A 144,179-nucleotide genomic window follows, 5' to 3' on the forward strand; every position below is an offset into this window, starting at 1 on the left:
GCCCTGTCTTTCTCCTTGATGCCCGACAGATTTAACCATAGGCGCCTCTCCGAGACCACCATTGCCGCCATGGAACGGCCAATAGCACGGGCCGTCTCCTTGGTGACTTGGAGAGACAAATCAGGGATGATGGTTTTCAGGGATGGTTTTCAGGTTTTCAGGGATGATGCAGACTCGGGGGCTAAATAGGTGGCAAGCGGCTGTTCCACCCGAGGCATCATCCCATAACCGTTCTCTCGCCCCCCCAAAATATTACTATAATTTAAAACAGGGGGGTTGGACACGCGAGATGAGTGTGGCTTGTTCAACGATTTACACAATTTGTTGTGTAAATCGGGAAAGAACGGCAAACCCCGATGATGAGGTTGCTCTCTGTGCTGCAGGAAACGCTCGTCCAACTTGCTTTTAATAAGCGTTTCCTGCCTCTCATGTGGCCAACTGATATTAAGACGGGCCACTGCACGAGAGACAACCTCCACCAGCTCCTCATATGCGGGGATATGGGGTGGCGAATCATCCCCAAAAATCCCCACCTTCGATGCTGAGCACGTCTACTTCCTCAGAAGCAGACAGCTCAAGCATCGGGCTCTCCACTCGTGCGGAAGAAGCCGCCGAGCGGGCTTCCGCGCGAGGAGGGAGGGCATTCGGAACTGGCGGATGAATCACGAGAGCGTGCCTCGGCAGTCTCGGGATCCCCCGCCAGATCCATTTGCGAGCCCAATGAAGAGCGTTGCCGCGCCGCCTCAGCGAACGCGGGTCCCGCACCATGAGGCTCGCGAGCCTGGCCATCATCATCAAAGATGGCCAGACGGGAGCGCAGCACACGGATTGTTAATTTTTCACAATCCTCGCAAGCAGCCCCCTCGAGAGCTGCCCGCGCGTGCTGCGCTCCCAAACAGTGTACACACAGTTGGTGTGTGTCCCCACCCGTGATATAACGTGGGCAGGGATGCACACACCTGTAACTGTTTTTACTCGCCATTTATATATATATATATATATATATATATATATATATTAGAGGTGGGCATAGATTAATTTTTTTAATCTAGATTAATCTAGATTAATTTAGAAATTAATCTAGATTAATCTAGATTAAAATGGCTCATTTGAATTCTGCCGAAGGCATTCAGAGTATGTGTGCTATCCAAATAATGACTATAAAAGTAAGTCTTTGAGAACGGGTTTCTCAAGCCAGGTGGCGCATTAGACCAGGTGCTCATCTCCTGTTTCCAAAATGCATCACAAACTGCTTGAGAAAGCTGTTCTACTCATAGACTGTAAAAGGTTACTACTGTACTGTTACCATCCGTAGGCAACATTAGGTAGGCCTATGTTATTATCAACTACTATAGGCTATCAATTAGGGATGGGCGATATGGCCTAAAATCCATATTGTGATATACATTGCAGCCTCTTGCGATAACGATATTATAATAAAACCATTTCAGAACAGGTTACACAGACCCTGCTAAACAACTGCTGTTTTTTTTGTTTTTTTGTTTTTTGAAAGGGTGTATGTAGTTTTGAGAACATATATTGTGCAAAACTGTAAGTATACAACATAATTTTGCAGATAAATCAAATTTAAGTACACTAGCTGCAGAGACTTAAGTAGGTCTAATGTTTATTATGGCTTGGAGCTTATGAAACCCCAAATTTAAAATTAGAATATTGTCTAACTGATGTCTTTTCAGTTAAAAAGAAACACAACAACGATTCTTAAAATCGGGCGCTTTTAATAAAAAGAGATTATGTGCTACACCACTCACTAAGATATATTGGGAATAATACGCGCGCGCTGGTATTCAGTGATATGTTTCGTTTTGAATTTGAGGTGGTAGAACGGATTAGTCGTGTGTTAACTTACCGAACTGTTACACCACACAGTCTACGTCGGACGGCTTAAATACAAACCAAGTCCAAATAATGGATGTTGCACGGATCTTTTACACCAGCTTTCACTTTCAGCCGTGTTTACTTAAGATGACGACGAATATGATGCGTTGCAGCCGGGTGTTCCTCGCGGCCGCGGGTAGATTGCGTCATCATAGCTTGTGTAGCTTGAGCCAGCTCCCAACGCTCCCAACCCAACTTGGAGAATAGATTAACGGCGATATTTTTTTTATCGCGCGATAAGAGTCTCGCGTTAACGCAGCGCGTTAACGCCGATAACGGCCCACCACTAATATATATGCTTTGTGACTGTGACAAACAACACCAAATATGACATACAAGAACAGAGAGCGCTTGCTGAAGAACAGAAAGCTATCTCTGTTGTGTGCCGGCGTCCTTTTGTAGCTTCCGCATATGCCGTCACACACTACGTCATGACGCAACACCAATCAGGATTGGTTTAGTTTCATTCATACTTCAGAGGTGCTACGCTGAGGGGCATTCCCCCCAAAGTGTCTTTCGACGCAGTTCGAGTTCCCTCGAAAGGGAACTATGCGCTCTACTCACCCTCAATGACAATACCAGCATAGTATATGAAAATATCTTTGGAGCATTCCAAGTCAACCCCTCACACACACCCTGGGGACACTGGAGACCCGCCACATATCAATTTCGTATTTGTAGACGAGGCAGGAACTGCCGGCCGTGATCAGGATGAGAATAAAGGAATCTAAAAGAAAACAAACATTATAAACAAATACTGCAGAAATATAAGCTTTTAAGGTGTAGGGAGCCACGCCTCAGTGATACACAGTCTAGCTGGATTGAGCAGAGCGATTTATTTACATGATCACTGTTAGAGAAGGCAGGGTAATGGATAAGGGTTGCTGAAGGGCAGAGCCACCTGAAGACTAAAGTGCGTAGCTATAGCAGTGCAACGCAATGGTCAGGAATGTGCTCGCGCGACCTTATAACGTGGTTATTATTTATAATAATAAATCGCGTGGTTCATTCATAGGCGCGAAACAGCCAAGCACACAGAGGCAAAATGTCTGCACCGCATGACTCAGGTGGATCATTTAGTGCTACAGATATTAGCTCATTATTAAAGAAAGGAACATGCAAAACTACAAAACCAAACAAAGGAAAATCTGACATTTGGAAATGTTTTTCAGTAGTATGGGACAGTGATGGAAAGCACCTTCCTTTTGCAAGCTGTGACAAATGCAGCAAAATACTCACATACAGAGGGCACAAGTCTGGAACTTCAGGTCTGAAGCGTCATGTGTGCACTGTTTTGAAAGGCCAAACTTCCCTGACGTTTACGGCAAGTCAGTCGAAAGTGTCAAGTGCACTAAAAGATGTAACAACAGAAAAATGTGTTGACTTTCTTTGTGCCGACCTAAGACCTTATGACACCGTCTCTGGCCAGGGTTTCGTTAAACTAGCACAGCACCTCGTTGACACAGCAGCCAAGATAGGAAAGTTCGATGTGAAGGAAATGTTACCTCATCCAACGACATTGTCACGAAATCTGAGTGAAAGGGCACAAACACTAAGGAGAGCTGTTGTCGATGACATGACCGATACAATTGTGAAATATGGTTGCGCAGTGACTACTGACATATGGACCGAAAACAATCGGAAAACCTCCTTTCTGTCAGCCACAATACATTACATAGAGGCAAATTACGACTTGGTGTCAAGGGTGCTCTTTGCAACCCCATTCGATGCAGGCACTTCAAAAACTGGCGACAACATTCAAGCTTTCTTATTTCAAAATCTCAGAGTATTTGGAATAGATAGTTCACAGGCAAAGAAACTTGTCTTTGTCACTGACAGAGGAGCGAACATGGTCGCAGCTCTACGCGGCTTCACAAGACTGAACTGTATGAGCAAGTGAAAAAATAACAGAGTAGCAGGCAGAATATGCAATGTATTATAAAAAAAAAAAAAACGAATACGTTAACCCGCGGGATTTTGCGGGCGGGAGCGGGACGAAACTTGATTGTTGCGGGCGGGCGCGGGAGAAAATAACATATTTTTTTACGGGAGCGGGACAAAATCTTGCGGGAGCGGGCGGGAGGTCTCTAATGTAAACAGTGGCCGCTGAAAGCGCCAACGTAAAAGCCTTGAAAGTGGAACTTGAACTTGAAAAACCCTGAGTGAAGATCGTCTCTCATGAGATTCAAAGCCGCCACGCGCTTGTTTCCTACACGCGCGAAAGTTGCTGAGATCAAACAGGATCAAATCAACGATATGACTGTGTTGTTATGATTGAAACGCGAGTGAGTGAACGCCAGCGTCGGTTTCTTCGAACTGAATGGAAGCATAATAGGCAGCGTCAGCATCTACGACCTTGTTGTCGCGTCGGCATCTGCTAATGTACTAATGTAACCTCGGTTCTCTCTAGAAGAGGGAACGAGTATTGCGTAAGGTTAGCTTACGCATCGGGAAAGTCTTCTTTCTTCGAGATCTGAAGCCAAAAAATTATCCTTAATTTTGTATACATTGTCAACGCAGTGCAGCAGCCGACAGACCTAGGCAGGCTGTATAAGCGTGCTCATTGGCTGCTCGGCGGCAACTGCTTAAGCCTATCGGTGAGCGCTCTGAACGCGGCAACCAATGAGGGCGCTTCGCACCCTCCACACCCTTCTAACCGTCAGAATGGGTGTGGCCAGCATGTATATATTCAGCGCTCATAGGCTAAAATTCTGGTTTTCGCAGTCTGAAGCGCAAAAGCTCGTGGCGCGACACGGCAGGTTACGCAATACTCGTTCCCTCTTCTAGAGAGAACCGAGGTTACATTAGTAACCGAGTACGTTCTCTTACGAGAGGTCTCTCGTATTGCGTAAGGTTAGCTTACGCATCGGGAACCCTTTGTCAACGCCGTGTGCGCCGAGCATCCAGCCCATTAATCCCAGGGAAACCGGGGAAAACACTCTGCTGGGAAATGTGGCCGGTCGGAGAGACGGGCCAGCGCAGTACAGGCACTTCATGCAGCATATGAAATAGAGCGGCGCGGCCGATCTATAAACATATAACAGTACAAACAGTAGGGCCGGCAGAGCGAGCCCATACAGTACATAAGCACTCATAAGGGTAGGAGAAAAACGACATAGTCGGTCTCACATGAAGGGAAAAATTCCCGCGCGACAGAGAATAATACAGGCGGCCAGCAGCGCGGGCCAGCACCGACAACAGCGCGTAACGGGAAATAGGAAACAGAGCGGGTCAGCCGGTCTGAGTCAAACACTTCACCCTGAGTATAGTACCAGAATAGCGCCAGCATATGAACGTAGTCTGCACACGAGAAATGGGCAGAGCATACATGTCACTTATGCTGACAGTATTTTTGCCTGTAGGGCAGGAACTTCCAGGTTATAAAACCTCATGAATGTTGATGGGGAGGCCCAGCCCGCCGCCATACAAATACCGTGATTAGAAATTCCGCTGGACCAGGCCCACGACGAGGCCATGCCTCTAGTGGAGTGGGCTCTGATGCCCAGAGGGCACTGCAGGTGTCTGGAGGCGTAAGCTGCTGCAATCGCATCCACTATCCACCTGGACAGGCTCTGCTTCAAGGCGGCAAGACCCTTGGTTCCGTCCGCCGAAGGAAACAAAGAGCTGCTCTGAACGCTTGAAAGCGGCGGAGCGCGTGATGTAAACTCTCAGCGCCCGGACAGGGCATAGGAGGTTATCACTGTCCCCACTGTCGGATGCTGGCAGAGCCGAGAGGGACATAACTTGTGCCCTAAACGGGGTTCCAATCGCTTTGGGGATGTAACCGTGTCTCGGTCTGAGAATGACTTTCGAGTCATTCGGCCCGAACTCAAGACATGCAGGGCTAACAGATAGCGCGTGCAAATCACCCACTCGTTTGACTGAAGACAGAGCTATCAGAAAAACGGTTTTAAGCGACAGATACTTTAGATCCGCGGATTCAAGCGGTTCAAAGGGAAAAGCCTCTAGGGCCGCTAGGACCAAGGACAGATCCCACGAGGGAACCGAGGGGGGCCGCGGGGGATTCATCCGTCTAGCTCCTCTGAGGAAGCGGATAATGAGCTCATTCCTTCCCATTGCCCGGCCGCGCGTCGTCTCAGCGAACGCTGCAATAGCGGCCACATATACTTTGAGCGTGGAAGGGGATCTGCCCTTTTCCAACAGCTCTTGTAAGAAGGAGAGCACCCGCGGGACCCCGCATGCGCGCGGATCCAAGTTTTTAGTAGCGCACCATTTAGAAAACACCGACCATTTAGACGCGTAGAGCCGTCTCGTGGAGGAGGCTCTCGACTGTGTGATCGTGTTCACGACCCCTTCTGACAGGTCAACGGGTATCCGTTGATCACCCATGCATGCAGCGACCAGCGCTCTGGATGGGGATGCCAGATCGATCCACCGGCTTGGGAGAGGAGATCCTTTCTCACCGGGATCGGCCATGGGGGTGAGTGCGACAGCCTCACTAGCTCTGGGTACCAAGTTTGGTTTTCCCATCGCGGGGCTATAAGCAGCACTGAGTGGTGCATTTCTCTGATCCTCGAAATGACCTGTGGCAACAGGGAGATCGGAGGAAAAGAATACAGCGGGAGGCTGGGCCATGTCTGGGACAGCGCGTCCTCGCTCTTCGAATAAAACTTCGGGCATTGAGCATTGTCTTTCGACGCAAACAGGTCGATTTCCGCTCTGCCGAATTGGCGCCAGAGAAACTGGACTGTCTGGGGGTGCAGAGACCATTCTCCCGGGGGAATGTTGTCCCTGGACAGTCTGTCTGGACCGACATTCAGGTGGCCCGGCACGTGCGCGGCTCTCAGCGAGCGCAGCGAGCGGTAAGCCCACACGAGAAGGCGTTCTGTCAGCCTGCACAGATTCCTGGATCTGACACCGCCCTGTCGGTTCACATAGGATACCACGGACGTGTTGTCCGAGCGGACTAGCACATGGTGATCCCGTATGAATGGGAGGAAGCGCCTGAGCGCGTTCTCGACCGCTATCATCTCCAAACAGTTTATGTGGAGGCATTTTTCCCGGTCTGACCATAGGCCAAAAGCCGGTTTGCCCTCGAACAGAGCGCCCCAGCCTGAGGTGGAAGCGTCCGTCGAGATAACTTTGCGGTGTGAGATAGCTCCCATTGTCACTCCCCGCTGGTACCAGTCGGCCGCTAACCAGGGCTTCAGAGCTGAAACGCAGCTCTGAGTCACTCTGATGCGAATACCTCCGGAAGCCCATGCTCTGTGAGGCACTCGGGCATTCAGCCAGCGTTGTAGCGGGCGCATTCGTAAAAGACCCAGCCGAAGCACTGCTGCGGCTGAGGCCATACAACCCAGTAACCTCTGAAATGTTTTGAGAGGTACGGTGCTGCCCGGCCTGAGGGACGCGGCCAGGCGTCGAATGCAGCGCGCGCGCTGTGTCGACAGGCGGGCCGTGTACTGATATACCTGACCGTCGAAGGCGAATCTCAAGAATGGCCTGTGACGGGGTATTATCTGGATCTGAAAAGCACGCGTCTTTTAGATCGAGAGATATAAACCAGTCCCTCGGGCGAATTTGCGCGAGAATTTGTCTGGTTGTGAGCATTTTGAACGGTCTTCTCATAAGAGCCTTGTTCAAACGTCTCAGATCCAAAATTGGTCTGAGAGCTCCGTCCTTATTGGGAACGAGGAAATAACGGCTGTAAAAGCCGACTCGCTCATGGAAGGGGAAACCGGTTCTATAGCCCTTTTGCACAGAAGTGTAGCTATTTCTGCTCGAAGTAGATGTGCTACTTCCCCATTCACTCTGGTCTCGATACGCGCTTGAAAGCGCGGAGGGCGGCGAGCGAACTGCAGAGTATAGCCCTGTTTTACTGTGCTTAGCACCCGTTCTGATGCGCCTGGAATAGCTTCCCACGCTTTTGCATGTGCAGCCAGGGGCAGAATGGCCTCCGGGCTCCGATCGCCGCGCATCGCGGGCTCGAGAGCTCGAAACGGAGGGGCGGGCGCGGCGCGCGCGCTCTTGGTGCTTAGATACGGCGGATCGCACGCAGCGATAGCTGGCCGTTTTACACACAGTGTCCCGGTGGCTTTAGACGGGGAACATAAAGTGTGAGGCGCGATGCGCGATGGTGGCGTCGGGGGCGAAAATGCTCGTTAGTATGTGTGAGCGCTCGAGGGCGGGCACAGGACTGACATTCAGGGGCGGGCGCGGCGCGCGCGCTCTTGGTGCTTAGATACGGCGGATCGCACGTAGCGATAGCTGGCCGTTTTACACACAGTGTCCCGGTGGCTTTGGGCGGGGAACATATAGTGTGAGGCGCGACGCGCGATGTCGGCGTCGGGGCGAAAATGTTAGTTAGTATGTGTGAGCGCTCGAGGGCGGGCACAGGACTTACATTTAAAACATGACCGGTCGTGCGAGGCCGTGTGACAGAGCGGGCAGTGAGTAGGTGTGGGCACGGAGAAGTGGACACGTGACCTACTTTTAACACTAAAGCGGCTTTTGCCTGCTTCATGAGAGTGGGCTCTGTGAGAGACACGGGATGTATAGTGCTTGTGTACAGGGGTGAGCACAGAAACGTGGGCACATTCACTGTACTAGAAACACATATGGCGTCAGCCGTGCAACCAGACATTATGCTCTTTTGAAATTTCTCTGGGTTGCCGTGAGAACGGCGGATGCGCGCAGGCGAGCGGGTAGATATACCGGCTCGTTGACTGCGAGGTAAACAGCTGCAGTAGCCGTGGCAACGGGGACTGACAGAGCGTTAAGCTTCGACGGTGGTCCAGCCGCAGGGCTGCGGGATTTAACCGTCTTTTCTTCTCTTGTGTTTAGACGCTCAAAAATACTCGAGCACCCTGAGAAGGTGTGGTGCGAGAGGCGGGTTCGCTTTCTGTAAGTAAGAAAGACTGGCCGCGAGCTCGGAGAAGCAAGCAGCATAAATTTTTATCTGCCCCGAGAGCTGGGATCGAACGCGGATCTCCCGCATGAAAGCGTATGATTCTGCCACTGAGCCACAGGGGAAAACACATTAGCTTTCAGTTAGCGCGAGCATATAAAAAGCGACCTCATGTGTCGCGTCGGCGTTTGTTTGCAGGCGTGCGTGTGTTTAAAACAGGCTCGTTTACTGCAATAGTAATATTTCCAGTCGCCTGAGAGGGGACTGAGAAATGTGTGAGGATTGGCGGTTGTCCAACAGTAGCGAGACTAACACACTCTCTTCTCTTTTCGCCGGTGAGTGAGGCGCGCACGCTGAACGCTGCTCGTGACCGTCCGCTTTGTCATCCCTTGAACGGCGCAATCTGCGCGGCCCAACGAGGGAGAGAGCGGGCTTGTTTTCTGTATGTAAGAAAAACTGGCCGCGAGCTCGGAGAAGCGAACAGCATAAACTTTATCTGCCGCGAGAGCGGGGACCGAACCCCGGTCTCTAGCTTGACAGTCTAGGATTCCGCCACTGAGCCACAGGGGAGAATACATTAGTGCTCGGTTAGCGTCATCATGTCTTGTGACGGCGTTTGCTTGCAGGCGAGCGTGTATTTATAACAGGCTCGTATACTGCAATAGTAACAATTCCAGTCGCCTGAACTTAAGAGGGGACTGAGAAATGTGTGAGAAATGGAGGTTATAGTCCAGGCCACGGCGGGACGAAAACACTCTCTGTTCCCCTTTCACCGGTGAGTGACGCGCGAGGACGGAGTAGCTTTCTTGTAACGTAAAGAGAGCTCCAAGACCGTCCGCTCCTGCCATCCCTTGTGAGCGGCGCAGTTTGCGCGGCTCGAACAGAGGGAGAGGAAACTCGCTCCGAGACCGTCCGCTCCTGCCATCCCTCGTGAGCGGCTCAGTTTGCGCGGCTCGAACAGAGGGAGAGGAAACTCGCTCCGAGACCGTCCGCTTCTGCCATCCCTTGTGAGCGGCATAGTTGCACGGCTCGAACAGAGGGAGAGTACGGGTATCTATCACATTCGCCTCATCTCCTGACGCGGCGGCGGCGCGGGCGAGAGTCGGCGGTTGAGCGGCCGGGAGGGAGAGGGCGAGAGAGAGCTCGAGGGAGAGGTTCCGGCGAGCTCCTCAGTCACAACAGTCTCCGGTGGTCGCTGCGAGCAGCGCTTCTTATTGCGCGGCCCGGCAGGGACAGGCGGAGCGACAGCTTGGTCGAAAGCTTCAAGTCGAGCCCGCAGGGTCGACATTGAAAGCTCTTCGTACTCGGAGAGTGCGGTGGCGGCGTGCCCGCGGCCCAGGCGGAGAGCGCAGAGAGGTGGCGGTCTCCGTTGCTGAGCGGGGCGCGGCACGAGCCGCAAAAACGAGGCGTTTTTACAAAAACGCCTCGTGCTCTTTTAGAATACACACAGAAACAGTAATAATGTAAAGGATATGTCGCCGGATAGCGTAGCAGGCACGGATGGCTGAAGGGGGCGAAGACGGCCGGCTTCCTCAGGCGCTGTCCTAAGCTTGCTGGTCGCTGGTTTCAACGGCGGCGGCTCTCAAGATCCAGCGATGCGAAGAGCGTCGCTGAAGACAAGAAAATCAGAATTTTAGCCTATGAGCGCTGAATATATACACGCTGGCCACACCCATTCTGACGGTTAGAAGGGTGTGGAGGGCGCGAAGCGCCCTCATTGGTTGCCGCGTTCAGAGCGCTCACCGATAGGCTTAAGCAGTTGCCGCCGAGCAGCCAATGAGCACGCTTATACAGCCTGCCTAGGTCTGTCGGCTGCTGCACTGCGTTGACAATGTATACAAAATTAAGGATAATTTTTTGGCTTCAGATCTCGAAGAAAGAAGACTTTCCCGATGCGTAAGCTAACCTTACGCAATACGAGAGACCTCTCGTAAGAGAACCTATCTTTTATACTGAAAGTATAAAGACGTGATTGGATAGAGATGAAGGTAATAAGTGACATAGTGATTGAGTCTTCCTGGCAGAACTTAGCTAAAGCTTCCATTTTTTAAGTTCTTTAGTGATTCGATTTGTTATTTGGATATATGATAACATTATTTTTAGTGACTACATTGTCCACACAAAAATGTATATAGTCGGTTATTGTCTCTGTAGTCGTATCAATATCCATTTCATCAATGACATCCCAGTCTGAGCAAAGGAAACATCCTTCTGTGACCATACAGTTACTTCCTTCACATATGGTTTACTATGTTTTAGCACAGTCCTATATGTAGGAAACAGATGGTCTTGTGGCCAGAGTTGGCCAGTGGTGGTTTCGATCTGACCTCGTAAGACTTTTGTATGTTTCCATAGCAGTTGTCTAGGGTTCTGTCCTTCCGTGTTCCACATTTTATATATTTTTCAAACCCGGGCAAAAACAGTTAAAGCTTGCAGTGGTTCAAATCGCCTAAAATAAATACAGGAGCATCTGGTGAGCACTGTAATTGTTGATGAACACAGTCCGCGATACACTCTGCTCTCGCTGCATTTCCACTTCGGGGGACATAGGCCGCACAAACAATGACGATACCAAACTCCCTCTGTTTCTCCCCGATTGAACACCCAGGGTTGCCAGATGCCAGCCAGGTTTTCCAGCCCAAAACCTCATCAAAAACCACGAGAATGCACAAAAAAACACCCAAAATTGTTTTGGCTTGTTTCTCCTTTAAACACATTAAAATCATTAACAAGCTTTAAAATTACCCATTTTTCGACTTAGCCTATCCGATTTCAGAAACAATATTCAATCAAATGAACGCAAAAGTAGTCTACACTGACCTCAGTCAGACTATTCTACTATTAAACTATAAGCTTATGTTATGGAAAGTAATGCGATCAACTTAGGCTTTCAATGAGTCTGTTGTTAATAAAAGTTGCTTGGAACAAAAGCATTGAGTAACATAAAAACATTGAGTGGATATATGGACATACAAAATAACCCACTTTAACATTTCAATGAAACATGCATATTCATAAATGATGTTTTATTAACAAAGTTCGGGAGGAGCACGTTCAAATAATCAAGCAATCAATCAATCAATCAACTCATCAAACAATTACCATGTCTACCCTATCAGCATGAGAGGAAGCATATATATATTCACTCTGTCAACTCACCTAACTTCCTTGACAGTTTTCAGCATTTGGCCTCGCCCTACCTTCCTATCATTTCCGAAATGAGCTCTCCCGTCCAATGAAGAATCTTTCGTCCTTCAGGAATCTTTGCCGCAATCCTCTGGTGTTATCTCGCGGGCGTCAGGCCAAACAAACGGGTCCTCACCACCACGGGCGAAACATCCGCGATCTCCTTCCGCCCATTGTTCTAAACCGGACCATTCAATAATTCCTGCAATAGAGAAATGGATTATAAGGCCCGGCGAGCACCACGCTCGCGTCTCGGGCAATGCCGCCCTCTTCACACGAACAAACGGGTCTTCCTCCAGGACCAGGCCGCCGCAGCAGGCCCTCAGTAAGCCGCGCCGCAGATTCAGTCCCGGCCGGCCAGCTCACACTCTAGACCCGCTGGCTCGACTCCGTGAGTGCTCAGTTCAAAACCTTCTCATTTTTGTCCCTGGTTAAATTTCGCATCGCTTCAGTCGAGTCTCAAGCACAGTTATGCCATCTGGATATTAATTTTGATCAGGGGAATACACGTTTTAAACAGTTTCTGTTCAAATTATTTGACGTCATTAACGCGCTGCTTCCTTGTGGCTTAAACTCTCACGTACAAACAGTAGCTCGCACATTAGATTGCACACACACAGAATCATTAAGAACCTATCGTTAACGTTGTCTTGCAATTTATCTACAAAATCGCTTCGAAACTTCGTTATAGCACAGCTGTATTTTTATTTTAAAGTAATTTAAAACCACAGCTTTACCATTGAAAAAATCTGATTCAGAACGAACAAAATCGGCAGGTAATGTGACCCATAGAAATTAAGAGAAATTTTTAGATAAAATACACACAAGCAGTGTGTTTCCACGGCAAAGTTTGAAGTCCTTAGTGATTTTAAAACACAATTGGATAAATTCAAGGTGCAAAATTCTATGAAAGCTCTATTTTGAGTCTATTTTGAACTTGACTAAATAAATGAACCAGCAACAGATAAAGGAACAAACAATCTAAATCAGATTGTACTTTGCTGTTTGATGATCAAACAACAACAGTATCAAATCGATGCATTATCAAATCAGGTTATAAACCATTTAGGCTTCTAATGTATTCATTCAAAATAAATAAAATAAAAATAATTTAGCAATCGATCTCTCAGCCCCACACGGTTCTGGTGAGCTTTGGATTCCAGTCACCCAGGATAAACCATGGGTCTAGCCACATCCATTGAATTCTGGGCATTAACTTGGATACAGTTAATTTCCAGGCTGCACTGCACTGCAAAGGATATTTCTGGTTTCATCCACCTTCTCAGACATTTTAAGCTGTCCTAAACGCGAACTACTATCTTCGCTCGGCCACTTAAACTTCAGATGTGCATAATCCTGCAAGGCTGCCCTCTAAACTCTAAACCTACAAGCTCACCATATCCACCTTTCCCCACCTTTCCCGTAGGATCCCATTTGCTTCTCACATTGCCACAGCAGTGTCATCTCCTCCGCTCCCACAGCAGCTCCGTCTCTGCCGTTCCTCTGGTTAAACTTCTTCACTGTCACAGCAGTCCATTCTGCTCCCACTGGTGTCCAGTTTCTCTGGCTAACATTGATTTCACTGCCGCAGCAGTGATGTCTCCTCACGCTCCTGCAGGAGCTCAGTTTCTCTAGCTAATGTTCTCCACTGCCGCAGCAGTGATGTGACCATTGGCTCCCGCAGGAGCTTAGTTTCTGTCTAACCTTCCTTAAATAATTGAATGGCCTGTCCTTTTTCTATAAAAAAATCTGATTTCTCTCCCTGTGGATATCCAACTGTTCACCGACGCAGCACCCTCTATCGGTTTCGGGGGATTCTACCAAGGCCGTTGGTTCAAGTTTACATGGCCCACCCAGCTGTTAGACTCACCGCAGTCATTAACATCCTCAGCGCTGTTCGAGTTGTATCCTTTAGTGGAGGCAGCTTTCCTGTGGGGTAAAGAATGGTCCTCTAACAGCATCATAGTACACTGCAACAACAAAACATCCGTGCATTGCATCAACAAGGCCGCTCAAATTTCCCCTGCAGTAATGCCTCTCCTAAGATGCCTCATTTGGATTGCAGCCTGCGATCAGTTCATCATATCTGCAAAACATGTTCCCGGGTCACGTTTTGCCAGAGGTGGGTAGAGTATCCAAAAACTGTACTCAAGTAAAAGTACAAGTACTTATAGAAATATTTACTAAAAGTAAAAGTAATAATCTTAATAGTTACTTGAGTAAGAGTAAAAAAGTATCCAATGAAAAAACTACTCAAGTAGTGAGTAACTAGTTACTTCGGATCATATAGGCCTATATATATATATGAAGACTTCATGATGCAAAAGCTTCTGAGTGCCATCTGAAATTTTCTTCTAAAACAATCATTTGTATCAAGCTCGTATATTTAAGTTCAGTAATTTCACTTTAATGACAATTAAAGGAGAACTCCGGTCAATTTTAACATTGAGCTCATTTTTTTGTACATTTGGAGTGCTGTCAATACAGAGAACACCGTGTTATCCTCTTTTTAAAATTTGCACCCTGTTGACTTCAGTGGGGCAAGTTTTAAACCTGTGTTTAGCCTGCTTTAACATCCTTGATTTGTCATTACAAGTGCACAGGTCATGTGAGTGATTCCTTCGGATTGAACGCGGGTCAATCTGACTGCAGTAGATGTGAAAGATATGGATAAAAATGATATTTATTTAGCCAGCGCAAATACCTGTATTTACATCCTGTTTTCGGTCAAAGTCCACAGTAATCGATTGTCGAGTTCACGCGCATGATCATAGGTACTAAACCAATGCGCGTGAACTCGACAATCGATTACTATGGACTTTGACCGAAAACAGGATGTAAATACAGGTATGTGCGCTGGCTGAAATAACATCACTTTTATTCATATCATTCACATCTACTGCAGTCAGATTCACCCGCATTCACTCTGAAGGAATCACTCACATTGGCTGTGCACTTGTAATGACACATCAAGGATGTTAAGAGGCTAAAAGCAGGTTTAAAACTTGCCCCATTGAAGTCAACAGGGTGCAAATTTTAAAAAGAGGATAACTCGGTGTAGGCAACACCGATTTTTGTCGTTGTTCTCTGTATTGACAGCTCTCCACATTTACAAAAAAATGTTAAAATTGACCGGAGTTCTCCTTTAATAGGTAGGCTACTTTTCATTGCCATTTAAGTGTAAACATACAAGCTTGATAAAAATGCTCTTTTAGAAGAAAATTTCAGATGGTACTTAGAGGCTTTTGCCTCTGAAGTCGTCATATATATAAAATGATATTATTTAGATTTTGTTTATTTAAATGACTTATTATGAGCTATCTTTGCAACAAAAACAGAAGAGAGACGTAAGCATTATTTCTGCCATCTGTATAGCTCGAAAATCATTGCCTGTCCTCTGGTTTGTATAATAGTAACTTACAACTACATTTGGATTATTAGACAATGTCGAAATAAAGTGAATCTGCAGAGTGTTGCATTCAAAGGTTTGACAGAGAAGAGTTAAATACTCTTCACATGCTCGCGCTCATGACTGCTACTGAACATCTGAACACAAAAAAAAAAAAAAAAAGTACATCGACGGATCTTCTTCTGACTGTTCTCCAAAATATAATCAAATGTATATTTCTGCAAGCATGTTTAAACTGGTTAACTGTCTACGGCAGGCAAAGGCATTCGTTTTCAAGTCGAGTTCGCACGCCACTGCGCAACAATACACACAATACCGCGGGATGGCGGGTGTTCATAAACTGTGAACAATGGTAGCTTTATTTAATGTAAATTAATGTATATGTCCAAAAAACGGGTAATGTCATACTTTCTAGTATCGTGGCGTAAAAATCTGTTTGGTTGTAAAATGTATTACCTGAGTGAAATGAAATCGAATATATCGTCCTGACTCCTGTGGAATCATTCATTCACAGACAGCTTACGAAGATGTTCAACTAATAAAGATCTTCATCGCTGGCAAAAATATGATGCATTTGAAGATTTGCTCTCACTTGACTGTATACTGTAGGTCCACTGCCACTTCATCTACACTCTTGATGTGCTTAAATCTTTCTGTTACGACTCCGAGTCCAGTGTGAATTGAAATCGCTTCAGATGATTCAGTGCGTGCAGGGAACTGAACAGAATCAGGAACTGAATCATTCAAACTGATTCGCGAACCGACTTAGACAGATCTGCCAACTAGTTTGATGAAGTCTTTGAACAGAATCGACTCAAAAGAGTCATTCATTTGTGAATTGAGCATCGCTCAAGTCCAGAAAAAAGATACAGCGGGCTTGGAATAAACTACGCATTTAACAACACATATTGCATTAAAATAAAGTAACGAGAGGAACGTCGCCCAATGTAACGAAGTAAAAGTACAGTTTTTTTCATTAGATATGTACTCGAGTAAAAGTAAAAAGTACCCACATTTAAATCTACTCTTAAAAGTACAATTTTTCTAAAAAAGTACTCAAGTAAATGTAACGAAGTAAATGTACTTTGTTACTACCCACCTCTGCGTTTTGCTTTCCAGAAATTTAGGTTGCTGGCACCAGACATGGACCCATTCCCAACCTCAGTACCTTACTTCAGAGCTGATATCCACATTAACCACACATTGAAACCACTTCTTGACGCCTCTCTTAATTCCATTCTTCAAGCCGTTTCACCCAGCACCCTACAATCCTACTTAACCGCATGGAAGCTTTATAAGTCTTTCCACTTCCCATACAACCTGCCTTTTCCCAATTTCTCTGCTCGCCATCACTTCATTAATATCCTATCTCAACAGCATCAAGAACTGCAATGTTCTTCTAGCTGGACCTCCATCATGTGCAACTAAACATCTACAAAGGATTCAGAACGCTGCAGCTCATCTTGTCTTCAACGAGCCAAAAGGGCCCACGTCACTCCTCTGTTCATCTCTCTGCACTGACTACCTCTCGCATCAAGTTCAAGGTATTGATGCTTGCTCACAGATCTATCACAGGCTCAGCTCCCTCCTACTTTTACTCACTCCTACAAGCCTACATCTCTACCAGAAGCCTACGGTCGATCAACGAGGGACGTCTCATGGTTCCATCACAGAGAGACACAAAATCACTTTCCAGATCATTATTATTCACAGTTCCATGCTGGTGGAATGCTCTCCCCACCCTCATCCGGAATGCAGAATCCCTGGCAACATTCAAAGACAAATGAAAACCCATCTCTTCCATGAGCAATTAACCTCATAACCCAACCTACTCGCCCAGATGCCAGACAACCAATAACGTTAGACATACTTACTATATGCATCTCCACCCTCCGCCAAGGCTACCACTCCACCAACACTGCCCGCACACTGGACGCAATGTTCATAGTGGCTTTTTTCAGTTTCCTCAGATGCTCAGAACTCACCATCACTTCCAGCTTTAACCCAAAAGTCCACCCCACAATCACAGATCTATCAGTGCTAGACAATGAAACCATCTCCCACTTCATAAAGCAAAGTAAGACAGATCAAATTTTGCTCCATTCAGGCATCCCAGCAGACCACTTTTCCAGCCATTCATTTTGCATAGGCGCAGCAACAGCTGCCCAAAAAAGGCCTCTCTCAGCAGCAGATCCAAGCACTTGGCCGCTGGTCAGCGGAGGCTTTCGAGTTACATCCGCTCAAATCGCTTCCATATCAAAGAAGCCCAACGAACCCTCATCAATTCTTTTGACAACTTCTCATACACCCAACCCTACAGACCACCACTCCTGCAGGAGCCACGTTCCCCATCCTAACTCGCCTTACTGCCACAGCAGTGCTATTTTCCGCTCCAGCAGGAGCTCAGATCTCTGTCCCACTCACCTTTCGGATCACAGTTTGAAAGCAAGTTGTTTCCAACACCACAACAGCAGCATCATCTCTTCTTCCAACAGGAGCCCATTCTCCACCCAACTGGCTCATCGGACAGTTAAAAGCAAGTCAACCAAGTCTACTACAGCTAACCTACTCCACTCCCGCAGAAGTTCCGTCACTCCATCCAAACTTATTCCACTTCCGCAGCAGTGTCTTCTACTCCGCTCCCACAGGAGCTCCATTACTCCATCCAAACTTGCTCTACTGCCGCAGCAGTGTCATCTACTCCGCTCCCGCAGCCAGCTCCGTTACTCCGTCCAAAATAGTTTGGATATTTAAGAAAGCAAGTTTGGTCCACTGCCGCAGCAGTGTCATCTACTCCGCTCCCGCAGCCAGCTCCGTTACTCCGTTCAAAATAGTTTGGATATTTAAGAAAGCAAGTTTGGTCCACTGCCGCAGCAGTGTTAGCTACTCCGCTCCCTCTGGAGCTTCGTTACTCCGTCCAAACTTGCTCCACTGCCGCAGCAGTGTCATCTACTCCGCTCCCGCAGGAGCTCAGTTCTATATCCAAAATTGTTTTGGATATTTAAAAGCAAGCTTTGGTCCACTGCCGCAGCAGTGTCAGCTACTCCGCTCCCGCAGGAGCTCCGTTAATCCATCCAAACTTGCTCCACTGCCGCAGCAGTGTCATCTACTCTGCTCCCGCAGGAGCTCAGTTCTATGTCCAAATTGTTTTCGATATTTAAAAGCAAGTTGAAAAGCAAGTTTGGTACATTGCCGCAGCAGTGTCATCTCCTCCGCTCCCGCAGGAGCTCCGTTTCTCCATCCAACTCGCTTTCACTGCCGCAGCAGTGTTTTCTCTTCCGTTCCCTCAAGTATTCTCCATCCTTCTGCATCAGATAGTTGGAAAGCAAGTCGAAATCAAGTTTGATCCACTGCCGCAGCAGTGTCATCTCCTCCGCTCCTACAGGAACTAATTCTTATCACACTTGCTCCATCACACTGCAGCGGTTATATCATTCTCTTCCGCAAAAGTACATTACGTACCATCCCTAGCCTACTACCGGAGAGGCACAACCATCCAACGTCATGACAACCAACTCCCATCCGATGTTACAAGAAGCCTTCCAGCGACTAACCCTTTCCCACTTCTGATACCTTAAGCTTTGCACTCTGCAAGTTTTTGGGGGGTCATCAACATCAACATCATTCTGGTGGCTGTCCGGCATTTATTTGCAGCTTTTGGGGGGAGTACTCTGGGTTCGGGCCAAATACCGAGCCCGGAGCCCTCTCCTCGGACAGCACGCCAAATATGCATTTATTCTATCTGACTTATTTGTAAGTGTGAACTCGTGAAATGATGTTTTATTAACAAAGTTCGGGAGGAGCACGTTCAAATAATCAAGCAATCAATCAATCAATCAACTCATCAAACAATTACCATGTCTACCCTATCAGCATGAGAGGAAGCATATATATATTCACTCTGTCAACTCACCTAACTTCCTTGACAGTTTTCAGCATCCCTCCACCACCCCGACTCCTCACTCTTGGCTTGTTCTTTCACAGCCAGGAATACGGGGGGAGTACTCTGGGTTCGGGCCGAATACCGAGCCCGGAGCCCTCTCCTCGGACAGCACGCCAAATACGCATTTATTCTATCTGACTTATTTGTAAGTGTGAACTCGTGAAATAATATTACATGAAAATCGCGTTGATTATAGAACAGGGGTGTCGACTCTAGGCTACACAAAAAATATTTTCATATTTTGAATATTTTGAATATTTTCATCAACAGCATTAATGGCCGTATGGCACGCGTTGCTATCCGCAGTTCTCTGTGTTTCTGGACATTGCTGTCAGGGTTACTGGACTCGCCCACTCTGCTCACTGTAATGGTCTGACCATTGGCTGGCACCTCGCCTTATGCTTCTTGGAGGCTGTCTGATCTTTGAGATCATGATCTGCAACGGATATCAGCGTTGCAGTATTTGCGGTGTGCCTTTCCTTCTCCTGCACCCGGTGCAATCCATGACTTTAAGTCTGGATCTCTTTCCCACTCTTTCCTGTAACTTTTTTTATATTTTGCCCACTTTGGCATATTGGCAGTGTCAGTCAGCTAAGTTTGAAGACCCCGCGATCTAGTGTGTTTGAGGGGCGGGCGGTGCCGGCGTGCGTGACGTGAGCTGAAGGTAGTGCTCACAAACGAGTCGAATGTTCATCGCCATGCAAGCGTCAGAACAATCACAAAAATAAAATAAAATAAAATAAATAAAACAAAAATAAAAATAGAATGAGTACAAACAGACTGATGCAGGAGAGCAGGAGCCCAGGTCACAAGCAGAGCAGCGCCACCGGTAGTTAAAGAAACTCAATAAATACATAGAAATTTATAAACAATCAGGCAAAAAAGCATTAAGCCCTCAAAGCAAACAACATATACATTTCTCCTGAAACAAATAAAAACAAGAAAACTAGAAAATAGAAACATTCAAATGAAATATTTTGGCCTTGGCCATCACATTGAGCTTTACTGTCAACGACACACACCCACACACACACACACGCACACGCACACACACACACACACATACACACAGCACTTGATCTTGTGGTCATTTATAACATTCATTTGAAGACCAGGCATGTTCGAGATGTCTGGAATCAGAATTATAAGGTTAATATCCATTAAACCCAGTTTCTGTTCAGTGAAGAAGAAGCTGTCCCTGTGCATGACAGCTTGTGGTTTGAGATGAGTTTATCATCCGTTCGCAGTGACTCTGACCAATGTTTCAGTAAACAGAGTAATGGTTTTAAGACCTCAAACTCACATTACTCAAAACAGCAACGGCACAGCCCGCAGACTGAAAAGGAAATATGAATCAACCACAGATGCTGCATGCAACCAGCAACCAAATGTACAATTATTTAATTGGATTTCATTTATAAATATTTTTCTTTATTCTAACTAGTTTTAGAAAACAGACCAGAATGACATTTATAATGTCTAATTAGGGGAAATATTTATAATATGCTTTGCTGAAAACACAGAATGTGTGTGTTAGACACAGATGCGTACACACTGTCACTGATTACATAGTGTATATTTAACAGTTTAAAATAGTATGATGTCATTCATTTATACATCATATTCAGTATTATATACAGTAGTTTAATACTATAACTAAAACTATTGCCTGCAAACTTTAATTTCATCTCATGCACGAAATTGGTTGAATTTGCATTAATTCTTGTAGTTCTTGTTAATAATGTATTCTCTACTATTTAGCCTAGAGAAACACAGATATTTTTGTCCTTCATCAATGGCCGTAAGATATTGTAGTTTATTTTTCACTTATATGTAAAGTGCTTTGTATTTTAAGAGGAAAGCAGCCTTTCTATATGTAAAGCAAGTCCCTCCTTCTCTGTTCTTCAGACTCCACACAAAGATTAATCAAAAGAGCCACTAGACATCAACAAATCTCATTTCAGGTAAAACCATTTATCAGTTAACAATTCTTTTGTTTTTTAGATTTTTAGATATTTACCATTTTTGATACAGTAATGAAAAACAACTTGTTTGATTGTTTTTGTGTAAGTTGTTGCTCATTTATTGTCTGGTACCAAAAACTGCTTATAAATGTTTTGTGATTTGTGTGGACAAAGGCATCCTTGTCAAAAATGTATTTAGCTATGAGAAGCACAGATATTTTTGTTATCTTTAAATAGTCATCATTTCTCCTATGGAAAGTACTTTGCTGACATTTCTTACTGATCTTGAACAAGAGTGATATGAACATGCTGATTACAGGTGAAATCCAGAACTTTTCCTACAATGGAAACCGGCGAGGTCATCTCAACAGACAAAGGTACAGTCGTCAGACTAAAGGTGACACAGGAAAACGGTATTTGTGTTGATGGACAGGAGACCGAAGGAAAAGATCAAAATACAGTTCTTGAAGGATTTTTGAAATTACAACCAAAGGCATTGGGGGTAATGCATTTACTTAATACCACATACATTATAATAATACATGGTTTTAGGAATTTTCTGAGTATTTAATTTCTTCTAGATCAGTGCATTCATTCACACATGTGTGTTATGCCATAATGAATGAAACACCTGACCTATATCTGCCCTTAGACTGTCCAGGTAATGATTGGAGTGATGGTCTTCTTTCTTGGTGTTCTACTCACCATCAATGACTACAATTACCCTGCTATTCTTGTCTATAGTGGCATCACCTACTGGGGATCTTGCATTGTGAGTTTCATTTCATGTTTTTAAATTTTTTGCCACTCTTTTTAATTTCCAGAATGAACTGTGAAATGTGTTGTTTTTTCTCTCAGTTCATCATTGCTGGATCTCTGTCTGTTGCTGCGCAGATTAAACTTCATCCTTCTGTGGTATGTACATATCACTTAATCAGGGCTGCCAACTCTCAGGCATTCAGTGTGAGACGCAATCGACACTTTTCACACGCTTTCACGCCACACATCCATTTTCTCACGCAGAGAAAGATTGCTCAAGCAGAGCAAAGAGGACACTGACTCCGACAGACTAGACAGAGAAGGTTACTATTGATATGAAAAAAAATTCTCAGCTCTCAGGTTCTGTCCATTTTATTATGAAATTCAGACAATAAATACCGTTTTGGTGCTTGTAAATGTGACTTGACAGATCGCTGTAGCGCCTCAGTTTAAGTAAACCGATCATCTGTTACTTTTTTATTTAAAGATACAGTAGCCTAAGTTACAACTTACCAAAAGGTAAATGCCTCATAAATAATATCGACCAACCAGAGTTTTCAACCATGGAAAGAGGTCAATAAAACAGCAGGAGAACAATTATGGCACAGAACGTTACATTTACCTCAGGAAAGCCTTTTAATGACCAGCACCTTAGTTGACTAGAAAAAATAGCTATAGAGAGGAGTATTTGTCACGGAATGGTCAAAAGTGAAGCGAGGATACAAGTGCGGAAATAAGGATGTTTATTAAGTAAATAAAAGGCAAAACCAAAACTACAAACAAAAACTACCCCTTAGGGGAAACCAAGAGAGATCTCAGGCGGGAACAGGAAACACGAGGGAAACATCGACTACGATCCAGCACAGGACTGCAAACACAGGGAGACTAAATAGGGAGAAAACAAAAGAGGGTAATGAACAAAGCAGGTGGGGAAGATTGATTATCAGGTAACGAGATGGGAGGAGCTAGACAATTGACAGGAGAGCACATGGCACAAGGAATACAAGACAAGCCATGAGCTCACAATAAACCAAACTAAACATAAACAGGACAAACTGGGAATGTCAGAGCTCTGTCACCAACCAGAATATAACCCAGACAGAAATGACAGAACCCTGACATTACCCCCCCTCAAAGGGGACGCCACCTGGTGCCAGCAGGGCAAGACACTGGGGCGATGCCGGCAGGACGAGACGCTGGGGTGGCACTGGCAGGGCGAGGCAATGAGGTGGTGCTGGAAGGCGCTGGGCTGGTGCCAGCAGGGTGAAGCCCTTGGGGATGGGCTCCAGGCCCTGTGGAATAGGAGACGCCTTCCTCCTCCTCCGCTTACGAGAGTGTGGTGGTGTTGCAGTCTCCTTGGCCCCCACTGGGGGTGCAAAAATAATTGCATTACTCACCATGTCTGATCTGGATTCAGACGAAGAACAAGTTCAGCTTTTCTTAGAAAACGCAGGCCAGAATTTTGATCCGGACAATGCTCCAAGTGTGCGCAGAAGTTCGCGACTGGCCAACAAAACAACTCCTCTGCTTGTTATAGCTGACTGGCCTGCTGAGAAAATTCTCGCGACACTGGACAGCCACAACATCCAGTCTCCTCTCGAAATCAGACACGAAGAACTCTTTCAGTTCTTCCTGGAAAACATCCCAGAAACACCCACAACTCCATCGACTCCAACACCATCCAGATCCAGGAAAGCCACTGCCAAGCGAAAGCACTCCTCCCATTCCACCAACCCACCGGCTCCGAAGAAAAGGACGGAACGATCCGGCAACATCACACACAGCTCGAGTCTACAGAGGATCCTGTGCTGTCAGCCCTTCAGAACATTACATTTTCCCTAACCAGCTTAGACGCTAGGATCCAAGCCAAGGAAAATCAGCTTTCTTTCCATTCAACTTCGTCGCCGCCTGCTCCCATGGCTCCCGTTGCTGCTGCAGATGCTGCTCCCTCCACATCATTCATCATGGGACCTGCTTACCTTCTACCACGCAGATCCTTAGCCACGGTTCTCCCAGCGTCCACCACCGGAGCCCCTGCTATCTCTTTCCAGCTGCACGCCCAGATCCTCGCAGGTAACGATATTAATCTGGTAATAACCCTGCTGTGCTCAGAGAGCCAAGATAAAGGCATAGTTGACTGTGGAGACATATGTCATGTTAGAAGATAATGACCAATGGCTGTCTAATTGTCTAACCATTAGACATAACGCGATATTGTCAGTGCTAAAACGCAACTCCGCAACGACACGGAGCTGTCGCGAGATACACGCCTTTAACTTGATGGCTTTCATTAAGTTTAATGTGGCTTTCGGCGTCTTCAGAGACATAATCTGTGAAGTCTATCCGGAGCGCAGATCAGAATTATACACCTATTTAGCCATTATCTCAGACCTCGCCATGACTTATGGTGGGACTCTTTCTACGAGTACCATAAATCTTTCTCGGCTAAGGCAGCTATGTACATTCAACAGTTCAACCAAAGACTGGACTGGTCTGTAGTAGATTTGGCTTTGATAAGCAGACATTTTACCGGTCATCGTGCTTTGTCTTGCTCCTTGTGTAGTTCTTTTGCGCATACTCCTTCTCTGTGCCCGAGAAGTGCTAAACCTCTGGCAGGCCGTTTACCTGAAGATGAAGCAGCAGAAAAGGTTACCCCAGTGATTCATACTCCAATGTGTCATAACTTCAAAGTGTAAATTGCAGGTTAACCACCACAACCAATTAATGTGTAAATTAAAGTGCTCAATATGTATATATGTAAAAATGTCTGTCTTAACCCTCTGAGGTCTGAGCTGTTTTCTGGGCCCTGGAGGTGTTCTGACATGCTCTGACATTTCTGGTTATTTCTGTTACTTGTGACATTTTCATGGCTAAAGTCTAATTACACTGTATTCAGCACAAACTCTGCTACAATAATATATCAACAGCATGTATGTAAAAGTTTGTAGTTTTGAGATAATGACATTTATGCGTGGTTTGTGAAAATACAAAAAAAAATTCTCACTGAAATAAGGCCATGAAACCCCTACTGATTATTTCTTCACAAGACTTTTGAAAATTGTATGACGTAGCCTAGAATATTTGCTGCAAAACTATGTGAAAATCACCCTGACTGCTCATTCAGAGAAGACAATATATTGATTTAAAATTTTTACGACGTGTTTTGTGTGAATAAGCCTTATGCGAAGGGGCGGATTACCTCATTAATATGTAAGGCTTTTCTCACCTGAGAAAGACAAAGAACCTCCCTAATGGCCCTATTAGGAGCTTATCAGGGCCCATCATTCTGAGCAACCTTGCACAATACTGTAAATGAGGAGATTTAAAAAAGAATGGCTTTTAAATTGTTTGGATTTATTTACACAACATAATCCAAATAGACACAACAAATGGCAAAAAAGCACTTATTGAAAGACAGAGACCTTTGTGCCATTCCTAAAAACATTGTACATACCTTCAATTTCCAAGGTGTTTGATTTTCACTTTACCATGTTCATGTTCCAGAGACTCATGTGAATGTTGAAGTCGGTAGGACTCATCTGGGCCCTGAAAAAAAAGTGAACATACTGATATCAAGAGAAAGGTCTGCACGATTTTGGAAATAAATATTAGATTTTTCTGGTTAAAATTGCTTTTTAAAGTTCACAAAATACACACACACACACACACACACACACACACAAATGTTTCCAACAATATATAGTAAATGAACACCAGGATTGTTGTGCCTTGTAGGCATAGGCTATGCGCAGTGCTGGGTAAAATAATAATAAAAATATTTCAGTAACAACCAAGCTAGAGAAAAATATATTGATTATCATGTTACTTCAAATGTTTCCATTCGTTATGATGATATGAAATGAGATAATAGTAAAAACATGAAGCCGTTTGGTGTGTTTTGCTTTTCAAATTTTCAAATGATACATTCAAACGCGATCGCGCTGCAAAATCTGATACATTCAAACGCGATCGCGCTCAAATATAAAACATTATGGTTACCATATACATATCTACGTTTGACCAGATAGCCACAAACACAGTAGGCCTAACAGTAAACACGGGTCTAAATATTATAATATTCCCCATATATCTAGCAACAGTTCAACTGCAACGTGACATTTATGCAACAATAACAAACATGTAAGAATTTCTTACCTTAAATCTTTCTTGTCTTCAAATTGCGTTCTTCTTCTTCTGAGGTAGCCTAAATCCAATGTAAGCTCAGGCGCGTCTTTCAAACTCGACGAAAAGTGAAGTGAAGTGTTTTGGTGTTTTGTTGTTGAGGTAACGAGCGCGTTCGCGTTCCATGTGGAGATTTGCATGTGAATATCTTTTGCGCGAGTGGGCGTGGCCAAATTAACTGTAATGAGCAAGCGTTTGAGAAGCTGGACATCTTGTTGGTTTTATACAAATTACTTAAACAGAAAATATTTGTTTTCGTTTTGAACCCGATCATTTAAAAGTACACACTTAAATGTTTATAAAGGTGTATGGCTCATAAATGTGTGACAAGTATTCGCTGAGTTTTGTTTCAGTTTATAGACGTGCTCAAGAAAAAAAAGTTCACCGCGACGGAGAGGCAGAACGCACACCCTGTTTATATTCTTTATTTTACAAAAGCACAATGTTTTGATTTGATTGTAAGTGGACACATACAAAAGTAGAAATATCACAGATTCTTTTTTTATATTTCTTTTTTCTGTATGACCATAAATGACGGAGTAATTTAAGTTTATAGTGCTACAATGTGGAGAAAATCCAGCAAAACGCGCCGGCGCGTTTGCCGACCTCAGAGGGTTAAAATGCGTTAAAATAACATTTATTGGGGTTTCTTCAAAGGTAGCATGTCTTTTACAGTGACTGGGTGATGACGTTGTAAGATTAATAAGGGAATTAAGATCAATATAACTCAAAGGGGATTGAATTACAGGAAATAAGAACCGAATTATTATGCAAACTATTCAGAATTAATATTTAACACTTTATCAACTATTCGTCCACCGATAAGTTGAGATTAGGGTATTTTACCAATTCTGGACAGAATATTATTCCGTGGCCTACGGTAATAATATCATAAAGTTATGATAACTGATTAATATGAGCAAGGTAGCAAAATCTTCAGTTTAAGGCAGTAACTTGTAAGCACACAGCACAAGACGCTTGTATGTAAAATCAACCAAGACTTTATTGAACTACTCTAATACACACAAACTAAACTAACACAAAAACACACAAACATTCATTCAAACAGTGACAGAGAGTGATGTTATTAACGGAGTGTGAATGGAGTCCCAAATGTCTAGCGTTAGACACTATTTCTTGACCGCAACCTGAGAGAATCAATCTACTAGCACTTTAATCTTAGTTCGTTTTCTTAAGATTTGCACCAGTTCAACCAGAATTAGGAGATATTGTGTACTTGCGTTTAGATGCTCCTGAGCGCGTGCGTTCCCTGTGACGAAGTTGCTGGAGAGGGAATCTCTTCGGCGCTGATTGGCTGGCAGTCGGTCGATGATGCGTTCTGAGGGACAGCACTCGATGGTGAGTGGTTGGTTGGCTTTGCCGGGTGGCGCTTCGTTCGCGGGATTTCCTGGATTGCGGGTTGCTATGCAACGGAGTTTCCTCTGAGTCTGGAGCGACTCTGAGAGGGGTTTCTTTGAAGAAGTTCAACGAAGGATCTTACGGAAGAGTTGATGAGTTTTGAGTGAGCTCTTGGTGGTTTGAAGAGTATGTAAGCATACACGCTGGACGATGGAAAGGTCAGCAAGAGCAAAGGTCACTGCAAAAGCGAGGCACAAGGCAGGCAAAAAGCAAGGCAAAAAGGAAGTCATAGCTGCTTGTCATTGGGTTATAAGCGTGTCCATCTGACCCGTCCTTCCTAGTGCGACAGCCAATCAGATATTGTCTTGGGCGGGACCTACGCCCCGTTCTCCGGTTCTTGCATGTAATTAGCGTAAAGTCCACATGATCACGTGTGCCCAAACTCCTGAGAGTTTAGTTAAACGCTTTAATAAGTAAACTTAATAGTTTAAATATGGTGCATCCTACACACATCTACTTTATATCAACATTCTAGAAATCATTTACCCATCAAGTAGGTACCAAAATACATATACTTCCCATAGTGGAGGTGGAACTAAATAAGGATTTCGCTGTGATAAGTGTTTAACACACAAAATTAACTTCAGTAATATACAGCATACATACTACAGAGAATACACATGTATGAGGCAACTTCTGGTGATTAGTTCCTATAACTGAGGTAGAAAACCTTACAAATAGGCTGTAATGAAAGTTAAACACACAGAAAGAACTCCACAGGTTACATAAAATATACATGATACTTAAGATATATGTGAGGTAAATACTGGTGATCAATTCAGCTTATTGGAAGCAATTTTGAGATCGTTGTTTGTATTAAACCACAAGTGGGTTAATTTCAGTCTATTGGTTTTGGAGACAAAAGTCTCTGGAATTTACAACTGCAGAAAGGGGGGGTGTCCCCTGGTTTAGGGTTTGTGGTGATTCTGGGCCATAAGAATGCTTTAGCATCCTTCGTTTCCTGATAAGGCTGTGGATTTATGCATTGGGGTCACCACAGGGTTCTTGGCCATTTGGTCTTAAGTTTGTGGAACAAAGAGGAATCTTTTCCTGCTGTCCTGGCATCGCTGGTTTGAGATTAGACACACACAACAAGGGAAAGGGGGGTGACATCTCCTTTAGCCATCTCGGCACCATGACTGTGTTTTATGACTTACTAATGATTCACTGGGGAATCGTTCCGAACTGTGGAATGTGGTGTTGGGTTAATATGAAATGGACTGTTCAAGGATAATCCTACAACGTCATAAGAGGGAGTGGCGAACCCATACTCTGCTAGATTCCTACTGTTTGTGGCTTGACTATGGAGAATGACTGGGAGACTGATAACATTAGGGAACAAGCCAAAGGCTTTTCAAATTCTTGCCGTCATGTAGAATAGCAAAAAGAGACAACGACTGAAGACATTTATTTACATGGTGTCCGTAGTCCTAATCAGAGCTGTAGAGATGCACACACTGCACAGGCACAATGGCACTTTGCCAGCATCTGCTGACATGACGCGATATTGTCAGTGCTAAAACGCAACTCCGCAACGACACGGAGCTGTCGCGAGATACACGCCTTTAACTGGATTAAGCCGAGAAAAGCTGTTTTGGACGGGCCGAGCTCAAGGCGGATGAGCGCAGCCCGCGGGAGTTTATTGGTAAAAGAGGTAAACAAAGGTTTAAAATTTTCGTATTTTCGATACTTTATCGCAAGCGCTCTGTTGGATTCTTTTAAATAAATATAAGCTGCCTTTTGTGCTTCATTTGTTAAACGATTTCTTGATCGTGGACTATCCAAAAACTTTTAACACACTAGGTATACCTCTCTTTTTTTATAACGATTTTGTCAGGGTGCGGTGCAGGCAGAAGAAGATGAGGAGTCAAAAAGTTCCAATGCAAAACGTTTTCTTACAATAATATAACTCAAACTAGTACAGATAGGAAGAAGGTTGACACACCAAATACAACAGAGAACGAACCAAGACTGACTGAACTGAAGGAACTTTCACGAGTTCACACTTACAAATAAGTCAGATAGAATAAAGGCGTATTTGGCGTGCTGTCCGAGGAGAGGGCTCCGGGCTCGGTATTCGGCCCGAACCCAGAGTACTCCCCCCGTATTCCTGGCTGTGAAAGAACAAGCCAAGAGTGAGGAGTCGGGGTGGTGGAGGGATGCTGAAAACTGTCAAGGAATGTTAGGTGAGTTGACAGAGTGAATATATATGCTTCCTCTCATGCTGATAGGGTAGACATGGTAATTGTTTGATGACGAGTTGATTGATTGATTATTTGAACGTGCTCCTCCCGAACTTTGTTTATAAAACATCATTAAATACTAACACAGATGAACACTGATTATCAGAACACAGGTGATGTAGATGAGCTGATAATGATGATGACACGTGACATGATGACAGGCAGACAATTCCAAAGAAAACAAACTAAACGGAACACAACTGTGACATTACTCCCCCCTCCCGGTAAGGGGAGGAGGTGGGAGAGGGAGGCTGGGTGGGAATTCGGAGACAGACTCACGGACAGAAGACTCAGGTTCGGAGACAGAAGATTTGGGTTCGGCTTGGTCTCTGTCTCGGCTCGGCTGGCATGATGTGAAGTAAAGCTCAGGCTCGATAGACATGATGTGAAGAAGCTCAGGCTCGGTAGACATGAAGACAACGGGACGAGACTCTGGACGGCGGTCTCGGCAGGACGAGACTCTGGATGGGTGGTCTCGGCGGGACGAGACACTGGTTCGGCAGGCATGACGTGAACAGGCTCAGGCTGGTCAGGCATGACGTGAGGATTCCCTAGGTCTAGCTGTGTTCCGGACCGAGGCACGACGCTCTCCAGACACCGGATGACAGTCTCCCTCCAGTCCAGTCCAGTAGTGTCTGGGAAGTCGATTTGATGGTTAAATGTGGCCCCGATCCTGAACAAGCTGCACAGGCTCTCATCGTCGAGGGAGCTGGTGAAGGCAAGGCTGCAAAAATCCAGGGCAAAAGTAAAAAAGTTTAGGCTCTCCTGAGCTAGGACGGTCATTATGACCCTATCGTCCATTTTGGGCGGTCTGTTCTTCTGTCAGGGTGCGGTGCAGGCAGAAGAAGATGAGGAGTCAAAAAGTTCCAATGCAAAACGTATACTTATAATAATTTAACTTAAACTGGTACAGAAAGGCAGAAGGTTGACAGACCAAATACAACAGAAAACGGACCAAGACTGACTGAACTGAAGGAACTTAAATACTAACACAGATGAACACTGATTAACATAACACAGGTGATGTAGATGAGCTGATAATGATGATGACATGTCCATGTGGCCCTGACTGAAATCAAGCATTGCGTTAGTTCAGGCAGGCCACGTCAGCCAAGCTCGCATCAGCTGATAGCCAGCTGTTCATGACATGTTCCAATCCAGTGTCGATCACAGCAGCACATATAAACTCCCATTCCTTCAGCATTTCCACCATAGCATCACTGCTCACATTTAAACTCCCTCCTCCAACCCCAACTCCACCCCAACTCTGTCTGTTTTGTTTTTCCTGTACAGTTCAATACATTGCAAGCTTTTCTATCATGTTTTTGTATTTTCACAACTCATGCACAGGCGTAGGAGTTTTGCCCAGAACAGAACCATACCGCCAACACTAACTGTATGCTGTAATTGTAATAAATGTATATACTTGGCGAAGTGGTCCTGACTGAATTGAATTTTGTAAGTGATACAATACCTTTTAATTACCCACAAGTAAAGTTAAAATAGAAAATAAAGTTAATACTGGATGACATAATAGCTGTGTCCCAATGTGAAGGCTGCATCCTCCGAAGGCCGTATTTGAAGGCCGATTGGCCGTATTTGAAGGCCGATTGGCCGTATTTGAAGACCGATTGCGTCACAGAGGCGCGATGAAACGTCACAGTGGCGCGACAAAGGATGTCCCAATTCAAAGGCTGCACACTTCGGAGGTCGCATTTGAAGGCCGATTGCGTCACCGCGGCGCGATGAAGGCTGTCCCAATTCAATTCTGCATCCTCCGAAGGCCATATTCGAAGGCCAGTTGCGTCATCGCGGTGCGACGAAGGCTAAAGCGACGCCAAATGCACCCTTCGTTTCCCCGTGAAAGGAAGGATACATAAATGGACACTTAGCGGACTATCTTACCCTATTCTACCCCATAAGTCATCGCGCGCCGGTGACGACAGCATTTTTTTTTTTTTTTATAAATACGGTGGATGGCAAATTCACATGTAAATGTAAGTATTATGTTTTCATTTACTCAAATAGCTAGTGAAACCTGAGTTAAAAGCCACAAGTTTTTCTTTCTTATAAACTTCACCTTAACTCTTTCGTCACCATTGCGTGGCTTCATTTGTCAGGTGGTCTGAGGCAAAACTTGTGCTAATATTAGTTTAATAATTGTTTCAGGGAGCAAGGAGCAGACCGCTCAATTTATTAAATTGCAATTAAAAATAAATAAGTAAACTGAATCAATTAAATTAAATTTTATTGTACCATTTGCAGTAGTCTGTCTAACTTATGTAAATAAGAAATATCACTCACCCTATAAAGCCCACAAACATAAGAAAAGCAGTAGATAAGGCAGCGGGGTTTCACTTTTATGTGTTTTTGTAGTGCTGTCATGCAAGCTATGTCTACAAAGGTTTTAACCAAATTTGAGTATTCATAAATATGATTTCTGAATATGAATATGATTTTAAAAATACAAAGTAAGAAACATCTTTGCTGAAATGTATTGTGCTGTTGTTGTTAACAAGTCATGGTTAATTTGCTCTGCCTTAGGATTGCACGTGTCCTGGGACAGGTGAGGGTGTGAGTGGGAAACCCACTGCTGCAACTTGACCCTGGTTTGTCCTCATGGACAGATGAGATGTTGGGACAGAGGCATTGTTTTAGGAACCCCCCCCCCCATCCTCATCGCCTCAATCCCTGAGGACACACCAGGGCCGAGTTCAACAGTGTGTGCCCAAGAAGAGGAGGAGCCAGGGGTAGCAGCAGCACCAGCACCAGCACGAGCACGAGCACCAGCATCAGCACCAGCACCACAAAGAAGGCGAGACAGAGAGGATGAGTTTTTGGACTTGATTAGAGAAGACATGGGACTGCATATGCGAGGAGAGCATTATTAGCAAATTATCTTGCATACTCTAATGTACTTAAGGCATCAAGAGTAAAAGTAAAGGAATTCTGCAGGAAAAAAACCTTGTCAGGGTTTTTATGATGGTTCTGCTTTTATATTGCTGCATATGTTGCATTTTACTTATGAATATTTTCAAGGTTGATACATTTAAACTATATACTTTTGTGTAGTTTAATGTAAAACAATGCATCATATTGTAAAATAACATCATTTTGTAGTGTTGCTGTCCTGTGTGGGAAAATTACTTTGAGTATTAACAAAGTAGTTTCTTACATATCATCACTGGTTATTTTGAAAATTAAAGTAACAAAATGTAGGCCTATTGTCACAATATTAACAAATTGTTGCTAACCACAGCTCCGTCCCATTTCAAAGGGCGCATCTGAAGCGCTGGGACCGGTCTAGCCTACAGACGATTGTTCTTGTCGCCTAGCAACAGTGACTGACAGCTGCCGAGGACGAGCGGGAGTAACTTTTGCACTGGACTTTTTATATTCTACTGGGTTTTATATTCAAATAAGATTGACAACCTGTGTAAATATATTTACCATGGTCCATTTATGTGCATAATAAAAAGAATGCACTAGCCTACAAAATCGCATCAAGGTAAGATATAAATGAATATTTGAATCTTCGGCTAAGCAGAAAGTACATGACCTGAAACATCCTTACCATGTCCTCCAGTAAAATATAAAACATAAAAATGACAATAGCCAATTCTGGCTCCATAGCTGTTTACTCAATTATATCAAATGAATTATCAGGATGGCAGCATACTCTCGCACCGTTGCTTGGCGCCTGGAGCGATAATCGGGAACACCTGGCTGCGCAATTAGGAAATCCTACGGAGGCTACACGGTGCGTCCTTCGGAGGACGCATAGGCTGCATCGTTTGAAGTCTGTGGCCTTCGGAGGATGCAGCCTTCACATTGACTACGTTTACATGCAGCCAATATCCGGGTTATGGTCGGGTTAGGGTCACTATTTGGGTTTCTGAAACATTCGGAATAACCTGTTTACATGCGTGAGCAGAGAGAGTTACTCCTGTATACATGGAATTTGTAATCAATTGGCAATATCCCAATGTAAACGGCGACGCACGGTTAGCGTCTGGACGTACTGACAACCTTAAGACGCAATATGCGTCATTTCCGATTCTTCTTCCTGTATCCAAAGACATCAACAACAGCAGCAGCACGCGGTTAATGAATAGTTCGGGGCAGATAGCGATCGCCTTTGTTTGCGCTTTCCTCCTCGCTCCAAAAGTGTGGTGCTGTGCTGCGTCTCGCCATGTTTACCTCTACTTCTTGTTTACTTCCGGTATACTGCACGCGGGTTTCTGTATGTGCCGTCTCTACTCAAAAGACCAAGATTCCTTGCGAATAGAACATGCGCAGAACACAAATCAATGTTCCTTTTGATGGGGATATGCCGATACGCGTTTACATGACCAAATATTCGGGTTAGAAAAGGGGTACCCCAGGGGTCATATCCGGGTTTTTAAAAACCGGGATATGAGCATATCCGGGTTTTTGCCGGTGTTTACATGGCCGTGCGCGACCGGGTTATTGCTAATATCCCGGTTTTGAACGGGTTATTGGCTGCATGTAAACGTAGTCATTGGGACACAGCTAATATATTTTAGTTACCCACAAAAGGATAAACTGGTGAGCAAAACTAAGGAACCTTTACTGGCACACAACTAATAAGTATAAGTCCCACTCCTAACTCAAAGTTATAGGCCACACACACACACACACGCGCACACACACACACACACACACACACACACACACACACACACACACACACGTCTCAGTCTCAAGCATGCTCACGAGTTGCAGCTGATGACAATTAACCTGAGTGAAAGAGAATAAGGGAGAGAAATGGAAAGCCCAACACAGGGAACACAAGCAGGCTCTCACAACAAATGATATTAGAACACCCTGGGACGTAACACCCTCCTTAAAAGTAATTATGAGTTTCTGCAAGCCTTTTTAATGATCTGTTGTTTGAGTAAAAATTGTATACCCCCTCAGTGTCTGAAACTTGTACCTTCTGTCTTTGTATAGGTCAAAGCCTCTCTTGGAATGAATGTGTTCAGTGCCATAACTGCAGGACTCGCCATTCTTCTGATGTCCTTACAATTAGGAATAATATCAATGATGGATCCAAGTTTATATGCTGAGGTATTACAGTTCATATTTTGTATTCATGTGTAATGTGTTTTTAATTTGTTTTTTTTGTTTAAAATTCTGTCATCATTTACTCACTGTCATTTGCTAGTAAGACTTTTTTCAGGCAGAATGCATTTTTGCAGTGAGCGCCTTTTTTAAATGTTTTCTATTGGCAGTAAGAGTTTTGCTTGCTGTTCATGCACCCCGAGCACCTCACGCTTTAGCCGCCAGCTGCACCTCGCGTTTTTGTAGGAGCTCTCTGAATAAAAATCAACTCAATGTGATCATGTTTTTTTCCACTGTCCAATCAGATTGACTGGAGAGGTGGCCCTTCCTGTTTACATTTGCTTGGAACGTCCGGAGACTGCAATGATGGAGGAGAAATTTGTGGTGGTTGTTGCGGGTTATTCAGAGCTGTACATCGCTGTTCCCTTGTTCAGGGAAAGAGGTTTACATATGCAACCGAGACGTTCCCTTTCAGTCGGTCATGTTTGACGTATTGCTGCCACCTTCCAGTGCCCAGCACAAGCCTTCTTATCCTTGGGGCAACTTGGGGCTGAAGATGGGACAGGGCTTAGGCCAGGGAAGTCTTAACTGCTGTTCCGCATGACCCATTCAGACAGAATTGGATAACACTTGGAAAGCGTGCCCTTTCAGTGGAAAGGGAATGCTGCAGAAGCCACATTCTGCCCGTAGGGAGGCATCGTGTGGAAGTTACACATGTGTACTGGGCGTTAGGGCAGAACGACATATGGAATGTCACTGAGCTCTAGCAACACCAGAGCAGGCTCTACTAGGGAAAAGACACAGGCTCACCTCAGGAAGCAGTACCGTGGAAGAATACACATATGGGATCGCCGTAGGGATCACATCATATGGCACCCAGCCTAGCACAGGTTCTACCAATGCACACGAGTGTTAGCCCTGGGGTGTGGGAGGAACTTGACAGGGTTTGGCTGACAGAGATCTCACCAGGAGCAGAAATGTCGCACGTATCCGGTCCATAGGAGGGGAATGGCACAGCAAGTCGACACTTCGAGTGGGGTCTATGGTGTTGTCTGGCTATTGGAAGCAAGTACATGGGAGGCAAGTGGCTCGACATGAAGGCTATAAAGAAGGTGTGGATGTAGTGGAGTAGGCTCGCAACCTGAGGGGGAAGGGTGCGTCTTGGGATTGGTACGCCAAGATGATGGCATCCACTATCCACCTCTGCTCCCTCATGTTGCCTCGATTGTTGCCTCAAGTGCCGCACATCATGATCCAGTGCACGGAAAATCCTTGGGAAAGCATGATTGTCAGGTTCCTGAGGGACACGAGGAGACTAAATTCACCCCCCCCCCCATACCCTCTTGACACTTATCTCTAGTGCTCAAGGCGTTGCAGAGTCCTCCCTTTGAACCTCTGCAGGCAGCGGAGTTAAAAGTCTTGTCAATGAAAACAGTTCTCCTGCTTGCTTTGGCTTCCATCAAGATGATAGGTGACCTGCATTCATTTTCGGTTTGACGAATCGTGCCTAGAATTCGTGTGCCCAAAGTTCCTATCACTCCCTTTCGGGACCAGGTGTTGAACCTGCTAGCGCTGCCCCCGGATGCAGGGAGACAGCCTTCGCTCCATCCCATCTTGCAGGAAGGAAAGCTCAGTACCGACCAAGCACCTTCGGTCTTCTCGGTGAGAACAGATTCCACTTCAGAGCATAAGCGTGCCTCGTAGAGGGCGCTCTCACAGAAGTGATGGTGTCTACGACTGCTTATAGTAGATCACCCAAGTTGAAATGAAGCGAAGGGTCTGACAATGGGCTGAGGGTTTGGCGGCAGGCTGGGGTGATTGTCACACAGAGTGTGGCTGGGTTGCCACGCCCATCTCGGGACTCGGGAGCCTCTGAAAAAGTTTCAGTGGGGCCACTTTCTGCTCTTGAGTGTATTCAAGCAGTTCAACACCGACCGGACACGTTCCTCTGTGAGGTGTGCCGTCTGGTTGACCGAGTCCAGCTCCATACAGAGAAAAGAGATCCTCTCCACGGGGGATCCTCTGGAGTTTGCTCTTTTCCCAGTTTACCTGAAGTCCCACATGGCTGAGGTGACTAAGCACCATGTCCCTGTGTTCGCACAACTGCTCCCGAGGCTGAGCTAGTATCAGCCAGTCATCAAGATAGTTAAGGATGCGAACACCACACTCTCTCGTGGGAGCAATGGCCGCCTCTGCAGCCTTCGTAGAGACACGAGGTGACAGTGACAGCCCGAAGGGTAGGATATGCTCTATACTGATATGCTCGACCCTCGAACAAAAAAAGCACAGGAATGGCTTGTGTCGCGGGATGATTGAGACATGAAATTACATGTCCTTCAGGTCGATTGCTGCAAACCAATCTTGTGGACGGATGCATTCGAAAATGCGTTTCTGCATTAGTATCTTGAACTGGAGCCTGTGCAAGGTCCGACTCAAGGTTCACAGATCCAAAATTGGCCTTAACCCATCTCCTTTCTTAGGTACAATGAAGTACTGGCTGTAAAGTAAACTAACGCCTCGACTCAGAAAACATAGTGGCCCGAAGTGGGGTCTGAGTGTGCGGTGCAACAGGATAAAAAGGATTTATAGGGTTCCTCTGCCGGCTCCACACTGAGGCTTTGGTGGAGGCTGCTGCTGAGGCCTGGCGGGAGCGGAGGTGGTGGCAGGGGGACACCCTCGGCGACAAGCAGGTGGAAGATCTGTGACCTGCGGGCGGGTGGCGAACAGAAACAAACTGTTGCAAATTAGCTCAAAAAGGGAATATATATATATATATATATATATATATATATATATATATATATATATATATATATATATATATATATATATGGCTCTGAGAGGAAGAGAACAGTGGAGAACGAGGGGCAGAGTCGTTTTCCTCAGAAAAGCGACTTGCGAGCGCAGTAGCGCAAAAGAGTTTTCCCATTTTCTAGTGACGCAATACAAGTGAACCGTATCGATAGGGAACCTAAACTTCAGAAGGAATCTTTTGGTTTGTGTCTTTTCTTTTTTTAAGCTTGAATGCCTCAGTTATCATTTATTGTAAATGTGTATAAAACAGTCTTCAAAATTTGTCCTGTTCACAGAAGAAAGGTGTATATAGGTTTGGAATAATGACAGAATCTTTTCTTAATTGCTTTATTTTTCTTATTGCTTAAATATATATACTGATTGGTGGGACTCTCATAATTAGCTCAAATTATGCATGCTTCTCAATCAATTTTGTTGAATGTTTTGTAGTATTTTAGTTTGCGGATCGTTGGAATAATGCTGGTGTTCACCATTCCTCAGTTCATCATCTCCATCTGTATCTCAGCATTCGCCTGCAAAGCCACCTGTAACAGAGACTCTACACTGGTCAATGTGGCACTGAACTAGGTAAATGATTCATTGGTGGTTTTATCCCAACAACCTATAGTTATTTGTGTTTAAGTCTATGTTTTTAGAGAATTATGCAAATCCACTAAATAAACCACAAAAAAGGTAAAGCTAGAAGAATGAAAAAGAAATATAAAGTTACCAGAATGTTTCATGGTAAAATGCCTTTAACATTGCTTATGATGAAATAGATATAGGAAATATTAGTCAATCACAACATGCTTTATTGTTTTTCTCTTTTTCAATAAAAAATAGTCTGTATGGTGTGTGGTTCTTGTTAGTAAAATTAAACCTGATAATGAATGTCTTGTGTACTAACATATCTTATCTGTTACTTCCCAGGGATATTGAATTACAGTGAGGAGATCCTACCAGCCACAGTTTGAGAGGAATTAATGTTTTATATATATATATATATATATATATATATATATATATATATATATATATATATATATATATATATATATATTAGTCTTACAGGCAAGAATATTTGTGCATATTTGTACTTCTGCATGAGGCAAGGCCCAAAGTTTTGTAATATAATTTCATTACATGTTTGACTTGGACCAAAGATTCTATTTGTTAACCAAGTTTCTGAATTAGTATATCCTGGACTTTTTGTTTAGTCTGTTGTGATACAGTTGAACAAACACACACACACACACACACACACACACACACACACACACACACACACACACACACACACATTTTGTGGTCAAAAGTAAATAAACAAACAAGGTGAAAACATCTGTGTTATCCAAAACGAGTCATCTGGGAACAGTATAAATTCTGAATAAGTAGTTGTTTCTCACATCTTTTAAATAATAGACCTATTACCAAGCATTCTTTACAATCTACAGTCTAATAAAAGTAAAATCATACAACTACACCTATTTCTGAATATTGTTCGATGATGAAGTATTGATCTAAGTAGTCTATGTAGCAAAGTAAAAAAAAAAATAAATAAAAAATTGACAGACCACTGATTGTCAATAAATGTAAGGAAAATAGGCTAAACAATTAAATAAACCGGTTTCTGAGTTTTCTCTCTTTTCTTGTTAGACTTATTAGAGTTATATATCCCTTTTTAATCTCTTTTTATTTCTTATATTAGTTAGCCTATGTATTTCCTTTTAATCTTTTTTTAAATTAGATTTATTGCAAATTGTCTCTATTTTAACTCGTATTTCAATATTTTCTTTTTACATATTCATCTTTTAGAGTCATAGTTACTTATCTGAACTAATTTTAGGTTTTATGTTTCTTAATTGAAATCTACACTGGTTTAGTTACCTTTTTTACAGTTCAAATCACAAAGAAAATTAAAATAACACTTACATTTCAATTATTTCACACAATAAACCCTTATCTCTAAAATAAATAAATAAAACAGGCAATAAACAAATGAACAAACAATAAAGAACAATTCAACGGTCAATATAGATAAACAGATCAAATAGGCCTATCCATAGATTCAAAAGTGCATTTTCAAATACCAGTCTCTGAATTCAAAAGGAAAAACAATAATTCAGTGATGTTTTAACACTTCAGGCCTATCGTCGTGTTGAATGGGACAAAAATAGACTATATCGATTGAGAAGAGATAAGAGTTCCATGTCAGTTCACTCTGTCATCCTGCACAGACTTTTCCTCCGTCCGGGGAAAACTAAGCAGTGAATGCGCTGAAACTCAAGATTTGCTGGGAGGCTTGCCATCTTCTTCCACACAGTGATGATTCAGTCCGTGTCATCGCCATGTCCAGAATGAAAACACTCAAAAATCACACAAAATCACTCGTAACAACAAAATATAGTTCATTTTGAAATTAAATAAATATCTAGCTAGACGTTCTGTCTAGTTTTAAGTCATAATCATTGTTATTGTCCCTTGATTGTCCTTTTATCTGCAATTTAAAAAAAAATTTGGATCATTAATGGAAAAAGTTTTAACTTTACATTTCTGAATTCAGTAATGAATTTAACCACTCTGGCTTACTATTTATTTTTTTATTTTCTTTATTTGTATTTGTAATTACTCTGGGTTACATACACAAATAATGTGTTACTTCTGTACCTGAATAAATTTAAATGTCATAAAATCACAAGTCTAGTTTTGATTTCATGGTCAGAATATTATTTTTATTTTATTTTTATTTTAGAACTGTTATGTGAGAATAAAGACAGCATCAGTCAAGCGTAGACCATTTAAAAAGGTCAAATACACAAATAAAATATTTAGGTAGGTCACAGCTGCATCTGTCTCCAAAAAAGAGGAAAAAAGATGTGATTTCATGTTTTTGATCGATCTGATGTTATTTGAGAGCCACCAGAGGGCACTCCACACCAGACTATTATCACTCCCTTACAAAGTACATTTCCCATAACTCACTGCCCGGACTCATCATCACTGATTGCATTCACCTGTGACTCATTACCCTGTTAGTCTCAGCCTATTTCTACCATGGACACTCAATCACTCACTGCAATGTTTTGTATGTTGTTGAACTGCCTTTCTGAGCGGTTTCCCTGGTTTCATGTCTCATGTCTCATGTCTCATTTGCCTGTTCCGTGGATTACTCTTTTGCCTCTGACCCCTGCCTGTTTTGTTTGTTTGTTTGTTTGTTTGTTTGGACTGCCTACCTGTGTTTTGACCTATTGCCTGTATATTGGATTACGTGGCTGGAGTGCCCCTTAATTTAAGCTGCATTTGGATCTCAACCTTCGTGACACGGAGCAGTTTGTAACAGAAAACTTCGCCCCACCAAGATCCAGCAGCACAGATTATGTGTCTCCGTCAGGGAGACCGGCCCATAGAGGAGTATGTGAGACTTTATTGAGCTGGCACATTTGGCATTTTTTGATGAAGTTTGCCTAATGATATTTTTCCGTGGAGGACTAACCAAGCCGTTCAGATCCCTTATGCCACTTCATCACCCTGGCTGGAATCTTCAACAGTATATAATCCATGCTCTTTTGCTGGCTGGTTCACTTCACGTCAGCCCTGCTGAGCCTGAGCCTCTTCACGTCACGCCTGCCGATCCAGAGACTGTTCACATCACGCCTGCCAATGCAGAGACTGTTCACGTCACGTCCGCCGAGCCAGTGTCTCCGGACAGGATGGCCGTCGCCGAGCCAGTATCTCCGGACAAGATGGCCACCACCGAGCCGGTGTTTGTTCCTGTTCCTGAGCCGGTGTCTGTTTCTGTTCCTGAGCCGGTGTCTGTTCCTGTTCATAACTCCATAGCCGCCTTGATAGGAACATGTTGGCCGCGCCGCCATGGTCTCCTGAACTGTCTGGTCTGCCCTATAGCCCTGAACCGTCTGCTCCTCCCTGGCCGCCTGAAGGGTCGTCTCCTCCCTGGCCGCCTGAAGGGTCGTCTCCTCCCTGGCCGCCTGAAGGGTCGTCTCCTCCCTAGTCTCCTGAAGGGTCGTCTCCTCCCTGGCCTCCTGAAGGGTCGTCTCCTCCCTGGCCTCCTGAAGGGTCGTCTCCTCCCTGGCCGCCTGAAGGGTCGTCTCCTCCCTGGCCGCCTGAAGGGTCGTCTCCTCCCTGGCCGCCTGAAGGGTGGTCTCCTCCCTGGCCTCCTGAAGGGTCGTCTCCTCCCTGGCCTCCTGAAGGGTCGTCTCCTCCCTGGCCGCCTGAAGGGTCGTCTCCTCCATGGCCTCCTGAAGGGTGGTCTCCTCCCTGGCCGCCTGAAGGGTCGTCTCCTCCATGGCCTCCTGAAGGGTCGTCTCCTCCATGGCCTCCTGAAGGGTCGTCTCCTCCATGGCCTCCTGAAGGGTCGTCTCCTCCATGGCCTCCTGAAGGGTCGTCTCCTCCATGGCCTCCTGAAGGGTCGTCTCCTCCATGGCCTCCTGAAGGGTCGTCTCGTCCCTGGCCTCCTGAAGGGTCGTCTCGTTCGTCCCTGGCCTCCTGAAGGGTCGTCTCCTCCCTGGTCTCCTGAAGGGTCATCTCGTCCCTGGCCTCCTGAAGGGTCATCTCGTTCGTTCTTGGCCGCCTGAAGGGTCGTCTCCTTCCTGGCCTCCTGAAGGGTCGTCTCCTTCCTGGCCTCCTGAAGGGTCGTCTCCTCCCTGGCCTCCTGAAGGGTCGTCTCCTCCCTGGCCTCCTGAAGGGTCGTCTCCTCCCTTGCCTCCTGAAGGGTCGTCTCCTCCCTGGCCTCCTGAAGGGTCGTCTCCTCCCTGGCCGCCTGAAGGATGGTCTCCTCCCTGGTCTCCTGAAGGGTCGTGACCTCCCTGGTCTCCTGAAGGGTCGTCTACTCCATGGCCGTCTGAAGGGTCGTCTCCTACCTGGCCGCCTGAAGGGTCGTCTCCTCCCTGGCCGCCTGAAGGGTCGTCTCCTCCCTGGCCGCCTGAAGGGTCGTCTCCTCCCTGGCCTCCTGAAGGGTCGTCTCCTCCATGGTCTCCTGAAGGGTCGTCTCGTTCGTTCTTGGCCGCCTGAAGGGTCGTCTCCTTCCTGGCCTCCTGAAGGGTCGTCTCCTTCCTGGCCTCCTGAAGGGTCGTCTCCTCCCTGGCCTCCTGAAGGGTCGTCTCCTCCCTGGCCTCCTGAAGGGTCGTCTCCTCCCTTGCCTCCTGAAGGGTCGTCTCCTCCCTGGCCTCCTGAAGGGTCGTCTCCTCCCTGGCCGCCTGAAGGATGGTCTCCTCCCTGGTCTCCTGAAGGGTCGTGACCTCCCTGGTCTCCTGAAGGGTCGTCTACTCCATGGCCGTCTGAAGGGTCGTCTCCTACCTGGCCGCCTGAAGGGTCGTCTCCTCCCTGGCCGCCTGAAGGGTCGTCTCCTCCCTGGCCGCCTGAAGGGTCGTCTCCTCCCTGGCCTCCTGAAGGGTCGTCTCCTCCATGGCCTCCTGAAGGGTCATCTCGTTCGTTCTTGGCCGCCTGAAGGGTCGTCTCCTTCCTGGCCTCCTGAAGGGTCGTCTCCTTCCTGGCCTCCTGAAGGGTCGTCTCCTCCCTGGCCTCCTGAAGGGTCGTCTCCTCCCTTGCCTCCTGAAGGGTCGTCTCCTCCCTGGCCTCCTGAAGGGTCGTCTCCTCCCTGGCCGCCTGAAGGATGGTCTCCTCCCTGGTCTCCTGAAGGGTCGTGACCTCCCTGGTCTCCTGAAGGGTCGTCTACTCCATGGCCGTCTGAAGGGTCGTCTCCTACCTGGCCGCCTGAAGGGTCGTCTCCTCCCTGGCCGCCTGAAGGGTCGTCTCCTCCCTGGCCGCCTGAAGGGTCGTCTCTCCCTGGCCTCCTGAAGGGTCGTCTCCTCTCTGGCCTCCTGAAGGGTCGTCTCCTCCATGGTCTCCTGAAGGGTCGTCTCTCCCTGGTCTCCTGATGGGTCGTCTCCTCCATGGTCTCCTGAAGGGTCGTCTCTCCCTGGTCTCCTGAAGGGTCGTCTCCTCCCTGGCCTCCTGAAGGGTCGTCTCCTCCATGGTCTCCTGAAGGGTCGTCTCTCCCTGGTCTCCTGAAGGGTCGTCTCCTCCATGGTCTCCTGAAGGGTCGTCTCCTCCATGGCCTCCTGATGGGTCGTCTCTCCCTGGTCTCCTGATGGGTCGTCTCCTCCATGGTCTCCTGAAGGGTCGTCTCCTCCATGGCCTCCTGAAGGGTCGTCTCCTCCCTGGCCTCCTGAAGGGTCGTCTCCTCCCTGGCCTCCTGAAGGGTCGTCTCCTCCCTGGCCTCCTGAAGGGTCGTCTCCTCCATGGTCTTCTGAAGGGTCGTCTCCTCCATGGCCTCCTGAAGGGTCGTCTCCTCCCTGGCCTCCTGAAGGGTCGTCTCCTCCATGGCCTCCTGAAGGGTCGTCTCTCCCTGGTCTCCTGAAGGGTCGTCTCCTCCATGGCCTCCTGAAGGGTCGTCTCCTCCATGGCCTCCTGAAGGATGGTCTCCTCCCTGGTCTCCTGAAGGGTCGTCTCCTCCATGGCCGCCTGCTCAGCCTGCTCCGCCCTGGTCGCCAGCACTGCCCTGGCCTCCCGTCTTGCCACAGTCTCCAGGTCCTCTTCCGCTTCACGAGCCTGGCCCTCCATCCTGCCCCCGGGTCCGCCTCCGCTCCACCTCCCTCCTGTATAATTTTATAGCGTCTGGAAGCCGCTCCTTAGAGGGGGGAGCTATGTAACGGTCAACAGCTGGAGTGCCCTTGAGAGCCACCAGAGGGCACTCCACACCAGACTATTATCACTCCCTCACAAACTACATTTCCCATAACTCACTGCCCGGACTCATCATCACTGATTGCATTCACCTGTGACTCATTACCCTGTTAGTCTCAGCCTATTTATACCATGTTCACTCATTCACTCACTGTGGATGTTTTGTATGTTGTTGAACTGCCTTTCCGAGCGTTTTCCCTGGTTTCATGTCTCTTGGTTTTTGGATTTTTTTGCCTGTTACGTGGATTACTCTTTTGCCTCTGACCCCTGCCTGTTTTGTTTGTTTGTTTGTTTGGACGGCCTACCTGTGTTTTGACCTATTGCCTGTACGTGTCTGGATTGCCCCTTAATTAAAGCTGCATTTGGCTCTCAACCTTCGTGTCTCGGAGCAGTTCGGAACATTATTGAACTGTGAAACCAGCATGAAGAACTATTTTTGCTTTGAATGATCTGAATGTGCATTCTCGGCCACATCAAACCACGACTGGCTGCCTGTTCAAGGGTCACTTACGTCAAAGATTGTTGCTTTATGTGTAGAGTAATTATTTCACTGTACCAATATTTTTTATGTACACTAAAATTTTGCAGTTACATGCAGTCCTGTCAGACAAATCTTTTGTAGTTGTGCAGTGTCCCTCTCATTAATGTTACACTCATTGCTTATGGGTAATATTTCAGATTTCTTGATACAAAAATGGCAAAAAGTCTCATCAGGGTTTAATTTATAGTCATTTTAAAGCCTTTTTCCATCATTTATTGATAAATCAGGGCCCAACTACAGGATTATTGTGTGTTTTGAACAGAGACACGTCTGTTGGTGCTTTTAATCACAGAGATTTTTTGTCCTCAATCAACGGCTATAATTTATGCTATCTTGTAGATTTGATCTATATGTACATTTAATCAGGAAGGGCTTCAACAAAATCTTTAAAAGTATAAAGCAAGCTCATATGAAGCAAGCTCCTCCTCCTTAGCAGTTCTTCACAGTCCACACACACACACACACACACACACACACAGATACGCCATTAGAGTGATCAGACATCCTCATCAACAACTCATTTCAGGTAAAATATTTTATGCGTTAATTGACATCTATAGTTTATTTTATTACTAGTGAGACTCAGTGTAAACGGTTGTTCATTTATTGTTATACTTTGGCACATAAAATTATATTTATTAGTTTTGGATTTGTTTGGACATTAGGCTACAAAATATACAATCCTGCAAAATACTGTGAACAGAGTAAATTTGAGTCCTGTGATGTTTCGTCGGAGAGGAAGACGTCTATAAGCTCATGTAAGCCTTAGTAAAGCAAGTATCACGGTTTTATCCGTCACTCTGGACAAGGGCATCAGATAATGCTTTAATCATAAATACTGTACATGAAACACAGAAAATAAAACAGCCTTGAGTGAGTTGTGAACTGCAGAATCTGAACGCTTAATTACAGGTGAAAACTCTTCCTAAAATGGAAACCAGCAAGATCATCTCCTCTGATAAAGCTACAGTTGTCATCCAAGTAAATCCACAGGTGACTCAGAATATTGTGACTGGTGATGATGGGCAGGAGACCAGAGGAGCACAGCCCAGCACGGCTCTTACTGGCTTTATCAAAGCACAACCAAAGGCATTAGGGGTAATCATTTAATGATGAATTACAATTATGGATGATTTTGGGAATATTTCGGGGATAAAAATCTGTTATTATTATATGACCTCAAGTTAACAGATGTGTTCCGATCTGATTGCCTTAAGACTGTATAGTGCATAACACATTAATAGCTTCTCTCTCTCTCTCTGTGTGTGTGTGTGTGTGTGTGTGTGTGAATGCTATGCCCTTATGAAGAACACTACTTGACTCATATCTGCCCTGTCTAGACTGTCCAAATAATGATTGGAGTGGTGGTTTTTTTATTGGGTATCTTACGCACCAGTGCCTTCTATTACCATCTGTCTGTCATCAGTGGCATCACCTACTGGGGATCCGTTATTGTAAGTTTCATTTAATGGTTTTACTGTTTTTAATTTCCAGAATGAACTGTGAAATGTGTTGTTTCTCTCTCAGTTCATCAGTGCTGGATCTCTGTCTGTTGCTGCGCAGAATAAACTTCATCTGTGTGTGGTACGTACATAATGTGCTGAAATGGTGGTGGTGGTGGCGCAATGGATAAGACACATGCCTTTGGTGTGAGAGACCCGGGTTCGAATCCACTGTGAGACACCAATGTGTCCCTGAGCAAGACACTTAACCCCTAGTTGCTCCAGAGGCGTGCGACCTCTGACATATATAGCAATTGTAAGTCGCTTTGGATAAAAGCGTCAGCTAAAATGAATAAATGTAAATGTAAAATGAAATCTGTGTGTGATAACTTTCCTTTTGCCACATTGTTTCTAATGTATTCATACACTATTATTATTAAATCATTACAAGCTGTCAAACATATAGCATCAGTCCAGATATCATCATCTGTTAGCAGCATCTGTTTAACCCGTATGTGCTGTTGGGGCCGGGGGAAACTACAAATGACGTTTGCTATAATATTTAAAAAACAAATATTATCCCTTCATCTAAATGGCATGAAACTTGATGACTTTTCTCACACTTACTATATCCACACAGAAAAAAAATTAAATGGTATCTGACTATGTTAGTGTGACAAAAAAAAAAAAAGTCACACTCAGGATGTTTGGGGCTCTGTAGACGCCACATAGGAAATGAATATTGTGTGTGTGTGTGTGTGTGTGTGTGTGTGTGTGTGTGTGGCGGGGCGGGGCGGGGCGGGGGGGAACACAAATACAGAACACAAATACACAGAAATGCATGGCAACACTACAACACATCCGCTTGTGCTCATCCCCAGTCTCCTGCTATTGAGTGATATTGAGAAATGTAGATCTCCTATAAAGTGATTATTACATAACATTTTTATATTCTGTCAAAATGTATATATGTATATATAAATGATTACAAATTGAGGCAAATAAGTTTTAAATATACCATAAACTCCCCCAAAAACTCTCTTTTCCCACAGTAGACAGAAGCTTGCACATTAATCTCAACTTTCTTATAGAACAATGACACATTTTTACCAGAAGAATATGGACTAAAAGGGGATCTGACTCATTATCAATTTACATATTTAAACCTGCAGTTCAGGACATTTTATAAGTGTACACCCTTTACTATTACTGTCACCTTTCACATGTCAGCTCTTTTCCTCTGCAGGTCAAAGCCTCTATTATAATGAATGTGTTCAGTGCCATAACTGCGGGGATAGCCATCGTTCTGATGTCCATAGATATTGATATCATTTCCAGTGGAGGGTGGTGGTATCACTATCGTTCTTCTGACTATTTAAGGTACTAAATGTACAATGTGCAATACTATAGTAATGTGATCAGCTTAAATTTGTTTATTCTTTAATTGCTGTTTACTTGAATAGTTCACCCAAAAATGACAACTGTGTCATCATTTACTAATTGAAACAAATTTTTACTAATAAAGATTGTGCTTTTCAGTATTTTCCATACAGTTATAATGACTAACGACTAGAAATTGTTCTTCAAATGACACAAAAGGCATAATAGAAGTATCATAAAAATTGAAAGTAATCCATGTGACTTGTGCACTGTTTCAATTGTTCAAACTACTGTTAATATGTAGTATAATATGAACTTTTAGAGCCTCACTCAATGTAACTGATGGGATATTATTTGTAATCTACTTTTATATGATTTGTTGAATATATTTTAGAGATATGATCTGGGGATCGTTGGAATAATGCTGGTGTTCTCCATTACTCAGTTCATCATCTCCATCCGTATCTCAGGATTTGCCTGTAAAGCCACCTGTAACCAAGACTCTACTGTGGTCAATGTGGCACTGAACCAGGTATACGACCCTAACCCTAACCCTAACTATAACCAGGGTGGCAGTCAGTTTCATCCCAACAACCAATAGTTTTTTTATTTTTTTTCATTTAGGTTAAAAAGCCACAACCAAAGGTAAAGCTATCAGAATGGAAAGGAAATGTAATGCGACCAGAAAATGTTCAATTGTAAACTGCCTTTTACCTCACTGGTCTAAAACTAGGACATTCTACTATAATAACATGTTCGTTTTTTAATAAACTATTTCTAGTCTTGTATTGTTGAAATAGTCATGCTACATAGAAAACAACTAATTTACTACTAATTAAAAACATCAACTGCACACAGTATGGAAACAAGGAACTATAAGTCAATCACAACTTCATTGTAAACTTCAGCTTTGTCCGACTGCTAGACTGTTGAAGTGGGTGACAGTGCTTTTAAACACTCACAGGGTTTTTCACATTGTCACTCATCACAGTACAACCTATACAAATATGTATATAGTGTGTGGACCTTGTTAGTAAAATTAAACCTGATAATGAGTGTCTTGTGTACTAACATATCTTATCTGTTACTTCCCAGGGATACTGAATCACAGTGAGGAGATCCTACCAGCCACAGTTCGAGAGGAATTAATATCTCATGTTGTGGCATCTGATGAATATTTTTTGAGAATTGAAAATTGAAAGTACACCAAATAAATGGTTTGTTGATGCAAAACCCCCTCTGTGTCTCTTGTGTCTTTTGTTTTAACCTATAATAAAATAATTAAATAATTAAAACTACAACAAAGCAGGGGCAGCAGCAATAACCCCCCAAAACAAAACCATAAGCTAATATCCCCCAAACACAAACTGACAGCGAGAAATCTGAATTCCTTTAAAAAAAAACAAACAAAAAAAAACAAAACACTGAGACTGTAAAAGACAGACAAGAATAGGCCATTTGCAGCAAAGTAACCCAGATGCAGGCAACGAAAACTTAAACCACGGTTTCTTGTTGCCACTAGTTCTTAATCCAGGCTTGATGTGTCTGAGCTGTTAAGCCATAAACATGTTACCAATAACCATTAGAAGTTAAAACCATTAAAATCCAATTTACCCTGTTTGTAATTGTTACGATCCGTTTTATGTCTAGGGGCAAGAAAGGAAGGTAAAAAAAAGTTGCGGGGAGAGAGTGAGAGAACTCCTGTCTCCAGGTCTCAGGACTAACACAAATTACAATGACACCAGTTTATGAAGTAAAAAGACTTCACAAGTTTTATTTGTACATAATAAATGGGAAATAACAGGTAGAACCTCAGGAGGGGAAATGGTCAAAATAACAAACAAAAAGAATTCTTACTAAAGGTTTTTAGAAATAAATTACCTAACTTCAAAAACAAATTAAACCAAAAGACAAACACTTCTCTTGCTTCCTCTCTATACAACACAGGAGAAAACTAATTCTCAAAAAGAAAATGACATCCCAATCAACAACCAAACAGTGTTTTAACTCAGAAGAAAACTCCAGTTAGATGTTACCTACAAACACAAGGTTACCACCAAGTCACATAGAAGTTAGCACACAGCATACCTTCTTTTAAAAGTCGTAATAATGTTTTTAAATTCAATACCTTATTAAAAGTCTTAATAAAAAAGTCTCTCAAACAGAGGCCCCGTGACACCCCCCTCCTTCTGCGCCTTTGCATTCCAAAGGTAACAGTGAAACTGTGAAGTTTATCTCACACTAACTAAAGTTAAAAAAAAACATTCTGTTCTTTATAAGTATATAAATGAAATGGTTATAAAAAATATCTACTGAAACCAATTGTTTTAGATAAACAAAAATAATAAAATCCATCTTACATAAATCATTCTATTCTTTAAAAGTATATAAATTATATAATATAATATAAAATCACAGAGTGGTTCTCTCTCTCTCTCTCTCTCATTTAAAAGCATAACCTTAAAAGTTTAAATTAGATCTTTTAAAATTAAAAGACTGTTTAAATTAAATCTTTAAAGTTTGAATACATTCGTATCTTCTATTTATCTTTTAGAAGACTTATGTATGATATAAATGATTTTGCTTAAATTTAACCCACTGTATTATTTCAACATATTTTTTGATAAAAGAGTTCCAAATGACACTTATTTTTGAGCCCCACACTTTTAAGCGCTACAAAGTTCTAACTAGAGCAGGGGGCAGAGTTAAAAAGGAACTTTGTCTAGCCTTAATTTACTGAAGGCTATGGATGTTAGGTAAATATGTTTATTAAATTAATTCACAATATGTACACATTCATTATTAATCTTATGCCTAATATGATGAAAATGTCTGTTATGCGTTTCTTCTCCTCTCACATGTATTATATAGGCCTATTTTAAGTTCAAAATGGTGAAATTAGAAAAAAAGTTGATTAGTTTGCCTGATTATTTTTGTCGTTGTTTAACATTTCTCAAAACAGCTCACCAACAGATCACCAAAATCATATACTGTAAATAGATGAGCATGGAGGCCCAAATATAACAGAAGATGGTGATGTTGTTGTAAAACCTTTATTTTAAAAGTTAAATGTTTATATAAAATTACAACTAATAAAAACTAACAAAAAGAAAGAAACAGTTGAATAATAAAACAAATTTTAATAAAGTAACAGCAAAATAATGTTTTTCCCATCAGTCTGTTATAATTCATAAATCAAAAAGTAAACATTTAGAAATGGACAAGAATGCAGTCAAATTTAAAAAATAAAATCATTTATTGTCTTATTTTTTTAATAAAGATAATATGGAACTGGTAATATTATTAAATACATCTAATAAATGTATTCATCCAAGTGCAGTGTGTTGTATTCATGTTTTCTTGATGTAATAAATACTTCATCAGCCGGCAGGTCAGGTGCATAATGCAATGCGTCGTGACTCATGTACATTTTTTAACTCTTATGTTAAAAAGAGAAATTTTGACCGCGTAATCATTCGGCCTTTGAAAAAGTGAATGTTTGATCTCTGGTGTATGCTAAATGAAAACAGGCGAACAGGTGTATGAATGCGTCTGCAGGTGTATCTAACCCTAACAACTAATGACCAGCTTTATTTTTACTATTTTACATACATTTTATTCTTCTAACTGTTTGACTTTGGTTAACACAGCTGGAGAAGAACAACAGGGAGGTTGGAAGACACAGTAGAGGAACTACAGAATAAATATGGAGAGAAAACAGTATTAAAAAGGATCATGTTATGTCTTGTCATGTTATGTCTTGTTCCTGATCTTTCTTTCTACTCTGTCTCCCTCTGATGTTTTTTTTTGGGTTACTTTCTCTTTCCCTTCTCCTTTCCTCCAGCTGTTCCTCATCTTCTCTGACTACCTCGTTTACTCTCATCCCACCTGTTCCCTCTTCCCTCTGATTAGGTCCCTATTTCTCTCTCTGTTTCTGCTTCTTTCTTTGTCGGATTCTCACTTGAGTTTCTCATGCAAGAAGCAAACTACAGTCCTGTTTGTCTCTGTCTGAGTCCTGTCCTGTCCTGTCCTGTCCTGTTGGCATCCGCCTGGTGAGCGCGATCTATACCATATAATCATCTTGATCTTTGTATTCTGTCCAGTTCATCTGTTGCTGAAAGAGATCTGGTAACCACAGTTGTTATTTGAGCCTTGTCATCACTGAGAGACCCGCAGCCTGTCGCCGCAATCACGGTCTTCTCTGCCTGCTGCCTAAAGAGACTCTTTTTGAAGTTTTCTGAGATTTCTTTTGCTAAAGTATTTCTTTTGTTTTATATCGCCCTCTCTGCGGGTTGCCTGTTTTTGCCATTATCTCTCAAGAAGAGGATTTGTGTTCTACATTATTGCCACCCTGTGTTGCCACCCTGTGTTCTCATTAAAGACTCTATTTTTGTTAATTCGCTATTGGGTCCTCTCTTACCTGCATAACAGATCAAGTCCATAGTGAAAAAAATCAGAAAAAAGAATATCAAACGTAGGAAAAGTTGTATAATTTACTTTGTTAGTAGTCAATATGTTTCTCAATCTTCACTAAGCTTTACTATAATGTTTACATGGTTTTGTTTGTGTATTTAATTGTTAATTTTTTTAACAGATGGTGACGTTCAAACGCTGAGCGTTCAAACACATTCTGGAAACATGACAAATCAACAGCCTAACAACCTTCCACAACGACGGCATAATCATTTTCCATCATTCGGACAGCCATTAATTCAGAACCCTAATCAGCTTAACTTAAAGGGATACTTCAGGATTTAGCATTAAGCTTTGTATTAGTAAAAAACCTGCAGTATTTTCGAATTACCATGCTTTCCACCCTCATATCCCCCTGTGACGAGAGATTTATGTATTTTTTGTCTGGAAAAAATCCTCCGATGACGCAAAAATCGTCATTTTGCGTCATCGGAGGATTTTCTGTCCAGAGGCTAAAGACTACAGCCAGTAGATGGCGTTGTCCCGCATGTTTTCAGCCCGCCCATAGAGGGTGGGATCTCACTCACAGAATGTACACACAAGCTGTGTCCCAAAGTGAAGGCTGCATCCTTCGAAGGCCGTATTTGAAGGCCGAATGGCCGCGTTTGAAGGCCGATTGCGTCACAGCGGCGCGACGAAGACTGTCCCAATTCAAACACTGCACGCTAGGAAGGCCGCATTCGAAGGCAGATTGCGTCACAGCAGTGCTAAGAAGGCTGTCCCAATTCAAACTCTGCACGCTAGGAAGGCCGATTGCGTCACCGCGGCGCGACGAAGGCTGCCCCAGTTTGGTATGTCATTCAAATGCGCCGCCAAATGCGCACTTCATTTCTCTGACAAACGAAGGATACAAAAATGGACACTTCGCAGCCTACCCTTCCCCAGAATTCATAGCGCGCCGGTGACGACCAGATATAAACGGTGACGACGCAAGTTTATTCCAAAAAAATGGCGGGTGTCGGTAGTGTGGTGGCCGAGGAATTCACATATAAATGTAAGTATTGTGTTTTAATTTATTAAAATAGCTAGCGAAACAAGTGTTAAAAACATGAATATGGACCAAGCACTGAACCCCCTGTGTGAAAACAATCAACTGAGTTAAATGAAGCAAATACTAAATTTAATATTAACAAAATGCTTTTCTTGCTTGGTTTTGTTTCTAGTATAAATATATATATAAAAAATGATATTAAGAAGCATTTACTAGAGCAAACGTTATTGTATTGTTTTGTGTAAAAATAGTGAGTTTTTGCTTAAAATAAGCAAAATAATCTGCCAAATGGGGTAAGAAAAATAATCTTGTTTTCAGTTTGATTTAAGATTATTTTGCTTAACCCATTAGCAGATTATTTTATTGTTTTAAGCAATAACTCACCTAATTTTAAGTTATTTTCCCCCAAAACAAGAAATGTTTTACTTGTCTAGTAGGCTAAATGCTTCTTGATTTAAGAATTTTCAGATGTTTGAACTAGAAACAAGACAAAATATTAAGTAAGAAAACCCAGGGGTGTTTCTTAAAAAATCTGAACTTAAACTAAAAAAACTGCAGCTTCATTTATGAGGTGGTCTGAGGCAAAACCTGTTGTAATTCTTTTTGTTTCAGGGACCAAGGAGCAGACGGCTCAATTCATTAAATTAAGGGCCGAAAATGATTATTTATTTACAGGGGCCAAAAACTCGGCCACTGTGGCTTGGAGGTAAAAGTCATAAAGTCATTGACCATTTGTAATATTTCCACTAGCTGCCTCTTGTATGCAAAAATTAGCCCTCACCCTATACAAAGCCCACAGCAATGAGACAACAACTAGTTAAGGTAATAGTCTTTCACTTAATTGTTTTATGTAGTTTTTTGTCTACAAACGTTTTAAGCAAACTTGAGGATCCAGTAATATAATTTCTGGAGTATTTTGTATGTATGTACTGCTGTGTGCATTGTCCTTGTGTGATATGTCAACCGCATGTCCATTTTGCTGCTGAAGTGAAGTCCCGTGGTCATTCATACTGTGTCCAGGTGTTTGTGTGCCGTTCAGATTGAGTTGATTGGCACACACTGCAGAAGGATGATTGAGGGAGAAGTAGAAATTGTCCTTTAACACTCTTGTCAAGTCAAGTCAAGTCATCTTCATTTATATAGCGCTTTTAACAATGTAGATTGTCCCAAAGCAGCTTTACAGAGATAAGCGTATAATTTAAGGTAACAGAGATTGTTTCGGCTGTACAGCAGAGTTAAGTTATTTCCATCTAAAGTTAGTTTTAATTGATTTGCTTCCGTCGCAATGATCATTTGTTATTAAATTAGGGGCCGCTAAGACGACACCATTCTCTCTACACAGACTCTAAACGCGAACCTGTGAGAAACACCGATGGCGTTCACATGCGCATTTAGAATGGGTTCTATAGTTATGTGCGTTTGAATATACGAATATACAAACTCTTGAACCAAGTTTGTTTGGGTGATGGCCATCCCGATGAAACAGTTGTCTCTGACTCCAGAAAAGATTGAAATTATCAATGAAGTTCACTGCTTTTATATTGCAGGTTTTTTGCAGCCACGTATTAAGCCCAAGTAACCGTGAAAACCTGTTTGTTCCTCTTGCTGGGAGAGGTCCACTGATGAATGTTTGAACTTTCAGTCTTTTAAGTGTTTCAAAAAGTTCATTGAAATCCTTCTTAAGGAGTTCTGACTGCTCTTTATGAATATCATTCTTCCCCACATGAATGATGAGTCGATTTGCAGTCTTATGTTTCATCAGAATGTTCTGAAGTTCCCTGTTTACATCAGAAGTTGTTGCTTGTGGAAGGCAGCACGTAGTTGTATCCCTGCCGCTTATGTTTCTGATTATGGAGTCCCCCACTATCAGAGTCCTGGGCTCGGCTGCGCTCTGAGCTGAGTGCCGCTGTCTGCTCAACCTTGAGCGCCAGCATCAGTGTTAGCTACTGGCCCATTCAGTCTGTGTTCGATCACATTCATCACGTTTGGGGATTCCTCATTTACATTCATTAGTACTTCAAATCTGTTCTCAAGATGTATGGCGGTGGTAGGAGACCAGTGTTTGCAATCCTTGTCAGAGCTGTATCTGGGGTAGAGGATGCTACTGCGGCAATATGTGATGCTCGTGACAATCTGATGTCTCGAGTGCCTTTGGGTCTCGCTCCCTGTTTGTGCCATCGATTAGTAAGTCGATTGGCTTGTTTCTCTACCTGTCGAGGAGCACTAGTTTCATGGGACTCACCGGTATGCTGAGGGTGTTCATGACGAAGCTCTGTTGTGTGCTCCGTCTGGTTTGGTGGTCCCGTAAGTAACTTTGTTTCGAGAACTGCAATCCTTTGTAAAAGTCTGTGGCAGTTAGTGCAGCAAGTAGATTCTTGAACCTGAAGAGGCATTTTCTCTCTTATCCGTATGAATGTAGGCAGTTGTGTTTTCCTTTCCCGGAATATAAGCTGGTCGGGTAAAAGAATTCTGCGTTTTTGTAGTAATCCAAACTTTGTTGTCTGAGCACTGTGCTGTTTGCTGAAGTTAAAATTAGATGATAAAAGGAAATAAAATATAAAATATAGGAGATAAAATGTAAAAGCGATAGAGCAAAGCGCGGAGCAGTAAGCAAGAGCGTCCGAACAGAAGCTGAGCAGGAAGAGGAGAGCACAAGAGAGCAGGGAGAGAATGGACAGACTGTTTTCTCTCCTTGAGAGAATGGTAGAAAAATAATATTTACATTTGTTTTAAGCTATTTTGGTATTTGTTTTTTGTCACTTATTTTTACATGAATCAAAGTAATTTATGTACACTGTTTGTGTTAAGTTAAAACCTATATGGAATTTAAGTTATTTGTAAATGAGGCAAGGCAATTTTTGTACATTGTTTATTTTTGTAATACGTTTTACATATGGAATTTACAAAAAAAAAAAAAAAACATTTGGAAATAAAACAATTGTTCTGGACATTGTTGACTTGTATACATGTACAATTTATAATTGTAAAATATTTACAACAGGAAAACAATTCAAATTAATGGTACATCCAAAAAAAAAAAAAAAAAGTACGCTTTCAGCTGAACAGGGAGACCCTGGTAGTGCTGCTGGACCAGGATGGGCTCCACAACAGAGACCCTGGTAAGGACTCCTGCTGGTGGGACATCATCTGGGATGGTCTCCAGAGTGTTTGACTGCATATTTCCACTGTCCACTGCATTGTATACCAACAGGTTTGCAGGGCTGACTCAATCGACGGCTGCCATCTCACTGAGATATTTTCAGAAAGAGGGAAGAGTAAAATATAAACTCACATCCTCAAATCAAACCATAAAATATTTCAACATACAACAACATTCAACTTTTTTCCTTATGCATTGTAAGTTTACAATTCTCTTACTTGTCTGTTACAAATAGTCGTGGTCAATGGGAACCTCCTCCAGGGCAGACACTTCTGCAGACAGCTGGTCACGCCACGGAGCCCCACTGACTGTCTCCAAACCGTGCTCCCCCTCATCCTCCGCATCATCCTCCTCATGCTCATCCTCCGGGGCCATGATGTCACCAACCCCAAGGCAGATGTTATGGAGGATGGCACAGGCTGTGATGACCTGAAATGGAATTAAAGAATTTATTTATTTTTTTAACAGATTGAGTTTATTATTTTGCAGTATTTTTAAAATGTATTTTTAATTCACTTACGTGAGGTACAAAGGTGTGGTGCACCTCCAGCACTTGCAGGAAGATGGCCCTGAACCTGGTCTTCATCATCCCAAAAGCACGCTCTATAATGGAGCGTGCCCTGGAATGATGGAGATTAAAGCGCTGGGCTCCCACACCTCGTACTGGCCTCTTGTAGGGAGTGATGAGGGGGAGTGGGTGTTGGAGACACGGGTACCCTCCGTCTGCGAGGATGAAGTGCCCTGGAGGAGGGTACACTGACCTCCTGTACAGTGGGCTGTGGCGGAGCACTCGTGCGTCATGCACTGACCCCGGCCAGCCCACGTAGGTGTCAATGAAGCGGCCCTGATGGTCACAGACAGCCTGGAGGATGATGGAAGGGAACAGTTTCCTGTTCCTGTAGCACTGACCATCAGGGCCGCTTGGAGGCTTGATGCGGACATGGCAGCCGTCGATTGCTCCTGCAGCTTTCAAGAAAGCCCTGTGTCTTGCCAGCCCTGCAAACCCACGGCAAACTGCCTCCAGGTCTTATGGGGTGTTGGGGAGGTGAATGACTCGGTGGCGAATGGCCACCACCTCCTCAGCAACCCGGTGGACAATGCGGTGGACAGTGGAACGAGGCATATCAAATGCTCTGGAGACGACCCTGTAGGACGTACCACACGCCAGCCAGAAAAGAAATACCAGTGTCTCTATTGTGGAACCCCATCCGTGTTGCCGGTCACTTCCCAACGGGTCCAGGAGCACTCTCAGGGCCTCCCTGCTCAGCCGAAAATCAGGTCGAGTGTCTTCCATCTCATTAAAAAACCTGTCCAGCACTGGAACGTTCAGGTTTATTCTGCAGTACAGGGGTCTGGTCTTAATTAGGGAAAGAAAGAAAAGAGAAATGGTGTACCACATTGGGGAAAAACTTCTAGTCATATTTAAAACCTTACTTAAGTAAATGTGTTATTTTGCATATTCTAATGCATCAAGAGTAAAAGTAAAGGTATGTATTCTGCAGAATATATATATATATATATATATATATATATATATATATATATATATATATATATATATATATATATATGGTGGTTTTGCATCAATATTACTGCTATGTTGCATTTTACTTCTGAATAGGTTGTAGGTTATTACATTTAAAGTACTTTATATAGCCTACTGTTGGGTAGTTTAATTTACAAAAATACATCATATTGTAAACGACCATGTTTTTTGTAGTATTACTGTCCTGTGAGGGGAAAAACGTACTTCAGTATGTGAATGCTTAACAAATGTAGTTCCTTACAGTCCACCATCACATTAATAAACAAATTGTTGCTAACTAACTTATGGAGGTCTTGTTGCCTAGCAACTGTGACAGCTGCAAATGACTAGTTGCAATGTGTATCCTACATTTTTTTTTTATTGTTTTTTTTTTTCAATGTTTAAACTGTGTAAAAACAAAACAGGGTTTATAAACCTGTCAAAATATGTTCACCATGGTCAAGAGAATAAACTATATAAAATTGAATCTTGGTAAGATTTAAGTCAACATTCAAACCGTTTTGTGTATTTTATATTTTCATATATATCATTCGATTATTCAAGTAAGTTGAACCAATAATTAGATAACTACATTTAAAAGTGTAATCCGTCAATTAAGGACGCAGCAAACCAGTTAAATTTACCTGGCCATGGTCTTGGCAAAGCCTGAGATACATCACCCAGCGGCGCCGGGGATGAATCCCCACCATCTCCTCCAGTAACATATAAAAAATAAAAATAAAAATGAGCAATTCTGGCTCCATATTTACTCGTTTCAATTTGAAATTTCACTAATGTCATGTAGGATGGCAGCTCTCCTCTCGCACCATTTGATAGGCGGTAATTGAGGACACCTGGTGGCTCAATTAGATATTGAATGAAGGCTACATTCGAAGCCTCCTTCGAAGGCCACGTAGGCTGCATCGTTCGAAGTCTGCAGCCTTCGAAGGATGCAGCCTTCACATTGGGACACAGCTACAGTGTCAGCTTTGGCAGCTAAGCTAGCAGGCTCTTGTTCTGTGGAGAAAGCTGAGTAGTAGGAGAAAGCTGAATAGTAGGGGTTACCATCTTCCTTTTTCCGGACTTGTCCGGCGGGCAAGATCGTTCAAAATGTCCGGGATTCAGCTTTTGCGTTCTGCGGTCGCCAATCATTGTTTACATGCACACCTTTTGTTTCAATCTATCTGAATTCATTCCGATTGGTGAATCTGAATGTAGTGTTTACATGAACGCTAAACAAGTGATCGGTTGATGTGCGTTTTACCATTGCTAAGAAAATTCCCGCTCCTCCGTGAGAGATACGAGACCCGGCGCGTCTCAGTAATCACACCACCGGCCTCGCGCCGTTCTCCCGCGGCCGTCAGCCTCGTCCTGCTCGCCACAGTTAACATGATGAATGGCGACTGTAGAACGCAAAAGCCAAATCCCGGACATTTTGGGCTATCTCGAAATCACGGGGTGATTAACTCGTCACGGAGACTCACTAAGTTAGTAGCCTAACCTTCTTGTTGTTTTTAACTGCGCTCTCTTACCGGTAGGCGTGGCCTCCTAGGGGAGCAAAGCAAGTGCATTCTGGGAGTTGTTGTCTTTTTATCCACATAAGCCAAAAATACATTTCTCAGGCTAGAAAGCTCCGAATTAAAAAATGTCTTCACATTTCTTCTACATAAATGACCTATTTTAAATACACATTCATCTTTCCAGAGGTGAAGTATCCCTTTAACAACTGCCCAGAAGAATGGTGGGACAATAGTTACTACAATCATGGTAGAAAACACAATATATGGTGATGTTAACATCAGTGCGGTGAGTGTCTGATAATTTAAGAAACAGTTGCTTAGTTAAGAAATGATTTGTGTATGTTATATATATATATTTATTTATTTATTTATTTGTGTGTATTTTTGTTTTGTTTTATAAAGTTAGTCCATAGGGTGTGGAACTTTGCACGACTATTTACACACATACTGTTTTTGACACATAGTGATTGTGAACATTCCATTTTTCTTTTTAAATAATACATCTCTTTCATTTTGTGCCAGATGTTAAAAGATAAAGGTATTAGTTAATAACAATTAAAAACTTTAAATCAACATGAAGCCATAATATTAATCAATAAAATATGGTTAAATTACAGTACAATGACTTCCATAATATTTTAGTAAAGGTATGCCTGGATCACCCAACACAAAGTTGTGCGTCGTGAGTGAGACCTCGCAAAGATTACACCAATATTAGATTTCTTGTTGCGTGGTTGCACTATGCCTGAAACTTAGTCATCAAAATCTAAACTAAACATTATCATGGTTTAGTTGTATTTTATAACACTGTTTTTTCTTTTTTTCTGATTTTCATTTTTCAGGTTGATATTTGTAGAAATAAGCAAAATACATTTATAAAACAACACAACAGGCCTTTTTATTGTAACTTTGAAAAGTGTAATACAGTGTTTGATTTTTACAAATACCTAAACCAATGGGCCTAAGCCGTTGAGCCCTGAAGTTATGACTTCTGAAGGCCTATCATGTGTAGATTCGCTCGGTGAAAAAATGGTATTTTATTATCTAAAATCATTGTCTGTATTCATAAAATACGTCCTCATGGGTGTAAAATGACCTCTGCCAATGATCTGACTTATCCTCGTAAGCAAAACATTTCTTATCTTTATTTACATGGGACGGGTAAGTCCAAGGAGGCTTCCGTGTCGTTCCGCCATCTTGAAACACTATAATAACAGAGAGGGACAAAAAGCGCTAGCCTAACTCAACATGTTTCATCATCAACACTACTATAGTCAACAGCACATTCAAAAGGACCATCAAAATAGTGTTACATTAAAAAGGCGTAATTGACAAAAATTGTAATTCTGAATTAAGTAATAATTATGACAAAAAGTTTAAATTAAAATTATGACTATGCGTCATAATTATGAGATGAAAAGTTGAAATGATGACGTACTAAATTAGATAAAGTAAATTTTCCATAGTGAAATTTTCTGAATTCAATATAATTGTATTTGTGAAAATGATTCAGTACTGAAACAGCATTTATGAGTTTTTACATATTTTGTGCTTGTTTCTGCAGTTCGTGTAGGCCTCTAAGACTATGAATAACTAAAAATGATTATTGATGAACTTGAATAACTTGAATTTTGTTGGCAATATAAAAAGAAAATTGACTTCGCATACCGGGAGTCGAACCCAGGCCACCTGGGTGAAAACCAGGAAACCTAACCGCTAGACCATATGAGAGGCGTTGATACTGTCCCCAACAAATTTGAAAAGGCTGCACGGTACAATATAATGCTGGATCATACTTATGCCGAGCCACAGGAGAAGAAATCCTCGTGGCCAAAAAGCAAAAATTTAATTTATCTGGATGTAAATAAATATCGGGATAGCTTCTCCCAGGTGGAAAGAGCTGATGAAGGAGAAAGACTTTGAAAGGGAAGTTGTCTGCTTTCTTCTCGACGGGTGAGTCAAAGTTATGGTCTAAATGACAAGCTTTTTTCATTGCTTGGTTGTGTAAATTATTATATAGGCAGCATAACAGTAGAACATGTACAATTAAACACGATGAAGTGCTATTGGAAGACATGTTGTCATAGATTATTGACACATAATGCCTACCGCAGATGCAACACGCAGTTGCAAAAAGCAAGGCGCTAGAGAGCACTATTCGTTTAAATGCAGAATACAATTTCACCGCTAGATGGGAGAAATTCTTTTGGGAGAACTAACTTGTAGTAGGGTCTTTAACAAAAAACAAAAAGCCTCCAAAATCGAGGAGGTCAAAGGGCATGCTTCCTGCTATAGATAGTATCATCAGCTCTCCCCAAAGTCTATTCATGCGGCCAGCAGACAGATTTTAAACACCGGATTTACACTTCTACATATATTTTGAGTAGATAACCGATATTCTCAGAAAAGGGTTTCACCCTGTGTGTTTCCACACTGATTAAGGATAGTTTGGGAGATAGCCATAAGAGATATAAGTTAAAATGATCTTATACGTGTAATAGATCATAGCTGCCAGTAAGATCATGCTTTGAATTAAGACGAGTAAAATTAAATATTCGCTCAAGACAAACTTTACTTATCACGCATTGCGTCTCTGAAATTGTGTGGTGATTTTCCAAATGATCTTAGTCTAAATAAGAGCAATGTGGAGTCCTTGGATTTCTTAAAAACAACACAACAACAAAACATTGTGACAAACTTTGACAACATGTTGTATGGACAAAAATACTGTTTGAAATTTTTTGTATAAATAAGATCTAAGACGCCCAAGCATACTTTTTGCTTTATTTAAAAAAAGAATTTTTTAAATCTTAAGTTTTTGAACAGACGCTGTTTAGTAAAAATAATACATTAGTCTTCTTAGAAGATAAATAGAAGATATGATTTTAATAAAACTTTAAAGATTTGATTTAAACTCTGGATGTACTCTGAAAAGGCGTTTGCAGACTAGATTTACTGTGACATTGTCCCCGAGACTCATCTGGTCTGATACCCTGTTTCCTGAAGCTTCAGTTCACACTGTGGTTTATCTCTGAAGGATCTGGGGCTGTAAGGTGTTTTTATTTATATATTTATTTAGCTAAAACTTTGTTTACATTTTAGTAACATATGTTATTAATAAAAATTTCATTTAAAATAGAGATTAGTTCATTTTTTAGAACCGTGTGTGTGCACAAAATGATATTAAATTATTTATTTCATTTTGAAAATGTACAAATGTAGTTTTCTGTGTTTAGGTGTACGGTACAAAATTCATTATAGCTATGGAAAGCCCCCACCATAAAAATTGAAACCCCGCATGGACAAAAATGAAAAAAATGAGATTAAATGAGATTTAAGATGACTAAGTACAGTTTTTCAACCATCTAAAGTTTTTTGAACAGACATTGTTTAGTAAACATAATACAGTGGGTTAAATTTAAGCAAAATCATTTATATCATACATAAGTCTTCTAAAAGATAAATAGAAGATACGAATGTATTCAAACTTTAAAGATTTAATTTAAACAGTCTTTTAATTTTAAAAGATCTAATTTAAACTTTTAAGGTTATGCTTTTAAATGAGAGAGAGAGAGAGAGAGAGAGAACCACTCTGTGATTTTATATTATATTATATAATTTATATACTTTTAAAGAATAGAATGTTTTATGCAAGATGGATTTTATTATTTTTGTTTATCTAAAACAATTGGTTTCAGTAGATATTTTTTATAACCATTTCATTTATATACTTATAAAGAACAGAATGTTTTTTTTTAACTTTAGTTAGTGTGAGATACACTTCACAGTTTCACTGTTACCTTTGGAATGCAAAGGCGCAGAAGGAGGGGGGTGTCACGGGGCCTCTGTTTGAGAGACTTTTTTATTAAGACTTTTAATAAGGTATTGAATTTAAAAACATTATTACGACTTTTATTAATGTATTACATTTAATAATAATAAAAAACCAATAAAAAAAAAAAAACATTTTATAAAGATATCATTTTAACTTTGAAAAAATTTTAGCCCTAACACAATATCTCATTCTGATCGCTGAATAAACCCTAGGAGTCAGAGACCGTCAGGTGGTGCTGTAAGAGAGAACCACTCTGTGATTTTATATTATATTATAAGCAATTAATTGATATACTTTTAAAGAATAGAATGTTTTTCAACTTTAGTTAAATTAGCAAGATATTATTTTATAACCATACCATATATACTTTTAAAGGGGGGTGAAACACTCATTTTCACTCAATCTCCTGTTAATCTTGAGTACCTATAGAGTAGTATTGCATCCTTCAAATCTCCAAAAAGTCTTTAGTTTTATTATATTTATAAAAGAAAGATAGGCTGTACCGAGTCTTTCCGGAAAAAAACGAGCGGCTGGAGGCGGGCCGTGGTGGCGGAGCTAAAGCTGTGCTAACGCGCCGAGCTAACAACACACAGAGACATTTGTTCAACAGTTTTACTCACCGCCTGCGACCGCGAACCTTTATCATTGTGACTGCTCGATCCTTAAGCATTAGACGATCTGCAAATCCGTCGATCTGGGCTTTGTTTATAAAACAATCATCGTCGAAATGCAGGGAACAAACAGTCTACACAACTCCGTTTATGCTCAGGAAAACAAACTCCATCCACGGGTTCCTTAACGCTGGGTTCTTTGGGAATCTGTGCAGGGTTGTCTTGCCCTGGCAACCAAAAACACACTTCTTTGGTGACACTGACTTCCCTAAAGCCGAGCAGAGCGCTTTGATGAGGTTCTGCTTTCGCTCTCTTCTCTCTCTGGTCTACGGATGCGCGCGCCCGCGTTCTCCCGGCAGAAGTGCCCTTAGGACCCATATAAGGAAATTCCGCTACATCTGACGTCACACATGCCCATACTCGAAAAAAACTTTCCGAAACTTGTGACAAACCGGAAGGAGTATTTTTGGCACAGAAATACTCCTTCAAACGTACAATTTAATTTTTGAAACTTTGTCCATGTTTAGCATGGGAATCCAACTCTTTAACAGTGTAAAAAACTCAGTATGCATGAAATAGCATTTCACCCCCCCTTTAAAGAACAGTATGTTTTCAACTTTAGTTTAATTAGCACGATAATTATTTTAAAGGATAGAATGATTTTGTATGACATTGTTTAATCACAGTGTCTGAACAGCACGTTTCAAATGTCAGAGCTCAAATGCGAAGGCTGGGAGAGGGAATCCCGTGACAAACACAAACAAACACACACACACACACACACACACACACACACACACACACACACACACACACACACACACACACTACTCTGGCTGGTGAGGCATTCAGGAAAAACAGTCTTTTTCTTCTCACTTTTCCAAAGGGGTCCACAATGCTCTGGAATATCAACATATACCCAGACAGAAACCCATATAACTGAACCTGACACCAACTTCAGACTTTCTGTCATACAAACACCGAAAGCTTCTGTCAAATCCATAAATTATTATAACATCCTCTTCAAAATCAATAACAAATCATGGCAAACCATAACAACATATGGCCGGAGAGACACCGGAAGGTCAACCTGTCAAAACACATGATCGAAAGGGATAGGAAGGGTCAATAGGTCAATCCATAACAATATAGGCCGGAAGGGCGACCGGAAGGCCAACCGGAGGGTCAAGGTCAACCAGAAGCCATCAATCATTTTGACACAAGGTATATGGTATTACTACTCCCATATCTTGGTCTAAGTGTTGTTTCATTTAATTTCTGGCGTGCACTCAAGTAACTTAGTTATTTGCATCATATCACCAATAATATAATTATTTGGAAAAAAATATATGAAAGAAACAAAATAAATAAATAAAAATGTATACACAAGCAGGCAAAAAAGTATTAAGCCCTCAAAGCAAACAAAGTATTCATTTCTCCTGAAACAAATAAAAAGGAGAAAACTAGAAACTAGAAATATTCAAATGAAATATTTTGGCCTTAGCTATCACATTGAGCATTACTATGTCAACGACACACACACACACACACACACACACACAATCTCTCTCTCTCTCTCTCTCTCTCTCTCTCTCTCTCTCTCTCATACCTTTTCTCAATTCATGATTTTGGGTAAAAGACTGTTAAGTTAAGGCTGTTTTGAACTGTAGGTTTTTTATTAATATTAATACATTCCTTGTTCATTCGTGGTAGAGCTGAGAGATAAATTGGAGGTGATCCTGGCTGAGAAGAAGCAGATGGTGATCGATCTAGAGACAACAAGAGAGCAGTTCTGCCAAACTAGACAGGAGGTATGTGAAAAAGGCATTTAAGCTTGGGTTTTACTGCATTAATGAACCAATACTCATCTTTAAGGTTGATCTTTGAGCTTTTATCGTCTGCATCTGTTCGCAGTGACTCTGACCAATGTTTCAGTAAACAGAGTAATGGTTTTAATACCTCAAAACTCACATTACTCAAAACAGCAAAGGTACAGCTAGCTGATTGAAAAGGAAATATGAATCAACCACAGATGCTGCATGATAAACTGCCTTTAACATGACTGGTTTGAAACGGGCAGTCTTCTGTAGTTGTCTGCAAAAAGTGACTTATGTCAAGACACATTATCAGTTCCCACATTCCCAGGGAATTAAACCCACGACCTTGATATGGATAGTGTCATTCTCTATGGTTTGAGCTGCAGGACTGCAAGAGTTCTGTTCAGTTCAGATCGAGGAACCTTTCTTTAGAGCTGTGTTCCTTTTTGTAAGAAAGTGTATTAAATAGTTTATATGGCATTTGGCTGTTGTTGATAAAATGAAACCAGCAACCAGAATCCCATGCTGGTCCCAACATGAAGAACATGCCTCATGCTGGTGAGCAACAATGCTGGATTTTTCAGTCTACTGTGGAAAGAGTAACACTTCATAGAAATCATAACTGATAAAAGTATGTCTGTTCTGTTACAAATGTAACTGGGGCTTTTCAATCGATGAAACAATTATTTGATTGGATTTCATTTATAAATATTTTTCTTTATTCTAACTACTTTTAGAAAACAGACCAGAATGACATGTATAATGTCTAATTAGGGGAAATATTTATAACTATGCTTTGCTGAAAACACAGAATATGTGTGTTAGACACAGATGCGTACACACTGTCACTGATTACATAGTGTATATTTAACAATTTAAAATAGTACGATGTCATTCATTTATACATCATATTCAGTATTATATACAGTAGTTTAATACTATAACTAAAACTATTGCCTGCAAACTTTAATTTCATCTCATGCAGAAATTGGTTGAATTTGCATTAATTCTTGTAGTTCTTGTTAATAATGTATTCTCTACTATTTAGCCTAGAGAAACACAGATAATTTGTCCTTCATCAATGGCCGTAAGTTATTGTAGTTTATTTTTCACTTATATGTAAAGTGCTTTGTATTTTAAGAGGAAAGCAGCCTTTCTATATTTAAAGCAAGTCCCTCCTTCTCTGTTCTTCAGAGTCCACACAAAGATTCATCAAAAGAGCCACTAGACATCAACAAATCTCATTTCAGGTAAAAACATTTATCAGTTAACCATTCTTTATTATTGTTATTATTATTATTATTATTATTATTATTATTAGATAGTTTATTAACAATTTTTGATACAATAATGAAAAAAAAAAAAAAAACTTGTTTGATTGTTTTTGTGTAAGTTGTTGCTCATTTATTGTCTGGTACCAAAAACTGCTTATAAATGTTGTGGGATTTGTGTGGACAAACGCATCCTTGTCAAAAAAGGTATTTAGCTATGAGAAGCACAGACATTTTTGTTATCTTTAAATAGTAATCATTTTGGTAACACTTTACGGTAAGGGTACATGAATTATCATGAATTCATGTATAAATTTATGCATGAAATATGCATTCATTCATGCATTAATATCTCATGAATCTTCAGGACCTAACACGAGTTCAACGTTTTTCATTCATGACTTCATGGATGAACAACACCTTAATTAAAACATTAACTAAGATGAGTACATCATCATGAATTATGATTTATTACGCATGATCATGATGTTTTCTTTGATCACAAAAAAAAATTGGTCTTTACCACCCATTGTGGATAAAGCTATGGTTATGGTACATGAATCATCATGAATTCATGCATAAAACAGTATTAATTCATGCATGCAAGATTACTCTTCGAATTATTAAAGGAATGCACAAAAATCCACATTATCTACTGCATGCATACAGGCTAGAACAGTAAATCAATTAATGTGAGAACTGTTTTTCTTAAATAGCCTGCAGGTAAGTGGTCAGACCCCAAAATTGCCCAATCACAGCACATAACATACAAATTATGTTGGCGTTCAAATACAGTAGTCATCATTAACTAAGCATTATCTATCAATGACTTCATCATGTGTGGCCCCTCAACTAAAGTGGTGACTCGGTCCTTTGAAACACTGATGAACAATGTGTTTTCATTATGATCTGAGTTATCCAGCATGTTCATGTCTTCTTCATAGCCTGCAGGTAAGTGGTCAGACCCCAAAATTGCCCAATCACAGCACATAACATACAAATTATGTTGGCGTTCAAATACAGTAGTCATCATTAACTAAGCATTATTTATCAGTGACTTCATCATGTGTGTGGCCCCTCAACTAAAGTGGTGACTTGGTGCTTTGAAACACTGATGAACAATGTGGCATAACTGTGAAATGACATGAATATGAACATGAAAGTTCAAGCCTTTGCAAACAATGTACTGTGGACACAAATGGACTTTGATCTTAACGTTACTGCTTTATTCTTAAACGGTATAAACCAGTTAAAAACCATAAAGCTGTTTTAAAAAAAAATGTTTCACAAACAGCTTGATCTATTTTTGGGTAAAGAGTCACCTTTTAATGTATTTAAAGCTACTGATGTGACTCCTCTATATCCTTAAATTGTAAAACAGCTTTATGGTTTTGTAAAGAGTTTTCAGATATACAGGCACTTAAAATAAAGTTCATGGTGTATGTACTGAATTCCTTCTCAGCTCTTTCCAGCTGTTGATTTAACTGGTTTATACCGTTTCAGAATAAAGCAGTAAAGTTACAGCCTGTGGTCTCATTATTAATACGCAGGTATTAATACTGTAAGGACCACCCATTGGCCCAACAACAGAATCCAACGGCCTGGCGAAGATTTAAAGTGTGTATGTCTTTTCAGCTCTCCAGTGAAGTTCACTTAATTTATTGGAACTTAGTTTTAGTATTACTTTAGTTCTATGTGTAATCTGACTCCAATTTCAAATGATAATCAAATTTAGATTGTATTTCTGATTAGAAAATAATCATAAATATTGATTATGAATTCATTTAGATCTTTGCTTATTCTGATTATCCCATACTTTCAATTATTCGTTCATTACGGACCTAGTGTCGCTTTGAGACGTCACGTCGCGACTGTGCGTTCACGATCACAAACTAGCCAGTCCTGAAATAGTCAGAGGGTGCAGTGCAAGTATTTTACCCTATGCAGTCGCGCACTACAGACCCATAGGTGTAATTGTTTATAATATTTGCAGCATACAACATGCTAAGTCAGGGAATAGTCAGAAATCAGAAGGTCTTCCTAAGATGTGCCCCATGGTCCATTCAAAGTGCCTTCAGTTTGATCTATTCTGGACAAAGATTTGCGGAAACACCAGACTACACATTAATCTACTGGAAATAATGATTTCAGAAGAATGCAGAATAAATCAAGGTTAACATTTATTTGTCAGGTAAAAATGTATCATGCCAATTACAGAAGTAAATTATTAAAAGCCAATTCAGAAAATACATGACATCATTTACTCAAAGATGACTCTAAAAGTAAGCAATGTTCTCCTGACAAAGACACACAGTAATGTGTCAGGGCTTTCCAACAGGAAAATACTGACATGCATTACTGTGTGGGGGACTCTCCTGGTAAAAGAGTCCCAAAGGTTGCTCTGTTCCCTCACCTTAAATACCAGATCAGAACAGAAGGGGGGTTAAACAAATGTTGTTTAGAGTTGTTTGGGCCAATCCATGTACCCCAGGGGGGTAGCACCTGGTTTCAGGAGATATCGTAAAGAGATATCAGCCAGAGAGGAGAAACAGGATTCTCCTAAGTTCTCAATCTTTTTCATTAAACCAATGACTGCAATGAAATTAAGACCATTTTACCAATCGCCCTGCGCCCTTTAAAATGACACCAAACATGTAAAGGAAAAACAACATATTCACAAGATACACCATATGTGTTATATAGACATTCTTAATGAACTTTCAGTGACTTGAGGAGGGAGAGGAGGAGGGAGAGGGGGATGCAGAGATAAGGAAGAAGGACAGTTTGGACAGGCGATGTCCTGTGCTCTGTCTTTGCTATCTTCTGTCCAGGGTGCATTTTACTGCTTTATTGCAGGGTGCGTTTTGTTTTAACAGGAAAATCAGTTCTTACAATACGTAATTTTCAAAGATAGAAAGCATACTTTTTTGTACGTTTGGATATATGCTGAAACGTATAACTTAAAGGGTTAGTTCACCCAAAAATGAAAATTCTGTCAGTAATTACTCACCCTCATGTTGTTCCAACCATGTAAGTCTTTCGTTCATCTTCGGAACACAAATTAAGATATTTTTGATGAAATCTGACAGAATTCTGACTCCTCCATAGGCTTTCAGAGGGACCGAAACTCGTCGGCCCAGAAAAGTTATTAAAAACATTGTTAAAATAGTCCAAGTGACTACACTGGCTCTACATTACGTTTATCATGCGACGACAATACTTTTTGTGCGGAAAAACAAAAAAAATAACGACTTTATCCAACTATTAGTGTTCTTCAATGTGGGCCTCTGACGAGAGTTCACGGGAGCGCCAGGACGCATGCGCGAGAACTGAGATTACGGCGTTCTTCTATTGCTACTGGCTGCTCACTCCTTAGGAGTATTACCGTCATTTACTGTACAAGATCATAGATATCATATAATAATATGATATCTATGTACAAGATGACGTCCCGACATTGCCGGAAGCGCAAAACGGTCTGTTTATAAGCAGAGGAAGACGCACGCTGTAGAACGAAGAAGAAGAAGAAGAACGGCGTAATCTCAGTTCTCGCGCATGCATCGTGGCGCTCCCGTGAACTCTCGTCAGAGGCCCACATTGAAGAACACTAATAGTTGGATAAAGTCGTTATTTTTTTTGTTTTTCCGCACAAAAAGTATTGTCGTCGCATGATAAACGTAATGTAGAGCCAGTGTAGTCACTTGGACTATTTTAACAATGTTTTTAATAACTTTTCTGGGCCGACGAGTTTCGGTCCCTCTGAAAGCCTATGGAGGAGTCAGAATTCTGTCAGATTTCATCAAAAATATCTTAATTTGTGTTCCGAAGATGAACGAAAGACTTACATGGTTGGAACAACATGAGGGTGAGTAATTACTGACAGAATTTTCATTTTTGGGTGAACTAACCCTTTAATATGGACGTATCTGCAACGTTTAAATGTAACATTATTACGATTTTACAGCTAAAAAACGTACGTTAAACTATTTACAAATATTCCATATCATAAAGATATCTGTATAATTTCCCTTTTACCATTTTATAGATTATAAATGTAAGATCCCTTAACCCTACTCCCACATGTAAACATACCCATTTTATAGACAATATAAAAGGATAAAACGTAATGGACAGATATGTGTAGGGAAATGGCAGTTTTATTAACAATATATAGCATTAAAAGATAGTTTGAGCCGCTAATCCTACCCCTACCACTAAACCTAACAATTTCTTAAAACTACGTAGGCTACAATTATAAATGAAAACAACAGACAGACAATCACAATAATTTATTTATTGAGAAAATGTCAAAACCGGTACCAAAAGTCGTTAACATGACGATGTGTCGCAGTCCTCTCTGGTAGTATAATAGTTTTGTATGAGGTAACGTTACAGAGCAGAATTTAAATTCTTAATCCATGAAAATGTTAATCCGGTTTCGGTTTGCTGTTCGCTCTGTGAAGGCGCGCGCGCTTCTCCATTTCAAATGTAGTACACCTTAAACACGGCATGTCGCAATCTGTGACGAAGCATGCGAGAGCCAATGAGCGTTTGATATCACTGCCGTAAAACATGTCGTAACGCTTCGGGCGCAATTTTTGAATTTGACGTTTACGGTCTCCGCTGAGAAATGGAGATGAAGATCACTGGATAAAGGGCTGCATTTGGATCTGTTTCTTGCAAACAACGTATGGATTCTAAAGATTTGGATTACATTAAGCTAATAAAATTGTTTTTCTTTTGTGAATTTATGTTGTGTTTTAGTGTATTATGGGTCTATAGGAGAAAACGCCTTTTGTGTCTCACGGTAAATAAACCAAATATTACAAAATGGTTAAACGATTAAAGAAGGTATTTTTAAGGTTTTAAAGTGTATTCTTGTTTAACACCATGTAGGCTAATCCTCCGAAACGAGTTTGCAGCAGAAGACACAAACAGAGCGAAATGTTATTATTTATGAGTAACGTTATTATATGAGTAACGTTAAACTGTATTAATAAATGTGACTGAAAATGTAATTGATAAGACAATTGAATGCAATAGAGTCAAAACATTAATGCCACGATTTTAATATGCATAAGTTAAATAGGAATACGTCCAAATTTGTACGTCGTTGTTTGTATAAGTTGTATATACGTAAATAAATTACGTTTTTGTGCTGTCAATACGTAAATGTTATACGTTTTAGTGCTGTATATACGTCAGTATTATACGTTTCTGTGTGTAAATAAATGTACGTATGGTAGAACTACACTTTACGTAAAAATACACACGTAACGTTATTCTCATGAGATCACGTTGCAAGTTAAGATCAAAGTCCATTTGTGTCCACAGTACATTGTTTGCAAAGGCTTGAACTTTCATGTTCATATTCATGTCATTTCACAGTTATGCCACATTGTTCATCAATGTTTCAAAGCACCAAGTCACCACTTTAGTTGAGGGGCCACACACATGATGAAGTCACTGATAAATAATGCTTAGTTAATGATGACTACTGTATTTGAATGCCAACAGAATTCGTATGTTATGTGCTGTGATTGGCCAATTTTGGGGTCTGTCCACTTACCTGCAGGCTATGAAGAAGACATGAACATGCTGGATAACTCAGATCATAATTCAGAAAAACAGTTCTCACATTAATTGATATACTGTTCCAGCCTGTATGTGTAGCAGGGTGACTGAATCCACTAATGAGGATTTCATTCACCTGTGCTTAATTTAAGCCCCGCCCCTTGTTTGATATAAGGGATGTGTGTTTGCTACATGGCATGCGTCTTGGTATCGGCCTTGTGACGTCATCCGTGGTTGCCGCAGGCTTGGACTGTAAGCTGGCTTCCTCGTGTGCTGGCTGCCCACGCCTCACAGCATGTCATTGATAGCATGTGTTCCTGTCTGAGCTGCTGTACTGCAATATGGTGTGCGACTGCGAAGCGGTTTGTGCGCCGGGATCATTCTGCGGCCCCCCTGCGTAACTGAAGGTCTCTTGGGCTATTAATGAGAATCGAGTATCAATGCTGAACTGTGATCGCGTATAATTGCGACTGCGTCGCTGTTTTGCCTCGACGTTCATCACAATAGCAACTATTAAGTGCTGTGACTCTGTCGCACGTTGCTATTGAGTACTGTGTATTCCTCTGACTGTGCGAGCTGGTTGGTTGTCTCCTCTGGCCACCGTCTATTTAATTCCATTGGTTTGAAGCATCTTGTATGTATGTGTAACTGTGGGTAATGTATGGTTGTATGTTTGATTTATTTGGTTTATTTCAATGTCAACTTGTTTTATGTGGTACTGAGTCCTAATTATGTCAAGTGATTTAGACCTTTGAATTATTTTACTTGTTTTATTCTTTTGGATTGTATTCATGTTTTGTTTCTCATTTTTTGTCTTTGTTGCAGGAGCTGGGGGTTTCTGGAGGGTGAAGGCGAAGCTGCCATTTGTGTGGTGTGTTCACACCTAGTGCTGTGTGTCTTCTGGCATTTAACCCTTCACGTGTGTGTGTGTGTGTGGGTATTTGTAGTGGATTATTTGGGCGGGTTTGTTTTCCAATTTGGCAGCTGGCCCGGACCTCCAGATACTTCTGCTCTTGATTGTTGAGTTTTTCTAAATTGCGTTTATTTAAAGTGTATGTATGAGTAGATGCAAATTGATGGTATTCATTTATATTAATGCCAAATGTGAGTTTTTAACGTTGAAATATCTAGCTATTTATCATTCAACATTGACGAGCAAAATAAACTTTTCTATTTTTCTATATATGTCTCATGTCCTCTCACCCATCCACTCAAAACGAACCTGTGTGCCCTTAGGGCTATTTCCCTGGTTTTCCGGGGTGGCGTAGTTGATCATATATTGCCATCCATCCATCCATCCATCCATCTTCTTCCGCTTATCCGGGGCCGGGTCGCGGGGGCAGCAGTCTAAGCAGAGATCCCCAGACTTCCCTCTCCCCAGACACTTCCTCCAGCTCTTCTGGGGGGACACCGAGGCGTTCCCAGGCCAGCCGGGAGACATAGTCTCTCCAGCGTGTCCTAGGTCTTCCCCGGGGTCTCCTCCCAGTGGGACGCGCCCGGAACACCTTCCCGGGAAGGCGTCCAGGAGGCATCCGGAACAGATGCCCGAGCCACCTCAGCTGACCCCTCTCGATGTGGAGGAACAGCGGCTCTACTCTGAGCTCCTCCCGAGTGACCGAGCTTCTCACCCTATCTCTAAGGGATCACCCAGCCACCCTGCGGAGGAAGCTCATTTCGGCCGCCTGTATCCGGGATCTTGTCCTTTCGGTCATGACCCAAAGCTCATGACCATAGGTGAGAGTAGGAACGTAGATAGACCGGTAAATCGAGAGCTTCGCCTTGCGGCTCAGCTCTTTCTTCACCACGACAGACCGGTACATCGACAGCATTACTGCAGAAGCTGCACCGATCCGTCTGTCAATCTCCCGTTCCATCCTTCCCTCACTCGTGAACAAAACCCCTAGATACTTAAACTCCTCCACTTGAGGCAGGAACTCTCCACCAACCTGAAGTGGGCAAGCCACCCTTTTCCGACTGAGGACCATGGCCTCGGATTTGGAGGTGCTGATTCTCATCCCAGCCGCTTCACACTCGGCTGCAAACCGTCCCAGTGCATGCTGAAGGTCCTGGCTTGATGAGGCCAACACGACAACATCATCCGCAAAGAGCAGAGACGAAATCATGTTGTCACCAAACCTGACACCCTCCGGCCCCTGGCTGCGCCTAGAAATTCTGTCCATAAAAATTATGAACAGAACCGGCGACAAAGGGCAGCCCTGCCGGAGTCCAACACGCACCGGGAACAAGTCTGACTTACTGCTGGCAATACGAACCAAGCTCCTGCTTCGGTCGTACAGGGACCGGATAGCCCTTAGCAAAGGGCCCCGGACCCCATACTCCCGGAGCACCCTCCACAGGCCGCCGCGAGGGACACAGTCGAATACCTTCTCCAAATCCACAAAGCACATGTGGACTGGTTGGGCAAACTCCCATGAACCCTCCAGCACCCTGTAGAGGGTATAGAGCTGGTCCAGTGTTCCACGGCCTGGACGAAAACCACACTGTTCCTCCTGAATCCGAGGTTCTACTATCGGCCTCTCCTCTCCAGCACCCTGGCATAGACTTTCCCAGGGAGGCTGAGAAGTGTGATCCCCCTATAGTTGGAACACACCCCCTATAGTTCCTCACACACCAGAATTGAGGAAAGTGCAGAGTTGTAACAGTCAATAGAGCCAATCACAGGTAGCTCCGCAACAAGGTTAGAAATCCTTTCAGGGTCAATATTCTTAATATTTCTAAAGGATATGACACGATTTCATGATTTCTAAATCAGGCCTCACCGTTCACAAATTAATGTTTGAACAACACCAGCTGCAGTATCATCTTGCTTTGAAGACTAGCAGAGAGGCATATTACTCTCATGTTATCAATAAAGGTGCTGCTAATCCTAGAACGTTATTTAAGACAATTGATAGCCTTCTCAAATCTCAAAAGAAAACTGTCTGCCCTTCTGATGAGATGTGTAATAATTTTAACAAATCTTTTACAGAGAAAGTTCAGAGTATTTATAGCTCCATCTCCTTTGACTCTCCTTTGCTGACTAGTGAGTCTTACTCAAAAAACTCACCTTCTACTGCCCTTTCGAACTTTACTACTGTCAATGTAGACAATGTTTTTAAATTGATCATGACTATGAGTTCATCCACGTGCTTTCTTGACCCCTTGCCTACTGAGGTTCTAAAAAAGTGTTTATCACATGTCTGCCCTTCCATCACTGTAATTATTAACAACTCCTTAGCCACTGGCCAGGTTCCTCCGGCCCTTAAGGTGGCCGCTATCACACCTGTTCTAAAAAAAACTGGCTGTGATGTTCAAAATTTAGCTAACTACAGGCCTATTGCGAACCTGCCCTTTGTGGCAAAGGTTCTTGAACGAGTTATTGTTGGTCAGTTACGGCAATATCTGTCCAATAACAACTTATTGGAACCGTTTCAGTCTGGTTTCAGATCTGGACACAGCACTGAGACTGCACTTGTAAGGGTCACCAACGACCTACTTGTTTCTGCTGACACTGGTGCTTGCAGTATTCTAGTCCTGCTAGACAGTAGCGCAGCTTTTGACACTATATGTCATGTTATCCTTCTTAACAGGTTGCGTGTGTTGTTAGGCATCTCTGGTGTTGTGCTCAAATGGTTTGAGTCCTATTTAGCAGACCGTTTTCAGTATGTTTGCATGGGGAAACATAAATCTGAGGCCACATTAGTTCAGCAGGGTGTCCCGCAGGGGTCAGTGCTTGGGCCGACTTTGTTCAGCATATATATGCTCCCACTTGGTGACATTATCAGAAAATACGGTCTGAGGTTTCATTGTTACGCTGATGACACGCAGATCTATGTTAACACTCTCCCTGATCCTAATCTTGCAATCACAGCTCTGAGTGCATGTATGGAAGAAATTAAGTTATGGATGCATGCCAATTATCTTAAACTTAATGAATCAAAAACAGAATTTCTACTTGTTGGTATGCCGACAGCCTTGCACAAGTTTAACTGTCAACATCTGATCACTGATTCTGATTTACTGGCCCCAGCATCACAGGTGCGAAATTTAGGTGTTATTTTTGATTCACATTTGTCTTTTGATGCCCATATCAAATTGGGGTAACACTTTACGGTAAGGGTACATGAATTATCATGAATTCATGTATAAATTCATGCATGAAATATGAATTCATTCATGCATTAATATCTCATGAATCATCAGGAACTAACACGAGTTCAACGTTTTTCATTCATGACTTCATGGATGAACAACACCTTAATTAAAACATTAACTAAGATGAGTACATCATCATGAATTATGATTTATTACGCATGATCATGATGTTTTCTTTGTTCACAAAAAAAAAATTTGGTCTTTACCACCGATTGTGGATAAAGCTATGGTTATGGTACATGAATCATCATGAATTCATGCATAAAACAGTATTAATTCATGCATGCAAGACTACTCTTCGAATTATTAAAGGAATGTACAAAAATGTACAACACATTATCTAATGCATGCATATGTAGCGCTATGGCATTGCGAGGGTAAGAGATTTGAGAAAGGTTTACCACACTTTTAACAGTAATGGCAATATATGATCCCCTCCTTGAACTGCCACCTTAACGTGGTGGAGGGGTTTGAGTACCCGAATGACCCTAGGAGCTATGTTGTCCGGGGCTATATACCCCTGGTAGGGTCTCCCAAGGCAAACAGGTCCTAGGCGACGGGTCAGACTAAGAGCGGTTCAGAAACCCCTTATGAAGAGATTAAATCAAAGGACCGTGACGTCGCCCGGTATGGCGCAGCCGGGGCCCCACCCTGGAGCCAGGCCTGGGGTTGGGGCTCGTATGCGAGCGCCTGGTGGCCGGGCCTCCCCCCACGGGGTCCGGCCGGGCTCAGCCCGAAGGAGCGACGTGGGGCCGCCTTCCCGTGGGCTCACCACCTACAGGAGGGACCGTAAGGGGCCGGTGCTTAGAGAATCGGGCGGCAGTCGAAGGCGGGGGCCTCGACAGCCCGATCCCTGGACATGGAAACTAGCTCTAGGGACGTGGAACGTCACCTCGCTGGCGGGGAAGGAGCCCGAGATTGTGCGTGAGGTTGAGAGGTTCCGACTAGCGATAGTCGGGATCACCTCTACGCACAGCTTGGGCTCTGGAACCACACTCCTCGAGAGAGGATGGACTCTTCACCACTCTGGAGTTGCCCATGGTGAGAGGCGGCGGGCTGGTGTGGGTTTGCTTATAGCCCCCCAGCTCAGCTGCCATGTGTTGGAGTTTACCCCGGTGAACGAGAGGGTCGCTTCCCTGCGCCTTCGGGTCGGGGATAGGTCTCTCACTGTCGTTTGTGCCTACGGGCCAAACGGCAGTGCAGAGTACCCGGCCTTCTTGGAGTCTCTGGGAGGGGTGCTGGAAAGTGGGGGACTTCTGATTTTACTGGGGGACTTCAACGCCCACGTGGGCAACGACAGTGATGATGATGATGATGATGCATTTTATTTATAATGCGCTTTTCTCCAACCCAAAGCGCTACACAGTATAGTAAACATAATGTAAGAAATTTAAACAATAAATTAAAAACAGAAAAATCAGACAAAAAAAAAAAAAAATCTAAATAAGATACACTTCAAAGACAATAAGCATTTTTAAAAAGATGGGTCTTCAGAGACCTCTTAAAGCAGTCCAGAGTTGGGGAATTTTTTATCGCAAATGGAAGTTTATTCCACAACCGCGGGGCGGTAACCGTAAAGGAGCGACCACCCATCGACTTTAATTTGAATGTGGGCTGCTGTAGAGCATAAGAGTCAGATGAGCGGAGAGAACGATTTGGAATGTAAGGAACAACTAGATCACAAAGGTATTCCGGTGCTATCCCATGAATGGCTTTATATGTTAAAATCAAGATTTTAAAATCGATACGTACCGTTACTGGAAGCCAATGGAGTTCATAAAGAACAGGGGAAATATGCTGCTGAACAGTTGTGTGTGTTATTACACGTGCGGCCGAGTTTTGGATATACTGTAATTTCTTAATCTGTTTATCAGGGAGACTAGAGTATAGTGCATTACAGTAATCCAGTCTCGACGTGATAAATGCATGAATAAGCTTTTCCGCATCTGGCAGGGATATAAAAGGTCGAATTCTTGCAATATTTTTTAGATGAAAAAAAGCTGCTTTTGAAACCAATTTGGGTAACACTTTACGGTAAGGGTACATGAATTATCATGAATTCATGTATAAATTCATGGATGAACAACACCTTAATTAAAACATTAACTAAGATGAGTACATCATCATGAATTATGATTTATTACGCATGATCATGATGTTTTCTTTGTTCACAAAAAAAAATTGGTCTTTACCACCCATTGTGGATAAAGCTATGGTTATGGTACATGAATCATCATGAATTCATGCATAAAAAAGCATTAATTCATGCTCGCAAGACTACTCTTCGAATTATTAAAGGAATGTACAAAAATCCACATTACCTAATGCATGCATACAGGCTAGAACAGTAAATCAATTAATGTGAGAACTGTTTTTCTTAAATAGCCTGCAGGTAAGTGGTCAGACCCCAAAATTGCCCAATCACAGCACATAACATACAAATTATGTTGGCATTCAAATACAGTAGTCATCATTAACTAAGCATTATCTATCAATGACTTCATCATGTGTGGCCCCTCAACTAAAGTGGTGACTCGGTCCTTTGAAACACTGATGAACAATGTGTTTTCATTATGATCTGAGTTATCCAGCATGCTCATGTCTTCTTCATAGCCTGCAGGTAAATGGACAGACCCCAAAATTGGCCAATCACAGCACATAACATACGAATTCTGTTGGCATTCAAATACAGTAGTCATCATTAACTAAGCATTATTTATCAGTGACTTCATCATGTGTGTGGCCCCTCAACTAAAGTGGTGACTTAGTGCTTTGAAACACTAATGAACAATGTGGAATAACTGTGAAATGACATGAATATGAACATGAAAGTTCAAGCCTTTGCAAACAATGTACTGTGGACACAAATGGACTTTGATCTTAACGTTACTGCTTTATTCTTAAACGGTATAAACCAGTTAAAAACCATAAAGCTGTTTAAAAAAAAATGTTTCACAAACAGCTTGACCTCTTTTTAGGTAAAGAGTCACCTTTTAATGCATAAAGCTACTGGTGTGGACTCCTCCTTATCATGAAATTGTAAAACAGCTTTATGGTTTTGTAAAGAGATTTCAGATGGTGTATGTACTGAATTCCTTCTCAGCTCTTTCCAGCTGTTGATTTAACTGGTTTATACCGTTTAAGAATAAAGCAGTAAAGTTACAGCCTGTGGTCTCATTGTTAATACGTAGGTATTAATACGTGATTTTCAAAGATAGAAAGCGTACTTTTTTGTACGTTTGGATATGCTGAAACGTATCTGCAACGTTTAAACGTAGCCTAACTTTATTACGAGTTTACATCTTAAAAACGTATGTTAAACTATTTACGAATCGTATTATAACTAATCTGTATAATTTCCCTTTGGATAAAACGTAATGGACAGATATGTGTAGGGAAATGGCAGTTTTATTAACAATATATAGCATTAAAAGATAGTTTGAGCCACTAATCCTACCCCTACCCCTAAACCTAAGAATTTCTTAAAACTACGTAGGCTACAATGATAAATTAAAACAACAGACAGACACGTATAATCACAGTCATTTATTTATTGAGAAAATGTCAAAACCGGTACCAAAAGTCGTTCACATGACGATGTGTCGCAGTCCTCTCTGGTAGTATAATAGTTGTGTATGAGGTAACGTTACATAGCAGAATTTAAGTTATTAATCCATGAAAAATGTTAATCCGGTTTCGGTTCGCTGTTCGCTCTGTGAAGGCGCGCGCGCTTCTCCATTTCAAATGTAGTACACCTTAAACACGGCATGTCGCAATCTGTGACGAAGCATGCGAGAGCCAATGAGCGTTTGATATCACTGCCGTAAAACATGTCGTAACGCTTCGGGCGCAATTTTTGAATTTGAATTCACCACGAGCGTTTACGGTCTCTGCTGAGAAATGGAGATGAAGATCACTGGATAAAGGGCTGAATTTGGATCTGTTTCTCGCAAACAACGTATGGAATGTAAAGATTTGGATTACATCAAGCTAATAAAATTGATGTCTTTTGTGAATTTATGTTGTGTTTTAGTGTATTATGGGTCTATAGGAGAAAACGCCTTTTGTGTCTCACGGTAAAAATAAACCAAATATTACAAAATGGTTAAACGATTAAAGAAGGTATTTTTAAGGTTTTAAAGTGTATTCTTGTTTAACACCATGTAGGCTAATCCTCCGAAACGAGTTTGCAGCAGAAGGCACGAACCGAAATGTTATTATTTATGAGTAACGTTATTATATGAGTAACGTTAAACTGTATTAATAAATGCGACTGGAAATTTAATTGATAAGACAATTGAATGCAATAGAGTCAAAACATTAATGCCACGATTTTAATATGCATAAGTTAAATAGGAATAGGTACAAATTTGTACGTCGGTAAAGTTGTTTACAATACGTAAATAAATTACGTTTTTGTGCTGTCAATACGTAGCCTAAATGTTATACATTTTAGTGCTGTAAATACGTCAGTATTATACGTTTCTGTGTGTATAAAACGTAAGTAAATGTACGTATGGTAGAACTACACTTTACATAAAAATACACAAGTATTCTCATGAGATCACGTTGCAAGTTAAGATCAAAGTCCATTCACACAGTACATTGTTTGCAAAGGCTTGAACTTTCATGTTCATATTCATGTCATTTCACAGTTATGCCACATTGTTCATCAGTGTTTCAAAGCACCAAGTCACCACTTTAGTTAAGGGGGCCTGTGGGAAAGCAGATCTTTATTAAAATGTTTAATTTAGGTTTACATTGAATTTAGCATGTTAAGGTTAGGAATAAATTATGATTATCAGAGTTTTCTAGCAAAAGACTCTGGTCAGTCCTGTTTTACTGAAACTCTTGGAGTTTGTGTTTTAGCAAGAAAGTCCAGCCAGTCCTGTACTTGGGTCTCAGTGTTTGAATGGATATGCTGAGTGGATTAGGGTGGGCAATGCTCCCAGTCTAGAACCGGTTCCTAAACCTGTCTTTTTCGGTTCCTGCCCCTAAATGTATATAAACTGTAAGAGAACATTCACGTTCAGACTTGGTGACTGCAGCTACCGACAGCTCGTGTTCTCAATAAAGAATCCTGCTGAAGAAACAACCAAGTCTCCTGGTCTTTCGATTCTAAGTTCACAACAACTTGGTGCCGTGAACCCGGATGGAGAAAAAGGAAACTCAAAGAACTTCAAGCTCAAAGACCTGAATCCAGATTGAAACAGCAAGCTCAACAAAAGATCTGCTTTCCAGACTGCATCTTTTGGAGTCCAGAGCGAAACTTCCAGCTAAACAAAGATTACAAGACTGAATTTTTCTAGCTTCCTCCAGATTGAAACTTCAAGCTCAAAGATCTCAAAGCCTGACTGAGTTCCAGAATCTTCCTTTACTACCAAGGGTTGGTGAGTTTCACTTCATTCAAAGAACCGCTACAGACCAGTATATGTGTTTTTTCCTCTGCGCCGTTCAGAGAAGAGTTAACAGACAGCTGCAGGGTTTTGTTAACTAAGTTATCCTCTAAAAAAGTTTTTTTAGAGATGAAAGATATCCTCTGCCAGTCAGGGAAGATTAACATTACAGGTTAATATTGTTTATCCTCTGCTTTGCCAGGGAAGTGTTTCATCCTCTTGCTAGAGAAGGTTTTATCCTTTATAAAGTTAGGGAAGATTTTAGCATATGTGCTAATATTTTGGTTTATCCTTTGCTTCAGGCAGAGAAGAATTAGCTTTACGTGCTAGTTATTTTGGTTTATCCTCTGTTTTTTTTTTTTTTTGTAAGCAGGGAGGTTAAGTGTAAAGTGTTGGTCATTTGGAAAGTTAACAATAGCTGATGTGTTAACAAGTGTACCCTAGAGAAGTTTTAGTTTTTTTATTTGTGTGGTAACAAAGAAAACTCACAGAAATGTTTAGAAAAAATGCCAGACTGATCCCCACAACGGAAAAAGGTGGCTTTGCGACTCCATCGTGGTCAGAAAGTGAATTCAAAAATATGTTAAAAGAACAAATGGACCTAATAGTCACTGAAAAAGTTAGACAGGAACTAACTCAGAAATATGAAATTCACCCAGACAAAACTTGGTCAGTAGATGAGTGTAAAAAGGTGCTTGGAGCAAGCATCCGCAAAAACCATATGAAAGCCATTATTTGTTGCCACCGAGAATATGTTTTAGCAAAAGCTACAGAACAGTCTAAGCGCAACTCAGAGCTAGAGAAACAGGTAAATGAGCTACGTGCTAGAATATCTTCGTTGACTAAGAAATTGAGCCGCAACAAAGCTATAGAAAAAACTGATGTAGAAGTTAGTCAGCCAGATAACATTTACCCTGACTTACAAGCTTTTTTTGAAACAGATGTAGCCATCCAATCAGTAACTGATAAGCCAGTAGATTCAGTGAAGGTGTGTGGCGCTAGGAGAAGGTCTCAGGGAATTGAGGGAACTGAAAGTGTTCCTCTCAACTCTTCTGTTGTCCAAGTACAAACTGTTGCCAAAGCGCTAGGACCCAAAGATATCGAGAGACTATCCCAGAGCTTACCCTCAGCACGCACAGAATTTTCTGAATTTAGAAGAGCATTGAGGTGGTAGCTTCAGGTCGTCTTCCAGATCATTTTTCAGCTCAGGCTGCAGAACTGGTAGCTTTAACTAGAGCATGCACACTAGCTTCAGGATCAGTTGCAAATATCTACACAGATTCCAGGTATGCTTTTGGGGTTATTCATGATTTTGGTGTCATTTGGCAAAGCAGACAGTTTCTAACTTCTGCTGGATCCCCCATTATGCATGCTGAATTAGTGAAAGATCTTATGTTTGTCATGAAACTTCCAAAGAAATTAGCGGTGATCAAAGTGAAAGCACATCTCACAACTAACACTACAGAAGCTAAAGGTAATGCTCTTGCAGATGTAGCAGCTAAACAGGCTTGTTTCTATGTAACTGTACAAGTGTGTTCAGGTAGTACAGCACAAAAGACAATTCTGCCTCCTGAATCTATCATTGATTTGTACAAAGATGTTCCTCTATATGAAGCATGGACATGGTTAGACAAAGGAGCCACCGTTGATTCATCTGGCTGCTGGACCAAAGGGGGGAAGTATGTTGCTCCCGAATCACTGCTGCCATATTTGGCTCAACAAATACACAATTTGGGTCACAGTGGTCCAGCAACGATGAATCACAGGTTCTCAAATCAATGGTGGAATCCAAAATTCAGAAATGTAGCCACAGAAACAGCCAAAAGGTGTGTTACATGTCAGAAAAATAATGATGTACCAGCAGCCATTACACCAGCAGCACATACCCCAGCTCCACCAGGACCATTTCGTCATTTGCAAGTTGATTATATATCGTTGCCTCGTTGTAAGGGAAAAACTGACGTTTTGGTAGTAATAGACAAGGGGCCCTATCTTGCACCCAGCGCAATTGACTTTGTACACCGACGCATGTATCATTCCTATTTTGCACCCGCGCAAAGCGCGTTTTTCCCTCCACAGAAGCACGTCGCTAAACTAGGGAATGAACTTGCGCTCCCTGGGCGGTTCAGCGCAAAAAAGGAGGCGTGTTCCAGCGAAAACGTTCCTTCATGCTATTTTGCAGGTTTAGAAAACAGTTGCGCCACTAACCAGGAAAAAATGGTTTAAAGTCAGTGGCGCGTTGCGCATGTTATTCATATGCTATTTTAAGGGCGCATGCTTGGCCATAATCAATGTAGCGTGTGCACAACGCGCATACACTTTGATTCTCTCATCTACACAGAAGCAGCAGTTTTCATTTTTGCAAATCATACATTATTACGATAGATAGATAGATAGATAGATAGATAGATAATTTATTATAAAAACATACATCTAGCTTACACATTTACCCAAATTATCATACGCCTTTTTAACCGAAGTTAATTTGGGTGGGTTTCTCCATCCCCAACGTCCCTGACGAGAGCGTTGCTCTCCTCGGCTGTGAACCGCTCCTCGTGTGCGTCTGGCAAATCCGCCGTTATAATAGGAATCCGCTTTAGAACAAGCGCGCCTGCTCTTAAAGGGAATGTGAGATGACGCTCTGATTGGTTTATTTCACGTTACGCCCAAACCACACCTATGAATAATGAAGCTACTTCAGACCAACCCATTTTAGATTTGCGCCTGGCGCAAGAGTCATTTATCCCGCCGGGAAAATAGCAACAGCGCCAAGACCCGCCCACAAAGTTACTTGCGCTTTGCGCTTTGACACTTGCGTTTCAGATCGTTAAAATAGGGCCCATGTTCTCAAGATGGATAGAAACTTATCCAACAGGGCGTGCTACCGCTGCACATACTGCTAAATGTCTTGTCACTGATTTCATTCCCAGATGGGGATTACCAGATTGCATTGACTCAGATCAAGGTACACACTTCACAGGACAGGTTGTCAAGGAGGTGTCTAGAATGTTGAAGGTTAAGTGGAATCTGCACTGCCCCTACAGGCCACAAGCATCAGGACAGGTTGAAAGGGCAAACAGAACAATCAAAACCAGGCTAAGCAAAATGCATCAGGAAGGAGTGTCATGGGTTGAAGCACTGCCAGCAGTACTGTGTAGTATGAGAGCGTCACCTAACAGATCAGTAGGACTGAGCCCTCATGAAATTATTACAGGACGCCCAATGCAGATGCCAGGTGTGATTGATCTTAGAAATGCTGATGTACACATTGCCTCAGATGCCCTGATTGCTTACTGTGAAAACCTCACAAAGGCAGTACAGAGTGCCAAAGAGAGAGTTGAGTCTTATTGGCAGACTCCACCAGAAGGTGGACACACAATCGTCCCAGGTCAATGGGTCATGATAAAGTCATTCAAAAACAAACCATTAGAGCCTAAGTGGCAAGGACCACATCAAGTTATGTTGATTACAGCAGCTGCAGTATTGTGTCAGGGAAGGAAAACCTGGGGCCTCATTTATAAACGTTGCGTACGCACAAAAGAAGGCGTACGCCGCTCTCTATGCAATAATTGGTATTTATAAAAAGCAAACTTGACGGGAAAATGTGCGGTCCTTCACGCAAGCTCTGACCCAGGCGTACGCACAAAAACGGGTGAAATGAGAAATGGCGACACCGTCGGCAGATGGAAGAAACACGTGAAAGTGTGTGAAACTGTAGACCGTTGTGTAAAAGAAATGGCAATACTGCCTCTCATAAATAACATGAAGAATTCACAAAGCAAGTCTTACAATTAACAGCCTACACAAACACCCGTTTGATCGATCTGCAGTGTAAAACAAACAAAATCAAATGAAGATTACAACAGAAATGCAAATTAACACATATTTGCAAACAGATATAAATATGTTCTGCAATAATATTAGCATGTTATGCAATTCATGCTCATAACACATCTGTAACTTGTCAGATGCAATCAAATGGATGGTAATAAAATGCCATGATGCCATCACAATGCGTAATGACGCACAATGGCTGATCATGCGCTTCACGCTTGCGCGTGAGTGAAGTTACGTTTCTTGCTTTTCCTCTCTGTGTTTGCCATGATTTCGCAATCGATGAATATTAACTTGTGGGCGTTTCACGGTCTATTTATGGGCAACTATGGGCGTGACATGAAGCCGCAAAAGCTGCGCTACATTTAGAATTGATTGTGATTTATTAAGGGAAAACTGCGTAGGATGTGCGTGCGCACGGTTTTATAAATCCGAATATTTCTGTGCGTACGCACGTCCTATGTTTCATCCGTACGCCACTTCTGACGCAAATCCTACGCAAAGTTTTATAAATGAGGCCCCTGGACTAATGTGTCACATTGCAAAGTGGTTCCTCCCCCTACAGGGATAGGATAGGACACATGGACCAGTGAGGAGCCCAGGAAGAACTGGAAGCAACAGGCTTTCGGGGGCCAACCCTGTGGTGAAGATTCCCTTATAGGCCCTTCCCAACCATAGTCCCTCCTCACCCTTACTGTTCCTTTTAGGTGTCTCATAAATTAAGAAATAGGGAAAGAAGGAACCACAATTAGCAGACTCAGATTGAACAGAGGATACAACCCTAATGTTTGTAGTCTTTACAATGAATACTGGTCTGTTGCAGTTGTTCTTTGTTTGTTTGTTTTTAACCATATGCACTGAACTACACACCCGCATATGAAGACCCAACCTCCAGAAAACAACTAGACCAACTGCAGAGACTACAACCAACACAGAAGAAAAAAAATACACAACGCAGACTCACCTACGGGAACTTCAGTCATCCCTCATCATGATCAAGATTGTCGTACTACTACTAACCATCATGGACATCGCACAAAGTGTGGACCCCAGAACCAGGACTCACTTGTGTTCAAACGTGGGGGTCAAGAACTCTTGGAACATTAATCCCATCGTATGGTGTACCTGAGTGCTGCACCCGGTTAATAGATCCAACAGAGAACTTGAACAAAATCCAACAAGACATTCTTGATCTTTCAACAAAATTACACCAGATGACTGAAGACAATTCTTCATGGTTCGGAAACTTGATAGGTAAACCCTGGCTGTGGATTAAAGAAATAGCAATGCTGCTGTTATTTCTCCTACTGGCGTTCTACGTATGCTTCCACAGTATCAAGTGTTTCATTCAACAAATGACTCACGCCTCTCACGAGAAAATGACTGGTCCAACCATAAAAGAATATTACCCGTAAGAACTTCACGGACCCTAATTGCATGTTTGTTTCTGTGTCAACATGCAATTACAGATGAACAACACAGATCACGCTTTGTGCCTGTAACTTACACAAGTTACAAGATTGAACTTTTAAGTGTATAAATTTGTATTTTGTGAGTTTTTTTAAGACTCTCAAAGGGGCAAATGTGGGAAAGCAGATCTTTATTAAAATGTTTAATTTAGGTTTACATTGAATTTAGCATGTTAAGGTTAGGTATAAATTATGATTATCAGAGTTTTCTAGCAAAAGACTCTGGTCAGTCCTGTTTTACTGAAACTCTTGGAGTTTGTGTTTTAGCAAGAAAGTCCAGCCAGTCCTGTACTTGGGTCTCAGTGTTTGAATAGATATGCTGAGTGGATTCGGGTGGGCAATGCTCCCAGTCTAGAACCGGTTCCTAAACCTGTCTTTTTCGGTTCCTGCCCCTAAATGTATATAAACTGTAAGAGAACATTCACGTTCAGACTTGGTGACTGCAGCTACCGACAGCTCGTGTTCTCAATAAAGAATCCTGCTGAAGAAACAACCAAGTCTCCTGGTCTTTTGATTCTAAGTTCACAACAGGCCACACACATGATGAAGTCATTGATAAATAATGCTTAGTTAATGATGACTACTGTATTTGAATGCCAACAGAATTCGTATGTTATGTGCTGTGATTGGCCAATTTTGGGGTCTGTCCATTTACCTGCAGGCTATGAAGAAGACATGAGCATGCTGGATAACTCAGATCATAATGAAAACACATTGTTCATCAGTGTTTCAAAGGACCGAGTCACCACTTTAGTTGAGGGGCCACACACATGATGAAGTCATTGATAGATAATGCTTAGTTAATGATGACTACTGTATTTGAATGCCAACATAATTTGTATGTTATGTGCTGTGATTGGGCAATTTTGGGGTCTGACCACTTACCTGCAGGCTATTTAAGAAAAACAGTTCTCACATTAATTGATATACTGTTCTAGCCTGTATGCATGCATTAGGTAATGTGGATTTTTGTACATTCCTTTAATAATTCGAAGAGTAGTCTTGCGAGCATGAATTAATGCTTTTTTATGCATGAATTCATGATGATTCATGTACCATAACCATAGCTTTATCCACAGTGGGTGGTAAAGACCAATTTTTTTTGTGAACAAAGAAAACATAATGATCATGCGTAATAAATCATAATTCATGATGATGTACTCATCTTAGTTCATGTTTTAATTAAGGTGTTGTTCATCCATGAAGTCATGAATGAAAAACATTGAACTCGTGTTAGTTCCTGAAGATTCATGAGATATTAATGCATGAATGAATGCATATTTCATGCATGAATTTATACATGAATTCATGATAATTCATGTACCCTTACCGTAAAGTGTTACCGAATAATGTTTATACATGGTTATTGAAAAAACTAAAAACTAAAGTTTCTGAAATAAGGCCACAAAACACATACTAAATATGTGTCAATAAGACTTTTGACTAATGGATGTTGTCGCCTAGAGTTTTTTCTTCAAAATGATCTGAAAATCATCCTGCCTAATCGTTCACATAAAAACAATACATTGATTTAAACTTTGTAAGTCAATTTTTTTTTGTCAGAAGAGGTTAATGCGTGGGAGTGGTAATGGCCTATCAATATTAATGAGATTCAGACCAGGGGTGTGACATAGACACTCCCCCAATGGCTAATGGGCCATCAAGTGAGGCAGCCTGAACAAAGAACAAAGAATGAGAGGATATTCAAAGGTTTTGTTTTTCAATCTGTTTTATTGTAATTCCTCTATGTGGAGGAACTAAATGTTCTAAATTTGCTCTAAGCAAATCAAATGTGAGCAAAATAAAAAAATAATCAGTCGGCTATAAACAAAGCAATTGTGGGCGATAAATAAACAAAAGTAAAGGCAGGTATCTCACAGTAAATGCTTATGCCCCGTTGATCCGGGCTCTAAGCAAATCAAATGTGAGCAAAATAAATAATCAAAATTGTTGATTGCAATCAAAATTGTATTCAAAGAATCCTGAAAAAAACGTATCATTGGTTATAAAAATATATTAAGCAGCACAACGGTTTCCAACATTGATTTAAAAAAAAAAATCATATCAGAATGATATATATATATTCTACCAAATTGGTTCACAGTTAGAAGCATCTCAATTTTTTTTTTTTTTTTCCCACAAATTGTGCTTGCAAAATAGCCAAGGAAAACATGTCTAGTAATTGTGCAGTTAATTCTCATACTGTATTTTCAGTTTTAGAATATTTATCCTCTCCCCAAATGTGTCACTAATAAAACACAATAAAAATGATTTAAAGAAAAGGCTTATATTTACCTTTTAATAGTTTGTTTACATATACCTTGTAAATATTTTATTTTTTAAAAAGGTTACAATTCCATTATACATTTAATACATAATACATTTTCCATTATTATTATTACGATAGTATTATTCCTCACAGCGCTGCGAGACGGTGTAAACAATGATCTGATTAAACTTGATGTGTTTTCTCGAGCTGATATGGGAGCGTTCACAGTTTGCATGGATTTCCTCATTCATTTGCGTTTGAATAGCACGCGCTCTCCGTGGGCGGGGTCAAATTAAAAATAATGAGCTGAGATGAGAACGACTGACATCTCTCTCTTTTCATACAGATTACATAAACTGAGAATATTTGTTTATTTTATATAAATTACTTCATTCAAAAGAAGAGAATTCAAGCTTCATGCCTGTGTGTCTGTATGCTTGTTTGACTGAGTATTAGCTGAGTTATGGTTCATTTTCGGACGCGTTTCAGAATTGACTTCACTGACAGAGAGAAAGCAGAACTCACATCATGTTTATTTTTCTTTATTTGTAAAAAAGCACAACACTTTGTTTTTATTGTGAGTATACACAAAAATAATACACACTTAAAGGGGCTCTAGGTAATTTTTTATCCTTAACTGAACAGCTTCGGAGTCAGTGGAATGGTTATATTCCTTATTTCGGGTTGAATGGTGGTGGTTTCACACCCCCATCCCCCCACCCCCCCCCCCGGTGCCCGAGAGCGGAAAAAACTCACTTGCAACTCTGGGCCGGCGGGTCGGCGTCAGGAAGTATCGAGTGATATCAGGTCTCGCGATGTAACGAATTGCTTGACGGCACTGCACACGTACACGCCCCGATTCAAGCACCGGCGGGCTAGCTATAAGCAAAGGGCAACGATAGATTGAGTTATGGCTGAGCCTGTAAAAAAGAAGCAGAAAGCTAGGAAATCTTTGTCGGAGGATCAACAAAAGAGGAAACGGGAGACTGACCGAGCAAGAAGTCAGACTCGAGTAAATATCGGACCAGCTTTTTCAGAATGGCGAGAACTGAGAGAAACAGAAGCCTGCAAAACGGATGCTGACCTGGCTGCTGTTGCAAGTATCTTTGGAATAAACTGTGTTTAATATTTAAATTTCAAGTAATTGTGACCTCAGGATGTTTGCTATTGTCTGTAAAGGTTTTTTTATTATGATCGCTGTCTGTTACGGGCTTACTAGTACGCTAGATACTATAACTTGGATGTTAGCATTGTCATTAGCAAACACGTTGATTTCTGTAGTTGTTTGGCCGTTCCTCTGTCAGTTTTATTTGTGTAACTTACACTTTTATTTTATGTCACTAAGTCAACACGTCTGATAATAGGCAATAAACATGTTGCACATATCAGGATCGAGCTAGAAAAAACGTTCTGATGTTTTCTTAGACAAGCAAAGGTACCGTCATTCTACCAGATGAACTTATAGACCTTGCTAATATAATTTTAGACAAATATTAGCCTCCGATGTATATATATTTTTTATGCTCATGCCCATTTTTACAAAAACAAACAAACACGAAAGCAGTAGTTCGCCTCGTTATCGTTCGTTCCCGGTAAAAATACTAGTATGCATGACAACACAATAAAAAAAAATAAGAAAAATCGCCATCAGTTGGAAAGAAAATATTGCTTTACTTGCCTCGGTAGACATAACTGTTTTTGAAATAGCTGGTTCCTCTGCTCAGCTGGGTTGCTCGTGGCGAGGGGGGAGGGACAACAGTTCGTTTTTACGACAGAGAGTGTATGAAAGCATTTACTACCAGACACTAGGGGGAGCTCTTAGAGAAAAAACATTCAGACTTACCTTGTGTTCCTTTAACAGGATCGATTGATGTATTAAACTGGTTTGTAACATCAAAGTTAACAGATTATTTTGGAGTCTCCTTTGCACTGATAAGGAAAAAAGCGAGCAGATCACGTCGGCGTGATTGCTGACCTCAGAGGGTTAACTGCTGTTCCGCATGACCCAATCAGATAGAATTGGATAACACTGGGAAAGCGTGCCCTTTCAGTGGAAAGGAAATGCTGCAGAAGCCACATTCTGCCCGTAGGGAGGCATCGTGTGGAAGTTACACATATGAACTGGGCGTTAGGGCAGTACAACATATGAAATGTTACTGAGGTGGCTCTGGCCTATGTAGGCTCTGGCAACACCAGAGCGGGCTCTGCCAGGGGAAAGACACAGGCTCACCTCAGGAAGCAGTACCGTGGAAGAATACATACATATATATATATATATATATATATATATATATATATATATATATATATATATATATACAGGGCTGAACGATTAATCGCACTTTCCATGTAATCGCACTTAAATCGAGATGGCTTATCGCGATTTTAAAATCGCAAAGGCTGCGATAATTTTTTTATGCGCAGTTTGTCATTGATGTAGGGCTCTGTAAACGCTGCTCCATCTGAAAGCACTGTGAGTTTCAGTCTCTTATAACGTGCATTTGAAAAAGCAACACGCATCAGTCAAGCGTAGACCATTTAAAAAGGTTAAATACACACACAAAAAAATTCAGGTAGGTCACAGCTGCATCTGTCTCACAGAAAGAGGAAAAAAGATGTGATTTGATGTTTTTGATCGATCTGATGTTATTGAACTGTGAAACCAGCATGAAGAACTATTTTTGCTTTGAATGATCTGAATATGCGTTCTCGGCCACATCAAACCACGACTGGCTGCACGTTCAAGGGTCGCTTACGTCAAAGATTGTTGCTTTATGTGTAGAGTAATTATTTCGCTGTACCAATCTTTTTTATGGACACTAAAATTTTGCAGTTACATGCAGTCCTGTCAGACAAACTTTGTGTATTAATGCCGTAGTTGTGCAGTGTCCCTCTCATTAATGTTACACTCATTGCTAATGGGTAATATTTCAGATTTCTTGATACAAAAATGGCAAAAAGTCTCATCAGGATTTAATGTATAGTTAATTTAAGGCCCTTTTCCATAGTTTATTGATAAATCAGGGCCCAACTACAGGATTATTGTGTGTTTTGAACAGAGACACGTCTGTTGTGCTTTTAATCACAGAGATTTTGTCCTCAATCAACGGCTAAATTTATGCTATCTTGTAGATTTTATCTATATGTACATTTTATCAGGAAGGGCATCAACATAATCTTTAAAAGTATAAAGCAAGCTCATATGAAGCAAGCTCCTCCTTAGCAGTTCTTCACAGTCCACACACACACACACACACACACACACACACAGATACGCCATTAGAGCGATCAGACATCCTCATCAACAACTCATTTCAGGTAAAATATTTTAATGCGTTAATTGACATCATATTTTATTACTAGTGAGACTCAGTGTAAACGGTTGTTCATTTATTGTTATACTTTGGCACATAAAATTATATTTATTAGTTTTGGATTTGTTTGGACATTAGGCTACAAAATATACAATCATGAATATTGTGAACAGAGTAAATTTGAGTCCTGTGATGTTTCGTCGGAGAGGAAGACGTCTACAAGCTCATGTAAGCCTTAGTAAAGCAAGTATCACGGTTTTATCAGTCACTCTGGACAAGGGCATCAGATAATGCTTTAATCATAAATACTGTACATGAAACACAGAAAATAAAACAACCTTGAGTGAGTTGTGAACTGCAGAATCTGAACACTTAATTACAGGTGAAAACTCTTCCTAAAATGGAAACCAGCAAGATCATCTCCTCTGATAAAGCTACAGTTGTCATCCAAGTAAATCCACAGGTGACTCAGAATATTGTGACTGGTGATGATGGACAGGAGACCAGAGGAGCACAGCCCAGTACGGCTCTTACTGGCTTTTTCAAAGCACAACCAAAGGCACTGGGGGTAATGCATTTAATGATGAATTACAATTATGGATGATTTTGGGAATATTTTTAGTGTCTAATTTTCTTCTGTGAAAAAATTAACAGAAAATAAAAAGCTGTTATTATATGACCTCAAGTTAACAGATGTGTTCCGATCTGATTGCCTTAAGACTGTATACTGCATAACACATTAACATAGCTTCTGTGTGTGTGTGTGTGTGTGTGTGTGTGTGTGTGTTAAAATATGAATGCTATGCCCTTATGAAGAACACTACTTGACTCATATCTGCCCTGTCTAGACTGTCCAAATAATGATTGGAGTGGTGGTTTTTTTATTGGGTATCTTACGCACCACCACTGCCTTCGATTACCCAATCTATTACTATTATCTGTCTGTCATCAGTGGCATCACCTACTGGGGATCTGTTATTGTAAGTTTCATTTAATGGTTTTACTGTTTTTAATTTCCAGAATGAACTGTGAAATGTGTGTTTCTCTCTCAGTTCATCAGTGCTGGATCTCTGTCTGTTGCTGCGCAGAATAAACTTCATCTGTGTGTGGTACGTACATAATGTGCTGAAATCTGTGTGTGATAACTTTCCTTTTGCCACATTGTTTCTAATGTATTCATACACTATTATTATTAAATCATTACAAGCTGTCAAACATCTAGCAGCAGTCCAGATATCATCATCTGTTAGCAGCATCTGTTTAACCCGTATGTGCTGTTGGGGCCGTGGGAAACAAAAAGTCTTGTGACAAAAAAAAAGTCACACTCAGGATGTTTGGGGCTCTGTAGACGCCACATAGGAAATGAATATAGTGTGTGTGTGTGTGTGTGTGTGTGTGTGTACACAAATACACAGAAATGCATGGCAACACTACAACACATCCACTTGTGCTCATGCCCAGTCCCCTGTAATTGAGTGAACAGTGATTAGTTGAGTGAAATTGAGAAATGTAGATCTCCTATAAAGTGATTTTTATATGTGATTTTGCTATTCTTTCTAAATGTATATATGTAAAAAAACAACAACCATAAACTCCCCCCAAAAACTCTCTTTTCCCACAGTAGTCAGAAGCTTGCACATTAATCTCAACTTTCTTATAGAACAATGACACATTTTTACCATTAAAAGAATGTGGACTAAAAGGAGTTCTGACTCATTATCAATTTACATATTTAAACCTGCAGTTCAGGACATTTTATAAGTGTACACCCTTTACTATTACTGTCAGCTTTCACATGTCAGCTCTTTTCCTCTGCAGGTCAAAGCCTCTCTTATAATGAATGTGTTCAGTGCCATAACTGCAGTGACAGCCATCGTTCTGATGTCCATAGAGATAATGATCATTTCCGATCGTAGATGGCGCTATGGCTATGATGGTTCTTCTGAATACTATTTGATGGTACCAAATGCACAATGTGCAATACTATAGTAATGTGATCAGCTTAAATTTGTGTATTCTTTAACTGCTGTTTACTTGAATAGTTCACCCAAAAATGACAAATGTGTCATCATTTACTAATTGAAATAATACTAATAATACTAATAAAGATTGTGCTTTTAATGGAAGTAAAATAATAACAAATGTTTTTTAAACAAAAAAGCTTGTTGAATTGCACTACTTGAAAAAATATGCATTGCATTAATCCTGCTTATAATGAAGAGATGTCTTATCGATCACAAGTTCAGTATGGCGTACCACAAGGCTCAGTACTAGGACCGCTGCTGTTCACTCTGTACATGCTACCATTAGGAGATATCATTAGGAAACATGGCATTAGCTTTCACTGTTATGCTGACGATACTCAGCTCTATATTTCTTCAAAACCTAACGAAACTTACCAATTCACAAAATTAACAGAATGCATAGCTGATATAAAAAATTGGATGACTCGTAATTTCCTACTTCTAAATTCTGAAAAAACAGAGTTTCTAATTATTGGACAAAAAACTTCCTCACGTAATAACCTAGAATACTGTCTAACACTTGATGGCTGCTCTGTTAAGTCTTCGTCGTCGGTTAGGAACCTGGATGTGCTCTTTGATACCAATCTTTCATTTGAAAGTCACGTGTCTAGTATCTGTAAAACCGCATTTTTCCATCTTAAAAATATATCTAAATTACGTCATATGCTCTCATTGACAAATGCGGAACAATTAGTTCATGCTTTCATGACATCAAGGCTAGATTATTGTAATCCTCTACTGGGTGGTTGCCCTGCACGCTTAATAAACAAACTACAGCTGGTCCAAAACGCAGCAGCTCGAGTTCTTACCAGAACCAGGAAGTATGACCATATTAGCCCGGTTCTGTCAAAACTGCACTGGCTCCCTATTAAACATCGCATCAATTTTAAAATATTGCTGATTACTTACAAAGCACTAAATGGTTTAGCTCCGCAGTGCTTGAGCGAGCTCTTAACGCATTATACTCCTTCACGTCTATTGCGATCTCAAAATTCCGGCCAGTTACTAATACCTAGAATATCAAAATCGACTGCTGGCGGTAGATCCTTCTCCTATTTAGCACCAAAACTTTGGAACAGTCTTCCTAACATTGTCCGGGAAGCAGACACACTCTGTCAGTTCAAATCTAGATTAAAGACACATCTCTTTGACATAGCATACACATAACACATTATAGACTTCTATAATTCAATATTAGGCTGCATAGATTAGGTCAGCTGGAACCGGGAACACTTCCCATAAATCCTGATGTACTCGTTCATAACCCTAACCCTAACCCTAACATCATGAGAAGAATGGCATCTACGCTAATTTTAGTGTCTTTGTTTATCCCAAGTTTTTCCCGCAGCCTGCCGGATCCAGGCCGTTTCCAGATCTGATGAAGGACCTGCGCCTGGACCCGATGACAACGCAGTGCTGAAGTGCCAACTAGTCTCTCCCTATGGAGGATCCCTTTACCACTCTACAGATAAGGCGTTGTCGGGAAAACTCAATTTGCGTATCTACCCCGAATTGATAAAATAAAATAAAATTCTGAATCAAAACTATAAGGAAACACCAGTACTTTGTTTAGGCTTGGTCTGTAGGGAATAACAAACCTGCACACATATATTCAAACACACATAACTATAGAACCAATTCTTAATGCGCATGTGAACGCCATCAGCGTTTCTCACAGGATCGCGTTAAAAGTCTGTGTAGAGAGAATGGTGTCGTCTTAGCGGCCCCTAATTTAATAACAAATGATCGTTGAGACGGAAGCGAATCAATCAAAACTAACTTTAGCTGGAAAATAACTTTATTAAAGAACCGCTATAAAGCCAAAACAATCTTACGTTAAATTATACATTTATCTCTGTAAAGCTGCTTTGAGACAATCTACATTGTTAAAAGCGCTATATAAATGAAGATGACTTGACTTGACTTGCTTGGTTTTAACCCCACTATATTTTTAGGGCTTGCATTTTTATGGACTGAAATTTAACATGGTTGTATATTCAAGCTGTGAATATTTAAATTCACACACGTTTTCATTATTACAAATTCAATAATCCATATTCACCATTCAGATTTCACTTCCAAATGTATCATTCTGTTTAAAAACACAACCTATAATATTCGACAGGCAATTTTACATTCGCTTCCACAAATTCAGTGGTTCAAATTCGACAGAAAATTAAACATTTGACATCCGGAAAATGGCAGTAATAAATTAAACATTTGACATCCGGGAACGGCAGGAATATCAGTAGATTGCCGATTGATGATCTCCATCTGCTGTTAGTCGTCTCACCAGCAGGGGGTGCATGTAAAATAAAAATAAATATAGTTGATATAAAAATAAATATGAGAGCATATGGTAGGCCTACTGAAAAAATAGCAATATTTACACATTATTTGACAATTTATTTTATTAAATATCAAAAATCTAAAAGGTGTGCCTCATGCCTGGCACCTTCATGAACAATTTACAGTTGGTTTTATGACTGTAAGTCATTCTCTTCAAATGCTATTGAAGTTAGAAACGTGTGTACTAATGTCGTATGTGACTTAATATGTGCGATCCCTAAATGTGTGAATATCGAATATCCAGTGTCAAGACAACTCTATGGCAGTATTTCAATGGGAATCGCTTAGCGTCAGGGGCGTACATTTCATCTAAATGATGGGGGGGCAATAAACATAACATTCCTCAACATTCCTCATTCCTCTCTTTTTGAGGGGGACACCAATAATACAGGCAAAATTGTAAAGCGAAATAAGATAGACCGAAAATTGCCCGTTGAATATTATAGGTTGTATTTTTAAACAGAATGAATATTTTGGAAGTCAAATCTGAAAGATGAATATGGATTATTGAATTTGAATTTCACAGCTTAAAAATATAACCATACTGAATTTCAGTCCATAAAAATGCAAACCCTAAAAATACAAAGCATTAAAATGTAAGCAGGATTAATGCAATGCATATTTTTTCAAGTAGTGCAATTCAACAAGCTTTTTTTGTTTCAAAAACATTATTTTACTTCCATAAAAAGCACAATCTTTATTAGTAAAAATTTGTTTCAATTAGAAAATGATGACACATTTGTCATTTTTGACTGAAATAAATGTTTAAATTGTTCAAAAGCCATATGATGACTGTTTATATGTAGTATAATATGAACTTTTAGAAACTCACTCAATGTAACTGATGGGATATTATTTGTAATCTACTTTTATATGATTTGTTGAATATATTTTAGAGCTATGATCTGGGGATCGTTGGAATAATGCTGGTGTTCTCCATTACTCAGTTCATCATCTCCATCTGTATCTCAGGATTTACCTGCAAAGTCACCTGTAACAGAGACTCTACTGTGGTCAATGTGGCGCTGAACCAGGTATACGACCCTAACCCTAACCCTAACTATAACCAGGGTGTCAGTCAGTTTTATCCCAACAACCAGTAGTTTTGTATTTTTTTAAATTTAGGTTAAAAAGCCACAACCAAAGGTAAAGCTATTAGAATGGAAAATAAATGTAATGCGACCAGGGGGCTGTTCCATAAACCAAGATTAGAGTATAAGCCAGGCTTATTTCGGTTAGTCAGGCTTATTTTTGGTAGATTCGGTTTCATAAAGCAAACTTAAAATAGTTCAAACTCAGTTACCCTGGCAACTTATGCTGGGAAACTAGCCTGGTCCAGGGCAGGCTAACTGTCAGGCTAAGCCTCAGTTGTTACACAGATCCTCTAACACTGACCAATAGGAACACAATGATATTACCACTGACACTCTCTCATACCATTATTGGAATTTATTAACCACTATTAGTCTAAAAATAAATACACAGTATACAGAAAATCAACTTAAATAAGACTACAATGATAAATTAGACAATATAGACCTATATAGATAGATAGATAGATAGATAGATAGGCCTAAATACAATATATATACTACAGGTTTTTTTACTGGCTGAATGTTTTGTGCCCAAGATTTAATTAGATTGTTTTAAAGATTTATGAATACATTTCTCACTGGTTTTGTTTGGCAGCTGTAGTACATGTTTATGATTAGAAGAACATTAGAACACAATCTGAAAAATGCTTTGTAAAGCACAAGTTAGAATCACAAAATTAAAAATAAATAATTACAAAAGCAGAGTATAAATTTTAACTGGTAAGATGAATCTGAGCTTAGTAATTGACAGTATATTAGCCTACATTTGATTTACCCCATTACAATAGTTATTACCCCTTTACAGTTATTGCTATCATAAAAATACACACAGGTTTAAAATTCTAAATAAGGCACATCTAATGTCCAAATAACAAATATTTTAGTATATATATATATATATATATATATATATATATATATATATACATAAATAATGTACTTTATTATGTCTTTCAATTCAAACACATTTAACACAATTATACAAATTGACAGTTCCTTTAAAGACATCATATTTTCCCCCAATAAATATTCCTTATTTTTCCTTCTACTTTTTTTCTTTTGTGATAATACCCACCAACACATAGCCTAAAAACACACATGATTAGAACAATAACCAAAAAGTACATAGACACTTTTACATATGATTTAAGGGGGAAAAGACAAAAAACAATAAATAAATAGTAATAAAAATGTAACATTAACATATTTATATCAAACTCTTATAATGACACATAATTCCTAATAGTTATTCAAGTAATATTATTTGAATATCAAATATTCAATATTAAATAAGTAAATAAATAAAATAACAAATAACTAGAAATAAAAGGGAGGGAGGGTTATATAAAAATGTAGTTAATGTAGGCTAATATATATTCCTTTATTTTATGGAATATTCTTTGATTTTAGAGTTGCACATATCTTTTCAAAATGTATACATTTGCTCTTAATTTAATGTTATCCTCTCCATAATGTACTTTAGAAACTAAATCTACTCATTTAAAACTGGGGATTCTTGCTTTCTCCAAAATAATATTGCATTAAAAGCTGTAATTCTCAGCATTCTAAATAAGTATACATCATCTTTATTAAGTAGCATAGGTCCTATACCCAAAACTATATTTTGTATCTTTATATTTAGTTTCTTAAAAAAAATCTTCCCTGAATTATAGGCTACTTCACTGAAGTACTTCTGTTCGCTAGAAGTTCAGTGCAACTTATCCAACATCCTAAAGATAAATTATTATAATTAGAAGATATTTCTAGTGTTATAAAATATCGCATATTAATTTTCCAAGCAAAATGTATATTTTAGTCAGAATTATTGCGCTCCTATTTGGCGCGCATGCGCGCAGCAGCGCTCGTTCAATATGAAAATTAGCAGCAAAATGGATACATTTGCATGACTTTCGAACATTTACAGATGGAGAATATAACTGTAAAATGTAAGTTTTGCACTGAGGGGAAAAAAAACATGTTACAAACGCATAAAACAGCACAAAATATACGCTGTTTGATGGTGGATCGATTTGATCCACGATCGACCTCTAGGGCTGCTTAAGAAACGTGTGCACACGCAATTATCTAGACTAGATAAACCTGGATCAAATTAGTGAGATTGCGTGAGCTTCAATTACCTTTTATGGAACCACTTTAGCCCCAACTCATTTGTTAGGCTCATTCAAGTCCGGTTTTGGAGTTTAATCCCCGCTTTTCTAAGCGGCTTTTATGGAACAGCCCCCAGAATATGTTCAATTGTAAACTGCCTTTTACCTCACTGGTCCAAAACTAGGACAATCTACTATAATAACATGTACATTTTTTAATAAACTATTTCTAGTCTTGTATTGTTGAAATAGTCATGCTACATAGAAAACAACTAATTTACTGCTAATTAAAAACATCAACTGCACACAGTATGGAAACAATATAGTAACTATAAGTCAATCACAACTTCACTAGCCGCGTTTCCACTGTCGGGCCAGGGCCGGGCCGTGCTAGTGCGTGCCAGGGCCGGTCGCGTTTCCACTGTCACTTCCGGGGCTTGATCGGGGCTTACTCGGGGCCAACGGCCAGGATTTCTGGCCCGTCGAATACCTTGGGCCAAAGCGGGCCAGCTCGGGCTAGAGGAGTGGTTACCAACAGAGGAGGAGTTTACCGTTGGGAGATGGCAGCGCCGGATGATTCTGTCAGCATTAAAGACTTAAAAATAAAATTATTTAAATCGCGTTCATGTTTGAATGCCTTCTGTTTGTGATGCAAAAGACTATGCGCGCTAACCGTTACCATAGTAAACATAGTAAACGCTTGACGATACGCATAGTAAAAAAAACATAGCGAACGCTCGAAGAAATCAGACCAATCTTAAAGGCTATCACAGTCATGTTTTTATTTTATCTGTCATAGCCTACGTCTCGTCTCTTTAAACCGGACTATCATAAAATAAAGTAACTTTTTTTTTCGGGAGCTTCCTCAGTTTCTCTGACTGAAAATATCTGCATGGGAGTCGAGAGAGTGCTAAAGCTCCTCAGGTCGTATGGCATATATTTGTAGAAATTATCATTTTTTCTAAATGTGATGTAAATATGTCCTGTAAACCTGAGGTAAAACATCGATGCTTGGGTTTTAAATATTCAAGTAAACAACAACAATAAAAAAAAGCTAGCAAACGGCCGCTTTTATCGTGTTTGTTTTCAACGCTGTTTCCAGTGATTTCTGATTAGTTTTCTGATAAAACTTCCATTTATTGGTGAAATTATGGGTTATTGTGACGTTGTTCCAGAGAGGCGTGTTACGGGCGTGTTTTAGTGAAGCGCTGTGGAGCTTCTGGCCCGACAGTGGAAACGCAGGCCCGGTGCTATTGGCCCGAGGCTATTAGCCCGGCACGGCCCGTTTAAAGCCCTGGCCCGACAGTGGAAACGCGGCTATTGTAAACTTCATCCTTTCCCGACTGCTAGACTGTTGAAGTGGGTGACAGTGCTTTTAAACACTCACAGGGCTTTTCACATTGTCACTCATCACAGTACAGCCTATAAAAATATTTATATAGTGTGTGGACCTTGTTAATAAAATTAAACCTGATAATGAGTGTCTTGTGTACTAACATATCTAATCTGTTACTTCCCAGGGATACTGAATCACAGTGAGGAGATCCTACCAGCCACAGGTCGAGAGGAATTAATATCTCATATTGTTGCATCTGATGAATATTTTTTGAGAATTGAAAATTGAAAGTACACCAAATAAATGGTTTGTCGATGCAAAACCCCCTCTGTGTCTCTAGTGTCTTTTGTTTTCACCTAAAAGAAAATACAAAAAATAAAAAACTACAACAAAGACATACAAATGAGCTTTTATTGTTAATTTTATACTTGATTTTGGGGCAAGTAAATTTTTATCATTCAGTTGGGGGGATCGACATCAATCAAGTGCTGCTTGCTTATGGTTAGCATATCTGCGGTCCAAGTTCCAGTTTCTTTTGAGTGATGAACACAGACTACTACCCCCTGCTGGTGTGGACAGTTAATACAGGTGTAGATGTGCTTGCTTGTTGGCTGTAGTCTTGCACTGTGTTCGAGAGCAAATTAACCCAGATGCAGCCAACGAAAACATAAACCACGGTTTCTTGTTGCCACTAGTTCTTAATCCAGGCTTGATGTGTCTGAGCTGTTAAGCCATAAACATGTTACCAATAACCATTAGAAGTTAAAACCATTAAAATCCAATTTGACCCTGTTTGTAATTAATTAGTTCTGTAAGTTCTGTAAAATGTTTTAAATTGCCCAAAAAACTGTAGTAATACTATAATTGCACCTAAGGGAACATAATAAAACAAAAACCATGTCATGACCCTTTTAACTACGACAGGAGTCATAAGAATTCATACATGAATAACAGCAGCATGAACTACAGGTTAGTACATGTTTGATAGTTAATGCATTAATTAACACTTAGGGGTAAACTAAATTAATCAGGCTCCATAAGATGGAATTAGAAATATTTTGACTTTGAAATAAATGTAAACAATTTTTAATAATTCATAATATTGACATCAGCAGGTTCATCATAAACATTACTGAGAGGCACGGGATTAGTTTGACATTAATTTCACTGATCCTCCAAACAGTTCCTAAGGAATCGGTTCCCAAAAAAATAACCAAACAGGAAACATGAACAAGGTCAGGGGAACGTTTGCTGGGATCAGTAGTTCACTCTCCATCCAGACAGAGGCTGTGATGATACTATACCTCCGTTCTCTGACTTTTTGAAAAGCATCACAACATCACTTTATGTAAGTTTATGATAAATTATGAGCTGAATTTGGGAAGTAGTTAAAAATTAATTAATTATGATGTGCCCCCTCAAGTAAAGTCATGACATAATGATGCATAAACAAGTCATTAGTTGATGTTAATGTATGGTTAGTTAATAATGAGTTAATTATAATGTGCCCCCCTCAAGTAATGTCATGACACAATGATGCACTTACAAATCATTAACTAAAATGTGAATAAACATATACACTGAGTGCCATCCTTATTCCTTTACACCCATGGTACAAAAAAACTAAGATAAAAATGATTTGTGGTTATTTTATTTTTATTTATATAATTAAAGCTAGGGTAGGTAGGATTTTTCTAAAAAAAAAAACATTCCAAATTTGTTTAAACTGTCTTTATATACCAATACATAATTAAAATGTAAGTACTCTGAAAAAGAAAGTATAAAAATCGAGTGTCTGTAGACCTCTCACGACTGTTGTAAACACAGCTCATTATTTCCATTCACTCCACCCTCTCCCTTCTGGGCTCCTTCCAAAGCCACGCCCCCAAAACACATGAACCCGCGACGGCAAACGCTCAGGCTCAGCTGGAAGACGCATTTATTTACCTGAGACGAGTGGAGAGGAAGGAGCGCAGTGCATGCAGTGACATCATGTCAGAATCACATGTAATAAAATACCTAACTTTATCACTATGAATATAAACAAATATGATGGCTTTTAGTACTCACTATCAAGCTAGCATATCGATACTGGTAAAGTTTAAAATATATTTTGTTTGATTCGGTAACAAGCTATATTTAGGCTATAGGTAACGAGCTATATTTATAAGGCAAAGCTAGGTTGCATTAATACACGTTTTTCCATTACCATCAGTTACACTGTGATGAAGGTGAATTTCGTGTAAGAGTCATAACATATACGGTGTTTTGCATGTAAGAGTTTCCATGATGAAAACATTGTTGACTCTGATGAGGACTAACGTTACACTCCGGTGACAAGTACCGCATCGTCGGTTCGAGGACAGGTCCACTCCAGGGTCGAGGGCGAAGCAGAGGAGGTCGTTCAAGAGTGCGGGCAGGGTCCGAGGAAGTAGTTTAGCAAAGTAGCAAAGCTGGCATTGGTACTTTTTGCTGCATTTTCTCAGCCATTGTGCCGCAAACTCCTGCTTACTCGGTGTAGTGAGCTGAATATTTCCGGGAACGGTGACATGTGATGAGTGCACGCAGGGCAGCGCACGCAGTGGGGCGCGGGCACGAGACATGAAGGCATCTGATTGGTTCTTTACACTCGGACCGAGTGGCAGTGATTGGTCAGAGTTTTTACTGTCCTGCAGCTGCTACAGAGGTCTGATTGTTTTCATTCCTTTTTCTGAACACATAATGTATTGACTACTCTCAGGATGGAAGGACCATTTCACCCAGTATAAAAAAAAAGTGTTTCTGAACAGGATTACCTACCCTAGCTTTAAACATATATGGACATAAAAGAAAGCCCAAACATACCTGTAAAGACACACATAAGTCACGTTTACATGTAAAATATGGCACGTCCATAAGCTAATGCTAATTGAAGCATATACATTTAAACGACAAAGAATACAGTTAATTACTGTACATAACTTCCTGAAAACTCCTAATATAACATACATGCAAACATTTCTTTGATTATTAATTCTGTTTACCAAAGCAGTCAACATTTATTAGATTAAAATGCCAGCATTACCGTAGAAACGTATCTATTACTGAACATAGTCAGAAATGAACTATAAAAAAAAATAAAAATCAGAAAACGGTTTAGATCAAATTACATTTATTAGTGGTAGTTATTTTAGTCTATTTTCCACGTTTGGTTTGATGAATCTGATGAATACTAATTATTTGTCACAAAGTTGCAGATGGCAGATTATGATATTACTTTAAACTATGGCAGTATTAAATCATATGTTTAATTCAAATTCAGATTACTTCTTATTTATTCTTATGAAGCTGTTGGGAACTTATGCTTCATCGAAGCAAAACCAGGAGACTTGAGATGGATCTTATAAGCAGAAGAGATTTATTCTTCAGAGTCTGTAGTTCATCAAGTCTGTAGTTCATCATCATCAAGTCTAACTCATAATACAGTATTCATTGTAATTATACTCTCAAAGAGGGGAGGGATTACATAGAGGTGGAGACTCTGAATAAAGCATGTAAATGAGTATACAGGTTAACCCTCTGGGATCTGAGGGGTTTTCTGGGCCCTGGAGGTGTTCTGACATGCTCTGACATTTGTGCTTTTTTCAGTTATTTATAAACATGTTAATGGCAAAGGTGTAAATTCACTCTATATAGCACAAACAGGGCTACCATAATATGTGATCAACATGCATGTATATGTTTGAATTTTTAAGAGAATAATGTTTATGCCGAGGTTATTGAAAAAAATAAAAATGAAAGTTGCTGAAATAAGACCACAAAACACATACTAAATATGTGTCAAGTCAAGTCAAGTGTATTTGTATAGCGCTTTTCACAATACAGATTGTATCAAAGCAGCTTCACAGTATTAAATTAAAATAATACAACAAGGTTTGTTTCTAATGGAATGTGTCAACAAGACTTTTGACTAATGAATGTTGTCGAGTTCTGGCTTCAAAATGATGTGAAAATCATCCTGCCTAATCGTTCACATAAAACAATACATTGATTTCAACTTTGTAAAACAGTTTTTTTGTTAGAAGAGGTTTATGCATGGGAGTGGTAATGGCCTATCAATATTAATGAGATTCAGACCAGGGGTGTGACATAGACACCCCCCCAATGGCTAATGGCCCATCAAGTGAAGCAGCCTGAACAAAGAAGTAGAGGAGATTCAAAGGTTTTGTTTTTCAATCTGTTTTATTGTACAACAAAATACAACTGTTAGCATACATTATTCAAAGTAAACTGATGAGCAATTGATGGTTATGGACGCACAATGTCTGTTGATGGGCCATAGGACGGAGAAATATCTATTTATGAACCATAGACCACGTCACCGCGAGTATTGATGGGCCATAAAGGCCGCACGCATTTAGTGACGCACGCAATAAACGGATCGTTCGCGAACGACACATCACTAAAACATTTACACAGTTTGTATTCACAAACATCTGTGCATAAGGCAGCATGATAAATATTGTCATAGGCCAACCAAAACCGAACATTTATATAAAAATATAATGTATTTAGACAGTATCACATATTTTACCGGAGGCTGAAATATATTTGCACTAAACCACATTATATAACCTATAAGCAGATATTCGCAAACAATCTACATTACGCATAAGGCAGTATTTTAGCATGAATCAGTGTCATAAGCTAATCAAAACTGAGTGAAATATATTTAATATACAAATATGTTTAAAGAGCAATATCACATTTAAAAAAGTTTACACTTGAGCATATAAGTTACACGAATGTTAGGGATATTGTAAGGCAATCGTTCCTGTAAGGTGTCAAAAGCTAGCCAAAACTAGGGAAAATATAGTCTGAAAATTCAGAAATTAAATATATATAAAGTTCTATATTATCAGAAAAGGAATTATATAACAGTAAACAACTTACTCCTAACTTGTATCCTCGGCGGGATCAATTCGCTTTTGAAAATGCTGCCGTTCGTCATCTGAGTTACAATCTTCCTCTGAGGAAAAGGTGAATTCTTCCTCGCTGTCCAGAATCATCTGAAGGGCGTCTTTACCGGAGAAACGAGCCATCCTCTCTAAACGCGATGAACTATCAGTGAATCTGATCTGATGAAACTTTGTGTTTTTAAGGCATTGATCGGGGGGCGGGTGCGATGCATTGATCACCTAAACTATTTACCATGTGAATAGCGCCGGGAGCGGGGCGGCCTCAGCTCATTAGAGATAATGAAGGGAGAAGGAAAAAACGGTACCTCTCCTTGCTTTCAAACGGATTACATGAGTTGAAAACATTTGTTTTTTATATTAATTACTTCACTTAAAAGAAGAGAATTCAAGCTTCATAAAGACATATCTCACGTGTCTGTGTGAGAAGTATTCGCTGAGTTACAGTTCATTTTCAGACGCGTTTCAGAATGGACTACACTGACAGAGAGGAGGCAGAACTCGCATCATGTTTATTTTTCTTTATTAGGCGAAAAGCACAACACTTTGTTTTTATTATGTGTATACACAAAAAAATATACACTTAACAGGATCGATTGATGTATAACACAAGCATATAAGATAAAAATTAATATTAGTTTTTTGCACTGATAAGGAAAAAAACGAGCCAGCGCGATAGCCGACCTCAGGGGGTTAAGGAACCCGCCCCAGACTCCAGCGTGTTACCAGTCTCAATCCAATCAGCATAACCATTCAAACGCATATGTGCTAATCCAATCTGCCTAACAATTCAACGTCTGTACTGTGGCTCTGGCTCCAAGAGCCATTAAAGACAATAGGTTAGCGTCTCCGTGATCTGACTCATTTAACTTACAAAGGAAAAACAGGTCTGGCAGGAATATCTTGCTGTAAACTCAATAATCACTTTCTCAGTTTATATACTATTGTAGTGGAAACCTAAATTAAACATTTAATAAATTTGTAATACAACACTTCCCTCTTTGAGAGTTCTTAAAAACTCTCACAAAATACAAATTTAGACACTTAAAAGTTAATTCTTGTAACTTGAAAAAGTTACAGGCATATAGCAAGTTCATTCTTGTAACGTGTGATAGTTACAGGCACATAGCATGATCTGTGTTGTTCATCTGTAATTGCATGCTGACTGTTACGAACTGCTCGGAGACACGAAGGGAGAGATCCAAATGCAGCTTTATTGGCTGGGGCAATCCAGAGGCGTAATCCAAAGTACAGGCTAGGGTCATACACAGGCAGGTAGTCAAAACAAAGAAACAAACAAAACAAACAAAACAGGCAGGGACCAGAGGCAAGAGAGTAATCCAGGGACCAGAGGCAAGAGAGTAATCCAGGGAACAGGGCAAGATATCAAAAACCAAGAAACAAGAAAACCAGGGAAACGCTCAGAAATGCAGTGTAACACTTAACAAGACTTCGCGGTGAGTGAATGAATGAACAAGGTATATATAGACAGACTAACAGGATGAGACAGGTGAATGCAATCAGTGAATGAGGTACAGGTGAATGTGATCAGTGATAAGTGATGAGTCCGGGCAGTGAGTTATGGGAAATGTAGTTAGTGAGTGAATATGATAGTCTGATGTGGACTGCCCTCTGGTGGCTCACAAGGGCAGCTCCAGCTGGTGATCGTTACATAGCCCCTCCCCAAAGAGCGGCTTCCAGACGCTCCAAAACTGTCCAGGTGGGAGGTGGCCCGGAGGCGGATCCGGGGGCGGGATGGAGGGCCAGGTCCGTGGAGCGGAAGAGGACCTTGAGACTGTGGTAATACGGGAGGCCAGGACGGAGCAGGCAGTCCATCGGGCGGCCAGGGCGGAGACGACCCTCCATCGGGCGGCCAGGGCGGAGACGACCGTCCATCGGGCGGCCAGGGCGGAGACGACCCCTCGGGCGGCCAGGGCGGAGACGACCCCTCGGGCGGCCAGGGCGGAGACGACCCCTCGGGCGGCCAGGGCGGAGACGACCCCTCGGGCGGCCAGGGCACAGGAACAGACATCGGCTCAGGGACTGGAACAGACACTGGCTCAGGAACAGGAACAGACACAGGCACCGGCTCAGGAACAGACACAGGCTCCGGCTCAGGAACAGACACTGGCTCCGGCTCAGGAACAGACACTGGCTCCGGCTCAGGAACAGACACTGGCTCCGGCTCAGGAACAGACACTGGCTCCGGCTCAGGAACAGACACTGGCTCCGGCTCAGGAACAGACACTGGCTCCGGCTCAGGAACAGACACTGGTTCGGTGGCGGAGGTCATCGTGTCCGGAGACACAGGCGTGGAGTCGGCCATCTTGTCCGAAGACACAGGCGTGGAGTCGGCCATCTTGTCCGAAGACACAGGCGTGGAGTCGGCCATCTTGTCCGAAGACACAGGCGTGGAGTCGGCCATCTTGTCCGAAGACACAGGCGTGGAGTCGGCCATCTTGTCCGAAGACACAGGCGTGGAGTCGGCCATCTTGTCCAAAGACACAGGCGTGGATTCGGCCATCTTGTCCGAAGACACAGGCGTGGAGTCGGCCATCTTGTCCGAAGACACAGGCGTGGGTTCGGCCATCTTGTCCGAAGACACAGGCGTGGAGTCGGTCATCATGTCCAAAGACACAGGCATGGAGTCGGCCATCTTGTCCAAAGACACAGGCGTGGATTCGGCCATCTTGTCCGAAGACACAGGCGTGGAGTCGGCCATCTTGTCCGAAGACACAGGTGTGGGTTCGGCCATCTTGTCCGAAGACACAGGCGTGGAGTCGGCCATCTTGTCCGAAGACACAGGCGTGGGTTCGGCCATCTTGTCCGAAGACACAGGCGTAGAAAGAGGAAGAGGAACAGATTCAGGCTCAGTATCAGGATCAGTTTCAGGCTCAGGAACAGATTCAGTCTCGGCGGGACGAGACTCCTGACGGGTGGACGTGACGTGAAGCTCAGTCTCTGGATCAGCTGACGTGACGTGAAGCTCAGTCTCTGGATCAGCAGAAGTGACGTGAAGCTCAGTCTCTGGATCGGCAGAAGTGACGTGAAGCTCAGTCTCTGGATCGGCTGAAGTGACGTGAAGCTCAGTCTCTGGATCAGGATCAGCGCACTCTGAGCTTGACGGGACCAGCGGCGGCGAGGGCTTTGAGCTGGGTAGGACCAGCGGCGAAGAGGACTCTGAGCTGGGTAGGACCAGCGGCGAAGAGGGCTCTGGGCTGGACAGGACCAGCAGCGAAGAGGGATCTGAGCTGGACAGGACCAGCGATGAAGAGGGCTCTGTGCTGGACAGGACCAGCGGCGAAGAGGGCTCTGAGCTGGACAGGACCAGCGGCGAAGAGGGCTCTGTGCTGGACGGGACCAGCGGTGAAGAGGGCTCTGTGCTGGACGGGACCAGCGGTGAAGAGGGCTCTGTGCTGGACGGGACCAGCGGTGAAGAGGGCTCTGTGCTGGATGGGACCAGCGGCGAAGAGGGCTCTGAGCTGGACAGGACCAGCGGTGAAGAGGGCTCTGAGCTGGACAGGACCAGCGATGAAGAGGGCTCTGTGCTGGACAGGACCAGCGGTGAAGAGGGCTCTGTGCTGGACGGGACCAGCGGTGAAGAGGGCTCTGTGCTGGACGGGACCAGCGGCGAAGAGGGATCTGAGCTGGACAGGACCAGCGGTGAAGAGGGCTCTGTGCTGGACAGGACCAGCGGTGAAGAGGGCTCTGTGCTGGACGGGACCAGCGGTGAAGAGGGCTCTGTGCTGGACGGGACCAGCGGCGAAGAGGGATCTGAGCTGGACAGGACCAGCGGTGAAGAGGGCTCTGAGCTGGACAGGACCAGCGGCGAAGAGGGCTCTGAGCTGGACAGGACCAGCGATGAAGAGGGCTCTGTGCTGGACAGGACCAGCGGCGAAGAGGGCTCTGAGCTGGACAGGACCAGCGGTGAAGAGGGCTCTGTGCTGGACGGGACCAGCGGTGAAGACTCTAGCTTGGCGGGCATGTCGCTTGCTGTCTCAGGTGCGGCGGGCATGACGCTCTCAGTCTCAGGGGCGGCGGGCATGACGCATACTGCCTTGGCTTCGGCAGATCTGGCATGAAGTGCGGGCTCGGCTGGATTGGCGTGAAGTGCAGGCTCGGCTGGACTGGCGTGAAGAGGCTCAGGCTCGGCTGGACTGGCGTGAAGAGGCTCAGGCTCAGCAGACGTGACAGGCACGGTCTCTGGAAACGCCCCCTCATCCACAGGGCCCACAGAAAAGGATGAGCCGCTTATCCTCAGGGCGAATTCAATATATTGACATAAAGTCCATTGAGGGGTGTTGTCTGGCATGAGATAATTTAACATGTCCTCAAGCCCATATCGGAAACTATCCTTTAAGACAGCATCGTCCAAGTCTACCCCATGGCAGAGCTCACAAAATTCTCCAACATATTCCTCTATAGATCGGTTACCTTGGCGGAGGCGGAAAAGACTGATTAGTAGGTCCATGGTGGGTCTCGGTTCTTTCTCGGCTGCTGGATCTGAAGTGGCGAAGTCTTCTGTTACGAACTGCTCGGAGACACGAAGGGAGAGATCCAAATGCAGCTTTATTGGCTGGGGCAATCCAGAGGCGTAATCCAAAGTACAGGCTAGGGTCATACACAGGCAGGTAGTCAAAACAAAGAAACAAACAAAACAAACAAAACAGGCAGGGACCAGAGGCAAGAGAGTAATCCAGGGACCAGAGGCAAGAGAGTAATCCAGGGAACAGGGCAAGATATCAAAAACCAAGAAACAAGAAAACCAGGGAAACGCTCAGAAATGCAGTGTAACACTTAACAAGACTTCGCGGTGAGTGAATGAATGAACAAGGTATATATAGACAGACTAACAGGATGAGACAGGTGAATGCAATCAGTGAATGAGGTACAGGTGAATGTGATCAGTGATAAGTGATGAGTCCGGGCAGTGAGTTATGGGAAATGTAGTTAGTGAGTGAATATGATAGTCTGATGTGGACTGCCCTCTGGTGGCTCACAAGGGCAGCTCCAGCTGGTGATCGTTACACTGACACAGAAACAAAACATGCAATTAGGGTCCGTGAAGTCCTTACGAGTAATATTCTTTTATGGTTGAAAACTGTTATTTCCTTGTGCTGGACGTGAGTCATTTGTTGGTTGACACACTTGATACTAACAGGTTTCCGAACCATGAAGAGTTATCTTAAGTCATCTGGTGTAATTTTGTTGAAAGATCAAGAATGTCTTGTTGTAGTTTGTTCAAGTTCTCTGATGGATGACTGAAGTTCCCGTTGGTGAGTCTCTGCGTTGTGTATTTTTTTCTTTTTCTTTTGTGATAGTTCGTTCAGCAGTTGTCGTCTTGAGGTTGTGGCTTCATATGCAGGTGAGATGGTCGTTGCATATGGGTCTCGGGACAAGTGTTTATCTGCACAGAGTAAGAAAGAAAACAAGAGATGACAGAGCAGTATTTGTTCAAACACTAGGTTTGTAGCAGTATTTGTTTAAGTACGGGTTGTATCTTTTTCAGAGTCTGCTGTTGTTGTTTCATTATTTCTCTATTTCTTAATTGAATTGACACCTATGGACCAGTGAGGTGGGGATAAGAGGGGGGATGAGGAAATCTTCACCACATGGCTGACCCTCAAGGCCTGTTGCACTTCAGTTCTTCCCTGGGCTCCACACTGGTCTGTGTGTCCTATTCTGTCCCTGTTGTGTGCACACTGTACACTGTGTGAGAAAATTGGCACATTTCCATTCTCCAGTGAAACATCAGTCATAGTAGACATCATAATAGAGCATGGGGGTCTGACTGGAATATTTCTGTGGTATAACATTTACGGCTGTGAGTTTTCTTAACCAGGGTCCCCCAAAGAAAGTGACACACTGGCTGCGTGGCGTGAGTGTGGCGTTTCTGTTGCGTGTCAGCTGCGTGGCGTTTTCCATGTCTTTGCACACCAGAAGCGTGTCTGATGCGGCGCTGCTGCTGCTAGGTGACATATGATAAGCCTCATTGGTGATATATTTGACAAATGGGGAGAGAGTTGTGGAAGGCCTATACTTCATGTTAAACAAATATATAGCAGCAAAGGCAACGTCGGCAGTGTTAACAGCAAAATAGGCTACAGAATATTTCGTTCTGTATTGAGAGGTGCAGTATTTGAAAATCGATAATATTTTTTTAAATTGCATTTATATTTGCATTTATGTCAAACCCTAGACACTTTCAAACATCAAAATGTCATTTATTAATATGTATTCGTGTCAAAATGACATATAAACATAATTTCCTATTCTATTTTGCCTAGAAACGCTTCCAAGACGCTTGCGTGTCGCGTGAAAAATAGGCGTCGGTTCTATTTCTAGCATGCACGCGTTTTCCGCGCGGCTCAAGCAGGCAGTGTGCAAGCTCTAACCTGTTAACATGGGAGCCGAAATAAAAATGGACACGCCACGCAGCTGAGACGCTCACGCCACGCATCCAGTGTGTCAACAAGTAAACAAGTGTGTGTAAACAAGTACAATGATCTGACTAAACTTGATGTGTTTTCTCGAGCTGATATGGTGGCGTTCACAGGTTTGCACAGATTGCCTCATTCATTTGCGTTTGAATAGCGCGCGCTCTCCGTGGGCGGGTCACATTAAAAATAATGAGCTGAGATGAGAACGACTGACATCTCGCTCTTTTCATACAGATTACATAAACTGAGAATATTTGTTTTTTATATAAATTACTTCATTCAAAAGAAGAGAATTCAAGCTTCATGCCTGTGTGTCTGTATGCCTGTTTAACTGAGTATTCGCTGAGTTATGGTTCATTTTCGGACGCGTTTCAGAATGGACTTCACTGACAGAGAGAAGGCAGAACTCACATCATGTTTTTTTTTCTTTATTTGGCAAAAAGCACAACACTTTGTTTTTATTGTGAGTATACACAAAAATAATACACACTTAACAGGATCGATTGATGTATGAAACTGGTTTGTAAGATCAAAGTCAACAGAGTATTTGGACTCTCGTTTGAACTGATAAGAAAAAACCGAGCAAATCACGCCGGCGTGATTGCCGACCTCAGAGGGTTAACAGAGTTTGCACTTTGAATTTAATTAAAATGTAGCAACTGACAAAATATTGTATATAAATAACTTGTATTTACACTGGCCTGTTTGTTTGAGAACATAGCAAACACTGCATACCATTCACAGTGATGGTGAGTGTTGGCACGCTCTTATAAAATGATGAGTTGAAAACAACACAACCTGTAAAAAGAGATGTTAAAAATGACACATGCTGTGTAGATTTTAACACATGTAGTGTGTGTGCTCAGTGACAACACATGTTGTGTAGATTTTGACACATGTTGTGTAGATTTTAACACATGTAGTGTGTGTGCTCAGGGACAACACATGTTGTGTAGATTTTAACACGTAGTGTGTGTGCTCAGGGACAACACATGTTGTGTAGATTTTAACACGTAGTGTGTGTGCTCAGGGACAACACATGTTGTGTAGATTTGAACATGTTGTGTAGATTTTAACACATGTAGTGTGTGTGCTCAGGGACAACACGTTGTGTAGATTTTAACACATGTAGTGTGTGTGCTCAGGGACAACAAGTCAAGTCAAGTCAAGTCAAGTGTATTTGTATAGCGCTTTTCACAATACAGATTGTATCAAAGCAGCTTCACAGTATTAAATTAAAATAACACAACAAGGTTTGTTTCTAATGGAATTTATTGATTGATAAAATTAAAATTAAATATCCCCAAAATATCCCCAACTGAGCAAGCCAAAGGCAACAGTGGCAAGGAACCGAAAAACTCCATCAGGTGACCTAATGGAGAAAAAAAAACCTTGGGAGAACCCGGGCTCAGTCTGGGGCCAGTTCTCCTCTGGCGTTTATAAACTAGAGGTCGGATTTAACTGTAAGATTAAAAGTATTTTATGAATGCCTGGCTGAAGAGATGCGTCTTTAATCTAGTTTTAAACTGGGAGAGCGAGTCTGAGCAACGAACAGTATCAGGAAGGCTATTCCAGAGTTTTGGAGCTAAATGTGAAAATGCTCTCCCTCCTTTGGTGGATCTGGATATCCTAGGTATGACCAAACGCCTCGAATTAAGTGATCTTAAAGAGCGCGATGGATTGTAGGGCGATAGACGATCCGTTAAATAGACTGGAGCTAAGCCGTTTAGGGCTTTATAAGTCAGTAGCAGTACCTTGTAGTTAATACGGGACTTTATAGGTAACCAATGTACTGATATTAAAATCGGTGTTATATGATCATATTTTCTTGATCTAGTAAGAACTCTAGCGGCTGCATTTTGGACTAACTGTAGCTTGTTTATTGAGGATGCAGGACAATCAGCTAATAAAGCATTACAGTAGACTCAAGGTCATGAATGCATGAACTAACTTTTCTGCATCAGAAACTGATAGCATATTACGTAGCTTAGCAATGTTTCTAAGGTGGAAGAAGGCTGTTTTTGTAACATATGAAATATGATTTTCAAAAGACAGGTTGCAATCTAATATAACACCCAGGTCTTTTACTGTAGAGGATAAAGTAACAGGGCATCCTACTATGTTAAAGTTGTAGTGTGAGAGGTTTTGTGGGCCGTTTTTTGAACCGATAAGTAGTACCTCTGTCTTGTCTGGATTTAAAGCTGCAGTCGGCAAGTCTGGCAGATTGAGTGGACTTAGCCAAAATTTTGAATGTTTACAACTCTCATGCCCCTCCCCCACTACCAACGAGCACCCGCCCATCGTCAGTGCGTGTGTACCTGATTTTCTGTGAATGCGTCCGTCTCTTCAGCATCGATCAACACCATGGACTCGGAGGTAGGCTGCCCTGGCTAATCTATCCATAGATAGCAATAACCGAGGAATTGGAAGCTTGTTAGTAGATTTTCTCTCCGCCATCACGCTTCGTACAATATTCAGGCGAACTTCAGGCATGTCGTGTGCATGTGATATTGTAATGTGCGCGTCTGCGCGAGGGAGGGGGGATCTGTGGCGTGTGCACGAACTGTGATTGACAGTCAGATCTCACACACCCCCCTGCGCTGATTGGACCCGATGAGACGGGAGCGGTGGATTTTTGCAAAACAAATAACACGCTCCAGGTGGAGTTAGAAGCTCGGGTTTTTTTCTAAAACCACCTTATTTATGTTGTTCTGTCGGATTATAGTGTCAATTTCACTGAATTTGATAAAAAAAATGTTGCCGACGGCAGCTTTAATAAAAGAAAATTACGCGTCATCCTGTCACAAACTGCACCGGGAAACAGACAGGTGATCCAAATGCAGGCTTTTATTTGAAGGACAATCCAAAGAGCACAAACGGGGAAACAGGCAATAATCAGAGTCCAGATAAGCAATCCAAATCAGCAGCAGTACAAACAGGGAACAGGCAATAATCAGAGTCCAGATAAGCAATCCAAATCAGCAGCAGTACAAACAGGGAACAGGCAGTCGGGTAATCAAAAACAGGCAGGCAAGAGGAGACTAAAATACTAGATAACTTTGAAACTAGAAACAAAGCTAGATAATGCAGTGTGACACGTACAATCCTGAGCCCTGAACAAAGGAAACATACAGGTTTAAATAAGGATACTAACAAGCATAATCATCAAACAGGTGCATGACATAAAGCATAATGAGTCCAGGGTAACAATATAAAATGAAACCATAAACTAGGAAGGGGCGCCCTCCAGTGGCTCACACGGGCACTCTAGGCGCTGAATGTCACACATCCAATCTTTTATATCTTTAACACACTCTGTCAATTTGGATAATTAAACATTTTCATCCGGCCGTGATGAAATATAGATTTGAGTGTAATCAGCATAACAATGGAAACTAATTCCAGGTTTCCTTATAATATTTCCAAGTGGCAACATATATATTGAGAATAATAGAGGGCCTAACACAGATCCCTGCGGCACTCCATAGTTTACTGGAGTTATGATCGATTTTTCTCCATTTAAATAAACAAAATGGTAGTGGTCAGATAAATACGATCTAAACCAGCTTAATGCTTGTCCTTGAACACCAGTATAATTTTGTAGTCGATCTAAGAGTATTGTGTGATCTATAGTATCGAGCGCAGCACTAAGATCAAGTAAAACTAATATTGAGATACAGCCTTGGTCAGAAGCTAAAAGTAAATCATTTGTGATTTTAACAAGCGCAGTTTCAGTGCTATGGTGCGGCCTAAAACCAGACTGAAACTTTTCATAGATGTCATTTTCTTGCAAGAAAGAGCCCAGTTGAGCGGACACAACTTTTTCTAATATTTTAGACATAAATGGAAGATTTGAAATTGGTCTATAATTTGCTAGATTATTATGATCTAATTGTGGTTTCTTAATGAGTGGTTATATAACTGCCAGTTTAAATGTTCTTGGAACATGACCTAAAGATAAAGATGAGGTAATAATATTGAGGAGAGGCTCTTCCACTATAGGTAACACTTCTTTCAATAGTTTAGTTGGTATAGGATCTAGTAAACATGTTGTTGTTTTAGAGGAAGTGATAAGTTTATTTAACTCTTTTTGTTCTATAGTTGTAAAGCACTGTAATTGTTCTTGCGGGGTGATAATTGAGGCTGAATTATAAGGCGCGATTGAAGATTGAACGTTTACAATTGTGGTTCTGATGTTTTCTATTTTCATTATTTCAAGTTCATGAAATCATTACTACTAAACTGTAACGGGATATTTTGTTCCGGTGAGGCATGTTTATTTGTTAGTCTAGCCACGGTGTTAAATAAAAACCTTGGATTGTTTTGGTTATTTTCAATTAGTTTGCGGAGGTGCTCAGCCCTGGCCGCTTTTAGGGCCTTTTTATAACGTGACATACTGTCTTTCCACGCGATTCTAAAGACCTCTAAATTAGTTTGTTTCCATTTACGCTCTAAATTACGGGGTTCTCTCTTTAGAACATGCGTAGTATTGTTGTACCATGGTGCTTTAATTTTCTCTCTGACCTTTTTTAATTTAACGGGTGCAACAATATCCAATGTTCTGGAGAGAATGGTGCTCATAGTGCTAGTTAGTTCTTCTAGTTCATCTGTTTGTTTGGGTTCAGGCAGCAGCAGAGACAGATCGGATAAACAATTTGAGAAATTATCTATGGTGGATGGGAGGATTGTTCTGCCTGGTCGATAACGCGGCGCAGCATGACATATTACAGCAGTATGTAATATGCAAGTTACCATGTAATGGTCAGTAACATCATCACTTTGCGGTATAATATCTATATCGGTTGGATCGGTTCCATATGATATAATTAAATCGAGTATATGATTAAGACGATGAGTGGGACCAGTGACGTTTTGCTTGACCCCAAAGGAGTTTAATAAATCTGTAAACGCAGTCCCTAATGCATCATTTGAATTATCTACGTGTATGTTAAAATCTCCAACAATTAATGCTTTATCGACGTTGACCAATAGATCTGAGAGAAAATCTGCAAACTCTTTTAGGAAATCAGCGTAAGGCCCTGGCGGTCTATATACGGTAGCCAAAGCTAAAGATAATAGGGATTTTTTTCTTACATCTGAGAGCGTAAATGAAAGCTCTAGCATTAAGTTCTGCCAGGAAGACTTAATTGTTACGTCACTCTATTTATCTATCCAATCACATTCCAACACTTGTGGTATAAAAGATCGGTACTTACTCATGTTTGAGTTCGCAGATGCTGACGCTTCAATTCACCACCATCCTCCCCACCTCTTCCAAATTGAATCCTTCCCTCCATCCTCCTCACCACCACCACCAGGATGGTCCCTTCCATACCTCACGGGAGTCGGCTGCGCCCCTGCCTTGATCTTCAGGCAGGATATGCAGAGTACGGACCCTCAGATTGCGAGCTACGGACGGGGCCTACGCCAAAGAACTTTATTGCTTGCTGGGTTGCTATCCATCCATCCATCCATCCATCTTCCTCCGCTTATCCGGGGCCGGGTCGCGGGGGCAGCAGTCTAAGCAGAGATGCCCAGACTTCCCTCTCCCCAGACACTTCTTCCAGCTCTTCCGGGGGGACACCGAGGCGTTCCCAGGCCAGCCGGGAGACATAGTCTCTCCAGCGTGACCTAGGTCTTCCCCGGGGTCTCCTCCCAGTGGGACGCGCCCGGAACACCTTCCCGGGAAGGCGTCCAGGAGGCATCCGAAACAGATGCCCGAGCCACCTCAGCTGACCCCTCTCGATGTGGAGGAGCAGCGGCTCTACTCTGAGCTCCTCCCGAGTGACCGAGCTTCTTCTCACCCTATCTCTAAGGGATCGCCCAGCCACCCTGCGGAGGAAGCTCATTTCGGCCGCCTGTATCCGGGATCTTGTCCTTTCGGTCATGACCCAAAGCTCATGACCATAGGTGAGAGTAGGAACGTAGATTGACCGGTAAATCGAGAGCTTTGCCTTGCGGCTCAGCTCTTTCTTCACCACGACAGACCGGTACATCGACCGCATTACTGCAGAAGCTGCACCGATCCGTCTGTCAATCTCCCGTTCCATCCTTCCCTCACTCGTGAACAAAACCCCAAGATACTTAAACTCCTCCACTTGAGGCAGGAACTCTCCACCAACCTGAAGTGAGCAAGCCACCCTTTTCCGACTGAGGTTGCTAATAAATGGATAATTGTCACAGTATTTATTCTCCCGAGTCTTTCTGGTAGAACATTTAGTACAAGTACTTCAAACGAATTAAACTTGTCACCTGTTTTCTGGGTAACATTAAGAATATCTCTATAGATTGTTGCAATACCACCGCCACGACCAATCAGACGGGGCTCATGCTTATAACAGTATCCTGATGGTGTAGACTCATTAAGACCGAAATAGTCATTTGGTTTAAGCCATGTTTCAGTAAGGAAAAGTACATCGATGCTATTGTCTGTGACTATTTCATTTACAATAACTGCCTTAGGTGTGAGCGATCTAATATTTAGAAGACCTAGCTTTAAAATTTGTTTTTGTTCACTAATAGCGAGATTTTCTGTTTCAATAACAATTAGTTTTTTCCTAGATCCTGCAGTAGATTTATTTGATCTCACTAAACGAGGAATAGACACAGTTTCTATGCAATGTTCTACACTAGTATTTATATCAATTAAGTTGGTGCAGCAGAGACTGTAACTTGGACTTTTGGTTACTAGTCAAACGGTATTTAACGACTTGGAGATGTTATCAGACAGAAGATCTGCTCCGATTCTACTTGGGTGTAAGCCATCAGCGCGGAAGAGCCTAGGACGTTCCCAAAACAATACATGTTGTGTAGATTTTAACACATGTAGTGTGTGTGCTCAGGGACAACACATGTTGTGTAGATTTTAACACATGTTGTGTAGATTTTAACACATGTAGTGTGTGTGCTCAGGGACAACACGTGTCAAATTTAACACAACCTGTGTCGATTCTTAACACATCTCTGTGTTTATAAGGACTACACATTTTGTATTACCTTTAACACAACTAATGTGTTATTCCTTTTACACAGAAGTGTTTTGAAACCTTTTACACACTAATGTGTTATAGTTACACAACTTGTGTCAGATATGTGTCACATGTGACTGTAGTCGATGTGTATTTGCCAGAGTTACTTCCTGTGTTTTTACAACTGAGTGTTTGGATGAACACTGAAACGTATTGTTAACTTGTGTTTATGTAGTCCAGTGACGTTTAATAAAGAGTTTGCTTGAACATTTGGATGGTTTAGACATCATGAATCTACATAGACAAGCTCTTATTGAGAAATAACTGAGATTTAGATGTTGATGTTTCATTGAATGTTTTATTTGAAGTCATCAGAATCGTGATTAATGGCTCCTTTATTTGAGCTCTTGACCCTTTACTCTTCTTTTAGTTTTTCTCTGGCTGCTTTAACTGTATTTTAATAAAATACATTTGTTATGGTGAGAGAAAATATGATCAGATGTGTCTTGATGATGTCATAATCAGCAAGTGCTGATCTGATCAAGTTTATAAGTATATGGATGGTGCACATTTAATTTATTTATGTGCTGTTAGTTATAACAATCTTGTTATGCTGATATTGGTGATATTGATATGTAACAATACACATCATGCTATCCAGCAGTGCAGTATATAAAAAAAAATGTTTTCTGAAAATTGTAATCTGCAGCAGAAAATAGTCAAACACCGACCTCAAGAATCAGCGTATGAATCTCAACAATGGTGACAAACGAAAAGCTTCATGCCGCAATGCATGCTGGGTGTCATGGATGAGATTTGTACTATGGTGGCACCCAGCATGCATTGCGGCATGAAGCTTTTCGTTTGTCACCATTGTTGAGATTCATGTGCTGATTCTTGATGTCTTTTTGATACCATAGTCTGTAAGGTTCTGTACGAACTGTGTATTTAAAAACTAATTTTAAGCTAATTGCAATATGTTAATCTTTTTAAAAATCATCTTTTATATATTACACTGATCTTTCAAATATTAAACTCTTGCTGAGCTTAACAATCTTGTCCAAGATGATAATATTATCATCTGAGCATATTTTTCTCATGATTATTTCTGCTGTTTCAAATGTGTTAAAATAAATACACATTTACAGCAATCAGAGAAAACTAATGTTAAAGAGTCAAGGGTCAAGAGCCCAAATAAAGCTGACACTAATCACGATTCTGGTGACTTTAAATGAAACATTCAATGAATCATCAACACCAAAACCTGTTAATTGTCAATAAGAGCTTCTGTAGACATCTGACAAAAATAAAGTTAATCTGGTTATTAAAAATAACAGGTGAAAGCAGCATTTGAAAAAGACATTGAAAAAGAGGCATGATGTGATTGGCTGCAAAAAAAAAAAAAAAAAAACACTCGGTAATCTTTAAGTTTTCATGAATTAAGATTTAATTTATTTATTTGAATGTATTGCTTTATTTATTTTAGAGTATTTTATGGGATACCATATAAAATATACCTATAATTTTTTTTTCATAAACACAAACTCTCCTCCACCCAGTGCTATTCTATCCAGAGTAACATTTTAACACACATTGTGTGCTAACACAACATGTGTCAAAATGCTATCTACACAATCACATGTGTTGTTTTTTGACACATCTCTTTTTGCAGTGCATACATGAATCGTAGTTAAGGTTAGCTCTTAATTTGTTCGTGATTAGTTCATATCCTCACTAATTATGAGTTCATGTTGAAGTAAGGCATTAGTACATGATTATTCATATACCCTTATTGTAAAGTGTTACCGTGTTATCTATAATGTGCCATCTGGGGGCAGTAGCTCTAAAGCTGAGTGCAAGTATAAGAGACATTCGAAGAGCCATCAAATCATGTTGTATTGACTGCAAAATTCATTTTAATATACTGGTCATAAACGCCGCATAAAAGAAAAAGAAAAAACAAAAGAAAGGGAAACTGTAACTAATACAGTTTTTCTGTCTTAATATTCTCTAAACTGTAATCTCAATTGTTATTACTGTTTGCTGTAACATCAGACCTCTATAGCATGTCTGCAAAACGTAGTTTCTCACCCAAAACATTTAACCCTCATTTGTGCTTTGGGGTCTATATGACCCCAAGCGACTTTTCTTTAATAAAAAAAAAATGGTTCCCTTCATCTCAGTGGAATAAAATTTGGTGACTTTTTCTACATTATCTATCTATACACACACAAAACTGGGCTTGATTCGGTTGTTCTAAAGGTATGTAAAAAAAAAAAAAAGTCACACTCATGACCTTTGGGGTCAATATGACCCCACATTGAAATGAATGGGAAAATTAAAAAAAAAAAGTTTTTTTATTTTTCATTTGTCAAAAAAAAAATCTATAAATCCAGAATAAATCTGAAAATTTCAATATCACAATGAAGTCCTGGTACTCGAGCACAAATGCAATGTGGAACGAACATGATCACTTGCACACACACATGCTCGCGCACACAAACACACACACAGGTGTGACTCCAATAGAAAGCATTTTTATAGAAATTGACAAATAAAATCAATAATTCCAGCATAAATCTGAAAATTCTCACACATAAATGAAGGCCTGGTACTAGAGCACTAATGCAATGTGGAATGAACATTATCACACACACATATGCGCCCACACACACACAGACACAAATACACACACAGACAGAGAGAGGTGTGACTGCAATACAGAGCATTTTTATAGAAATTTGGAAATAAAATCAATAATTTCTGCATAAATCTAAAAAAATTCACACATAAATGAAGGTATGGTATGAGAACACAAATGCAACGTGGAAAGAACATGACTACACACAGATCACATACTCAGAGAGACAAACACAAAAAAAAACAGGTGTGACTGCAAAAGAGAGCATTTTTATTGAAATTGGCAAATAAAATCAATAATTCCAGCATGAATCTAAAAATGTTCACACATAAATGAAGACCTGGTACTAGAGAAAAAACAATGTGGAATGAGCATGATTACACACACACACACACAAACACACACACACACACACACACACACACGCACTTGCATGCACACAAACACACACAGACACACAGTGTGTTTACTCTTCACTCCTATTCCTATATCCGCCTATAGCTGTTTTTGTTTTTTTTACTTTTTAAAAATTAATTTCTTATTCTAAAGTTAATCATTTTAAACATTTCGATTATTTAAATAATATGCAGTTGCAATCAAGTAGTTTCTTTTAGTGGCAACTTATGTGACATTATTGCAAATTTATATAGCATTATTGCAATAACAAGACACTTCAAAAGACCTCAAACAACAACAAAAAATTTCTAAACTTTGACAAAATACTGATTTAATGTATTTTAAAATGTTTAAATATATAATTCATTAAAAAAAGCTGTTATAAGAGCAATAAGTCAAATCCAGAAAAATGAATGGATCTCTATGGGGCCTCTGTATATGGTAATTACACTTTGTGGCTAAAACTATATTATCTACAAAAAAACATCTAACCACCAGATGGCAGAATTCTGCATCTAACATCTAGATCAATATCCAGAAACAACTCATATTTAAATTTGATCATCATAAATGTGTTTTTTTCATAAAAAAATTATATTTCATATGTATGCTAATGGTGTAGTTGAGGAATTTTGCAGTAAATAGGTAAAAAAGTACTTCATATCCCCCAAAACACAGCATAAAAATATAGATGAGAAGTAAATGAAAAAAATGATATATAATTTGTATTATTAAAATGTATATTTCTTGTACAAAAGCTCTGTGCATTTTTGGGGTCATATAGACCCCAAATGCACTGAGTGTAAACAGGAAACTAAGGTCATATGAGGGTTAATTAATGCTTCAAAACCTAGCTATTGGGTCAGTAAATTGGCCAATGGCATCAAACTAAATGTTTAGATGATTTTTCACCATGAAAATATTTGTTATATTCAAATTTCATGTTTATTTTTTTTTTTCTTCTACTTTTTTGTTGACTCTAACTGCTTTCTACACTGTACAAGAATATGTTTTGTCTGTGTAAATTCAGGTTCAGAGAGTAGATAAAAATTGATTGGGAAAAGTCAACACTGGAGTTCACAAAAAGAAAATGAACATTTGTATTTATACAGTACATTCATTTTTGCAGCAATGTGTTACATGTCAACTGATAATGCTCAGTTCATTTTTACACACTCTTATTATGTCTTTCTCTAACACATACAGTACATATCTTAGTTACATTTCTTCCTATTGTCCTTCCATGACAAGAATTTTAGTTTACATGTAAGAGATTTATAGAAAAAAAATGTACTGTAAAAATATAAATGTATTTATCCATTACTGATGCAGCTGCTGCTGTTCAGAGCTGAGTGTGATTCCTGTTTCATTACAACGGCAGGCCATTCACCAATTTACATTACAACATTACAAACATTACAATCATTCCATGTCATAAATATGAATGGAATATAACATGTCTGACAGATGTTGATCCCTGAATGGATCATTTGGCATGCGATGACTCACACGATGAAAGAATGTTTAGAAGTTGTGAAGAGTTTGACAGTTTCACTGAGAATCAACTCATCAGTTTTGATCAACAATATACAGTATATTTATTGTCATTTGCACAGTAGAACGCCACTGTTTTGACCACACAATGAAATTCTTACTTTGCAAGTTTCCATTACACAAAATATACAATATCAATACAGACAGAATATACAAAATTTGTGCAAATATGCATTGTGCAACAATCAAGATAAGAGTCAGTAAGATAATGGGGAGTTAGTGTTTCACGTGGTGTTCAGGAATCTAATGGCTTGTGGATAAAAACTGTTTGTGAGTGTCTTTGTCCTTGATTTCACACTCCCGTACCATCTCCCAGCAGTGTGAAGAGATTGTGTTGTGGGTGTGTATTGTCCCTGATGATGTTGTGGGCCCTCAAGATGACCCTGGTGCAGTAAGTATCCTGAAGTGATGGGAAGGCTACTCCACATATGAACTGTGCTGTTTTTATCACACGCTGGAGTGCTTTCCTATCCTGAACAGACCAGCTTCCACACCACACTGTGATTGAACTGGTGATCACACTTTCAACTGAACATCTGTAAAAGTTGCTGAGGATTTCGGTTGCCATGCCAATCTTCCTCAATCTTCTTCAGAAGAACAGTCGCTGTTGGGATTTTCTCAAGAGCTTCTGGGTGTAGTGAGACCAGGTGAGATCCTCGCTGATTTAGGTTCAGAGGATTTAAAGGTTTTCACCCTCTCCACCTCTGTCTCACCAATGTAAACTGGGGTATGCTGCTCCTTCATCCTCCATCTCCTTGGTCTTCTGTACATTTAAGGAGAGATTATGTCCATCAGTCCTGCCACCTCTCTTCTCTGTGATGATCCTGTGATCAGGCCGATGACTGTAGTATCATCCGCAAACTTTATAGTCCTGGTGTTGGTTTGACAGGCCACACAGTGGTAGGTGAAGATGGTATACAGCAGCGGGCTCAGGACCGAGCCTTGGGGGATCCCTGTGCTCACTGTTCGGATGCCTGAGGTCCGGGTTCTTACTCTGACTGACTGCGGTCTGTCCGTCAGGGAGTTCAGCTCCCAGGTACAGAGGGAGGGTGTCAGTCCGAGGGTAACGAGCTTTTCGGATAGCCTTTGTGGTATGACTGTGTTAAATGCATAGGTGATATCAATAAATAGCATCCTGACATATTTATTCTTACCCTCCAAATGTGTGACGGCTGTGTGGATGGCAGCATTAACAGCATCATCAGTACGATTTTGACTCATATGTTATTCATATGTTTTATTAATCATATGTATTGTTACTGTAGCAGGAAGAGTTATGACCCCTCCTACTTGTTATGGTTTGGCCAATGGCCTGGCATCCGGTGCGTATAAGAGCATGGGTTACCGGTTCCTTAGTGTGCGTCACTATCTGGGGCCGTGACGTCACCCACGTGCCCTGCTGCTTTTTGCTGGAGTGCAGTGTCAGGTGTTGCTCGTAAAAGATCGCTGAAGCTGCTTATTCACTGTCGGTGCTGTTTGCCAGTCTGTGTGCTTTCTGGGGAGTTCAGTATGGACATTTGAGACGGGTAAGGGAAGCATTTGTATGCAGTGTTTTGTAAATGAAGTTTTGCTTTGGCTGAGCGGGTAATCTGACTAATCTGTATGCTTAACGTAGTGTAAGATCTATCTGCGCTTTCTGCCAACGAGTTTTGTCGGAGACATTTGACTCCATCTACCGCATAGTTCGGGGATAGTAATCCCGGGACAGCATGTTTTGTGAGTATACTGCTCGAGCGTGAAGCCAAGGGAGAGGGAATCGCGGTGTAACACCTTTTTGTTTTGTTTTTAGGCACGCGATAAGGACAATAGCGGCGTCCTGCATGAGATTTATCTGCCCGTTGCTTCATCATAAACTGCTGTTTGCTCTGCTCCTCATCGGCTGCTGTTCTGTTTTATCTGTTTTGACTGTTCTGTGTTAACTCTTCCAACTGTTCTGTTTTAAGTGAACTGTCTTGAGTGAACTCTTTCAAGTGAACTGTCTTGAGTGAACTGTTTTAAGTGAACTGTCTTGAGTGAACTCTTTCAAGTGAACTGTCTTGAGTGAACTCTTTCAAGTGAACGGTCTTGAGTGAACCGACTCGAGTGTCCCGTCTCGAGTGAACCGTCTCGAGGGAACCGTCTTGAGGGAACCGTCTCGAGGGAACCGTCTCGAGTGAACTGACTCGAGTGAACTGACCCGAGTGTTTTGAGTGAACAGTCTGGAGCGAACTGTTCCAGTGCACTGTTTTCTGTGAATTTTGTTCTTAGTGATATGCTTTGAGTTTCTTTTGTTTGCTTTTTCCTGTTTATTTCTTTAATTGATTTATCTTTTTGAATTTGTATGTTTATTTTGGTTTGATTGTATTAGTGACTCACGGTTATATCATTTTGTTCTTTTTGCATATCACTGTTTGATGTCTTTCTTTTGTTTGTTGGCAGGGCCTGGGCACCCGGGGGCAGACGAGTGACCATTTAGGTGGTGACGACCTCACTGTGTGTCGTGGTCTTCTCTGAAATGAGTCGTTGAGTGTGTATTAGCGTGTGTGCACTGTGAATAGAGTAATTTTCATAAGGGTGATATCTTGAGACTGCCTCTGCGGGTAAGCCCAGGTTCCTCTGCTGCCAACTATAGAATTAAGTAAATAGATGAGAGTGATTGCTGGTCAACACCTTTTTTTACAGAAAAGAACTGTCTTTTAACAATTAATAAAATCTTTTTTCAATCACCTATGTCTCTGACTCCAACTGTGGTTAGGATCTGTGTGTGCCTTAGCTTAGAGGTTATATTAAATTCTTGGGGTGAAATTCCCCAGGATGTCGTAGTCGGAAATTATATCAATTTGAGCCAAACCGCGCCCGCTCTGCTACATTACCATTTATTAAGTATAGATGTCTATGTTAACATCACTTAAACCTGCGTATTCTGGCGGGTGACGCTAGGGGGAAGTGGTGAGCCGCAGGGCGTTTCACTTTTTGACATGAAGAAGTCACACAGCCAGCTATTTCTACACTGTGAAACAAAAACTAATTCTTTGTTGTCTTTGTTGAATTTTCAGGTAGGAATAGTGATGTGACATCACAACTGGTGTATGTGTAAATTCGATGTTAGTTTGATGCATTTGTTTTATGAAATCGATAAAAATTACGCATCAACACACCCGCGGCTAGAGTGCAGCCTGTTCAGCTTATTAAACTTAAACACACAAAAATATACCTTATACACAACACATTCAAATTTACAAAAGAGCCAGACAAATATTGTCCCAAAACCTACATTTCCCATAATTCCCAGCAAAAGGCATCTGACACACGCTGTCATGGATCCCGGCAGAACCACGGGTAAGACAATAATTGAAAACAAAATTAAATTAAATGAAAACCCATATCTTGGTCTAAGTGTTGTGTCATTTAATTTCTGGCGTGCACTCTAGTAACTTAGTTATTTGCATCATATCACCAATGTTATAAATATTTGGAAAAAATAATATGAAAGAAACAAAATAAATAAATAAAAATGTATACACAAGCAGGCAAAAAAGTATTAAGCCCTCAAAGCAAACAAAGTATTCATTTCTCCTGAAACAAATAAAAAGGAGAAAACTAGAAACTAGAAATATTCAAATGAAATATTTTGGCCTTAGCTATCACATTGAGCATTACTATGTCAACGACACACACACACACACACACACACACACACACACAATCTCTCTCTCTCTCTCTCTCTCTCTCATACCTTTTCTCAATTCATGATTTTTGGTTAAAAGACTGTTAAGTTAAGGCTGTTTTGAACTGTAGGTTTTTTATTAATATTAATACATTCCTTGTTCATTCGTGGTAGAGCTGAGAGATAAATTGGAGGTGATCCTGGCTGAGAAGAAGCAGATGGTGATCGATCTAGAGACAACAAGAGAGCAGTTCTGCCAAACTAGACAGGAGGTATGTGAAAAAGGCATTTAAGCTTGGGTTTTACTGCATTAATGAACCAATACTAATCTTTAAGGTTGATCTTTGAGCTTTTATCGTCTGCATCTGTTCGCAATGACTCTGACCAATGTTTCAGTAAACAGAGTAATGGTTTTACAGCCTCAAAACTCACATTTCTCAAAACAGCAAAGGTACAGCTAGCAGACTGAAAAGGAAATATGAATCAACCACAGATGCTGCATGATAAACTGCCTTTAACATGACTGGTTTGAAACGGGCAGTCTTCTGTAGTTGTCTGCAAAAAGTGACTTATGTCAAGACACATTATCAGTTCCCACATTCCCAGGGAATTAAACCCACGACCTTGATATGGATAGTGTCATTCTCTATGGTTTGAGCTGCAGGACTGCAAGAGTTCTGTTCAGTTCAGATCGAGGAACCTTTCTTTAGAGCTTTGTTCCTTTTTGTTTATTGTAAGAAAGTGTATTAAATAGTTTATATGGCATTTGGCTGTTGTTGATAAAATGAAACCAGCAACCAGAATCCCATGCTGGTCCCAACATGAAGAACATGCCTCATGCTGGTGAGCAACAATGCTGGATTTTCAGTCTACTGTGGAAAGAGTAACACTTCATAGAAATCATAACTGATAAAAGTATGTCTGTTCTGTTACAAATGTAACTGGAGCTTTTCAATCGATGAAACAATTATTTGATTGGATTTCATTTATAAATATTTTTCTTTATTCTAACTAGTTTTAGAAAACAGACCAGAATGACATGTATAATGTCTAATTAGGGGAAATATTTATAACTATGCTTTGCTGAAAACACAGAATGTGTGTGTTAGACACAGATGCGTACACACTGTCACTGATTACATAGTGTATATTTAACAGTTTAAAATAGTATGATGTCATTCATTTATACATCATATTCAGTATTATATACAGTAGTTTAATACTATAACTAAAACTATTGCCTGCAAACTTTAATTTCATCTCATGCACGAAATGTTACGAACTGCTCCAAGACACGAAGGTAGAGATCCAAATGCAGCTTTAACGAAGGGGAAATCCAGACACGTAATCAAATAAACAGGCAAAAGGTCAAAACCCAGGTAGGCCGTCCAAACAAACAAAACAAAACAAAACAAACAAAACAGGCAGGGGTCAGAGGCAAAAGAGTAATCCACGGAACAGGCAAGAAAACCAAAAACCAAAAGACAAGAAACCAGGGAAACCGCTCGGGAATGCAGTGCAACAACATACAAAACTTCGCAGTGAGTGATGGGGTGAACCAGGCTTATATGTGGTGAACTAAACAAGAAGATGAGATACAGGTGAATGTGATAATGAGTGCTGATGAGTCCAGGCAGAGAATGATGGGAGATGTAGTCTGTGAGTGAACATGAGAGTCTGGTGTGGAGTGCCCTCTGGTGGCTCTCAAGGGCACTCCAGCTGGTGACCGTTACACGAAATTGGCTGAATTTGCATTAATTCTTGTAGTTCTTGTTAATAATGTATTCTCTACTATTTAGCCTAGAGAAACACAGATAATTTGTCCTTCATCAATGGCCGTAAGTTATTGTAGTTTATTTTTCACTTATATGTAAATAAGTAAATGTATTTTAAGAGGAAATCAGCCTTTCTATATTTAAAGCAAGTCCCTCCTTCTCTGTTCTTCAGAGTCCACACAAAGATTCATCAAAAGAGCCACTAGACATCAACAAATCTCATTTCAGGTAAAACCATTTATCAGTTAACAATTCTTTTGATTTTTAGATTTTTAGTTATTTACAATTTTTGATACAATAATGAAAATAAAAACCTGTTTGATAGTTTTTGTGTAAGTTGTTGCTCATTTATTGTCTGGTACCAAAAACTGCTTATAAATGTTTTGTGATTTGTGTGGACAAAGGCATCCTTATCAAAAAGGCATTTAGCTATGAGAAGTACAGATATTTTTGTTATCTTTAAATAGTCATCATTTCTCCTATGGAAAGTACTTTGCTGACATTTCTTACTGATCTTGAACAAGAGTGATATGAACATGCTGATTACAGGTGAAATCCAGAACTTTTCCTAAAATGGAAACCGGCGAGGTCATCTCAACAGACAAAGGTACAGTCGTCAGACTAAAGGTGACACACGATAACGTTATGTTTGTTGATGGACAGGAGACCGAAGGAAAAGATCAAAATACAGTTCTTGAAGGATTTTTGAAATTACAACCAAAGGCATTGGGGGTAATGCATTTACTTAATACCACATACATTATAATAATACATGGTTTTAGGAATTTTCTGAGTATTTAATTTCTTCTAGATCACTGCATTCATTCACACATGTGTGTTATGCCATAATGAATGAAACACCTGACCTATATCTGCCCTTAGACTGTCCAGGTAATGATTGGAGTGATGGTCTTCTTTCTTGGTGTTCTACTCACCATCAATGACTACAATTACCCTGCTATTCTTGTCTATAGTGGCATCACCTACTGGGGATCTTGCATTGTGAGTTTCACTTAATGTTTTTCATTTTTTCCCACTCTTTTTAACTTCCAGAATGAACTGTGAAATGTGTTGTTTCTCTCTCAGTTCATCATTGATCTCTGTCTGTTGCTGCGCAGAATAAACTTCATCTGTGTGTGGTACGTACATAATGTGCTGAAATCTGTGTGTGATAACTTTCCTTTTGCCACATTGTTTCTAATGTATTCATACACTATTATTATTAAATCATTACAAGCTGTCAAACATATAGCATCAGTCCAGATATCATCATCTGTTAGCAGCATCTGTTTAACCCGTATGTGCTGTTGGGGCCGTGGGAAACTACTAATGACGTTTGCTATAATATTTAAAAAACAAATATTATCCCTTCATCTAAATCGCATGAAACTAGATGACTTTTCTCACACTTACTATATCCACACAGAAAAAAAAATTAAATGGTATCTCTGACTATGTTAGTGTGAAAAAAAAAAAAAAAAGTCACACTCAGGATGTTTGGGGCTCTGTAGACGCAACATAGGAAATGAATATAGTGTGTGTGTGTGTGTGTGTGTGTGTGTGTGTACACAAATACACAGAAATGCATGGCAACACTACAACACATCCACTTGTGCTCATCCCCAGTCCCCTGCTATTGAGTGAAATTGAGAAAAGTGATTTTTACATAAAATTTGTATATTCTGTCAAAATGTATATATGTATATATAAATGATTACAAATTCAGGCAAATAAGTTTTAAAAATACCATAAACTCCCCCAAAAACTCTCTTTTCCCAAAGTAGTCAGAAGCTTGCACATTAATCTCAACTTTCTTATAGAACAATTACACATTTTTACCATTAAAAATATATGGACTAAAAGGAGATCTGACTCATTATAAATTTACATATTTAAACCTGCAGTTCAGGACATTTTATAAGTGTACACCCTTTACTATTACTGTCAGCTTTCACATGTCAGCTCTTTTCCTCTGCAGGTCAAAGCCTCTCTTATAATGAATGTGTTCAGTGCCATAACTGCGGGGATAGCCATCGCTCTGATGTCCATCGAGATTGGAAGTTGGCTCTACTATTTGAGGGCACCAAATGTACAATGTGCAATACTATATTAATGTGATCAGTTTAAATTTGTTTTTTCTTTAATTGCTGTTTTCTTGAATAGTTCACCCAAAAATGACAACTGTGTCATCATTTACTAATTGAAATAAATTTTTACTAATAAAGATTGTGCTTTTAATTGAAGTAAAATAATAACAAATGTTTTTGAAAATAAAAGCTTGTTGAATTGCTCTACTTGAAAAAATATGCATTGCATTAATCCTGCTTTGTTTTAGCCCCACTATATTTTTAGGGCTTGCAGTTTTATGGACTGAAATTCAACATGGTTGTATAATCAAGCTGTGAATATTTCAATTCAAAATATTTCACACACGTTTTCATTATTACAAATTCAATAATCCATATTCACCATTCAGATTTCACTTCCAAAACATTCATTCTGTTTAAAAATGCAACATATAATATTCGACAGGCAATTTTCCGTCTATTTTAAATACGCTTCCACAAATTCAGTGGTTCAAATTCGACAGAAAATTAAACATTTGACATCTGGGAACGGCAGGAATATCAATAGATTGCCGATTGATAATTTTCATCTGTTGTTAGTTGTCTCACCAGCAGGGGGTGCATGTAAAATAAATATAAATATAGTTGATATAAAAATAAATATGAGATCATGTGGTAGGCCTACTGAAAAAATAGCAATATTTACACATTATTTGACAATTTATTTTATTAAATATAAAAAGGTGTGCCTCATGCCTGGCACCTTCATGAACACTTTACAGTTGGTTTTATGACTGTAAGTCCTTCTCTTCAAATGATAATTTGGAAGTGAAATCTGAAAGATGAATATGGATTATTGAATTTGAATTTCACAGCTTAAAAATATAACCATATTGAATTTCAGTCCATAAAAATGCAAACCCTAAAAATACAAAGCTTTAAAATGTAAGCAGGATTAATGCAATGCATATTTTTTCAAGTAGTGCAATTCAACAAGCTTTTTTGTTTCAAAAACATTTGTTATTATTTTACTTCCATAAAAAGCACAATCTTTATTAGTAAAAATTTGTTTCAATTAGAAAATGATGACGCAGTTGTCATTTTTGAGTGAAATAAATGTTTAAATTGTTCAAAAGCCATAATATGACTGTTTATATGTAGTATAATATGAACTTTTAGAAACTCACTCAATATAACTCATGGAATATTATTTGTAATCTACTTTTATTTGATCTTGTTGAATATATTTTAGAGATATGAGCTGGGGATCAGTGGAATAATGCTGGTGTTCTGCATTACTCAGTTCATCATCTCCATCTGTATCTCAGGATTTGCCTGCAAAGTCACCTGTAACAGAGACTCTACTGTGGTCAATGTGGCACTGAACCAGGTATACAACCCTAACCCTAACCCTAACTATAACCAGGGTGGCAGTCAGTTTTATCCCAACAACCAATAGTTTTGTATTTGATATTTTTTTCATTTGGGTTAAAATGCCACAAATAAAGGTAAAGCTATAATAATGGAAAGAAAATGTAATGCGACCAGAATATGTTCAATTGTAAACTGCCGTTTACCTCACTGGTCTAAAACTAGGACAATCTACTACAATAACATGTACATTTTTTAATAAACTATTTCTAGTCTTGTATTGTTGAAATAGTCATGCTACATAGAAAACAACTAATTTACTGCTAACTAAAAACATCAACTGCACACAGTATGGAAACAATATAGGAACTATAAGTCAATCACAACTTCATTGTAAACTTCAGCTTTGTCCGACTGCTAGACTGTTGAAGTGGTGACAGTGCTTTTTAAACACTCACAGGGCTTTTCACATTGTCACTCATCACAGTACAGCCTATACAAATATTTATATAGTGTGTGGACCTTGTTAGTAAAATTAAAGTCAAGTCAAGTCAAGTCATCTTCATTTATATAGCGCTTTTAACAATGTAGATTGTTTCAAAGCAGCTTTACAGAGATAAGCGTATAATTTAAGGTAACAGAGATTGTTTTGGCTTTATAGCAGAGTTAAGTTATTTTCCAGCTAAAGTTAGTTTTGATTGATTCGCTTCCGTCGCAACGATCATTTGTTATTAAATTAGGGGCCGCTAAGACGACACCATTCCCTCTACACAGACTTTAAACGCGATCCTGTGAGAAACACTGATGGCGTTCACATGAGCATTTAGAATGGGTTCTATAGTTATGTGCGTTTGAATATACGCAGGTTTGGAATTCCCTACAAGCCAAGCCTAAACAAAGTACTTGTCTTTACTTATAAATTTTGATAAAGAATTTTATTTTATTTTGTTGCTTTGGGGTAGGAACGTGAAACGAATTTTCCCGACAACGCCTTTTCTGTATAGTGGTAGAGGGATCCTCCATAGGGAGAGACTAGTTGGCACTTCAGCACTGCGTTGTTATCGGGTCCAGGCGAAGGTCCTTCGTCAGATCTGGATACGGCCTGGATCAAGCAGGCTGTGGGAAAACCTTGGGATAAACACAGACACTAAAATTAGCGTAGATGCCATTCTTCTTATGATGTAACGAGTACATCAGGATTTATGGGAAGTGTTCCCGGTTCCGGCTGACCTAATCTATGCAGCCTAACATTAAATTATAGAAGTCTATAATGTATTATGTGAATGCTAGGTCAAAGAGATGTGTCTTTAATCTGGCTTTGAACTGACAGAGTGTGTCTGCTTCCCGGACAATGGTAGGAAGACTGTTCCAGAGTTTTGGTGCTAAATAGGAGAAGGATCTACCGCCAGCAGTCGATTTTGATATTCTAGGTATTAGTAACTGGCCGGAATTTTGAGATCGCAATAGACGTGACGGACTATAATGCGAGCTCGCTCAAGTACTGCGGAGCTAAACCATTTAGTGCTTTGTAAGTAATCAGCAATATTTTAAAATTGATGCGATGTTTAATAGGGAGCCAATGCAGTTTTGACAGAACTGGGCTAATATGGTCATACTTCCTGGTTCTGGTAAGAACTCGAGCTGCTGCGTTTTGAACCAGCTGTAGTTTGTTTATTAAGCGTGCAGGGCAACCACCCAGTAGAGCATTACAGTAATCTAGCCTTGAGGTCATGAACGCATGAACTAATTGTTCCGCATTTGTCAATGAGAGCATATGGCGTAATTTAGATATATTTTTAAGATGGAAAAATGCAGTTTTACAGATACTAGACACGTGACTTTCAAATGAAAGATTGGTATCAAAGAGCACACCCAGGTTCCTAACCGACGACGAAGACTTAACAGAGCAGCCATCAAGTGTTAGACAGTATTCTAGATTATTACGTGAGGAAGTTTTTTGTCCAATAATTAGAAACTCTGTTTTTTCAGAATTTAGAAGTAGGAAATTACGAGTCCGCTATGCATTCCGTTAATTTTGTGAATTGGTAAGTTTCGTTAGGTTTTGAAGAAATATAGAGCTGAGTATCGTCAGCATAACAGTGGAAGCTAATTCCATGTTTCCTAATGATATCTCCTAATGGTAGCATGTACAGAGTGAACAGCAACGGTCCTAGTACTGAGCCTTGTGGTACGCCATACTGAACTTGTGATCGATGAGACATCTCTTCATTTACTGCTACAAACTGATAACGGTCAGATAAGTATGATTTAAACCATGCTAGTGCATTTCCCGTAATGCCAACATAATGTTCTAATCTATTTAAAAGAACCTTGTGGTCAATGGTGTCAAATGCAGTACTAAGATCGAGTAACACTAATAGAGAGATACAACCACGATCGGATGATAAGAGCAAATCATTTGTGACTCTAACGAGAGCAGTCTCAGTACTATGGTACGGTCTAAATCCGGACTGGAAATCCTCGCAGATATCATTTCTTTCAAGAAAGGAACACAGTTGTGAGGATACTGCCTTTTCTAATATCTTTGACAGAAAAGGTAGATTCGAGATCGGCCTGTAATTGACTAATTCTGTAGGATCAAGTTGCGTTTTTTTAACAAGCGGTTTAATCATAGCCAGCTTAAAGTTTTTTGGTACGTATCCTAGAGACAAAGATTAATTAATGATATTACGAAGAGGATCTATGACCTCTGGAAGCATCTCTTTCAGTAGCTTAGTCGGTATAGGGTCTAACATACATGTCGATTTAGATGATTTAACGAGTTTAGTAAATTCTTCCTCTCCTATAGCAACGAATGAATCAAATTTTTCCTCAGGGAGACTACAATGCACTGCCTGATGAGATACTGTAGTAGACGGTTGCATAGTTATAATTTTGTCCCTGATATTATCAATCTTATAAGTGAAGAAGTTCATAAAGTCATTACTGCTGTGTTGCTGGGAAACTTCTGGGCTTGAAGCTTTATTTTTCGTTAGTTTAGCCACTGTTTCAAATAAATACCTAGGATTATGTTTATTTTCTTCTAATAGGGTTGAAAAATAAGCAGATCTAGCAGCTTTTAAAGCCTCTCTGTAAGTAATTGAGCTCTCCTTCCATGAAATGCGAAATACCTCTAGTTTTGTTTTCTTCCAGTTGCGCTCCATCTCTCTGGCTGCTCTCTTAAGGGCCGAGTGTGCTCGTTGTACCACGGCATTGGACTATTTTCTTTAATCTTCTTTAAGCGCTACGGAGCAACTGTGTCTAAAGTGCTGGAAAAGAGAGAGTTAAACGTTTCTGTTGTAATATCTAGTTCTTCTAAGCTATCTGGGATGCTGAGATGATGAAACTGATCAGGAAGATTATTAATAAAGCAATCTTTAGTAGCAGAAGTGATAGGTCTCACATATTTGAAACACGGAGTCGGCTTTGCAGCCTTGGCTAAATGCAAATTACACGAGACTAGGTAATGATCTGAGATGTCATCGCTCTGCTGCAGAATTTCAACAGCATCAACATCTATTCCGTGTGATAATATTAGATCTAGAGTATGATTACGACGATGAGTAGGTCCTGACACGTGTTGTCTAACTCCAATTGAATTTACAATGTCTTTAAATGCCAATCCCAATGCATCTTTTTCAATCCAATCCAATCCAATCCGCTTTATTTATATAGCACAATTTAAATAAACACAAGGTTTCCAAAGTGCTGTACACCACAACAATAAAAGACACAATAGGATAAAAAGATAAACACAATAAGATAAAAGTAATAGAATAAGATAAAACAACATGTTGTTTTATCTTAAAACAAAATATATAAGTAAAATCAAATCAAATAAATAAATAAAATGCACTGCCCACACAACACATTTAAATCACATTAATCACGATTACCTGGTGTTAAAAGCCAGAGTAAAAAGATGGGTTTTAAGCAGAGATTTAAAATGAAACAGTGAGGAGGCTTGTCTGATGTGTAGTGGCAATACATTCCATTATCATTTTCATTATCGATGTGTACATTAAAATCACCAACAATTAGTACTTTATCTGCAGTCAATATTAATTCTGATAGAAAGTCCGCAAATTCTTTGATAAAGTCTGTATGGTGCCCTGGTGGCCTGTATACAGTAGCCAGCACAAATCTCAAACGTGATTTATCGTTTACACTATATATTTTTACATTAAGCACCAATGCTTCAAAAGAATTATATTTAAAACTTGATTTCTTAGTGGTTTTGAAACTATTACTATAAATTACAGCAACACCACCCCCTTTGCGTTTCAGACGAGGCTCATGTTTATAACAGTAATCTTGCGGGGTGGACTCATTTAAAGTAATGTAATCGTTTGGTTTTAGCCAGGTTTCTGTCAAACACAGCACATCTAGGTTATTATCTGAAATCATATCGTTAACAACGAGTGCTTTTGAAGTAAGTGATTGAATATTCAGCAACCCAAGCTTTAGCATTTGCTCATCTGTAATATAGCTGTTTTTTATTTGTTGAACATCAATTAAATTTTTAACCTTAGATGGGTTTAAACGTTTTTTGGATTTCCAAATTCGGGGAACAGACACAGTCTCTATATGATGATAGCTAGGTGAAAGAGGCTCTATGTGATGGGATTTATCTGACCTGGGTGACGCGAGGCCGCTAGCAGGCGGTCGGTTTAGCCAGTCTGTCTGCTTCCTGACCTGAGCCCCAGATTGTCATGTTTGAGCTCTAAGACTATGTGCCATATTACTAGAGAGAAGAGCAGCACCATCCCAGGAGGGATGAATACCATCTCTTTTCAACAGGTCAGGTTTGCCCCAAAAACTTTTCCAATTGTCTATAAATTCTATATTATTAAGCGGACACCACTTAGACAGCCAACCGTTATGCGAACACAATCTACTGACTATCTCATCACTCCTGCGAACAGGAAGGGGGCCAGAGCAAATTACAGTCCTTGACATCGTACTTGCAAGTTCACACACCTCTTTAATATTAATTTTGGTGATCTCCGACTGGCGGAGTCGAACTTCATTAGTGCCGACGTGAATAATGATCTTAGAGAATTTACGATTAGCATTAGCCAGCACTTTTAAATTTGCTTTGATGTCAGGCGCTCTGGCTCCCGGCAAACATGTGACTATGGTGGTTGGTGTCTCTATTTTCACGTTCCGTGTAATAGAATCGCCAATAACTAGGGCACAATCATTCTCAGTGGGTGTTTCACTGAGCGGGGCAAATCGATTTGTTATGGTAATCGGAACAAAAGAGTGGTTTTTAGATCCGCGACTAGAGCGATCCCTCACTGTCACCCATTTGCCCGGCTGCGCAGGCTCTACTTCAGCCGGAACCGACTCATGTAAAGAGTTCACTATGCTATGCGCATCCAAAACATCTAAAGCACTAGCACTCTTACTATCCTCAATTAAAGTTTGGATGCGTGTTTCTAGTTCTGAAATCTTCTCTGTCCGCCTAACTGTCTCCTTACATTTATCACATATAAATCCTATATTGCCGACAGAGAAGGCTATACTAAACATGTGACATTGAGTTTAGGTGACAATAACAGGACAAGACATTACTCACCGTGTTTGTTGACTGATTCTTACTCACCTGAGATTTTTATGAACTCAAAGGCGCGGACGCGCGAGAGAAAAATACAAGGCTAAGACGGAGCTTACAGCACCGAAGCAAACAAACACACTCACAGCAGGCAGCGAGGCAGACAGGAGCAATCGATCCACAATTCATACAATTCACTTATTATCAAATAAAATAAACCTGATAATGAGTGTCTTGTGTACTAACATATCTTATCTGTTACTTCCCAGGGATACTGAATCACAGTGAGGAGATCCTACCAGCCACAGTTTGAGAGGAATTAATATCTCATATTGTTGCATCTGATGAATATTTTTTGAGAATTGAGAATTGAAAGTACACCAAATAAATGGTTTGTTGATGCAAAACCCCCTTTGTGTCTCTTGTCTGTCTTTTGTTTTTGTTTAACCTAAAATAAAAAACAAAAAATAAAAAACTACAACAAAGACATACAAATGAGCTTTTATTGTTAATTTTATACTTGATTTTGGGGCAAGTCAATTTTTATCATTATGTTGTTGGGGTGGGGGGGGGATGGGGGGGATCAACATCAATCAAGTGCTGATTGCTTATGGTTAGCATATATGTCCAAGTTCCAGTTTCTTTTGAGTGATGAACACAGACTACTACCCCCTGCTGGTGTGGACATGTAATACAGGTGTAGATGTGCTTGCTTGTTGGCTGTAGTCTTGCACTGTGTTCAAGCGCAACTGAACCCAGATGCTGGCAACGAAACCGTTTCTTGTTGCCACTAGTTCTTAATCCAGGCTTGATGTGTCTGAGCTGTTAAGCCATAAACATGTTACCAATAACCATTAGAAGTTAAAACCATTAAAATCCAATTTGACCCTGTTTGTAATTAATTAGTTCTGTAAGTTCTGTAAAATGTTTTAAATTGTCCAAAAAACTGTAGTAATACTATAATTGCACCTAAGGGAACATAATAAAACAAAAACCATGTCATGACCCCTTTAACTACGACAGGAGTCATACGAATTCATACATGAATAACAGCAGCCTGAACTACAGGTTAGTACATGTTTGATAGTTAATGCATTAATTAACACTTAGGGGTAAACAAAATGAATCAGGCTCCGTAAGATGGAATTAGAAATATTTTGACTTTGAAATAAATGTAAACAATTTTTAATAATTCATAATATTGACATCAGCAGGTTAATCATAAACATTACTGAGAGGCACGGGATTAGTTTGACATTAATTTCACTGATCCTCCAAACAGTTCCTAAGGAATCGGTTCCCAAAAAAAATAACCAAACAGGAAACATGAACAAAGTCAGGGGAACGTTTGCTGGGATCAGTAGTTCACTCTCCATCCAGACAGAGGCTGTGATGATACTATACCTCCATTCTCTGACTTTTTGAGAAGCATCACAACATCACTTTATGTAAGTTTATGATAAATTATGAGCTGAATTTGGTAAGTAGTTAAAAATGAATTCATTATGATGTGCCCCCTCAAGTAAAGTCATGACATAATGATGCATAAACAAGTCATTAGTTGATGTTAATGTATGGTTAGTTAATGATGAGTTAATTATAATGTGCCCCCTCAAGTAATGTCATGACACAATGATGCACTTACAAATCATTAACTAAAATATGAATAAACATATACACTGAGTGCCATCCTTATTCCTTTACACCCATGGTACAAATTATTATTTTTTTTTTTAAATAATAAATTTGTGGTTATTTTCTTTATATTTATATAATTAAACATATATGGACATAAAAGAAAGCCCAAACATACCTGTAAAGACACACATAAGTCACGTTTACATGTAAAATATGGCACGTCCATAAGCTAATGCTAATTGAAGCATATACATTTAAACGACAAAGAATACAGTTAATTACTGTACATAACTTCCTGAAAACTCCTAATATAACATACATGCAAACATTTCTTTGATTATTAATTCTGTTTACCAAAGCAGTCAACATTTATTAGATTAAAATGCCAGCATTACCGTAGAAACGCATCTATTACTAAACATAGTCATAAATGAACTATAAAAAATTAAAAAAAATTCAGAAAACGGTTTAGATCAAATTAAATGTATTAGTTGTAGTTATTTTAGTCTATTTTCCATGTTTGGTTTGATGAATCTGATGAATACTAATTATTTGTCACAAAGTTGCAGATGGCAGATTATGATATTACTTTAAACTATGGCAGTATTAAATCATATGTTTAATTCAAATTCAGATTACTTCTTATTTATTCTTATGAAGCTGTTGGGAACTTATGCTTCATCGAAGCAAAAACCAGGAGACTTGAGATGGATCTTATAAGCAGAAGAGATTTATTCTTCAGAGTCTGTAATTCATCAAGTCTGTAGTTCTTCATCATCAAGTCTAACTCATAATACAGTATTCATTGTAATTATACTCTCAAAGAGGGGAGGGATTACATAGAGGTGGAGACTCTGAATAAAGCATGTAAATGAGTATACAGGTTAACCCTCTGGGGTCTGAGGGGTTTTCTGGGCCCTGGAGGTGTTCTGACATTTGTGCTTTTTTCAGTTATTTATAAACATGTTAATTGTCACATGCCTGTCCTGTCTCGTGTAGCACATGTGGTGTTTGTGTTCCTGTCTCTGTTTTGACCCCACCCTCCTTGTTATCTCATTATTGGTTTCATTTGCCCCACCTGTTGTTCCCTCATCACCTGCCTGATTTGTCCCTTTTATAAGTTCCTTTGTGTTTGCAGTCTGTGTCGGATCGTTGTCTTGTTTACAGCTCCCGCTTTCCCGTGAAACCCCGGTATGTTGTTTTGAAGTTGTAGTTTTGGTTATTTCATGTTTTCCCCCTTGAGGGTTTTTGTTTCTCTTCATGTTTCTTTTATTTAATAAATATTCTTTCTGCACTTGAGTCCTCTCCTTTAGTTTTTCTTTAGTTATACGTGACAGTTAATGTCAAAGGTGTAAATTCACTCTATATAGCACAAACAGGGCTACCATAATATGTGATCAACATGCATGTATATGTTTGAATTTTTAAGAGAATAATGTTTATGCATGGTTATTGAAAAAAATAAAAATGAAAGTTGCTGAAATAAGACCACAAAACACATACTACATATGTGTCCACAAGACTGTTGTCGCTTCGAGTTCTGGCTTCAAAATGATGTGAAAATCATCCTGCCTAATCGTTTACATAAAACAATACATTGATTTAAACTTTGTAAAACAGTTTTTTTTTGTCAGAAGAGGTTTATGCATGGGAGTGGTAATGGCCTATCAATATTAATGAGATTCAGACCAGGGGTGTGACATAGACACTCCCCCAATGGCTAATGGCCCATCAAGTGAAGCAGCCTGAACAAAGAAGTAGAGGAGATTCAAAGGTTTTGTTTTTCAATCTGTTTTATTGTACAACAAAATACAACTGTTAGCATACATTATTCAAAGTAAACTGATGAGCAATTGATGGTTATGGACGCACAATGTCTGTTGATGGGCCATAGGACGGAGAAATATCTATTTATGAGCCATAGACCGCGTCACCGCGAGTATTGATGGGTCATAAAGACTGCACGCATTTAGTGACGCACGCAATAAACGGATCGTTCGCAAACGACACATCACTAAAACATTTACACAGTCTGTATTCACAAACATCTGTGCATAAGGCAGCATGATAAATACTGTCATAGGCCAACCAAAAACAGAACATTTATATAAAAATGTAATGTATTTAGACAGTATCACATATTTTACCGGAGGCTGAAATATATTTGCACTAAACCACATTATATAACCTATAAGCAGATATTCGCAAACAATCTACATTATGCATAAGGCAGTATTTTAGCATGAATCAGTGTCATAAGCTAATCAAAACTGAGTGAAATATATTTAATATACAAATATGTTTAAAGAGCAATATCACATTTTAAAAAGTTTACACTTGAACATATAAGTTACACGAATGTTAGGGATATTGTAAGGCAATCGTTCCTGTAAGGTGTCAAAAGCTAGCCAAAACTAGGGAAAATACAGTCTGAAAATTCAGAAATTAAATATATATAAAGTTCTATATTATAGGAAAAGGAATTATATAACAGTAAACAACTTACTCCTAACTTGTATCCTCGGCGGGATCAATTCGCTCTTGAAAATGCTGCCGTTCGTCGTCTGAGTTACAATCTTCCTCTGAGGAAAAGGTGAATTCTTCCTCGCTGTCCAGAATCATCTGAAGGGCGTCTTTACCGGAGAAACGAGCCATCCTCTCTAAACGTGATGAACTATCAGTGAATCTGATCTGATGAAACTTCGTGTTTTTAAGGCATTGATCAGGGGGGCGGGTGCGATGCATAGATCACCTAAACTATTTACCATGTGAATAGCGCCGGGGGCAGGGCGGCCTCAGCTCATTAGAGATAATGAAGGGAGAAGGAAAAAACGGTACCTCTCCTTGCTTTCAAACGGATTACATGAGTTGAAAACATTTGTTTTTTATATTAATTACTTCACTTAAAAGAAGAGAATTCAAGCTTCATAAAGACATATCTCACGTGTCTGTGTGAGAAGTATTCGCTGAGTTACAGTTCATTTTCGGACGCATTTCAGAATGGACTTCACTGACAGAGAGGAGGCAGAACTCGCATCATGTTTATTTTTCTTTATTTGGCGAAAAGCACAACACTTTGTTTTTATTATGTGTATACACAAAAAAAATACACACTTAACAGGATTGATTGATGTATAACACAAGCATATAAGATAAAAATTAATATTAGTATTTTGATTCTTTTTTTCACTGATAAGGAAAAAACCGAGCCTATCGCAGTCTCAATCCAATC

General features: G+C 40.7%; 3 protein-coding genes across 4 annotated transcripts; all 3 read left to right on the forward strand.

Moving 5' to 3' along the window:
• Nucleotides 1–21,594: 21,594 nt before the first annotated feature.
• On the forward strand, nt 21,595–48,944 carry LOC307148346 (membrane-spanning 4-domains subfamily A member 4A-like). The gene is made up of 6 exons (XM_079853790.1): nt 21,595–21,771; nt 21,922–22,041; nt 22,128–22,184; nt 34,847–34,963; nt 38,252–38,338; nt 48,911–48,944. Exons 1-5 carry the CDS (start codon nt 21,613–21,615, stop codon nt 38,336–38,338), a joined length of 540 nt encoding a protein of 179 aa, XP_079709916.1. The 5' UTR covers nt 21,595–21,612; the 3' UTR covers nt 48,911–48,944.
• Nucleotides 48,945–66,947: 18,003 nt separating this feature from the next.
• LOC307148611 (membrane-spanning 4-domains subfamily A member 4A-like) lies at nt 66,948–102,265 on the forward strand. 2 transcript variants are annotated; one of them, XM_079854274.1, is made up of 7 exons: nt 66,948–66,997; nt 93,412–93,597; nt 93,878–94,009; nt 94,082–94,138; nt 94,848–94,988; nt 98,299–98,436; nt 102,125–102,265. In XM_079854274.1, the coding sequence occupies exons 2-7, from the start codon at nt 93,430–93,432 to the stop codon at nt 102,131–102,133; spliced, it is 645 nt and encodes a 214-aa protein (XP_079710400.1). In that variant the 5' UTR covers nt 66,948–66,997; nt 93,412–93,429; the 3' UTR covers nt 102,134–102,265. The 2 variants fall into 2 exon arrangements, with proteins under 2 accessions (XP_079710400.1, XP_079710399.1); XM_079854273.1 differs by lacking the exon at nt 66,948–66,997 and adding an exon at nt 92,976–93,033 and having other exon boundaries at nt 102,125–102,258.
• Nucleotides 102,266–130,496: 28,231 nt separating this feature from the next.
• LOC307148609 (uncharacterized protein) lies at nt 130,497–139,749 on the forward strand. Its single transcript, XM_079854268.1, has 7 exons — nt 130,497–130,543; nt 130,865–131,047; nt 131,198–131,317; nt 131,402–131,454; nt 132,294–132,404; nt 133,634–133,771; nt 139,579–139,749. The coding sequence occupies exons 2-5, from the start codon at nt 130,889–130,891 to the stop codon at nt 132,310–132,312; spliced, it is 351 nt and encodes a 116-aa protein (XP_079710394.1). The 5' UTR covers nt 130,497–130,543; nt 130,865–130,888; the 3' UTR covers nt 132,313–132,404; nt 133,634–133,771; nt 139,579–139,749.
• Nucleotides 139,750–144,179: the final 4,430 nt, after the last annotated feature.

Source organism: Squalius cephalus (assembly GCF_949319135.1).
Source record: "Squalius cephalus genome assembly, chromosome: 20".
Classification (NCBI taxonomy): domain Eukaryota; kingdom Metazoa; phylum Chordata; class Actinopteri; order Cypriniformes; family Leuciscidae; genus Squalius; species Squalius cephalus.

Coding starts and splice junctions, on each gene's coding strand:
- LOC307148611 (XM_079854274.1), top strand. CDS start 93,430: ATGGAAACCAGCAAGATCATCTCCTCTGATAAAGCTACAGTTGTCATC. Junction 93,598..93,877: donor CACAACCAAAGGCACTGGGG/GTAATGCATTTA, acceptor TGCCCTGTCTAG/ACTGTCCAAATAATGATTGG. Junction 94,010..94,081: donor CCTACTGGGGATCTGTTATT/GTAAGTTTCATT, acceptor TTTCTCTCTCAG/TTCATCAGTGCTGGATCTCT.
- LOC307148346 (XM_079853790.1), top strand. CDS start 21,613: ATGGAAACCGGCGAGGTCATCTCAACAGACAAAGGTACAGTCGTCAGA. Junction 21,772..21,921: donor TACAACCAAAGGCATTGGGG/GTAATGCATTTA, acceptor ATCTGCCCTTAG/ACTGTCCAGGTAATGATTGG. Junction 22,042..22,127: donor CCTACTGGGGATCTTGCATT/GTGAGTTTCATT, acceptor TTTTTCTCTCAG/TTCATCATTGCTGGATCTCT.
- LOC307148609 (XM_079854268.1), top strand. CDS start 130,889: ATGGAAACCGGCGAGGTCATCTCAACAGACAAAGGTACAGTCGTCAGA. Junction 131,048..131,197: donor TACAACCAAAGGCATTGGGG/GTAATGCATTTA, acceptor ATCTGCCCTTAG/ACTGTCCAGGTAATGATTGG. Junction 131,318..131,401: donor CCTACTGGGGATCTTGCATT/GTGAGTTTCACT, acceptor TTTCTCTCTCAG/TTCATCATTGATCTCTGTCT.